The 141196-nt window shown below is 33.8% G+C and overlaps 17 protein-coding genes, 2 long non-coding RNA genes, 1 other non-coding gene and 1 pseudogene across 29 annotated transcripts; 7 read left to right on the top strand and 14 right to left on the bottom strand.

The window, feature by feature from the left end:
- Positions 1 to 28: 28 nt before the first annotated feature.
- Positions 29 to 681, bottom strand: LOC110630369 (putative lipid-transfer protein DIR1). The gene has a single exon (XM_021777828.2). The coding sequence runs from the start codon at positions 442 to 444 to the stop codon at positions 130 to 132; it is 315 nt and encodes a 104-aa protein (XP_021633520.1). The 5' UTR covers positions 445 to 681; the 3' UTR covers positions 29 to 129.
- A 4529-nt stretch (positions 682 to 5210) lies between these two features.
- Positions 5211 to 7038, top strand: LOC110630405. 2 transcript variants are annotated; one of them, XM_021777890.2, is made up of 4 exons: positions 5211 to 5462; positions 5538 to 5747; positions 6248 to 6497; positions 6804 to 7038. In XM_021777890.2, exons 1-4 carry the CDS (start codon positions 5457 to 5459, stop codon positions 6902 to 6904), a joined length of 567 nt encoding a protein of 188 aa, XP_021633582.1. In that variant the 5' UTR covers positions 5211 to 5456; the 3' UTR covers positions 6905 to 7038. The 2 variants fall into 2 exon arrangements, with proteins under 2 accessions (XP_021633582.1, XP_021633584.1); XM_021777892.2 differs by having other exon boundaries at positions 5233 to 5462; positions 6248 to 6445.
- A 1510-nt stretch (positions 7039 to 8548) lies between these two features.
- On the bottom strand, positions 8549 to 26522 carry LOC110630182 (AUGMIN subunit 3). Of its 2 annotated transcripts, XM_021777539.2 has the most exons (18): positions 26143 to 26521; positions 25932 to 25968; positions 25532 to 25635; positions 24496 to 24691; positions 24260 to 24326; positions 23513 to 23616; positions 22545 to 22629; positions 21002 to 21056; positions 20249 to 20380; positions 19004 to 19073; positions 17732 to 17789; positions 17556 to 17611; positions 17034 to 17186; positions 16069 to 16180; positions 15826 to 15967; positions 10774 to 10849; positions 9531 to 9626; positions 8549 to 8922 (listed from the first exon to the last, which is right to left on the bottom strand). In XM_021777539.2, the coding sequence occupies exons 1-18, from the start codon at positions 26316 to 26318 to the stop codon at positions 8791 to 8793; spliced, it is 1851 nt and encodes a 616-aa protein (XP_021633231.1). In that variant the 5' UTR covers positions 26319 to 26521; the 3' UTR covers positions 8549 to 8790. The 2 variants fall into 2 exon arrangements, with proteins under 2 accessions (XP_021633231.1, XP_043805513.1); XM_043949578.1 differs by lacking the exon at positions 17034 to 17186 and having other exon boundaries at positions 26143 to 26522.
- A 1533-nt stretch (positions 26523 to 28055) lies between these two features.
- Positions 28056 to 32094, bottom strand: LOC110628992. Of its 2 annotated transcripts, none has more exons than XM_021775818.2 (5): positions 31652 to 32094; positions 31022 to 31182; positions 30267 to 30291; positions 29475 to 29577; positions 28056 to 28454 (listed from the first exon to the last, which is right to left on the bottom strand). In XM_021775818.2, exons 1-5 carry the CDS (start codon positions 31955 to 31957, stop codon positions 28351 to 28353), a joined length of 699 nt encoding a protein of 232 aa, XP_021631510.1. In that variant the 5' UTR covers positions 31958 to 32094; the 3' UTR covers positions 28056 to 28350. The 2 variants fall into 2 exon arrangements, with proteins under 2 accessions (XP_021631510.1, XP_021631511.1); XM_021775819.2 differs by lacking the exon at positions 28056 to 28454 and adding an exon at positions 28462 to 28807.
- Positions 32095 to 38861: 6767 nt separating this feature from the next.
- LOC110630547 lies at positions 38862 to 39588 on the top strand. Its single transcript, XR_002490399.2, has 2 exons — positions 38862 to 39024; positions 39149 to 39588. It is a non-coding gene; the product is annotated as an uncharacterized LOC110630547 (long non-coding RNA).
- A 2938-nt stretch (positions 39589 to 42526) lies between these two features.
- On the bottom strand, positions 42527 to 43530 carry LOC110628964 (ylmG homolog protein 1-2, chloroplastic). Its single transcript, XM_021775782.2, has one exon. It carries the CDS (start codon positions 43494 to 43496, stop codon positions 42729 to 42731), a length of 768 nt encoding a protein of 255 aa, XP_021631474.1. The 5' UTR covers positions 43497 to 43530; the 3' UTR covers positions 42527 to 42728.
- A 4278-nt stretch (positions 43531 to 47808) lies between these two features.
- On the bottom strand, positions 47809 to 49333 carry LOC110629698 (dCTP pyrophosphatase 1). Its single transcript, XM_021776788.2, has 2 exons — positions 48980 to 49333; positions 47809 to 48439 (listed from the first exon to the last, which is right to left on the bottom strand). The coding sequence occupies exons 1-2, from the start codon at positions 49100 to 49102 to the stop codon at positions 48167 to 48169; spliced, it is 396 nt and encodes a 131-aa protein (XP_021632480.1). The 5' UTR covers positions 49103 to 49333; the 3' UTR covers positions 47809 to 48166.
- Positions 49334 to 83486: 34153 nt separating this feature from the next.
- On the bottom strand, positions 83487 to 84596 carry LOC110629679 (EPIDERMAL PATTERNING FACTOR-like protein 9). The gene is made up of 3 exons (XM_021776765.2): positions 84300 to 84596; positions 84061 to 84134; positions 83487 to 83918 (listed from the first exon to the last, which is right to left on the bottom strand). Exons 1-3 carry the CDS (start codon positions 84370 to 84372, stop codon positions 83745 to 83747), a joined length of 321 nt encoding a protein of 106 aa, XP_021632457.1. The 5' UTR covers positions 84373 to 84596; the 3' UTR covers positions 83487 to 83744.
- A 461-nt stretch (positions 84597 to 85057) lies between these two features.
- LOC110629154 (asparagine--tRNA ligase, cytoplasmic 2) lies at positions 85058 to 89059 on the top strand. The gene is made up of 8 exons (XM_021776068.2): positions 85058 to 86056; positions 86158 to 86394; positions 86729 to 87316; positions 87716 to 87901; positions 87988 to 88052; positions 88159 to 88288; positions 88385 to 88443; positions 88652 to 89059. Exons 1-8 carry the CDS (start codon positions 85565 to 85567, stop codon positions 88833 to 88835), a joined length of 1941 nt encoding a protein of 646 aa, XP_021631760.1. The 5' UTR covers positions 85058 to 85564; the 3' UTR covers positions 88836 to 89059.
- Positions 88429 to 89554, bottom strand: LOC122721608. The gene is made up of 2 exons (XR_006348292.1): positions 89415 to 89554; positions 88429 to 88840 (listed from the first exon to the last, which is right to left on the bottom strand). It is a non-coding gene; the product is annotated as an uncharacterized LOC122721608 (long non-coding RNA).
- LOC110629155 (ras-related protein RABA5e) lies at positions 89180 to 90517 on the top strand. The gene is made up of 2 exons (XM_021776069.2): positions 89180 to 89875; positions 90067 to 90517. Exons 1-2 carry the CDS (start codon positions 89536 to 89538, stop codon positions 90381 to 90383), a joined length of 657 nt encoding a protein of 218 aa, XP_021631761.1. The 5' UTR covers positions 89180 to 89535; the 3' UTR covers positions 90384 to 90517.
- Positions 90518 to 92274: 1757 nt separating this feature from the next.
- Positions 92275 to 94577, bottom strand: LOC110628972 (cytochrome b561 and DOMON domain-containing protein At3g25290). The gene is made up of 3 exons (XM_021775791.2): positions 93827 to 94577; positions 93323 to 93577; positions 92275 to 92829 (listed from the first exon to the last, which is right to left on the bottom strand). The coding sequence occupies exons 1-3, from the start codon at positions 94460 to 94462 to the stop codon at positions 92521 to 92523; spliced, it is 1200 nt and encodes a 399-aa protein (XP_021631483.1). The 5' UTR covers positions 94463 to 94577; the 3' UTR covers positions 92275 to 92520.
- Positions 94578 to 96520: 1943 nt separating this feature from the next.
- LOC110629160 (auxin-induced in root cultures protein 12) lies at positions 96521 to 97273 on the bottom strand. Its single transcript, XM_021776074.1, has one exon. It carries the CDS (start codon positions 97271 to 97273, stop codon positions 96521 to 96523), a length of 753 nt encoding a protein of 250 aa, XP_021631766.1.
- Positions 97274 to 97791: 518 nt separating this feature from the next.
- Positions 97792 to 98652, bottom strand: LOC110629144 (auxin-induced in root cultures protein 12). The gene has a single exon (XM_021776059.2). It carries the CDS (start codon positions 98521 to 98523, stop codon positions 97813 to 97815), a length of 711 nt encoding a protein of 236 aa, XP_021631751.1. The 5' UTR covers positions 98524 to 98652; the 3' UTR covers positions 97792 to 97812.
- A 5249-nt stretch (positions 98653 to 103901) lies between these two features.
- LOC110630463 (auxin-induced in root cultures protein 12) lies at positions 103902 to 104804 on the bottom strand. Its single transcript, XM_021777974.2, has one exon. The coding sequence runs from the start codon at positions 104690 to 104692 to the stop codon at positions 103973 to 103975; it is 720 nt and encodes a 239-aa protein (XP_021633666.1). The 5' UTR covers positions 104693 to 104804; the 3' UTR covers positions 103902 to 103972.
- A 681-nt stretch (positions 104805 to 105485) lies between these two features.
- On the bottom strand, positions 105486 to 108129 carry LOC110629159 (annotated as a pseudogene).
- A 2482-nt stretch (positions 108130 to 110611) lies between these two features.
- On the bottom strand, positions 110612 to 111616 carry LOC110630305 (auxin-induced in root cultures protein 12). Its single transcript, XM_021777734.2, has one exon. It carries the CDS (start codon positions 111576 to 111578, stop codon positions 110850 to 110852), a length of 729 nt encoding a protein of 242 aa, XP_021633426.1. The 5' UTR covers positions 111579 to 111616; the 3' UTR covers positions 110612 to 110849.
- A 4295-nt stretch (positions 111617 to 115911) lies between these two features.
- LOC110629431 (60S ribosomal protein L32-1) lies at positions 115912 to 118255 on the top strand. Its single transcript, XM_021776398.2, has 4 exons — positions 115912 to 116059; positions 116890 to 116984; positions 117738 to 117919; positions 118006 to 118255. Exons 2-4 carry the CDS (start codon positions 116895 to 116897, stop codon positions 118133 to 118135), a joined length of 402 nt encoding a protein of 133 aa, XP_021632090.1. The 5' UTR covers positions 115912 to 116059; positions 116890 to 116894; the 3' UTR covers positions 118136 to 118255.
- LOC122721650 lies at positions 117458 to 117574 on the top strand. Its single transcript, XR_006348354.1, has one exon. It is a non-coding gene; the product is annotated as a small nucleolar RNA snoR100 (small nucleolar RNA).
- Positions 118256 to 118983: 728 nt separating the features above from the next.
- On the top strand, positions 118984 to 125474 carry LOC110630232 (E3 ubiquitin-protein ligase CHIP). 6 transcript variants are annotated; one of them, XR_006348270.1, is made up of 10 exons: positions 118985 to 119327; positions 119549 to 119616; positions 119732 to 119795; positions 120763 to 120834; positions 121535 to 121668; positions 121801 to 121954; positions 122025 to 122135; positions 122222 to 122405; positions 125131 to 125219; positions 125337 to 125474. XR_006348270.1 is itself a non-coding variant. In XM_021777622.2 (8 exons), the coding sequence occupies exons 1-8, from the start codon at positions 119269 to 119271 to the stop codon at positions 122345 to 122347; spliced, it is 792 nt and encodes a 263-aa protein (XP_021633314.1). In that variant the 5' UTR covers positions 118984 to 119268; the 3' UTR covers positions 122348 to 122532. The 6 variants fall into 6 exon arrangements, 3 of the variants coding, with proteins under 3 accessions (XP_021633314.1, XP_021633313.1, XP_021633315.1); XR_006348269.1 differs by lacking the exon at positions 125337 to 125474 and having other exon boundaries at positions 125131 to 125266; XR_006348271.1 differs by lacking the exons at positions 125131 to 125219; positions 125337 to 125474 and adding an exon at positions 123222 to 123522.
- LOC110630231 (U-box domain-containing protein 9) lies at positions 125182 to 127500 on the bottom strand. 2 transcript variants are annotated; one of them, XM_021777620.2, is made up of 3 exons: positions 127031 to 127170; positions 126826 to 126873; positions 125182 to 126512 (listed from the first exon to the last, which is right to left on the bottom strand). In XM_021777620.2, the coding sequence occupies exon 3, from the start codon at positions 126396 to 126398 to the stop codon at positions 125427 to 125429; it is 972 nt and encodes a 323-aa protein (XP_021633312.1). In that variant the 5' UTR covers positions 126399 to 126512; positions 126826 to 126873; positions 127031 to 127170; the 3' UTR covers positions 125182 to 125426. The 2 variants fall into 2 exon arrangements, with proteins under 2 accessions (XP_021633312.1, XP_021633311.1); XM_021777619.2 differs by lacking the exon at positions 126826 to 126873 and having other exon boundaries at positions 127031 to 127500.
- Positions 127501 to 141196: the final 13696 nt, after the last annotated feature.

Genomic DNA, 141196 nt, shown 5'->3' with positions numbered 1-141196 from the left:
ACAAAACAAACAAATGACGGAAAATAAAAAAATCACTTTTTTTTATTTTTCCTCATTTTCCTTTTTTTTTTCTCTAAGAATTTTTCTCAAAATAGAGTGTGAATACGAACAAAAAGAACATAGACTTAATTAGCAATCGGCAGGAGCGGTGAGGTTGCACTTGGCAGGCAAAGCCAAAGCAAGATCTGGATCAATCCCAAGAGAAGGCAACAACAGTGAATTCCTATAAGAACACAGGCACGTCAAGTTAGCAAATTTAAGGGCCTTGCAACATTCTTTTGATGGTGGATCCACTGGATTTGTCTTGCTCACTGATGGCTTGCATGCTAATAAACCATCCTCATTCATGTCACACAAGCTCAACGACCTTGTCCCTTCAAATATGGCCGCCATGACCACCACCATGACCACCACCCACCTCCCTGCTGACGCTCTCTCCATCATCTAATACGTCGCCGTAGCACTTGTTTCTTGTGTTTAATGTTGTCCTGCTGCGGTGGTGATCATGGAGATGGATCTCTTGTTATTTATAGAGACAGAGGGCGATGAAGATATTGGGGACCCGTGAAGGAGAATTGGCAGGATGAGGTTCACGGTTCAGAATTTGGCTTTGTTCTCCAGTGGGAGTAGGCCACCGCTGACGTAGATTGTCGAGATCGGATCGGAGGGAATATTGCCTTGTCTTTAGCTTGGTGGAAAGTTCTTTTCTTCCCCTTTATATTTACAAACAATTATCACCAACTTTTTTTACACTAGCATTTCATATGGGAAGTGTTATTAATTAATGCTAGGATTTGAAAATTTTATTATTTGCAAGAAAAAGAAACATTAAACAATTTCTTATATATAATTTCTATTGTTTAGGAAAATTTGTGTATATCCTTAATTTCAATTTTTGATGATTTTTATAATAAACTTTAATTAAACCTACATCCGTATATAATAATTTAATATTATAATAAAAAAATTAAATTTAATTGGCTACAATATATTTTAATAATAGAAAGTATATATAATAAATAAATAATAAAATTAAGTATATTTTTTCTCCAAACATAAAAATATGAGAATTGCGATGTTATACTTAAGAATTTCCTAAAGTTTAATTAAATATATTTATTATTATATTAAAAAAACTAATTATATTAAAAAGTTTTAATTTTTAATTTTAATTTTTTTTAAGCAGTCATTTTATTTAATTCGTATATTTTTTCATAAGTGAATGATAAAAAGACAAAAATGCCCTCAGATAACATATCATCATAATTCACGAGCTTCATCTCCCTCTCCCAAACACCCAAGTTGTATTAATAACGGCCTATCAATATTCCAAAGTGGTTAAGACATTTATTTCATATATATAGTTAAAAAGAATGTAAGAAACGACAACGTATCTACATTTTTTCCAATCTCATCTCCTCTGCCACTGCTATTCAAAATGAGATCATCCAAGTTGATGCATGATCATGTTGATGGCAACTATACAACCAAATAAAAATACTTATTTAAATCAGGTCCATATAATTTAACTTTAAATTAAATAAATATATAAATATTGTATTAGAAATTAATAAATAATTTTTAAATTCATTAAATTTAATGCAAATTATTTAGTTAAATTAATAAATAAAAGCAACTCTTTAATAATATCTTAAAAATAGATAAGAATAATATCATAAAATACTAGTCAAATTAATTTATACATATGGAAATAAAAACTATTCTTCCTCTGCCTTTTTTTAACTATTTTTATCTTATAAACTTTAATATTTTCAAATAAATAAATTAAATTATAGTTATAATTTATAGGTTGATTTAATCAATTTATAAATTAGAATTGAAATAATTATTTTGCAAGTTTCTTTACAAGTAGGCCTAAAAGCTGGAATTCTGGCTGGGTAATGTTCATGGGCCTAAATGATGGCCCATGGCAAGAATGTAATTGGGCACATCCATCGATGAAAATTAAAGCGAACGTCTATGTTGCGAAAAAAAAAAATGTCTCCGTCTTAATTTTCATCCATTTTATTTGTTCATATACAGTAAAAAAAGATAAATTTTTTAATTATATTTATTTTGAAAATATTAATTTTTATTAAATATTAAAAAATATTTTAAGAGATTTATTTAAAATAAAATAAAATTAAATAGAGTTGTAATAATTCATTTATACGTTATTATAATATAAAAAATAAAAGTAAATAATAATTTTAAAATAATAAAAAAATAAATAAAAATTACAGAAGAGATAGTAAAAGAGAGAGAAAGAGAGAAATTCAAAGATCATTCGGTGAGGATTTCTTTGATCGGTGAAAATGAGTCTTTGACTTTCTTGCCTTCTCTCTGTCCCGCCATGTATAGTTTTGGTTTGTTTTAAATTTATTCCGTCTATTGCTCTTATTTTAAATTCTGATAAAATTTGAATCTATTTATTTTTTTAGGGTGTTTTATTTTTTACTCTAAGGAGGGTTCATCGACTTTGACATCAACATTTCGGGATTGCATCGATGCGTCTGATGATCAATGCTCCCATTAGCTCCAATTAGACTGAGCTCTATCACATTCTTTACCTCGTGTTATGGTGTTCTGATGATCAATGCTCCCACTAGCTCCAATTAGACTGAGCTCTATCACATTCTTTACCTCGTGTGATGGTGTTAATTCGGTAAATCAAGTTCTCTTTAGTAATTTTGATTATTAGTTAGTGTGGGAGTATCTGTTTAGTTTATTTTGCTTCGTTGTGGTTGGGTTGAACTTCCACTTCTTTCTACTTTTGTGCCATTTCAATTTGTATGTCTTTATTATGGGTATGTTTTCACTAAATGTGACTAAGGGATAGACGTTGGTGGTGGTAGATTAATGGTAAAATTGTTTCTGTTGGTGGTGGTAGATTGATGGTAAAATTGTTTCTGGTGGTATCAGTCGTTTCTGTTCTTTCTTCTGTTTTGCTTTGTGCTATTTGCATTTAATATTTTATATGATTTTCATTTTACATTTGAATGTGCAATTGATTTCTAAATGAGTTTTAACCGATTATAACAAAAGGAACGATAATTTAAAATGTTATTTTCTAATTGTATCATTTTTTTCTTCTGCTTTACTTTGTGTCATTTGTATTTGATTTTTTACATATTTTTATACTTGAATGTGAATCGATTTATGAACAAATTTTTATCGATTATAACAAAGAGCGACGATAATTTAAAATATTATTTTTTAATAGTACCATTTTTTAAAATTAGGCCATATTTTATATTTATATTTTTGGATTTGGCATTTTATAGAGTGAGTTTGTGCTTTGATGGGTTTGATATTAAATTTGTTCCTATGCATTTTTGGCACTATAAGCCTTTTTAATGTATTTATTTTGTATGGTAAAAGATAATTAGAAAAACTTATGGTGTTGGGAGATGATGATTTAAAATTTAGTATTAAAGATTAAACCACTGCTATAAAAATAAATTTAAGGTAAAAATAATAAATTATTATTTTATATACTTTACCGTAATTATCAGTAAATAGCAATAATTTAAAATTTATTACATTTAATTTCACTATTGAATATAAAGATAATTTATTTATTTTTAGTAGTGAATAAAAAATATAATTAAAATTATAATTTTATTAAATATAAAATAATTTTTTTATTAAAATATATTATTGTATAGAATAAAAAAGTAAATTTTTTTATACAACTGTTTTCAAATTATTGATTCAGAAATATTAAAGCAATAATTTTACAATCACTATTATTTAATATGCATACGCCGTATTATATCAATAAAATAAAATATAAATTATCGAAGATTCTTGATTGGTCCTGCAAAATAAGAGATTTTATATATAATGCGATTTTAAATTGGTAAATTAATTATGATTTCTTAATTTGCTAGTAATTATGTTATTAATTAATTAATGAATGCCTCAAATCTGCACTAATGCCCACTATAAACAGCCAATGACAAATTTTTACGTACGTTGTTTTTACTAATGGATTTTACAATTTTGTAAATAATCTCAATGCATTATAGAATTTATCAATAATCTTTAAATCCCTAAAACATATAGTTCTTCTATTTTCCTCCTATTTGCTGTGCTACCCCCTTACAATTTCTCCTTCCCTCTCTATATTATCACAACATTTAACTTAATCCCTTGAAGCTATCTCTATTGTTATTCAATTAGGTATTGTTATTGCTAATGGTTCATATATATATGTTTATAAATTATTTTTAATTAAATACATCAATTTGTATTAAATATGTAATAATTTAAAATTTAAAAATGCTTATAAATTTAAATTAATTTATATGCAGATAATACTTATAATTAAGCTAAAATCAAATAAAATATTTTACATTGAAACCAACAAATCACATGAATTCAACTTTTCATAAACAATCATTTTTTTTTTCTAAGAAAAAAAATTGACCTGAGCCATTTTAATCTTATTGATGATGTGAGATGTGGGATTTTATGATGAGATTTAAAAACTTATTGATGATGTGAGATGTGGGATTTTACGGAAATTTAATTTGAATGGTTCAAATATCTCTCTTTTATTCCTTTTTTTTTATTTTTTAATATTATATAACGGTTATTTTATTACAGTACTATCTATTGCTGTTATATAGAACCACACGTACACCATCGTTACAAAGACTATTTAATTTTTTTTCTAATATTTGTACTGGTAGAGTCGTGACATAGCTGAATTTATTCTCCTACTTTTCATCTCGTTAGATAAACTGAATTTTTTCTCTGATGAGTCTAGATTCCACTTAACCTAACCGGTTCGATTGTGAGCTAGATTCCATATTAATGGATCAGTTTGCATAATAAATTTTGATAAATTTTGTACTCAACTCTCCCGTGAGAGTTCGACTGCAGACTCGGTGTCAGTAGCTCAACTGTTTATTAAAGGTGGATACAATTTTAATTTATTCCTTATAAATCCTGAGCAGGTCTCTGGTACGCGTGGGGGGGTTTAAAAGGAAAAGCAAAAGCTGCAAACTCAAATTTTCCTGATGGGGTTTTTAATTTATTTCTTGCTGGAGAATGGAGAACTCCAAGAAAGTAGAAAACACAACTACCCTTTGATGTTAATCATGCATTGGGATATTCATCTGATCAGCGACAAACCGTGTAAAGCAAAACTCTGATGCTACTTAAAGATTAAAATTACAGAATATCGAAAGAAACCCAAGAGAAAAAAAAGTAACATTTCTTACTCTTTTTCTATTCCTTAATACGTTCCTTACTTCTTTGTCTCTCTGTCTGTTACTGTGAAGCTTCTTTATCTGAGTAGTTTTCTTTTTTACTCTTCCTCCATGACCATCACCAACTTTTCTATATATATGGTGTTTGTGTGTCCACGCTCAGCAGCTTCAAAAGATATTAAATTTTGAAAAAAAAAAAAAAAACTTTCATATTGACTCATCTGCTGCTTCAACCTCATGGAAGTGAGCTCTCTTGATCTTTTTTTCTTTGTTTTCTTTCTTATAGATTGTTAATATTCTGGGTTTTGCGTTGTGCAGGAGTATAATTATTATTCGAGGAACAATATACCTGCATTTGGGAGCTGGGACTGGAAGGATGATCTTCCTTTCACTCAGTGTTTTGAATCTGCTAGAGAAGGTGGGTTGATTCGTTACAGTTACTCAGAGGATCGGGATTTATATGTTGCTGGTGATTTGTATGAGAATGATGTGGTAACGCCGGCCATGATTGTTGTTCCTCGCCGGAGGGTAATTATACTTACTAGATTCTTTTCTTCTTTTTCTCAAATGCTCTTCTTGTTCTTGAAATTTTTGAATAATTCATGAAAGTTAGCAGCAAGCAGCGTAAAACACAAAACAAAAAAGAAGACGAGAAAGAAAAGGAAAAAGGAAAAAGAAAAAGACAAGAAAAGATTCATTAAAAGAAGCTAACAAGCAAAGGAAATGCTTTCGATAGCTTGTATATGGGGAATTGAAAAACAAACAAGAAAAGGGTGTTTTAGGAATGCTTTCCCAATGGTCGCATATTGTTAGATATGGTAGTAGTATAGCTCATAGCCCGGCTTGATCACCGGAATCGATTTTACGTGATCGATTGAATGATAAATTACAAATATAATTTCAAAAGAAAATCCAAAGTGAAGTGAAGTGATTGTTGGTATTGTTGGAAGAATATGTTAAATGTTAATACGTAATTATAGATTTGAAAATGGGATGATGATTAAGCTTGGAAATTCTTGGTATTGCAGGCAAAAGTACGTCAATCCCGTGTCAAAGAAGAGAGAAAAAAGCAGCAGAAAAGTTGGGTGGTTAATGACATGAAAGAACCACCGAGCCCCACCGCTCCTCCTCAACCAAATCCTGCGAAGGCCAGGCCAACACCTAAGCCTGTTGACGAAGACTTGTACACACTGTCACCACAGCTTCTCTACGCAAAGCCCAACAAGGCATGCATGCATGCCCTAAGCTTCTTTTGGAGAAATACTTATTTAAAATTCGGTCTATGTGAGCTTAAAACACGTAAATGTGAAATTTTTTATAAAAACAATTACATATAATACACATTCATATCTCTTAAATTCATAATGGATCACTTTTTTTATCTAAAAAAATTTATCTAAATCGGTAAATATATGAAATTTGACGAATTTATATCAATCCGGACAAGAATTTTCGCAATTTTACATAGCTGATTTTCTCATTCTTTGATTTCTTTATAATGCTCATAGCATAGTCTTGTAGGCTGATATCTTTTTGACTTTGTACTAAAGTTTGCTTTTTTTTTTTTTTTTGTTTATTGTGCAGAAGAGAGGGTTGTGCTTCTTTTCAAGCTGCTTGCTGCCAAATTGCGTATTGTGAAGCTTGTAGGAGAAGTACATAGCCGGGAGTGCGAAGAATATACTTAAAAAAGAAAAAGCACTAAATTGATATTTTTAATTTTATGCACTTGTTGGGTTTCCACTATAATATCTAAGTGAAGGATTTTATTGTAATTTTTCTCTTTTGGGCCATTATTCTCCTGGCACTGGCAAATGACAAAGAGATTATAAATCAGGGTTTGCAAAAAAGAGAGTAATTAATGTATAATATTTTCTAAAACAAACCTTTTGAAAAATCAAATTAAGACCACACACATAAAATATTTGGAAAAAATTATAAAATATAAAAAGTAATTTTAAACCAATAAAGATTATACGGTACACTATAATCTGAAGTTCATAAAATAATGAGTTTAATAATTATTAAATTAAAAATTTTTATTGATATTTATGCATAATTAATTTAAATATTGGTACATAAATTTTAATAATTGACTCACTGAGATCGGACCACATTGACTTTGGAATGTAAGATATATTTTTTGTATGCTCTGATTCCATGCTTCCGATTTTGGAAAAGTTCCAAAGGGAGAAGCTATAAAAGCTAACTTCTTTCCCCTTGTTTCTGAAGAGAATATTTTCTTAATTTTTGGATTCTCATAAAAATTTAACATTTATGGAAATAAATATATTTTTTTAAAAATTATCTTCTCAAACCCATAAAAGAATTGTGTAAATATGTGCTCATTACACAACTAAAATTTATAATAGAAAATTTAAAAATATTTACAATTCAAAACAAATGAATTTATGGAAGAATAAAATTAATATTTTTTAATATTTTCCAACATTAATTAATTTTCCATTTATTGTCACATTGCAGCAATATATTTTTTTTCACAGAATGTATAATATAATTTCTTAATAAAATCATGTAACTTGATTTTCCTCCCAAAACAAAAGGAGACCAAAGCTTAAATTGGCTTTAGTGGTATTTTGGGAATTGCACAACCACTTATAATCCTTCACGAGCATGTTGCGACTCTGACACCTTTCCCTTTTCAAAATTAGGTCTCTAGAGGTTACTTTCCCTATTAAAATTATGAACAAAAATTTTAAAATTAATATAAAATAATTTTTTATTTATAAAAATTAATAATATTTATTTATTTTTATTGAAATAATTTTTATTTTTTATAAAAATTAAGAAATGATAATTATTTTAATTAAAATTGAGCTAAACATACTTTATGGGTTTAAGACATAAGCATAAATCCCATTAGATATATCGTCCACAATGACTAAATATTAGGTAAAAATTTCGCTTGCATTGAAATGGTGGAATTGTGCGTACATATATACAGTTATATTTGTGCCTAAGATATTATATCTCTTGCTAGCAAATGGAAGAATCTAGCATTCGAAGAAAGAGTATCAACAGATCACTATGCATCACAGTTTCTCAGAGAGCTGAACTCACTTGTCTAGGTTCGGTAGAGCTCTGTTTGCTGAATGATAGCCAATGGATTTCGCAAATAACATGTCTATTTTTTTCCTCCAAAAATTTACGTTTTCCCTTCATATTTTTGTGGGCTACTGAAAGGACGAGCCGATGGGCGCATGGCAGCCAAGAAGGAGATTTCCTCTACTGGGGAATTGTGGGCAGCATAGATATCTGCATGCATATTTTATAATGCAGAGATGCTTTGGAGTTTGCAGCCAGCTTAACAGTGGTTTAAATAGAAGGTTAATATTAGTACGTCAAGTTTATATTTGGCATTTGTAAACAACACAAGCTGGGAACAGCAGTTACAATACCCTTTACAATGGCCACATTGACAACTCTACATGCAGTGATTCAGTAGTCTCTTTGTGCATTGGTTGGTCGGGGAGAAAAGAACCCCCCCCCCCCCCCCCCACAAAAAAAAAAAAAAAAAAAAAAAGAATTTAACTACATAAATGAAGTGAATGGGTTATGAAACTTGCAAAGCTCTAACTCGTGCAGTCAATTCTCTAACTTGGCTTCTCAAACGATCAGGGTTGCAGAAGAAGTCAACAAAAACACGCCTTTGAAGCCCAACCTCCTGCGAATGATGTTTCACAATCTACATGGCATAAAGAATGTTTATGAGGATTTCAGTTTGCATTTCAGCAACTAGTACACAGAAAAGAATAACAGCATTATTGAAGAATTGTGCTTCATATCTTCACACAGCTTAATTAGCTATACATGGAGAGAATAGAGCAATTTCACTGCACAGGCTGCCTTTTAAAGCAATCACAGGCGCATTGATTGTGTATATGCACACAGCCATGCTACCATGTTGGCCTAAGAACTGACATCGTGATCTCTTCTGTTTCTTTGAAATTTCTTTCAGCTTTTATAAACAAGATGATAGACATATCCAGCCGTTATTATCTTCAAATTCCTTACATCCAAGCGTGCAATTTAGTAATCATGGACACTGCTAGAGAACACCACCCAAACTTGGAGTTCGGCAATTTAATTTAATTTAGACTAGCCTGGTAAGGAGATGCATCTCAGTTCCAAAATTTTGAGGCGGATGATAAGAAGAGCCTGTGAGTTGCTCTCATTACCAATATAACATTCAAATAAGCACACAAGCAGATCATGGCAGGAGTCCACCAGTGCATAGTTTCAATCATTGGAAGAAACTAACCAATTAAAACATGGTAGTCAGTTTAACGTTACCTCATTCTTTTTACAGTGTTCAAGAGTGACCTCTTCCACTGCAGCAGAGAGCTTTGCATTTATCTTTTCCATTTCATCAAGCTCCTTCATCAATGGCTAAAAGAGTAGCAGCATACATCATGGAGTAAATATACCAAGTTAGAGTACAGAAGAATCACACACAGGAGGATAAAATGAGCATGACAGGTGAATATACAACAGAATAAAAAAAAGATCAGATGTGATAATCTAGTGGGAAATTTCTAAACCCATAACTTGCTGAAAAAATGTTACCAACTATTCCAATCATTTCAAGTAAATCCATGTATCATCCACAAATCCCTTTCTAGAACCAAACACATGAAGGCAATCTCTCCTCAAAGGCAACAGTTCTAAAACCACTGTAGAATCATAACAAGAACTGTTAGGAGTCTTGCAAGGGTAGAAACCAAATTTCCAAACAAAGCCAGGTAGTTATGTTTCTCCAAGCCTCCAAGTCCAAGGTGAAATTTTAAAGTAGACCCCACACATGAATCCTATGAGATAAACATGTCGGCATTCAAGATTTATGTTAGACATCATTATTTTCAATGCAGGTAAATTCCCTAGCTCAAAATCAATTTGGTTCTAAAAGCCTCAAGCATTAGATCAAAGTTTTCAGATATCATGAGCAAATTCATTAAACAAACTGGAAGATATTACTTCATCACAGCTCAAAATTATTATTTAATTTGGAATCCCAATAAAGAATTTAAATTAAGTATAACTGAACCAATTATATGCACATCACTTTCAGCCAATGGAAAGAGTATAAGCAAAGTGGGGTTAGCATTGTTGCAAAAATGTTCCACAAAAGTACATATTTTAAATACCCATGCCCATCATAACAGATGGTAAAAATGAGGCAGATATCAACCAGAGAATTAAAGCAGGATGATGATGCGAAGAAATGTGACAAGTCCAATGTCATTACAAACTACCAGCTAAGTTGAAGGGGAAGTTTATAAGCCCACAGTTAGACTAGCTGTATGCATGACGTGGTAGAAAGTGAAGAAACATGTCACAAATTAGCATATCAGAAATAAGAATGACAAAATGGACAATTACTGATCTTCTAAATTCATTATTGAATCATGAAAACTTCTGATATAAGAGTAATAAAAGCCTAAACAACCAAAAACATGCAGAAACAAAAACCAATGAATAAAAACAAGTGCAAGTAACAGAGACTGCAGGCAGTAATAAAGTGATGATGTAGTCATACACGTGGTGTCAATATTGGCTGCGCGGTTGTTGAAGATGCAAATAGTAATTGCTGTAAACTCTGAATAAGTATGCACCTAAAACAGACAAGCAGATAAAAAAGAAAACGAGAATCTGTTAAATTTGTGTTTAACATCACTATTAATAGTCATGATTTAAAAATACCAACAATTGTAATTGTTTCTCAGCTGATATGCCAAACGTTTTGTAATGTCAAGTCCAAAAAATATCAAATGATTTATATACTGAAACATCTTAATATTCACCTGTCTTCCAATCGCGTACACTGTAAACCATAACAATCACTATCCTCTAGCTCTAAAACACAATAGTAAAGAACAAATGCCACACTCAGCATACAAGCGTCCAACTAACTCATGGCATAATCAGAAGCATAGTCTCTTTCTGCCACGTATTCCCCCCCCCCCCCCCACACCATGCATCAATTAACCTTCATTTATAAATACATGCATGCATATACTATTGAGCTTGAATAATAACCTTGTTAGGGTTAAAAGAAATAAAACATAAGGTCTGTAACATGAGACTTAGATGCAGATAAAAATCACATTACACTTGAATGTGTTTAGGCGCACATCCACAAGTAAAAACTCAAACTCCATCATTTTTCCCCTTCAGTTCATTGTCAATTAAAATTACTTTATTAAACAAACAGTAGATCTCTCTGTTATAGGTTATAGTAAGTAAATATGATAATATAAGAAGTAAATATTGATAGATGAGTTAGTTACTTAATCTTAGGAATTGCATAATCATAGGCTTGATTTTCCTTCCTGTTTAGATACTGTCTCTCATGTATAAATAGGTTGTAATCTCTATTGTGATATACAACAAATATTATCTTTCTACATGGTATCAGAGTCTTTTTCGTAGAGATTTTTTTTCTCTTTTCTCTCTCGTAAAGTTTTAAAATTTTTTTGGAGATTTAGGGCTCCATTCATTTGGATTATCCATAAAGGGTAACATTTGGATCTCACTATCGCTGGAGTCGCCACACCGACCCCTTGTCAGATCTGAGGTTTGTTTGCCGCTCGGGTGTTGGGTGGAGGTGTTTTATTTGGTACTGTTCATCGGCACTGTTCACGGGTACTGTTCATCGACACTGTTCACGGTACTGTTTGTCGGTACTGTTCACGGGTACTGTTCTTCTGATCCTTTGCTATTTTGATTGTTTTGGGTTGGTTGTTCTGATGACTGAAGTTAAAACCACCGTAACTTATGTGATTCCTGTGATGACTAAAATCACGGAACACAAATTAAATGGATCTAATTTTTTAGACTGGAGCAAGACTATCTGTATTTATTTACGAAGTATTGCAATGGATGATCATCTTACCAAGGATCCTCCAACTGATGAAACTCGTAGAGATTGGATGAGGGATGATGCCCGTTTGTTTCTGCAGATTCGAAATTCTATTCATAGTGAGGTGATTAGTCTTATTAATCACTGTGAATTTGTTAAAGAATTAATGGAGTATTTGGAATTTTTGTATTTTGGCAAAAGGAATATTTTCCGTATTTATGATGTGTGTAAGGCGTTTTATCGAGCCCAGAAAAATGATAACTTTGACATCCTATTTTACGGATTTTAAAAGAGTTTATGAAGAACTTAATGTATTGATGCCCTTTAGTACAGATGTGAAAACTCAACAAGCTCAACGAGAGCAAATGGCAGTTATGAGCTTTCTTGCAGGTCTCCCTCCAGAGTTTGAGACAGCTAAATCTCAAATTTTTTCTGACTCTGAAATATCATCGTTACATGATGTGTTCACTAGGTTATTGCGTATAGAATCTCCAATTCTTTCACACCCCACTAGTGCCCTTGTTAGCCGCAATGACAGTAGCAGACAGAATAATAGAGGTGGTCAAAGGGGAGGTTTTAATGCTGGTAAAAGATCTCAGAATTCTGGGGAAACAGGTTCTACTTCTGACTCAGGAGGAATCATTTGTTATTACTGCCGCGAACCAGGACATACTAAGAAGACATGTCAAAAACTACAGAATAAGAATCAGCGCACACAAATGGCGCATATGGCAGTTGAGGCCCCTTCAGATCAGGGGATTTTGATATCTGAAGATGAGTGCACAATTCACCCAATACCAGGCATCTCTGAAATCCTCTAATTCCTCCTCTATCACTGCAATTGCCGAGTCAAGTAACTCTACTGCATGTCTTGTGTCTTCATCCTCCAAATGGGTTATTGATTCTGGGGCTACCGATCATATGTCAGGTAATTCTACCGATCATATGGATTTGCCGAAAGAAAAAATCGACATATTCTTGAAGTAGCCAGAGCCCTCTTATTCCAAATGAAAGTACCTAAATGTTTTTGGGCTGATGCTGTATCCACTGCTTGTTTTTTGATTAATCGCATGCCTTCCTCCATCCTTCATGATGATATCCCTTATAATATTTTGTTTCCCACTAAATCTTTGTTTCCTATTGAGCCACATATCTTTGGGTGTACTTGTTTTGTTCGTGATGTTCGTCCACAGGTTACTAAATTGGATCCCAAATCACTCAAATGTGTCTTCCTTGGCTACTCTCGACGTCAAAAAGGGTATCGTTGTTTTTCTCCTGATCTGAATCGGTATCTTGTGTCTACAGATGTAACATTCTTTGAGTCCACTCCGTTTTTTCCACCATCCTCTGTTTATAACGCCCAAGGTGAGGAAGATGACCTTTTGTTATACACTGTTCGCTCTCTGTCTCCTCAGACTACTCCTATGCCTTTCGCTCATGTGCCTGGTCGCCCTCCCATCTTTCTTGTGTATTCCAGACACTTAGAGGACTCTGACTCCGCTCCGCTACCTACTTCTTCGTCGACAGATCCTGTTCCCACTGATCCTTCACTGTCTGATTTGGATTTGCCCATTGCTCTTCGCAAAGGTAAACGTACTTGCACTTATCCTATTTCAGCTTGTGTCTCTTATGATCAATTATCCTCTTCTTCTCGTTGTTTTGCCACTGCTTTAGATTCTATTTCAGTTCCCAAAACTGTTATTGAGGCTTTGTCCCATCCTGGTTGGTGTACTGCAATGGAAGAGGAAATGATGGCCCTTGACACTAATGGTACTTGGGAGTTGATGTCCTTACCCCCAGGAAAGCGGGCTATTGGGTGCAAATGGGTGTTTGCAGTAAAAGTAAATCCTGATGGATCTGTTGCTCGCCTCAAGGCCCGTTTAGTGGCCAAAGGTTATGCACAAACTTATGGAGTTGACTATTCTGATACATTTTCCCCAGTTGCCAAGCTCGCATCTGTTCGATTGTTTATTTCCTTGGCAGCTACACATGATTGGCCTTTGCATCAACTGGATATTAAAAATGCTTTTCTTCATGGTGATCTTCAGGAGGAGGTTTATATTGAGCAACCACCTGGTTTTGTTGCTCAGGGGGAGTCAGGCAAGGTTTGTAGACTTCGAAAATCCCTTTATGGCTTGAAACAGAGTCCTCGGGCATGGTTTGGCAGGTTTAGTGAGGTGGTCCAACAGTTTGGAATGAAAATGAGTAAGTGTGATCACTCGGTGTTTTATAGAAATTCTGATAGTGGAGTAATTCTGCTTGTAGTATATGTGGATGATATCGTTATCACATGAAGTGATATTGCTGGCATCACATCCCTAAAAGAATTTCTTAAAACACAATTTCATACAAAAGATTTGGGTTCATTGAAATATTTCTTCGGAATCGAAGTTATGCGGGGTAAGAAAGGCATCTTCTTATCTCAAAGAAAATATGTTCTTGATTTGTTAGCAGAAACAGGAAAATTGGGTGCTAAGCCTTGTAGTGCCTCAATGACCCCTAACCTTCAACTTACCACAGAAGACAGTGAGCCATTTGCAGATCTTGAAAGATATAGAAGATTAGTTGGCAAGTTGAATTATTTGACGGTGACTCGTCCTGATATTGCATATTCAGTGAGTGTGGTAAGTCAGTTTATGTCATCTCCTACTATTGCCCAGTGGGATGCTTTGGGACAGATTCTTTGTTATCTTAAAGGGGCCCCAGGGCGAGGGCTATTCTATGGCAACCATGGGCACTCAAATATTGAATGCTTTTCTGATGCTGATTGGGCAGGCTCGAAGGTTGATAGGAGGTCAACTACTGGGTATTGTGTTTTTGTGGGAGGTAACTTGGTCTCATGGAAAAGTAAGAAGCAAAATGTGGTCTCCCGTTCTAGTGCTGAATCTGAATATCGAGCCATGGCACAAGCCGTTTGTGAAGTCTTGTGGGTACGTCAACTATTAGAAGAAGTTGGGTTCACAAATTCGGTGCCTGCTAAGTTGTGGTGTGATAATCAAGCAGCTATCCACATTGCCTCCAATCCAGTATTTCACGAGAGGACTAAACACATCGAGATTGATTGTCATTTTGTTCGTGAAAAGGTCCAACAAAAGATAACATCAACAGGACATATCCGAACTGGAGAACAATTAGGAGATATCTTTACTAAAGCTCTAAATGGAACTCGAGTTGATTATATATGTAACAAGTTGGGCATGATTAACATCTATACTCCAACTTGAGGGGGAGTGTTATAGGTTATAGTAAGTAAATATATTAATATAAGAAGTAAATATTGATAGATGAGTTAGTTACTTAATCTTAGGGATTGCATAATCATAGGCTTGATTTTCCTTCCTGTTTAGATACCGTCTCTCATGTATAAATAGGTTGTAATCTCTATTGTGATATACAACAAATATTATCTTTCTACACTCTCAAAAGTAAAAGTGATCTAACAAGAAGCTGTGGTGGTATTTGTAGAACATGTAAGCTCCTCATGTAACTTCTTGAGGATAGGTATATTTATCCTCGTGACAGGCACAAGAAATTTTTGCGTGACTTTTATATTTAATAAAAATTCATAATTGCTAACATTGCAACACCAAAAGAGCAAGCACTTGTTAAGGAAGTAATTTTGGGGTTAAATTCCAACAAAAAAACGTAACAAATAAGGAAAGAATGAAAGAAGAAATTTTCACATTTAGAAGACTATTTGGATACTTTAGTAAAAATATGGTTACTCACAATTCATTGATGCATCTATTTCTGTCTTCTGGAAGAGCGTTTTCAAGATCAGACTGCAGTGTCATCAAGTCAGAATGAAGAGCAGAAATCTGCTGTACAATGCCTGGGGCTGATACATATGTTGATAATCCAGCTTGAGCATCTAAGAATTTTTTTTTTCAGGAAAAGAAGTGCTGAATCTCATCGCCATTCAAAATCTAACTGACAAAGTAATTCACGAATCAAAAAGTATATGGTGTTTACTTGAATGAATGCTTAGAAGGTCTCTGACACCATGCATAAGAGTATCCTGATCATCCACTGCTCCTTGTTCTTGTATATCAGATGCAGCTTGAGTCAGCGCCAAGCAACGACCCTATAATGATTATATAATATTAATAAAGAAAAAAGTATAGTCCATTAACAGGGATCTCCATGATCAACCAACAAAAGGAAAAATTCAACTAAAAAGCATGCATGCACATGCTCATTTACCATAATGTCTTATCCCTAATCATGCCTACAGACCTGCAGCAGCCATGCACAGGAAAAATTTAATCTAATCTAATCCTGGCTATAGGCCAGTGCTGATCAGTTTCAAGCAGGAACACCAGTTCAGTAGACTCCAAGGTTCCCAGTGGTTTTAGTTCAAAAAAGGTCACGGTTCAAAAGTGGTTTCAATTCATTTCCAGTTGGATACTAGTTCGGAACTTTTTAAACTACAACAACATGAATATTCTATAGTACATAAATTTATAAGATATAGGTTAATGTTTAATAATACATCATTTCTTTCTCCATATCAACAAAATTAAAGGGAACCAATATGATTTTTTAAAAGAAAAAAAATAATGATTTTTAATCGGACCACTTTCAGTTTGAAACCAGTAGTTCATATTAAGCGATTTTGGTCTTGGTTCAAGCTTCAAGTAGAGGAGGCCCATAACCAACCCCCTAATAAACAATCCTAGCCTGGTTCATGAACTGGAACCATTTGACCAGTTCTAGTGCAGTTCACAGTTTGAACTAGACCATGGCCAGGAGTAATCCAATCCCTGATTTGCTAACAAGTGACTCATTAACTTTCCAAAATGAGCTCAATGTTGACTACCAATACGCATCGTTACAAGTAAATGTCCAGACAATGGCCATCTAGAAAATGATAGATGTAGTAATCTTCTCATAAAACTTTAAAATAAAAATATAATAAATTATTAAGGTTATAATACCACTCTGCCTTTAGTTGCTGACAGGTACCCTTGAAGCTCTGACTCAATAACTTTAAGTAATGAATATGCCCCAAGCATGTCCTTTTTTTCCAACTGACAAGCTATTTTTAAGAACTGGTGCCTTGCTAACTGATTGATGAGATGATTTATATACTGCAGCAAGAAATTAAGATTGTGAACTTGGTGGAATATATCCACATACATTCAAACTACACATTTTTCCAGCATCATTGTAATATTAGAGCATAAGTTGGTAGTCTTGCGTGATAAACTAATATTAACAAACTGCACCATTCCATGAATGTCAACTCTAAGTTAACATAACATAATGGAAGTATATTTTCAAAAATAATACATTAATTTAACGTAAGAATTACTTCTGAATTGGAACACAGGCACTGCAGGAAAAGGGAGGTTAAGGCATACTTGTAGTACGGGTCCTTATACATCATAGTCTAGCAAGCTATTATTTGCAGAAGAAAAGAATTAAAAGATATTAACACATAAAGTTCACAACAATACCACTTTCTGTCGACTAATATAATATTCTTGTCGCATGACCTTCAGATCATAATCACCTACAAGAGTATAAATTTACACCATAAAGCTTCGTAGAAATACAACAGAAAAATAAAAATAAAATAAAGAATAATTACTGTCAGCAACAGTTGTAAAACAGGAAAGTTGTCACCCAATACCTTGCAAAATGTATGTGTCTTGTAGTTGAGCAAGCTCCCAACAAAGATCCGGAATGGTCTGAAAGTTTGAGATTGAATCATTAGAATAAATGCAAATAAGGAGCTGATAATAACCCAGGAAAGATAATGAAATATAATTCATTGTCAGCGTCCCCAAACGAGTGATTGAGCAAAGGAATAGACACATGTAACCATTGGACTGGCTCCTGTTGTCGTGACCAACTTTTCTCTCTTTCTTTCCTCTTCATGCAGCTGCTGCCTCTCTATCTCCCCCCTCCCCCCCACTTTCCATTGACCATCACTTGGTCCATATGTTTCCAGCCATTAACAACTTCTTATTTCTCACAAGTTGAGCCATCTCAAATCATAGCCTAGTACGCAACCATCAAACACATCATTTTTTGATTGACCACTAATCTCCACAACAGACTCATTACTGCCATCTAAACATGGCCAATCCAGCTGCAACCAATTAACCTTAAGGTTATCCACCCCACTACAAGTTTCCACCTTTATGATTGCAAATTTACAATGTCCCTAATCTTCAGAACCATCAACCTAAAGCCATCCTTCTTTTTCTTGTGTATTGTTTCCAATCCTCACAACCACGAGCTAGACGTGCCATTTGGCCAACTTGTTTGCATGGACATTTGTAATAACTCTTCAATCTGCCACCAAAGAACTATATTCAACTTCAGCCACTCACACCTGGGGCTGGGCTCTTTGTGGCATTGGCCATGTTGTATTTGGGATATCCTATTGTTCACAGCTTATCAAATAGGTACTGGTAGTTATTTATAGGCGGATAACAATGAAAAGTTTCAACTCCATTTATATTTTTAAAGGGAACTACATCTAACTGCAAGCATCTAAGTAAATAATTTGTGTTGATTGACCAAGCATTCAAATTAATCATCTATCAGTAGGGAACTATGGTTTACTTTGCTCCACAACAATTGAAACATGCATTTGTCTAGTTAATCACAAAGATAACCAAGTATGCCTTTGTCTAATTAATCGCAAAGATAACCAATGTTGAGTACGTAAGAGTTTAGCAAAGCTCTAGGTTAATGCAACTATATCAGGCAACAAAAGATAGCCAACCTTACTATTTGGACCATTATAGAATAAATAATCAAGATTGTGAAAGACCTTTGGGGGCAAAAAAGCTTCGTTTTGGTCAGATTCCTAACTGCTTCAGAGATAATTTAGGTAATAATTGTGAAACAACTGGAAAGAGGAATCGAATAGGAAATTCACACATGTACATACCTCGGATAATAACTTCTCTTCTTTGTGATGAAGATTTGAAAGCTCCCCCACCAGTTCAGAATGCTTTCTTCTGCTCATTTTATATTAAATAAAAATGTATAATATTTAGCAACCAAAATGAATATTTTTCTAAAATACTTTCTGAAAACAGGAAAATCTGCAACCAAAATTGGAAATATTGAAGTTCATAAGGTTTAATCAGCAAGCATGAGGTTGCAGGTTTGTGCATGTGAGCCAAGGAACTAGAATATCCAGCCTCACAAAAACATGTCAAAATCAAGCCAAATTTTTCAAGAGGATTAAGGATATAAGTATTATCCTTGTGGGACAAAAAAGCTACCATCATTCAAAATAGAACTGGGGAATGTCCGAATGGAAGCTATTATGTCACTCTTATTCACTTTCAATTAAATGGTTATTGTATTAAATGGGGGGGGGGATTCTTTTAGAACTTTCAATTAAATGGTTATTTTATTAGATGGGGGGAATTCTTTTAGAAGTACAACAGAGAACCCATAGAAGTTTAGAGATAGCTGGGAACATGTTAATGAATGGTTAGATCTTCCTTACTAGTTTAAATTCGAATAAAATGGACGTAAAATTGAATGCCAAGATTTTTGTAACTATTAAGCTGAAATATTAACAAGAAACCATGAATGGTTTGATGACTAAAAGCACTTACATGACCTGAATTCACTATGGTGTCAGTATACAGCGAAATTTCACATGAACTCATTTCTTAATTATGAGAACTCCAAATAATAAGCAAAATTTCATTTTCAGCATACAGCGATTAAACTAGTAGTAACCATTTGTCTTTCAGTATCATGGAAGGATTTGAGCCATTGACAAGACAAAAGTAGCAAGATTCTAAATGACATTTACAAAAGCAGTAGATATCACTTTATCATATGCAGGATAACCTGTTTTGACCTATTATTTAAGAAACATTTAAGTAGATATAAGAGAAAGATTCAGATTTAATAATTTCACTTGGCAATAGAATAAATTTAAAATGTCATTAAGTACTTCAAAAAGACATGTTTGTTATAGCAGCACATTCCACTTTGTTTCCCATGTCACTAGAACTATATAAAAGAAGGTTGTGTTTCAAAATTTACATGCAATTCATAAAAACTCAAAATAATATTTCCTAATGACTTTTGAAGTATGAACAAAGCTGTAAAAAACTAGAAGTTTCAGCTAAAGAAAAAATGAGACAGTTTGAAAGATGAAAACTTTTACCTGAGAGTGTGAAGATCAAGATGAATATGAGCTTCATCTGAAGTTATTTGAGATTTAAGTGCCATGAGAATGGCTTGCTGCTTAGCATTCTCAACCTGAGCTTCAACCCATTGTCTTTCACTTGTTCCAAATCTGTCAATTTAGTTAACAGCTTATTTCCACAATTGACTTGAACAAAGTAGCAACCCAGAGAAAGGCCTCCAACAATTAGCCTCAAACTTTTTTTCCACTGACCCAACATAGACAGCATGATCATATAATCAAAAACGAAAATCATGCCCAGCACTCCATGCACGTGCATTTGTGTGTGTGTGTGTGTGTGAGAGAGAGAGAGAGAGAGGGAGAAGCTGAATAAATTGGCAAACACTTGGAATAGCATCATGATATGCTACTTAACTACTAATTCCAGATATAAGTACTTATAAACCGATGTCCAACCTATACACTTCCTGTAAAATAAACTTTTTAAGGGAAGTCAAGTTACACTGAGCATTAAAGATGAAAACTTCCAATCTTTAGTTTCTTTGACAAGAATGATTTGCAACGCCTAAAATTTGTATCACCTTGGATGGAACTGAAAAACTATCCTACACTAATTTAAAACCTCCACAATCATAACCTGTTAATTGGTAGTGCAGATCCCATTATCAAGAAAATGAATATATTTTCAGAGATTATATGAACCAAAAAAAAAATATAAAGGAAGTTTTGGAGGAATATTAATTTTGAAAAGATTATGGAAAAAATACATACATGGATCGAAGCCGTTGCAACTCAGATACACGTTGGTGATGAGATTGTTCTAAGTCTGACACATTAAAAACCAAATAATTTGGTCAGTGTCATAATAAATAATCTGATGCTCATGCATGTTCACATCAAGGATATCAAATTGCAATTATCAACATAATTGCATCAGTCTAATACCACAAGGACAGCAGGATCATCTCATGTTGTAACTATGCCAGCTAGCTGTAGCAAGGAAGATGGCAGTAGCTGTCAAATCTAAGTTGAGCTAAGAGGTGAAGATTGATTAGTTAGTTGAGCTGGATTGTTAATAAGCTGTGAGTTGTCAATTAACCATTGGTTCATTAGCTAGTAAAGTCAACAGTCAGTTGTAATTGAAAATAGTAGTTATATTACTGGAAGAATTATCACATCTAAGTTGAGCTCATTCTTTTCTCAATTTCCAATTCTGCCAAAATAATTGAGAGTGACTCTAAGGTCTAGGGTCTTGTTATGTTAACGAAATATATAAAGAAAAGGAACAAATAGAAGGTGGTTATGATTCTCAGTCAATGGATAAAGGGTGCCTTCAAGATATTTGTAGAAATGTCAGTTTCAATATACAAAGCTTGAAGCAAGAATTTTCTTATAGGTGAGGATAATTTTGAGGAAGAAAAAGAAAATTTTGTTAGTAGTTAGCAGTGGTTTTGTATTGAAATGGCATTCAACAAATGCATTATTCTCAAAGAATAGGAATTTGAGATTTGGAGAAAGCAGAGGAAAAGAAGGCAGCATTTACTTATTGGCACCTGCACATTCCTAAATATATTAAGTGAAAAAAAGAGGCCAAAAAATCACTGTTTTAACAACAGAGTCCAATTGACGTATGAAGTTCAACTGTTGATTCTTGAGTTTGGACATTGCAAGCCATTGATTGTGCTTGAAATCAGAATTCTTGTAATGAATGGCAGCGACTTCCATTTTCATTCTAGAGGAAAGAACGAGCTTGCAGGGGAGGGTAATGTCTTGTAACTAAGCCAGCTAGCTGTGGCAAGGAAGATGGCAGTAGCTATCAAAGTAAAGTTGAGCTAAGACATGAAGATTGATTAGTTAGTTGAGATGGGTTGTTAATAAGTTGGAGTTGCCAATTTGTCATAGGTTAAATAGTAAAGTCACAGTTAGTTGTAATTGAAAATAGAGGTAGTTTTATTACTGGAAGAATAAATTGGGTATTATTTTGATCCTGATCTAATGTCTGATTGCGAACCACAATGTAAAGATACGAGTCATTGATTGATAATATCAGAATATCTTTCTTCTTCCTATTTCTGTTCTTCTTCTTCTTCACTTTCCCTGTTTTCATGTTTGGTTGTGGCTCTGCCATAACATCTCACTACATTAGCTGTATTGCATGTGTTTCTATTAATACCTAGAACATCTGTTTTCATGTTTCAACACTCATGTACTCAAATTTTAATATATTCATGCTGGGGGTAAAATATACACCAAAATTGCAAGAAAGGGAAGAAACAACTTAAGCTAAAGGTACAAAAGCAAAAGGGAAGAGTACCTCTTACTAAAATATTTGAGATGTCATCAAGGCTCACCCATGAACATTTTGATTTTCCCTCTTCAGCAACAAGCCGAAAAGGACCCTGATTATAGCAATATATTAACACTACCATTGCAATAATATCCAAGATACACTATGATTGCAATAATATTTTTATAATCTCAGTCAGAATTATCAGGGTATGGAACATGTTGCTTAATGTTGGAGATAGTAGAAAAGGTTGTATAGAATATATTGAGCTGAGTACACTACAGAATAATAACACTAATGAAAGTTTTAACCCCAGCTAAATCAAGCATAGCTAGTTCCAAGCCGAAATAAAGCGCAGCATAAAAAGGTGACAACCACCATAATATCATCACATCCTTGTAATTTATCATCTGCACCAATTAATGGTGTTTGAGATAGTATGGTTATGTCCAAGTGAAGAACGATGCAATGTGGCAATTTAGAAGAATGAGCACATCTAAAACTTTCAATTATTAACAAAGAAGATGAGAGATAAATAAGAATGATATTCATTGATAAACAATTATCTATAGACTATGCATATGGCCCTAAACATAGAACTGAAAAAAGGAGCGATGCAGCTGCACCTGCACAATTGAGATTATAGCCAAGTAATAGATATTGCAAGCATACAACATTATTTGTATTAATACTGTAGGGAACAACACCAAAGCAGAAAAGAAGAAATGCAAAAATACTCAATTTTCTTCTTATTTTCTAAAAATATGATATTTGCATTCAAAGAGATTACAGATATAACATTAGCATAACTAAGACTATGCTTCCATTTGAAATCATTTAGAAATGAGAAACACTCAATGGAAACTTTATCTACACCACCCCTCTGGTTCAGATAAATTTCTTATCCAAATTTAGCCAACTTCAGTTTCTACCAGAACCAATATGGAGAACAAAATGGCTTCAAATATCCTAGATAATGAAAGTTTTCTGCATACCGTGTCCAACTGCTTAGAAAACCACTGATTTAGTTCCTTTATACAGGATGAATCTCCAAGCAAGTATGGATGAAAATCAGAGTAAGCTAAGTAAATGCCATCCTCTGCAGAAACAAAATGCTAGTGTCACCAAAAGGAAAAATCAAAAGATATTTTTCTTCATGCATGTGTTTGCATGTGAGTGAATCCCACTTTTTAGGAACAGTGGAGTTGGATTTGATGAATTTTGCATGCTTGACATCATAAGTCATAACTAATTGCAAAACTCTGCCTAAGAATAGTGCTTTGACCGTTGTCTTGGATCTTAAGTTTTATTTGCCGTTCTTTTTGATATTTCCAACCATGCACATCTTATACACAGTGTTTACACCCCAGTTTTTATTTTAACACTTTGCTATTGCTGATAGAGAGAGGAGATAATAATGGCAATGTGGACCACATGTCACCATAATAAGAGTCGCAACAAGTCCCATGTCTACCAGGTAAAATTATACAGAAGAAACTAAATTATACACCAATAATCATATCTGACCAAAAAGACTCTAACTTTAAGTTGCCCGTGTTTATCCTATTTACTAATTGGACCAAACTAAACCTATTGTGTTTCCAAATAAAAAAACTGGGTTGTAAAGTTCACATTTCTCACACAATATAATATGCTTTAAACTAAAGGAAAAAACAGCAACACCAGTGGTAAATGTCAAATGGTGAATGTGAGAAGTGTAAGCATGAAAAGGAAAATAATACCATCCCCAGAGTGATAATGAGCCAACTCTTGTGCTGTAGATGCAATCCTTCCAAGAACTTCATTCATCTACACGAGAATTTTAAAAAAAGGAAATAAATGAGAAGCAACTTGCTACTAGCAGTCTCATCTGATGAAAAGTTTGGGCATAGAAGCAATAAATAAGGAAACACCCAACTCAGAAAGAGAGTATTTTAACTACACAGCTATAGATTTTGCATTTCTTTTATTTCCATACCCGTAAATTTCGTGCAGAAAGACTATCATCTATTGATGTAAGGTGTCCATTGACAGTAGATGTTGCAGCAACTCGAGCCCGTCTCCCTTGAATCAAAGCCGATGCCTGGCCAGTGAGCATGTCAAATTGAGACTGTAGATACCTGAGCTGTCTCTGCAACTCTAAAGCTTCACTTTTATATGCCAGAGTTGCATCCCTAAAAGTGAATAGAGATCCATAAGTACTGGAAGAAAATGCTAAAATATAAGATCAAGCTTGAATGTTAAAACTATTTATTGATAGCGGTTTGAGTCCTTGAGAACCTTAATCATGACACAAAATGGTATAATCCACAACTACAAAATGCTTCAATTCTCTTACTTCAAAATTCTGACTTCACCTTAAGCAAAAAAAAAGTGCACAACACTGGAAGTAAAAACTTTATCATGCTTAACACCATTATATTGTATCCAAAAACCAGATTTTCTTTCCATAGAAACAAAAACTGATCGAATTGAGAGTCCAAAACACAGATAACATGCGTCAAAGCTACAAACCAGCATCCACAAAATCTCAGAATCAGTATCTTAACCTCATTCTAAAATTTCCTTACGCCAAAATGAGAGCAGCATGTTGACTAAACAAATTTCTTCCTCAGCTGAATATGAAAAGAAAAATGAAGAAGTGCATCTAATTGCAAAGAATTCCAATGAAAGCCAAATCCGGAAGATAATATTGCAGATTTCACTCTATTGACATTCATTCTAGTTTAATAATTCATCAATAATGTGTTTTGCAAGCAGTGAAATATGACATGAAACATGAACCAAAACTCAAACATCATGCACACTAGCTACCACTCTCTCTCAGGCCCCTTCCTCAACTGCTACGCAACTTACATGAAGATTATAGAAGGAAGACCAAAAATTAAAAGACAAAATCACTAACGGATTACTATGTCAAAACAATTTCCAATATCATCAAACTGAGAATAGCATAATACAATTTAATTGCAATAAGCTCTAAGAGAAACATGAGGGACTGAAATGAAAATTACCGTATATCTTTTAAACTTTCTTCAGATCCAAAAACTGCTTCCTGATTGTCTCTACCAGAAGAAAAGGCTGAAATGCTATCATAAGCAAAGTCTAAATCTTCCCCCTGTCCAGTCATATGATATATTCACTTTATTTCTTAAAAAACAAAAGGTACTTGCTTTAGAGCATCCATCAAACTTAGATCAAAGATAGGAAAGAGTGCATAACACCATAAAAATAGCCCACTTGGTGAGTGATACAGTAAATGAAGAAGAGTCAATTGTGTCATGGGATTTGGTCTTTGAGCATACTTGTAATGACCTACCCTCACTGCGCTCTATGCCATTACAAATATGAAGGGAATTTATATAAAAGACATTCTAATATTAAAATTTTAAGTAAGAAGCATGAGAATTTTACCTCCAGTAGCCTCCCTTCCTGCAGAAACTGCTCATACCTGGAACATAATTCACAAGGCAAGAATTAATCGACAACATAAATATCATTTGATACAGTTACCGAATTGAAGGCAATTACAGAGATAATTGTTCCTCTGGGCAGATCTTCTAGAGCATACGAACGAATTCTGAAAAAAATAATAAATAAATGAGAGAGGGAGTAGGTTAATAACTGGGAGAGTTCGGAGAGAGAAAGGACGTTGGAGGGGCGGAGGCTGGAGCAGATCCAGTCGAGGATGGGGCGAGCATCGTCGTATTGAAAGGGCCATTCGAAGCTGTCAGGGTCCAATGTATCAGCACCTTCATATCCCAATTCAACGAGCAAAGAGCACAATCGAGCTCCGCTCATTTCGATTGTTTATCGGCGATCAATTAGTTGAGCGTTGGTAGAGTTAAAGAGTAATGAGAGAGAGGGTTTTTGGCGCCGGCCTGATTGAAATCAGGCTGGTTTTTGAAGGTGGTGCTATCCGTAATACTCAGTGTTCCTTTCTTTTTACAGCTTTACTGTGCTTACATTTGTTAACTCCAAGCATTTTGAATTTTGAGTATTTCTACTCTCCCTTTTAAAAATATATATATTGGATTTTGAGTATTTTAAATTGGAGGTTTGTCTTTTCCTTTCCCTCTTGCTTCAAAAAAAAGAAGGCTTTTTTTCTTAGAAAGGACTAGGAGGAGCCACGCCCAACAAACGAGAATAATAAAATTAACATTTTATTTGAAAGGAGATAAAATGAAGTGAAGTTTTGTAAGATATAGTTTTTATATGGTAAAATTTCTCATGATTTTTTAATCTTAATAATTTTTTAATGTTTGAAAAGAAATAAGATTTAAAATCTTTTCCATCCACGGTTGAAATTAAAGATTTTTAAAAGCTTTTAAGAATTTTAATTTAAAAACTCACACTCCCTCTCAATTTTAAACATTGAACAATCTTTTATTACCTGAAAAAACCATCTGCGAAACAGAGGGTCATGGGAGAACTCAAACGATTTGAACCTCTTTTTTTCAGTCTGAAAAAATTGTAGAGAAAGGTTGACAGCGAAATTAGTTAATAAATCTGCACGGACATCCTTAGCTGTCCACTTCCTTTATGAAACAGGGGAAATTATACTTCTAACATGCTGATTTCTATGTGAATTTATTTATATAGGATGGTAAAATCATAATAAACATGTTCATGTTTTCAAAATAATTATTTTTTCTTTTAGATTATAGTTACCCTTAGTTGTCTCATTTCTTTGACATATCATGCAATTGTGTCGCAGGAAATAACCTTTCACTATAAAACTACTCGTGAAATTGACCATATAAAACTAGCAAAAACTCTTGATCCGCTAGAAGGAACATAATCCCATTAATCAGTTGCAGCACACTGCTATCACACTGAACTCAGCCTTCATGAAATCCTTTACGAAAATCCAGGTCAAGACCACGTTACGTTGCCCATGAGTCCACAATAGCTTTGAACACCTCTCGGTATTCATACTAAAACCTTCTAGCCAATAACCCAAGCCATCCCTCAACAACCCACCACCAAGATCAAGAGCGACAACAGAGTGCGACTTAACCGCACTATCTGCGTTCAAAAACGCCCATGACAGTAAAGGAGGAACCCATGACACTTGAACAGCTAGAATGCTGTAGGTTCTATCGCAATCATAATACAGCAAATTCCACAGCCTGGTTAACACAAGAAGCAATAATACCATGGACAGATTGGCAAGAACTTTCGAATACTTCCTCATTTCGTCTCTGCTAATATGACCAGCAAAGTACCCTGAAAAATAAACTCCATGAAACCCTACTATTCATCTTAAACTTGCACCCAGGTTCTCCAGCAACAATGCAAGGACTGAAGATGAGATAAATTAAATGGTATGCAACTCATCAGGTAATACAAGACAATAAAGGTACATGATAGATTTAAGTTCTACATCGAAGTAACTATATTTTCTATTAAGAGAATCATTTCTCTTGATGAATAAAATGGGAGTAATTTGAAGATCCCGCAGGTCAATTGTCAAATGAAATGTCGAGGTTAGACATTTCCTGTATTAGTATCTTCCAACTTAAGGAGAGATCAAGCTGTGCACGGTATAAATCATGCTTTAAATTGATTACAAGTAATATCTTCAAGAAATTTTATTTGACATGGAGATTATCAGCCAACCTACTGACTAAACTACAACTAGGTTAAAAATGTTACATCATCCTAGCATTATCAGATATGCTTTTGCACTGGCTTCACTGAAACAACCATCAATCAGAGGGTAGCCACAATTTTCAAGAGCCAAAAGACAAAAGCTCTTCCAGCGTATCTCCATTATGGTACTCCCTGAGCTCTTAGGGACTTCACAATTAAATTTCAAGGACAATATCATTCAGTCCCTCTCATCAGCAAAATATCTCTGGGTGTCAAATGGCTGGTTCCGGAAATTTGGACCAGGTAACTCTGAAGGTATTCCTCTGTTCATTGGAGCAAATGCTGCATTGAAAACACAAGTATATGGGAGCTGCAGTCATGAGATTTGAATAAAATAAAAATCAAGCAGAATCAGCTATGCCTAGTTGTTCAATGAATGGACAACAATGAATACAAATAGAAGTTTGAGAAAACTATACAACCAAATGCAGAAGAAAAAAGAAACAGTCCTTCACACGGTCAAATGGAAATTGTTCTCACTCAACCCAGCCCTACAGGACACCACTCCTTTGTACTTGACACAGTATTGCCATGTTTTTGTAAATCAGGTAGTATTAGTTTTCTCAATAAAAGAATTCAGTCCTTAAAGGTAGTATCAAGGATCTTCTTTCTTTCAACCTGTGGTTTTGTTTCCCCTGAATAAATAAACTATTTATCAACTCAGGATTACCATAGCTTTTATAAGAATCTATTAATAAAATCTTGAAATCTATGCAAAGAAAACAAATCATTCAGCACATTAATCAATGCCAAAAAACTCTTAATCCGCACTTCCAAAAGTTATTGTACCAGTGGTACCATAAGTCAGTGATGTACCAAAAAATTAACATATAATGGAGTGCAAAAGTGAATAATTGTACTTCACACTGAAAATTCCCCTTCGCTCAAAATGCAGCAACTGCTAAGTCTTAAACCTAAACTGGTTAGGATTGGCTATTCATTTCTGTGTAGACATCACTTCGCTCAAAATACATAGTGAATTAAAAGCACAAGCTGTCTCCTTCCACACACTCCACAAAAAACAAAAAGGTTTAAGGTGAATTGATACAGGTGATCTTCAAGTAGACATTACACATGCACACGTAAACCTGGCTGTTGTGTACTAAAGCTATCATACTAAGCTCATTAGAGGCAGTCTTGGACTGACTAACTGACCAGCAAAAGATATCAATTTCAAACTGTCATTAAGTATTTCAGTTATTTAGACAGATATAAGTGTGACTCTGTCATCAATTTTGCCAAAGAATCTACATTAAAAATTAAGAAACCATAACATAAAAAAGCTATGCCCATTGAACTTACCTTTCTCTTCCATTCTTTTCTTTCTATCATATTCAAATTTGTCCCGAATTTGATTAACCTTATCCCATGTATCATCTTGCCTATTTCTCCCAAAACCTTCATCCTGCATCCAAACTCCAATCAGCAACAAAAACAAACATTCCAAAGGTAAAAGTATCAATTACTTTCAAATATCTTGTACTGTCCATTTGGAATCAAGAATTTTGTAAGAATTTAATTCAATTGAATTCTTTTCTTGCAAAATTCTTATTTGGAATAAAAGAATTCAAAATTTTTTAACTTGAAAATTTTTCATCATATATAGAGATGAAATCATGAATGATTTTGCAAGAATTCATTTGAATTCTTTGCTTATAAAATCATTCATTCCAAACGAGGGGGTAAAGTATAAGATCATACATGTAAATAACATAACAAATGTATGATCTCCAACATTACTCAATTTTCAATATTTACAAGCATACAAATCCATTCATAAGTATGCTTCCTAATATAGCAATATTCCTGGCAAACTTGTAGAAGTTCACTGTTTGCAAAATACGACATTGAATTAATTTAATACAAATAGGGAACAACTGAACTAAATTGTTATACAATTATAAATACCTCACAACCAATCCTTTTTTTATTCCAAAGTCCATCAGCTAAAACAAAAACTTAATTCAACCTCAATCCCAATATAGTTAGAGTCAGCTATATCTGCTAGAACAAATTAATATCATATAAATGTATTTACTTCATCCTAACCAAGTATAGCTCAAATAAAAAAAATAATATCGTCTGAGTTCATACCTTCATTTGCTCAAGTCTCTTGCTCCTGCAATAAAAACAAAAAATTATTAGGCAACTCTAGTCAAAACATGTGACTTTGTTATAAACAGCTAAAGTTTTAATTATTCATAACTTTTCAAGCACATGGCCCAACTCAACCCACCACCCTTTTCCCAAAAACATAATAATAATAATAATAATAATAACATTTAATATAAAATATAAGATATTACTATGAAATTTTTAACAGGCTTCTATTGGATCCCCCAACCCCTCCCCACCCCGATGCAAGAGAGAGAGAGAGAGAGAGAGAGAACAAGCTCTTGTTTTCATTGTGGCAATTTAACTTCCATGCTTCCATATATATGATTTTCACTTGGCTTCCACTTGTAAATTGTCAGGAACATGTTATGAATTTCTAACTATTTAAAAGCCAAATCCACAATTTTCGTGGCAGCAAGTAGGTTTTAGCTTTTTGTGTATATAAGGAGGTATCTTTTTATTCATTTACTTGTTTTAAGAACTGACAATAAGATCTAGCTTATCCTGCACACATAACCTTCTAGTTTACTCCACCATAAAAAAAAGTGTATTTATTAAGTCCAACATCTGCAAACAAAGCTAAGCATTTCCTTTGGCATTCCCTTTTCCAATATATATGATCATTACATATTACATGTATAATCATGTACTAGAGCATGAAAAATGAAATGCAGTAACAAAATATCTAGAGAGGGATTGGAATAGCAAGAGGGTAGAAACTTCCTTCAACAAACCTATATGGATTAAAATCTTGATCATCATCCTCAGCAGAATCGTAGTTGGCATGGTCTTGGGCAATTTTTTTAGAGTAGCCCTCATCCCAGTACAGCCTTTCCCAATTTTCTCGAAGTTCCTGATACAATTCCAAATATCTTTTGCACCAAGGCTCATGCTCCTTCAAGCACAATAAATATACAAGGATACAAAACCAGTTAATCCTCCATTAAAAACTTATACTCAACCAGCAGACATGAAATTCTTCCTCCTAGAATACCTATCCTAGTTCCAATTTATAAGAAATGAACTGGAAGAGAGTAAATGATCAATAGTTCTTCAACAAATTCTAGGCAATGACGGAGATTGGCCCCTTAGTGAAGACGCTTCAATCTCCTTTTACATATCTTAAAAATGAGTCAATGGGTGCCACCACAATTCCTAGCGCTAGTGCTAGAGAGACTTCCATTACAGTTCTGTGTGCAAAATCGTTCTTAATACACCTCTTTCATTCATTCAACAACGTCTATTAGCAAAAGCAAGCTCACTTTACTATGAATAACAAAATTGCTAATCTAATAAACCAAAAGGAAAACAACGCCACATCCTACAAAATGAGATAGAGAAAGAGATGAAAATTGAAAACTCACGGATTCCTTGAGAACAAGGCGTGTACGGCGCATGAACTGCTCTCTGAGCTGCTTACGGCGCCGGTTGGGGACGTTATCTCTTGGAATAACAAAGCGCTCGCGTGGAGGCACGTGATCGCCAATCTCGTGCATCTCGCCGTCGACTATCCACCACTGAGATTTCTGGTCGGTCTTTTTCGCTGAAAAGGCTGGGGACTTGGAGCGGCGCCTGTTTTGACCGGCTTCGTTTCTGGCATATCGAAGCTGGTAGGCTGCGAGCCGCAGGCCAGGGTTTAAGATCTTTAATTGTTTTACACAGGAGAACATGGGAACTGGAGGAATGAAGTTGCAGCGAGCAGTGGCCGCTTGCTATAGACCCGCCTCCGATGGGTTTTTGGGGGTACGGTTCAATTCACCAATTCGAATCCGATGAACCCAAGGTTTATGTGATTCAATTAAATTGCACATCTTTGGGAAAAAAAAATTGTATATAAATTTATTTAATTAAATTAAAACATATTATTTGAACTCAAATTTTATGTAATTCCATTAAATTGATGTCTTTGGAAAAAAAATAAACTGACAATATATATATCATGTGCACTCCCGTTTAGGAAAATTTAAAAATACAAAATTTCCTATACATTACAAGCTAAATTTCCTATATTATACAAATTAAATCGTTTATATTACTTATCGGAGAAAAAAAAAAAAGCCTTAAACCACGACAAATCGGCAGGTCGTCAAGACGTCAAATAGATCGGTACAGATTGGCAGGTCGTCAAGACGTTAGACAGGACGGTACAGCTCGGTAGGTCGTTCAGATGTCAGATAGGTCGGAAGGTTATTAAAAGGTCAAATCCTCGGAACGTTTGATCAACACTGGTCGACAGGTCGGACCATCAGGACGTCTAATCGACAGATTACTTCTGATACCCTCTCAAGATGGAGCATGAAAGTTTTGAATGCTCAACTTGTAAAGGAGAAAATGAAATTGATTTTTGCCCAAGGCCTTGGTGAAGATATCAGCCGGCAGCACGTAACTGCGAACGTAGGCTGTGCGAATGTTGTCACAGAGAATTTTTTATTACGAATAAAGTGGCAGTATACTTAGATATGTTTGGTGCGTTCGTGATAAACAGGATTGACCGCAATATACAGAGCAGCTTGACTATCACATACAATTGCATAGACATAGAATGAGACACACCAAGAGAAATTAGGAGGCCTTTCAACCATTTAAGTTCACAGGCGGCAGTGGTCATGGACCTGTATCAGCTTTAGCGGAAGAATGAGACACTGTCAGTTGCTTCTTAGTTTTCCAAGAATTGGGAGAGTCATCTAAAAGAACAGAATAGCATGTGAGATACCTGTGGGTCAAAAGGCAACTAGCCTAGTCAGAATCACAGTAAGCGGTCAAGGTAAAATTACAATTGGCACCCATCAAGATACCCTAGTCAGGTTGGCCTTTGAGATAATGGACTACTCAGAGAGCTGCCTCCCAATGAACCTGCAGTGATCGTTGCATGAATTGTGCAAGGATATGCACACAGTAGGAAAATTTGGGCCGAGTAATGATGAGATAAATAAGGCGACCACCAAGCACCTATAGGAAGTAGGAGCATTGAATTTAGCACCCGCAAGAGCCACCTTATGATTTTGTTCAAGAGGAGTGGCAGCCGGTTTGGAACCCAGTAATCCGACGTCAGAAATCACATCTAAGGCATATTTACACTGACATAGGAAAAGACCTTCTACGATGCGGGCTACCTCGAGATCCAAGAAGAAGTTCAGTTTTCCCAAGTTTTTCATGTGGAAACAGCGGCTCAAGTACTCCTTGATTTTTCGGACAGTGGAAAGATCATTTCCTGCGATAACTAGATCATCAACATAAACAAGGACAATCAAATGAATCGATCCAACGTGAAGAATGAATAAGGAGTAATCTGAATATGATTGCTGAAATTCATAGGCTCGTAAAGAAGTAGCCAGCTTCGCAGACCAACATCGAGGCGCTTGGAGCAAAAAGTAGAGACTTGTTGAAGCGACCGACTTCGCCAAAAGAGGAAGAGCCAAAGCCGGATGGCATCTCATATAGTGTAACAGTCCGGTCCAAACTGACCCAAATAACTTTTGGACCTACTTTCTACTTAATCCAAAATAGTTAATCCAAGTATTTGGTAGTTTCGTGCTAGCTATTATATATAATTTCGATTTTCATATTTTAACAATGTGGGATGTTTCATTCTTTCTCACTCAATTTTTCGACGTCTTCGTCACAATCCTCATGCTGAATTGGGTAGAATTGCTAAACCAGGACCAGACCCTCAAGTATTGTAGTTCCCCAGTGCCTCGGACGGCTCTACCTCATTCTGCACAAATAGCCCTTTCCTCGCAAGCCTACTAACTCCGTACAATTTTTTTAATCCAGGGTAGCTCTGATATCAATTATAATAGTCCGATTCAAACTGACCCAAATAAATTTTGGACCTACTTTCCACTTGACCCAAAATAATTAATTCAAGTTATTTAGTAGTTCCGTGCTAGCTATTATATACAATTCTGATTTCCGTATTTTAACGATGTGGGATGTTTCATGTAGACTTTTTCTTATAAATCACCGTGAAAGAATGCATTATGAACATCTATTTGATGTAATTCCCACTTCTTGGCAGCTATGACTGCAAGAAGGATACACATAGTACCCATTTTTGCTCTCGGTACAAAGGTATCCTGATAATCGAGCCCTCCAACTTGTATATTGCCAAAGATAACCAGTCGTGCCTTGTATCGTTCAATACTCCCATCAAAATTATACTTGATTTTGTACACCCACTTGCTGCCAATTGCTCGCTTCCCAGAAGGAAAAGCTTCGACTATCCATGTACCATTTTCCTCCAAAGCCCGAATTTTCATGCGCATGGTCTCTCTTCACCAGGCATCTTGAAAAGCTTTAGTATAAGAGGTGGGTTCATGTCCTACAGTAATCACTCCCAAGAAATACCTATGTTGTGCAGAGAATTTATCATAACTCACATAATACGTTATAGGATAAGGAGTACCTAAAGAAGAATCTGATTGAGAGGATGAGCATGTCAAAGGGCTTACACTAATCGCATGAGTAACATAGTCTTTTAAACTAGCTAAAACTTGCTTGGTTCGTTTCCCCGTCCTAACTGCTAGGGAGCTATATCATTCCTCTCGACCTCTTCATTGCATCCCCTTCCTAACTACTGGCGATCTCTTTATTGCATCCTCTTCCTAACTATTCGGGAGCTACATCACTCCTTCCAACCTCTTTATTGCATATGAGAAAGTCAGCTTCCTCATGATGGTCAGCATATGAACTACCCAAGTTGCCGGGCGATTCCTCTCCCACGTCACTGTGTGAGTCATCAACTACATGCCCTAAGTCCACACCATTTGCATCAATGGCCACATTATCAATGGTCTTGGAAAATGAAAATTATATTTCAATAAACACAATATCTCTTGATACAAAGTACTCTTGAGTGTCCAAATCATACAATTTTCAACCTTTTCATTCAAAAGTATACCCAACAAAGATACACAGATGACTTCTACTGGCAAATTTATATTTATCCCTTTGCAAGTTATGGGTATAACACAGACAACTGAAAACTTGAAGGTAATTGTAAGGAGGAGCTTGCCTGAAGAGAATCTCATATGGAGTTTTGCCATGCAACAACTCAGATGGAGTTCTATTAATTAAATATACGACTGTTAGTCCATATTTACCCTAAGATTTTGTAGGCAAGTTTGCTTGGAAATGCAAGGCCCTTGCCACATTTAGAATATATCGATGCTTTCTCTCCACTTGGCCATTTTGTTGGGGCGTTCCTATACAAGAGATCTAATGCAATATTTCGAGGTCTTCAAAATATTGCTTTAAACATACAAATTCACTTTCATTATCACTCCTAACAACTTTACATGTTTCTTAAATTGACACTTGATCATGGTTAGGGGTGAGCAATCAGTCGATTCGGTTTAAAATCGAACCGAACCGAATAAACTGAAAATCAAAATTTTGGTATTTATAAAAATCAAACCGAATCGATTTTGATCAGAAATCAAATTGAATCAAACCGGTTTGATTCAGTTTGGTTTGAATTTTTAATATTTTTTTTAATTTTTACACTTAAATTTTAGTATTATTTTAACCTTAATATAATATAATCTCTCTATATTATTGAAAATAATATACTATTATCACTAATCGGTTCGGTTTGGTTCAGTTTTTTTTGTTTTTTTCTTATCAAAATCGAACCGAACTGAAATAACTGAAAATTTTAAAATTAAAAATCGAACCGAATCAAAATGAATAAAAAACCCAACCGAATTTTTAAATTAATTCGATTCGATTTTTTCAGTTTGAATCGAATACTGCTCACCCTTAATCATGGCTACAAATTTCTTAAAAATACATGTCATGTCACTTTTGCGATTGAGCAAATAAATCCATACAGCAAGCGAACAATCATCAACTATAGTCAAGAAATAAAGAGCTCCACAAGAGGCGGGAGTTGTATAAGGTTTCCACAAGTCACAATGTATCAAATCAAAACAGTATGTTGCTTTATTATTACTAGAAAATAAAACCTCTCTCATTTGTTTTGCTCTAAAGCAAACTTCACAAGTTTTATTAGTTTATCTATCCAATCTATCAATTCTTGGAATCAAGTCTATCACCTTAAATGATGGATGACCCATTCTTTTATTCCAAAGCTCAAAGATTCCTTCACTACTCAGTTTGCAAGTATGAATTGAAGTGACTCGTTTGAGAAACTAAAACTCCTCTCGTTGCTCACCCATTCTAATAAGAATCATCGAATTTAGATCCTGTATAGCACATATTTTGTTAGTAAGTTTAATAACCAAATTTGAATGATTAAGAAGCTGAGAGACAGAAATCAAATTGCATTTTAGATTTGAAACAAAAAGAACTCATCGTAATTTTAAATTCTCGCCAAGCAAACATGGTTCTTTCTTTGATTGCCATGGTTTTCTCCCCATTAGACAATCCGATAGAGCATGGTGCAATGTCATGTAAGTCACTTAAAAAACCCTTAGTTCTTGTCATATAATGGGAAGCTCCTGTGTCAATAATCCAAGAAAAATTTCTTTGGTTATCTGTTAACCTCTCAATAGTATTATGGTGAGAGTTTAACATGCATAGCAAAGCAGCACATTGCTCATCATTGAGTCTGTTCAGCCCCTTTCGATCTGCATCCATCATTGCTTCTCATCCAGTATGAATTGCAACTGCTTGCGTTGCGTAAACACGGACAACACCTCCTTTGTTATGTCCTTCTCCAGTCCCACGCTTTTGAGTACTACCACGCACACCTAAGTTGCCACAAGGCCGAGTACTCCACTATTTTATGTAGCCTATTAATTGAAAACAACTTTCAGTGTCATGACCCTTTTGATTGCAATGAGAACAAATAGAAGTTTTATCTTTATCCCCCTGAATTCCGACTACTGGCTAGAATTGCTAAGCTCATGGGGTTGCCCTGTTCATCTTTGCTTATCGTCATAGTTCTCACTTGCTCCTGTTGAACCACCATAGCATAAGCACGATTCAAATTAGACAATACTCTGATACCATGTAAAGAAAGAGAATCACACAATTTGAGAATGAAAATCCTTGCCCTTTTATTAACAGGAATGTGACAATATATACACTAGGTTCACCTCTGTTTAGGAAAGCCTAAGAATGCAAAACTTTCTATACAGTACAAGTCAAATTTCTTATGTTGTACAAATTAAACTTTCTATACTGCACAAGACAAAAAAAAGAAAAAAATATTTATATATAAATCAAGTCTTAAACCACAATAGGTCGGCAGATCGTCAAAATGTCAGATAGGATGGTACAAATCGGTAAGTCGTTGAAACATCAGACAGATCGGTAAGTCATTAAGAGATCGGATTTTCAAGACGTCTAGTCGATACTGATCGACATGTCGGATCATCAGGAGGTTTGGTCAGCAAGTCGCTTCCAATATTAGCAAAAACAAGAAACGATATCATGCCTCACCCAAACTATAAACCGTACACTAGTCCACCTATCACAAAACTAAACAAACGTAGAGATGCTGCGGGCCGAGGAAATAAAATGAAAAATGCTTTCGCTTTCTCTCCTCTTTCTCGTTACTTTTTTTAATTTTCTCTTTTGCTATTTGGTAAGTTATTTCATCTACATAAATATAAGAAATATATTCTTAAAAAAAAGAAAATATATAATTGAGCTTTTTTTTGTTTAAATGTATTTTAGTAAAAAAAAATATTGTTATAAAAGATTTATATACTTCACTTCAAATTTTATCAAATTTATAACAATAGATTTTAATTAATTTCACATCATATATCCTAAACTGTCATTTAATTTGTAATAGAAATACTCATTTGATGTCATGCAAGCTATCAAAGTGATGGTTTTTTTTTTCTTTAGCTCTTTTATAAATGTTGACGTGATATTTTAAATTTTAATTAGAAATAATTTTTAATAAAATAAATTATACTTTAATTTTTTAATGTTTAAAATTTTATAAAATATAATTTTAATTATAAAATTTAATTTTATTTCTAAAATAATTCCTTCGATCATAATTCATTTTATATGTTTCAAAATTAATCTCTAAATGTTATAATTACCGGAAAAAAATACATACATTTTTTCTCACAAAGTAATCTTCCATTTTTTTTAAAAAAATTTAATTTTTTTATTTGATAAAAAAATAATTAAATAAAAATTAAACAAAAATGTCAACACAATGTGCATCCAAATTTAAAACCTTTTATCCAACTTTTCCACTCTCTATGACTTTTTAATTAATTATAAAAAAAATGATAGATTTTTTATTTAATTTTTATTTTATTATTCTTCACATATAACATATTAAAATCTAAACAACAGTGAGATTAATTTCTAAATATAAGAACTCATTTGTAGTGATAATATATTTAAGAATCAATTTATAAAAATATAAATATTCATTTTAATTAAAGATATAAAGTTTAAAAAAGCTATTATTTTGTTAATTAAATAAAATTTGAATAACTAAATTTAAAAATATAAAGACTAATTTGTAGATGTCAATAAATGTTAAGAATTAAATTACAATTTATCAATAATCTAACGGTATTAGATAAAAAGCATTGAATTTTTTTGTTATTGCAAGTTAAATCACATTATTCTTCTTTAAAAGGTGTTAAATTCCATGACAGTTAAAAAAAATATTGTGCTATTTACTTGTCATTTTTTCTTTCTCTCTTTCCTTCTTTCCTTCTTTGTTGAAATAGTCTATTTTCTCTGATGGAGTCTCGGCTTTCGTTAGCCCAGAGGGTGAGTCTCTCTTTACCTCCAGGTGGGTTGTACCTGCATAAGTTTTCTTTATAGTTAGTTGCATTTTTTAAGTTTAAGGTGAGGGATTCCTTTATCTGCAACCTTGTTAGTGTTTTACTGGATGTATTTTTATTGTTTGCCTGCAGGTTTGTTTCTTGATGACTCCTTGCATAGATCGACAAGCGGTTTTCTGTATGCGTGCCAACATGGCTTGTTTGTTCTCTAAGCCTTTTCAATTATGAATTGCTCTACTTTGATTTTTCTGATACCATTTGTTACTCCTCTTGAATTGGTTCTTTTATTTGGGTTTCATATCCATGATCAACACCTCCTCACCTGCCTTTTTTATTGTTTAGTGCTTGTTTTAAAAATCTTCTAAGTTACTCTTGACAATCTCTTTATCGTTGATTGGTTTTTCGCGAGTTTTCTGAGATGGTCGACGGTGACGTGTTGGAAGGCGTCAAAAGTTTCTTCAGTTGACTAGCATCTTTAGGGTTATATTAGTTTTTGGGCCTTTTTAGATCTCTTAAGTGTTTTTTTTGGCTTGTTGTGATGTAATACATCTCTATTAATAGAGATCTTTAACTTTGAAAAAAAAATGATAATTTTTTTATGGAAGAATTTTTACTTTACATTGTTTGGAAAAAGAGAGGAAAAGGAAAAATAACTTTTATTTTCTCCTCCTTATTTACTCTCCAAATTGGAAAATAGGAGTTTTTAATTTAAAAAATGTAAAATTATTTTCTTTACAAAAAAATAAAATTTATTTTCCCATCCATTCATTACTTTTCTAAACCATCCCGTAAAGTCATCCAAAAAAGCATCAGAGAAACGATGTAAATTTATATGTATACTGTAAAGTTTTTATCATGCCGAAAGTGTGATCGTCACATGAGATTTTGTGAAGGGATTCATTGAACTTTATTGCCTATCACCTGGCTCAATCAACAACGGTGTGTGTGTGATACCTAACTGTCATCATACTTCTCCCAGTGGTAATGTACTCCTTTATAATATTTTGCAAGATGCAATTTAATCCTCATTATGAATTGACGAAAATGCTTCTACTCTACTCTGCCAGAAATTTCTAATCGGATTCAAACACATACAAAAATTGAAAATCTCTCCTGCAAGGAAGTAATGACAACCCTAAGATTTTGTTCAGCAACACTATTTAGGTTAAATCAAAATATTAATTTTAGTGTTTATTGTTTGGTAACGGCTTCTTTTATCTATTCTCCCTAAAGTTTAATATTTGATAACAACTAGTTATACTTTTTTGAAACTTATGTCCACACCCTCCTTATTATCACAATATACTCTGCCATCGCTATGTTTTATCACTTTGATTTATATTTTCTATTCATTGATTTATTAGATATTTTCTAATTTATTAGAAAGATATTAATTTATATTAGTTTGTGATTTATATTAATACTTGTAATATTCATTCATGTCCTTTATTGACATTATATATTTAACTAATCCAACATTTATTTTGTATCAAAAATTTTATTTTAAATCACTATATATACAATTAACCACTGACGATTAATATCTAACAGCTATTCAAACAACTAACCATTAACAGTTAATATCTAATCACTATTCAAATGGTTAATATCTAATCACTATTCAAACAACCGCTATTCAAACAACTAATATGTCGAATACAGCCTAAGAGGTAAGTCTTGTGGCAAGTATTTTGGGCAGTTCTATGTGCCAGTGTAATATCTCCTATGTGCACGTAAGGAATCACTAGGAACTGTAATTTACAAGACTTGCAAACGTATCACTTACGTAAATGACAACACAATACTTACTAACGCTTTCGATTTTATCCACTGCTGGTCTCATCCTGCAAATGTTCTTTCATAAATCTTTTGAAATATGTACTTGTTGCCTTTGACAAAATCATGTTTCAGTTGCAATGATTAGCAATTAAGAGTTGCAATCCATCTACGGGTTTGTTGAAAAAGTGCACAATATTAGGTACACATATACACTCAAAAATCACAATGTATGAGAGAAAGAGAATAGATATAGAGATTTAACATGGTTTGATAAAGTCTACGTTAAAGGCAAAAATAAAGTTATACTATAATGAAAGCATATAATACAATCTCTCAAAACTTTCAAACTTTAACCGCGGTGTATTTCCCAAAAATTCCCAAAAATCTCACATACTATCGCTGTATAATGAAAAAGAGCGTGATACAAATTTCAATTGAGGGATGACACTGAAATAACTGTGTTAAGAGACAATGCGTGAAATTAGGTAGTATAAATCATTTATCCTATAAGTTGAGATGAATACCTTAGAAATGGTGCAAACCCAGGCATGCATTGAACTATCTTAAGATCTTTGTCCTATTAATGAATTGTGATTGTGATTGTGATATCAAGTTAAAGTTTGAGTAGTCAATTCAGTAACTGGAATGCAAATCCAGGGCAAGTAGAAACAACTATTTCCTAGGACAATCCTCCTATTCACTTGCTAATCTAGATAGTGCGATATCATATCTCATCATCTATATTAGAGTTAGACTTTGCTCTTCTGAAGGTCTGCCTCATGGTCAAGTCAGGTAAAACTCTTTATGGGAAAATCACTTCCACTTGGCTTAAACTATTCTAAGTTCGACCCACATTAAATCTACAGTCAACCCAATAAAGGCTGATACAATTCAAGTCATGCAAACAATATAATTTTCTCCCACCATCAAAATACAACTCAACCAAGCAGAATGTTGAGTTCAAACCCATCACATGATCATATCTTGTCTCCCTTTCACCCCACGGTTATACTTATATGACTTCTTACAAGGAACCCCACGGTTATACTTATATGACTTCTTACAAGGACAGGTGAGAATTTTCATTTGGTTAACTACAATTGGCAATATGATAACATGTTATCATACTTGAAAACAATAACCAAGCAGAAAGTTGAATGCAAAACCTTCACATGACCATATCCAGTCTCCATTTCACCACAATGGATATGTGACTTCTTACAAAGGCAGATGAATATATTCATTTAGTTAATGCAATCTGCAATATGATAACATATAATCACACTTAAAAAATATCTTCAGTTTATAAAACACACAATTTCTCAATGCACCCATAGTATATTAGAAGTTGTGCACTTTACAAGAAAACGCACAGAAAATTTCACTTAGATTGCATTTTTGGACAGATTGGAATTTGAAATGAATATTCTTGGACTTCATACGTTCTATTCTAGGGAGGATTCAAGAATGAGCGCAAGTGATGATATGAAACAGGGCACTCACAGTCTAATGAAATTCAGCTCACTTTTCAAAATAAAATCAGAAATTACACTAGTAATATGGAAAGATATCTATAAAGAAATGGATTCTACTTGGTCATTCACAAAATCCAAATATGAACTTAGATAGCAACACATCAAGGAGACAAGCAAAGAAGACATTTTAATCCAAATTTCTTTCAATAATATCCATCCATCAAACTAGGGAGAGGAACAGATAAGATATGAAAAATGCAGCAAACAACTTATAAAATTGTCATAGAGCAATAACAAAAGTAGTGTTTCCAAAATTTATATATCTTAACCAAATTGATCTATTACAGTATTACAATCGCTAAAACCACTAAGCCAAAAAGACCAGAAAACATTTGACACAAACTTTAAAATTATTTCTTACTGAATAAAAAGGCCTCCTAGTCACTCATCGTTCCCCTTCAAACCGCTGCACGGGTGCTATGGAGAATGGATCCGAGAAAACCCAGTACTGCAAATGCCAGAAGTGGGCTCACATCAAGTGTGTCGAAAACGGGAGGAATTATATTCCTAAACAAGTTCAAATACGGATCACAAAGGTCCCTTATAGCCGATAAGGGTTGGCGATCCCAGGGAATGTTAGGGAACCAACTGAGCAAAACCCTAACCATCAAAACTCCACTGTATATATCCAGCCATTTGCCCAAACCGGCCGCCACCACCGTCAAAGGAGTGTTCAAGAATCCTTTTGGACGGTTCCTGACGGCGGCGAAGAATAACGGGCCCACCGAGTGAATCAGGTTGCCTTGTAAAGCTCGAATTGCTGCCAACTCATTGAGATTAGGTAAAATCGAAATTCCTCCGACTGATAGAGCCAATTTCTGAATTGAATTTATAAATATCCGTGACAGAGAGAACGCAAGGGTCACGATGGTTGTCAGAGTCCGTGTTGACCCGGTGAGTAGGTCTTGTGACTCGGTAGGACGAGAAAGAGTGGGGGATTGTGAGTGCTGCGAGGTTCCCGACGCCAAAACCCTAACTCTTGGCTGTTTGGCGATGAAAATTGACGCTAGAGGTGCTTTGTTGGCGTTAATGGAAATAGAGAAGGGCTTTAGAGGTCCTTGAATCGGAGAGGAGATAGAGGCAGCGGGTTTGACAGGAGGACGGCCGGAGAGTTTAGTGTTGGAGAGGAAAAGAGCTCCGGTCTGGCAGGAGAGCATCAGTGCCATTTTTGCGGCGATAAGGTTTAGAGAAAGGTTTCTTTTGCTTATGGGTTTTAACATTTCGTTTTGGTTTTTCTCCTAGCGAACGGTGTCGTATTTTGCCACCCGAACACCCGATTAACGTGGGCACGTGCTATTCTTATGGGCTTGGACTATGAGAGCATTATTGACAAGGCAGACGCAGTTTAGATATTTTAGGATTTTATGGTTGATAAAATATGTTCGTATTAAATTTTAATTAATAATATCTATTTTATAAAATTTTAATTAAAAACTTTTATTACTTCGTTTAGAAAATTAAAAATAGCCAATTTAATTAAAAAAATAACTTTATTGGATAATTTAACTTTATTAGAAAAAAAAAATTTGAGACCTCATGAGCATGGAGACTCTAATTTTAGGCCCATAGTTCAATTAAGATGGGCTTCGACTGGTTTGCAAATTTTAAAAGGGGCCTTCATGGATCAATTTTCACAGATATTCAATCTAATTAAATATTTTTTGTACGGATTAGCGTTGTTTGTAATGGAATTAAATTAAAAAAAAAATATCCATAATAAATTTTAATTGAATTCAAATTTTGTATTTTAGGTATTTTTTACTCCAATTTATTTATATAAATAAATAATTAAATATTATCTTTTATCTTATGTAATTACATCAATTTTAATAATTCTCTTCCCCTTTATCTATCACTCAGAGATAATAAAAAAGAGAGAAAAATTTTAAAAATAAATCTCTTTAATTGTTTTAAAGTAATAAATATTTTTAGAAAAAAACTTTTAAAAAGTAATATAAAAGTAAATAAATAAATACTTATAAAACCAAAAAGGAGTTTAATTCTTGAATTAACTTTATATATTGCTTTAGATGTATGGAATGGACTTAGCTTGACCCTAAGGCTACACCAAATTTTCCTCTGGAAGTAATAGTTTAATAAAATTTAAATTAATTGATTTATTTTTTATATTCGTTTAAATATAAAAATTTTCATGTTTACAATATGACACAATATTTACCTAAAATATATTTTGTGTTGTCACTATAAAATAGAATCGCGTGACACGGTACTAATAATCTATAATCCTCAATCACTTAAGTCTCATCCATACAAAATAAAAAAAACATTGTCATAACGACAATCAATATTCAGAATGATAGAAGACTCGACGACGATCAATATTCAAAATGATAGGAGACTCAATCAAGTGTCTGGTCGAACTTTTCATGACATTTAGTAGCAGATTTCTATTATATTTATAATTATCAAATCTTTTATTCACTAGTAGAATTTTTAAAAAAGTCACCAACCTTACAGTATAAAAGCAAAGTACTATGTAGTATAAAAATAAAGTATAGGTAGAATTTAAAATATGTATTCACACTTTCCTTAAACTCATATAATTTATTTATATTCGCCTTATTTAATAAATTTATTAACTATCCATAAGTGTTAACTAATTCATATTCTTTTCTTTTTACACATTAAGAAATTATATTCGGTTCATTTTTAATCACATCTAATTTTTATAAAAATTTATTTAAATTTTTTTATATAAAATCATTCGATACAAAACAAAGTACAAGACAAGCAAAGGCTAAAACTTTGGTAATGTGACAAAAACTCTTTAAAAGGGTAAAGGAATCATGAGATTTTGCGAACGTTAATGTTGTTGTCTTCTCTCCTAGTACTTCTACTCAAATTCTTACTTTAATTATTACCATCTCTTTCTTTTTTTCACCCCATTGGCTTCTTAGTCATGTGGAGACCAAATGATTATGATTCTTCTCTTAATGCCTTCCATCCATATCATTGCTTTTGATAAAATAATTATACCAAGTTTTCATTATTTTCTTCTCTTTTGAATAACCATTTTCTCATATTATAAAGGCTAAATAATAATTTTTTCTTTTTATTTTTTTTAATTTAATTTCATACATCATAAATTTTTTTATGATTTTTTTAAGAAAAATATACTTTTTATTTCCATAAATTCAGAATGAATAAAAAATTAAATTTACCTCCAAATTATATTATGCAGTATTGTTATAAATATCAAATTTGATTTTTGATTTAATTTTATCATTTACGGTTAAATAGATTAACTGAAATTTTGATAAATGATGTTTTAATTTAATTTTTAAATAATAATTTAAAATAAATTTAAATAAAAAATAAAATTTAATATTTTTAATATCGTTATATCAATTAATAACCAACTTTCGGGTTAGAAGTATTTTTCTTAAACAAAACTTTTCGTAAAACAAACGCAATTTAAAGTTAAAATTTAAATGTGAATTAGGAGTAATTATTTAAAAAATGCATAAAAATCAATTATAAATTATAAAATTTAGTAGTTCATTCATAAGCAAGAGAAATAAGTACAACTATTATTTTTTAATACAAGAATAATTCAAATAAAAAAAAAGCTTCTGTTCAAATTGGATTTATGTAAAGAATAAAAAATTTTGAATAATAATTTGTTGATTTTTATTTTGAATGATTAAATAAATTTTCTTTCAATTTTATAAATTGACTATAAATTTTTGTACATAATCATAATAATAATAAATTCCTACCATAAATACAATTATTGTTGGCAAACAGATAATGTCCACATTTTAAATTTGAAATGACTAATCAGACACATCTTTTCCCATTATGAAGCCATAAATTTTGATTTTAAAATTTTTTTATCTAAAAAAAATTTTAAATATAAATTATTTTTTTTAAATTTATAAATTTCATGTGATGATAAATATATCAAAATAATAAATTATAAAAATTAATATAAATTTTTTAATTGATATAATAATGAATTATTTAATATAATAAATATTAAAAAATAAAAAACTATAAAAAAAATTCATACTGATGAATTTTCAATCAATCATAATTCAGCGCTTAAAAGTCTTATCAATAATTTAAATTAGTTTAAACTCAACTTAAACACCAAGTTAATGCTCCCTACGGCTCACTCCATTCGGTCGGTTCGGTTTAAAATCGAATCGAATTGAATAAATTAAAAATTAAAATTTTAGTATTTATAAAAACTGAATTGAATTAATTTTTATCAGAAATTAAATCGAATTAAACCGGTCTGATTCAATTCGATTTGATCGATTTCAATTTTTAATAATTTTTTTATTTTTTACACTTTATTTTTAATATTTTAAAATTTAATTAAAATATTTTCATAATTTAATTTTTCTATATTATTGAAAATAATATATTATTATCACTAATCGGTTAGGTTTGATTTTTTTGATTTTTTTCAAATCAAAATCGAACCGAATCAAAATAACCAAAATTTTTGAAATTAAAAACCGAACCAAACCGAATTAAATAAAAAACTGAATCAAATTTTGAAATTAATTTAATTCGATCGGTTTTTTCGGTTTGAACCGTATACTGCTCACCTAATACTACCCCACATAGTTTAAATGATTTATTTTTTTATAAATTCATTTTTCAGATAATTTAATTAATTAAACAAATAGATTTATAACACTTTTTAAGCAATTAAAATCAAATAAGATTTAAAATAAAATTACTTTTTCATATAAGAAAAATAGAATATTATATTTATCATAAAATTTTTAATAATTCAAATCAAATAAGAGAGTTTGCTATTTTTTTTGATAAAATTTTATTTTTTTAATATCTATTAAATAATATTAGCTATTTTAGAAGCGAATAGTTCCTTTCTTTTTTTTCCTTTATATAATGGAATGAAAAGATAAAATTAATTGATAAAATTGTAAATAATTATAATATCTATGAATTAAATAGTGCATTTATCTTAAAATATCAACAAGAAAATTGAAGTAAAGACTTAATATAAAATTAAATTGTTATTATTAGTGATGGATTTAAATAAAATTTTCTAATAATCAATACATTCAAAAAAGAGTTCCACTAGTTGAATTTAAATCAAAATTTCTACTAACCAACATATAATCTTTGTCACTTTGCTATTTCACATATACTAAGAAAATATTTTTTTAATAATATCCATATTAAAATATTAAATATTAATAAATATTTTGAATAATTATTTTCAAAAATAACAATTAATAAAAAAATATTTTAGATATAAAATAAAATTATAATAGATAATATAATGTCATTATAATATAAAAAAATACTGTTAAAGGTATGATTAAATAATAAATTATGAAATGAATTGTCATTCCTTTAATTAATTTTTCGTTAAAATGACTCATATTACCAAAGAGCCTAAATTGTTAATATATATTTTTCAAAATGTAGCTAATTTATTAAAATAAATGTAATATTTGCTTTTAGATTTTGATTAATACCAAGACACAAAGTTTGTTCATTTTGGTCTATCTTCTTCATAATTCTTACAAAAAGATCACATCATATGTCAAAAGGGTTTTGAAAAAAACCAAGAATAAAAGCAAAAACAAAGCCACCCATACTAATTTCCATGCAGTCTGCTTACTCCTACACTTGCCTGCTACCTCTGCCACATGGAAAAGGAAAAAAAAAAAAAACTCTACTAAATACCTAAAACACTTGTCTATCTCCCAGACAAAGGCACAAACTGGACAAAAAGGCCCAAAAAGTCTTGAAGCCAAGGATGTGTTTCAGGGCAGCAGGCAAAAATAAAAAGGTTTCTCAGTCAACTGGTCTGATTCAGATCATCAGTTCAGAGTGTGTCATTGTCATTATTGCTGTTGTATTTCTTTGAAGAGCCTTTGCACATGCCTACTGGGTACTTGATTGCATTCAGTTCTACTTTTCTTAGAGCAGCTTTGCCCAAATCAATTCCACATATATCAGATAGCCTCACAAGATACAGCAGAACATCAGAGAGCTCTTCACCAAGATGAATTTTCTCTTCTTCTTTCCAGTCAGGGAGTCCCTTTGGCACCTCTCCTTTCCATTGAAATATCTCTGATAGTTCTCCAACTTCACCCACCTGTGAATCAAAATCAAAATCAAATAATCCAATCTGCTAAAAAAGAAAAAGACAAATCAAGAATCAACCCCCTTTTTGATTTGTGGGGCGTTTCACAATGACCAGAGAAAAAGCAAGAAAGTGTAAAAACTAAAAAAGTCGGTTTTCTTTTGATTGCTGTTGCAGAAAAAACAAAAATGATGATATATTAGCAAAGATGGTCTGGTTTTGACTAGAGATAAATAAAGGGGTGGTCGAAGACTTGGATAAATAGGAATTAAAAACCCTAACTTGAGATTGAAGAAACAAAAAGGCCCACTCGAAGTTTGGTACCAGAAGAATTAATTGAAAACAAAGAAATGATCAGTTGTATTCGTTTGGTCAAATAATGAAAATCGAATAGATAATGAAAGAAAAGCACAGCAATAATGGAGTAAATTCTATTATATGATCTTTTTCCTTCTTTTTCTGGGTGAGATAGAGAAAAGTTTTCATCAGAAATCAACCAAACAGTAACCCATAAGAGAATAAAGCAAAAATTTATTAGAAATATAAACGTACCAGAGCCAAAAGCAGGTTTCTGGGGCTGTGAAATCGATCCCAGTCCCTTTCCTGAGCAAACTCCGCCATTTTCTTCTTGAGAAGATCGAGAGAAACACTTTCTCCATCTGATACACCAGTCATCCTTATGTTTTGGAGAAAAGATTTGAGGAACAAAAGAATATTCTAAAGAAAACACTAAACAAAAGGGAAGAAAAAGAGACTGAGGCTGGCTATGGAGAGCAAACTGAGCACACACACATATATATATATGTGTGTATGTATAATAAAAGAGCAGATTGAGGGGGAGAGAGAGAAGAGGCCAAAAGACAAGAGATTGCTTTGGAAGAGAATTGAAATGTTTCTAATATGGAAAGGAGTGAATTCTCTCGTTGCTTTTCAAGGCATGCCAGAAAGGAAGCTACTGGCTATCGCCAGTCGGTCCGGGTCATAATGCACTGGACAAATGGACCTTCCCTGGACCTTTAACGGACACGTGTCAGTTATGCTTCGGTTCATGCCTCGATCCTTGGTAGCCTCGTGTCCTCCTGTGGACCACACTCCCCCCTCTTCTTCTCCGTTATTGGTTCATCTTATTATAAAAAATTCTACTTCTTTTTTCAGAGAAACGGAAAAAAAAAAATGGTCGTTTTTTTATCGCGAAAGCTGGGGCAGTGGCACAGTCCCAATCCGCCAGTGTCAGAGTGTCGCTCGGCACTGTGTCCGCCGCTCCTCCGTCCATGCCGTTCCAACACGCGCCTCTGCGCTCTCACAAACTTCCATACCTCCGAGTAGACGTGGCTATGTGCCAGTTTCGAGCCGGCTCCAGTTTAGAGTAAGCATTTGATTTATTTTTCGAATTAAATCGAAAACTGTTGAATTTAAGAGATTCAAAATTATTTTAATTTTTTAATAGTTTCAGTTTAATTTTAAAGCAGCTATAATTCACTTTTTATGATTTTTAATTAAATTTAAATTATAAATAAATAATTCAATTTTAATTTGAAAAAGATTTAAAAGTGAAAATTTTAAATAAAATAAATAGAAATAAATATAAAAAATTTAAAAGTAAAAAATTCAAATAAAATATAAAAAAATAAATATAAATCTTAAATATTATTAAATAAAATATTTAAAATATATTCATTTATATGATAAAAAATAAAATAATTTTACATATAATATAAAAAATAAAATAATATTACATTTAAATATAGAAAAATATTTTTACAAGTTAAAAATAAATTTTAACTTAATTATTTAATAATATATAAGTATAATTTTAAGTGATATAATTTTATAAAATCATTTATTTTTAAAAAAAATCGAATCGAAATCAAATAAAACTATAAATTTAAATCGATCGATTTTGATTCAATAAATCGATTCAGTTTCAACTAAGTTCACAAAAGAAAATACCATTTTTAAAATTAATTAATTAATTTAATTTCAAATTTAATCGATCTGGTTTATAATTTAAATTGGACTGTTGTTATGTTTAGGCTGAACCATAAAATTATATTCAAATAAAAAACGAAGTGAAGAATTTAAAAAAAAAGAATAAAATAAAATTCACAAAGATACAACAACTATTAAATTTAAGTTAAATTTATAATACCTTTTATTAGACTATTAATAATATATGAATTCATTAATTTCAAAAAAAAAAAGAATTCATTTACATAAATTATAAGATACTTCATGAATGCTATAATTATTTTAAATATGTAATATATTTTAAATTTGATTAAATATTATTTTAAATTATTTAAAATTAATTACTAATAAAATTTAATAGTATATCATTCTGTAAATAGCACATTTCATTAGAGAATAAATAACTCTCGAACATGTTTAATTTTACATTTTATAATTAATAGTTTATATATGAAATTTATTTTTATTTTAAAAATTTTAAACTTGACGTTCTAGTTGGATTTATTATTATGAATTAAATAGATTTGATTAATTTTTTATTTAAATTAAATAGTGATGACTCCAAAAGACAGAGAAAGTGAAAGAGATACTTAAATGGAAAACAGATGTAGCGTAAGCATGATAAATAAAAAACTGAGGTGGACAAGTGAAGTGAGTACACATGCACAACATCACTTTCTGTTTGAAAAATTTAGTTAGAAACAAGTCCTTATCTTGCATCCCATCTATACCAAAATTTATATCCATCTGCTTTCTTTATCCTCTCCTAAATAAAACCAATTTTTTTATATTCTTCTATGAATTTTCTTTCCGTCCCTCCCCATACAAAATTTCACTCTCTCTTTTGTTTGAAATAAAAATTTCACAAAAATTTAATTTTATTGATTTTTTTCTTTATTTGAACTGAAAAATTTTATTTTTTAACTTAAAAAAAATTATTTTAAAAAAATTTTCTGTTAATTTTCATTTTAAAATTTTTTTTATCAAAATTCTCTGTCTTTTATATTTTTAAATATTTATTAATTTATCATTTCGTTAATTTTAACCGTTAAGTAATGCAAAAAAATGTAAAATACTTTTCATACGAATAGATTAATTAATAGATTTTTTATGAAATAAAGAGACTAATTAATGATTTTTTTTAAATCATAAAAAATAAATAATAAAATATTTAACAGTTAAAATTAATAGAATAATTAATTAATAAATTTTCTAACATTTTAAAAATGCACTGTATTTTTCAAATTTGAAAGATTAACAGATAAATTAAATGTAATAATATTTATCACATTTATAAAATGTGGTAAGTGGTTATTTATTTTGATGTGAAATTATTTTTTTCAAAATCCCAATATGAGAATATATATATATATATATATAGTTTGCATCAACTAGGCAAAAAGCTACCATGTTTTGCATTTCTTAGAGAAATAATTTCAAACATATACTATTATAAGAAAAATTAATATTAATAATCTTATGTGATGACAGACATCAACAAACTTTAAACATTTTACGTAAAATGAAATTAAATAATTTAAGTGCCATATATTTTATGAAATAATATTATGCCAATAAAATAAAGAAATTAATTATAAAATTTAGTTTAATTATAAGGATCTGAAAATCAAATCACTATCGGCGTTAGAATTTAGGTCGACTTAAGGTCTCTGGAATTCGTAGTAAGTTAACTATATATCTATTTCGCTTAATATAATCTCAAACATTATAATAAAATTATATAAAAAACATTTCTATCTCATGAACCAAAACTCGACGTGTGCATGTAGCATAACTGAAAATATAAACTCATATTAGAACCCTTATCAAAAGTTCTAGTATAGTCATCATTACATATCTCCACTTGGTTCAAATATAATTTAAACGTTAAAACTTTTACATAATAAGATTATTAATAAAAATATTATAAAAGAAAATTCGGGCAAAACACAATTCTAATCCGCAATATATAGTATATGTCTACAGTTATACTATTATATCAAAACTATACTATACAATACTGCTAACCTCTTGAATTAATTCTGGTCCTCCAAACCTGAGGTTATGAGAAAGAGATAAGTTACAAGAATTTAGTGAGTAGAAAAATAATTATAAAATAGTTTAATAAAATATATGATCGTATGAATGTATTATAATACAAACAATTCACATCAAGATGCACTTATTACCAGTAACCCTCCATAATTTTAATAGTGCCCGGCATACAACGGGTGCTCAAAAATTTTTCTTAAACATAACATATACATAGTACTAGGGGCGTAGAATGGACAATTTTGATCTTTCTCTTACATAATGTCAGGGGCATAGAATAGACAACCATGATCTTTCTGTAACATAATGCTAGGGGCGTAAAATGTGCAACCCTAATCTTTTCATATCCATCCTAACATATCGTAGCATGATCGAGGGCTAGTGAGCCATTCAACATTCATCCACAACAATAATTAATTGTACAATACATCATATTCGTGAATTCTAATACAATATAACCTAATCATATACACATGACATTTATAATATATGAGCATACTTAAAATGTTTGATTTCTTTAAAATAATAGTTTAATTTAGTCCTACTCACCTCTGGCTAACTAAAGTCCAGCTCTGAAACAATTGTCTTACTACTAGCCTCTATGGTCTCCCAAGTTCGATCCTATGCAGATTGACATAAATGAGAGACCAAATATAACTTTTATAGCTCTTAGAACTACACCAAGAAACCCCTATAAATATATAAAAAAAAATATACGGGAAACGGCTGGACAGGGAAATTTTGGCAATAGACTAAACGGCCTAAAGTCCCCTTATAGATTCGAAAGTCAAGCTTTCAGAGGCATTTTTGGAGGCCAAAGATGGCTGCTTTTAGATGCATGTTCGACGGCCGAACTTGAATTTTGGCTTCATGTCGAACCTGATTCTGCTTCTTAAATCCAGCCCCCAAACGCAAATAAACCAATACATAGACTTATAAAACTACTCAAAAACATAACTAGGGTCACAAAACAACATAAAAATAAGGAAAGAATCCACATGCATTCATTAAACATGGATTAAAGCACAATATTCAAATTTTAAATCCAAAACATTTAAAAGATCTTGCATGTAAAGCCAAACTTTTGAAACAACTTATGCTTCCTTTAAAAACTCAAGTAACAGAAGAGAGGTAAGGATTTGCTTACCTCCTTAAGATGAATCTATAACTGCAACAAGGATTTTGAGAGAGAAGAAAGATGTTTGAACACTTTTGACTTTAAACTCTTAACCCAAAACATTGATCTTCAAAATCGAGAAGAAAAATTGTGAATTTTTTGAAGAGAAAATGAAGGAACAACTCGAAAACATCAAAGAGAATGCTTGGACTTATCTCTGCCTGAAAATGGAGAAAGAGTTTTTTTCTTTTCGGGCTGAAACCCTTTTATAAATGACTGGAGAAACCATTTTCAACAGACGAATCTTAAAATTTTTCAAAATTAAAAAAAAAAACATTATAAATTGTGTAAAATTTATTTTATAAAAACTCATTTTACCCTTATAAAATTTTGGATTTCGATATTCCAAATTCTAATTGAGATTTCATTAAAAAGTTGAAATTTTAATATTAGAATTTAGTCGAGTATAATGTAATACTAAATTTTTTAAAAGATGATAAATTCTCAAATTTAAATCTAACTAAAATGTATTGCGCTGAGAAACTAAGCTCCATTTGTTTATGAAAAATATTTTAAAAAAATGCTTTTTATATTTTTTAACATTTAAAATATTAAAAAATAATAAATAAAAAATATATTTTTCAGTTAAAAAAATTAAGTCATTTTAAAGAAAATATTTTTTTCAAAATAAAAAATTATTTTCTACATTTAAAAATCTTACTAATACACTATATGTAAATTAATATTTTTTATTTTTAAATTAAAATTACAAAATAGAAAATTTTAAGAAAAAATAATTTTCACAAAAAAATATTTTCATAAAAAGTATTTTTAAAGTATAAATTATTTTCGGTAAATAAATAGAGATTAAATTACTTGATCTAATAGATGAGATAGCAACACCTTAATAATTTAGTATATTACCACTTGGTAAATCAATTTTACTAGCATAGAAAAATCCCAACTAAAAAATGCAAATCTATTTTCCAATTTTGGAAAAGTGAATCAACCTTTTTTGAAAAAAAAAATCAAATTTATAATATTGAAAGTTAAAAATTTTAAATCAATCAGTTTTAATTCACTAGTATTAAAGGTGTCTAAAACTGGAAGTTTCCAAATTTAAACTCCAATTGGAGCCAATTATATTAAAAAAATTAATATTTTAAAAAATATAAAATCAAATTTATCTTTTAATTATATGACGAAATTAAAAATATTAAATTTTACCTTTACATCAAAATTTACCATTAAATTATTATTAAAATGCTAAATAAAGTTATCACTTAATCGGATTTGTGAGTGTAAATTATGTTTTACGCAATTTATTTAGTGTTCTATTAATTAATTTAGTACTGTAATAATGGTTTATTTGCATCGGAAGATGAAATTTGATTTTTTTTTAAAAAAATTGACTTTTTTTATCAAAATTTAAATAGTAACGATTTATGACTATTATATAATAATATGATAATCTAATTTGGCTGAGTTTTATTCTCGACTATGCAAAATTTTGAGAAGGAAAGCAAGTTTCTTTCTTGGAAAGGAAAGAATCATTTCGTTCTTTTGGCAAATATTATTGATAATGTTGATCTATGTTCCTACTACTAGATAAGGGTCCTAATTTTAGGGTTTTGTTCCCTAGTAAATTGAGACTTAATTATACCTCCCTTACATTATTTCATGCCAATAATTGAGCATTTTAAATTCTATTCATCTTGCTTTTCACGAAAAAATACGAATTAAAATGTACTAACACCTGGATTATGTGGATTGGTATATATCGGCCTTATAATTTGACATAAAATGCCTTAGTTAGCGGGACTAACATCCGTGACATGAAATGCCTTTAACGGGACTAATATTCAGACTATGGACTTGACGGATATCTGCCTTGTGAGCGTGGCATGAAATGCCTTTAGCGGGACTAACACCCGGGTTGTGGGCTTGGCGGATACCGCCTTGTGGCAATGGCATGAAATGCCTTTAGCGGGACTAACACTCAAATTAGAGGACTGGCGGATACCCGCCTTGTGGTCGTGGCATAAAATGCCTTTAGCGGGATTAACACTCGATTATAAGTTTGACGGATACCCACCTTGTGGCCATGGCATGAAATATCTTTAGTAGGATTAATACTCAAATTAGAGGCCTGGCAAGTATCCATAGGGGTGAGCAGAATCCGGTTCAAACTGAAAAAACCGACCAAACCGAACCGATTTAAAAATTGGGTTCGGTTTTTTATATATTTCGGTTCGGTTCAGTTTTAAATTTCAGAAATTTCGGTTATTTCGGTTCGGTTCGGTTTTGATCAGAAAAAAACCGAAAAAACCGAACCGAACCGATTAGAGATAATAATATGTTTTTTCAATAATATAGAGAAATTAAATTATATTAAAATTAAAATATTTTAATTAAATTTTAAAATACTAAAAATAAAGTGTAAAAAATTAAAAAAATATTAAAAAGCGAAACCGATCAAACCAAACCGAATCGAACCGAATCAGACCGGTTCGGTTCGATTCGGTTTTTGACCAAAATCGATTCGGTTCGATTTTCATAAAAACTAAAATTTCAGTTTTCAGTTTATTCGGTTCGGTTCAATTTTGAACCGAACCGACCGAATGCTCACCCCTAAGTATCCACCTTGTAGCCGTAGCATGAAATGCCTTTAGTGGGACTAACGCCCAGATTATGGGTCTGGTGGATACTTGCTTTGTGACTGTGGCATGAAATACCTTTAGCGGGACTAACACCCAGATTAAGGGCCTAGCGGATACCCGCCTTGTGGCTTTATCCTTGTCTCTATGCTTTAATCCATCCAACTTTTCTCTGGTTTTTGGTTTGCTTTTTACTCGTCTTTTTGTCCTCTCTCAACGCTTAGACTTCATCATCTAGCCTGATATCTTCTAGGTTTTATCTATTAGCTGTTAGTACGTATCGGCTGGGTTATTGATTAGGAATCTATGAACTTGATATTGCATGTTTCTTTTTTCAACACTTCACATACTATCTGATGATTTAATTCTTATATTATTTCTGTATTAAATTGTGATATAAAGCTCCTTAAAAACTCGCACCCTCTAAGTCAGAGGAGAAATTTTTAGACGGTATATAAATAATAAACTTGGATTTAAATAACATAACAAATTGTGTAAATGGTACAAACTGCTTTTTACTTTTGGAACCTATACTGATAATGAAGAAAAGATTAAAAGAAGAAAAGGTTTAATTGAGGAAACCAGGCCTCTACGTCCAAGTAACTATTGATAATTGTTTTTTTTCTTCCCCCGGTATGTTTATTTCATTCACTTTAAATAGCCAACAAGCTAACAACTTCAAGCTAAATACAAGGAAGCAAACTACTATTCTGCAGCAACTAACAAATAAAATACAAATAAAATCAAGACTTATTCAAAGCAAGAATTATTCAAAAGCTAAATTAAAGACACGTGACATTCCTTCCCTTTTAAACAATTTGCTTGTCCTCAAGCAGGACATCTGGAAAGCTGGATTTAATTCTAGCTAACTCTTCCCACGTGGCCTCAGAGGGGGGCAACCCTTGCCAGTGAATCAACACCTCCAACTTCTTGCATCAAACTCTGCTGTCCAGAATTGCTACAGGATGTGGAATTAATTCCCCAAGCTCATGAAAAAAAGGTAACTGTGGAAGCACAACGCTTTTGGTCCCAATCTGTTTCTTAAGAAGAGATACATGGAATACATGATGTATCTTAGCATTTTGCGGCAAATCCAATTTATAAGCTACCTTTCATATTTTCTACAGCACCCTAAAAGGGCCAAAAAACCTTGCTGCTAATTTAAAATTATTCCGCAAAGCCAGAGATTGCTGTCTATAGGGATGCAACTTAAGAAAAACCATATCACCAACTTCAAATTCACGCTCCTGATGTTTCGAATCATACACCCGCTTCATGCGATTCTGAGCCAATTGAATTTTTTCCTTAAGCTCCTTAATCATGATGTCACGATCAACCAATTCCCGCTCAATTGCCTGGACTTTGGTTGTACCAGAAACATAAGTAAGAAGTGCAGGAGGTGATCTCCCATAAACTACCTCAAAAGGAGACTTCCCTGTTGCAGAATGAACACTTGTATTGTAACAATATTCAGCCCATGACAACCACTTTGTCCATAACTTCGGTTGGGAACTTGTGAAACATCTGAGATACATCTCTAAAGTACGGTTTACCACCTCTGTCTGCCCGTCAGTTTGGGGGTGATAAGCTGAACTAAAATTGAACCGGGTGCCATTCAAGTCAAACAATTCTCTCCAAAATAAACTTGTAAAAGCAGGGTCCCGGTCACAAACTATGGTCAGTGGCATTCCATGTAACTTGAAAATATTATCAAAAAATTTTCTAGCAACCGTTACAACAGTATAAGGATGGGAAATAGGAATGAAGTAAGCATACTTTGAGAGCCTATCCATCACCACAAATATCACAGACTTACCCTGGGAGTTTGGGAGTCCATCAATAAAGTCCATGGAAATGTCTTCCCAAATTTTGTTGGGAATGGGAAGAGGTTGAAGAAGTCCAGCCGGAGAATTGTGCTCCATCTTATGCCTCTGACAAACATCACATTCCCTAATAAAGTCCCTCACTCTTTTCTTGAGATTAGGATAGTAAAAGGTTGATCGTATCCGATGAAGAGTTTTAAAAAATCCCTCATGAGTGCTGTTATGAAACTGCTCTATTATATCTTTCAACAGAGCTGAATTCCTGGATAAAAATATTCTACCTTTGAAAAATAGAATTCCATCTCTATACTCCCATGGACCAAGCGCTTCCCCATCATGTATCTGCTGAATTTTTTTCTGCAAATCAGGATCAGCCATGATCTCTTCTTTGATCGGATCAATCCAATTCGGGATTGGACAAGAGATTGCCAACACGTGTCCCCCCACCTGTTCGTCATCTTCACGTCTGGATAAAGCATCAGCCACAATGTTTTCTTTGCCACCCTTGTACTCAATGGTAAAACTGTAGCCCATTAATTTAAATAGACATTTCTGCTGGGCTGATGTTGTAATTCGTTGACTCCATAGATGCTTTAAGCTCTGGTGGTCTGTCCGCACAATGAAAGTCTGACCAAGAAGATAGGGCCTCCATTTTTGAACAGCAAGTACCAATGCTAGCATCTCCTTCTCATAAGTGGATAAGAGAAGATGGTTGCCCTGTAGAGCATGACTGAAAAAGGCAATTGGCCGCTCCTGTAGTAGCACAGCTCCTACCCCTGTCCCCGAGGCATCACACTCCACAATAAATTTTTTAGAGAAATTCGGCAAAGCTAACACTGGGGCACAAGTCATAGCTTTTTTCAATTTGACAAATGCTTCTTCTGCCATTGGGGTCCATTCGAAACCATCTTTCTTTAACATCCTGGTTAGAGGGCTGGCTATCTTCCCGAAATGTTGTATAAATTTCCTATAATAATCACAAAGGCCCAAAAATCCCCGCAAGGCTTTTGGAGAAGTGGGTTTCGGCCAACCTTGAATGGATTCAATCTTCTCTGGATCTACAGTAACTCCACCATTAGAAATCACATGACCAAGGTACTTAACTTCCCTTTGGCCGAATTGACACTTTTCAATTCTTACAAACAATTGATGAATTTGCAAGATTGAAAATACAACCTCCAAATGTTTAATATGATCATCCCAAGTTTTACTGTAGACAAGTATCCGGTAGGCTGAGATAAGCTGATTATCTGGAACTATTGATCCTTGCAAAATCACTTGCTTCCCATCCAAATTAAACGTCATGAGAAGATCTGAAAAATCCCAAATTATTGGCCCCAATGTTCGCAGCCACTGTATTCCAAGAACCACATCATAGCCTTCCAAAGGTAAAATGTATAAATCTACAATAATTGAAACTCCCTGAACCAGAATTTCAGTTTGTGCACATTTACCTGAACTCATTAGTTCCTCCCCAGAAGCAACAAGCACTTTAATTTTTTTGCTTGTAGTTGGTTCTATGCCCGCTTTCCGTGCAAATCTCTCACTCACAAAGTTGTGGGTGCTGCCAGAATCCACTAGAATAGTGCCAAACTGATTTGCCAATTTCCCTCTAAGCCTCATCGTGTCTGGTCCTTCAAATCCCGAGATTGCATGTAAGGAAATTGCAGGTACCTCTGTTTGATCTTGCTCTTCTATCTCCATCTCCATATCATCATCACTCTCTTCTAAAACTGCTTGAATTGAAAAGAGTTTTTTACATCGGTGGCCAGGTCCAAATTTCTCATTGCACTTGAAGCATAAACCCAATTTCTTTCTTTCATTGAGTTCATCCCAAGTCAGACGTTTTACAGGATTTGCTGCTGGTTGACTGATTACAGGTGAGGGACGTGATGTTTGAAATGCTGGACAGGACGTTGTGGAGGTCCCCTTCACTTGGACTGAATTTCTGGCTTCATACAACCTTGCTAGTGCGATCGCTTCAGATAAGGATTTCGGCCGATTGGCCTGCACATCTGTTCTAATGGATGAGATCAACCCGCTGACAAAGCAACCAACTTGTCGTGCTTGTGATAATGGCCCCACCTTCGCCAATAATTTTTTCAAACTGAGTTTAGTACATTTGAACGGTACCACACTGTTGAAGTTTCGACAATTCCCCAATGTAATCGATAAGTTGGTTAGGACCATACCGTGCATAAAATCCTTCTTTAAAATCTGCCCATGTAATTACAGGATTCCCTTGTTTAAGTAACTGGTACCATAATTGTGCATCACCCACCAAATGGAATGAGGCAATCTTAACTCGTTCGTCATCCGGCGTGTGGTGGAATTGAAAGAATTGCTCTGCCCTGCAAACCCAGCTTGTAGGGTCTTCCTTCTCATCAAAACGTGAAAAGTCCAGTTTTACCAGTTTAGGAGTGTAAGAAGTACTCCCAGAACGAGTAAGGTTGGTTTTAGACTCAGGGGTGTGTGCCTCAGATTCGACTCCCTTTCCAGGAGAGGACTGAATGGACAATCGGTCCATCCGTGAATTGAGCTGAGAGAAAAGCTCTTCAAGGCGCTTAGCGATGCCTTCCTGACCACCTGAAAGAGACTGAACTGATTGTTCGAGCAGCTCGACTCTTTGATCCATTCCAGAGCTCTGATACAACTTTGGTACAAACTGCTTTTTACTTTTGGAACCTATATTGATAATGAAGAAAATATTAAAAGAAGAAAAGGTTTAATTGAGGAAACCAGGCCTCTACGTCCAAGTAACGTATTGATAATTGTTTTTTTTCTTCCCCCGGTATGTTTATTTCATTCACTTTAAATAGCCAACAAGCTAACAACTTCAAGCTAAATACAAGGAAGCAAACTACTATTCTGCAGCAACTAACAAATAAAATACAAATAAAATCAAGACTTATTCAAAGCAAGAATTATTCAAAAGCTAAATTAAAGACATGTGACAGTAAAGTTCTGAATTAAACCTAGGCTTAAATGTTGGTACTATTTCTGAGCCAAACCTATAAGTGTTGACGGAAACACTCTAAACAACACAAAATCGTTAACATCTTGGAGCTGCATTATTATTCTAAAGATCGTCAGGTGGCTCCTAAGATCTGTTGTTCCATCGTATTTGTCCAAACTTGAGAGTTTGAACTTGAAAGAAAAAGTTTCTGCTAAGATCTCTTCTGACAGGGGTGAAGTATCATCCAGCCTATAGTCTTTCTCCAGCTCCTTCTAGTACCTTTACACGGCCCGTATCAGTTTTCAGTCGACGTCATTCGGAGTCTCGTCCGATGATTCCTCTTCCTCCAGCTTGGCTTTCCCCTTGGACTATGTTTGGATTACCTCTGTCTAGGTCCTTGAAGGTATCGATGGAAGCCTCCTCCCTTATCTTGGGAGCCATGAAAGAGGCCTCCTCCCGAGTTTTATACTGCTCGAGAGTGGCCTATAGTTTTTTATGTATAAAAGCATCTTCTTATTATTTAGATTGCTCAAATCAACTTCATTGGCTATTGATGGGATGTTTTGTCCACTACCAGGAGTAGAGGAAATAATTACGCTCTTATTAACAACAGCCTTAGTAGCAGCTCGTGAATTGTCAGCCATCTTAGAGTATAAAAGAGAGAAAAAAACTTTTTAAGATAAAAAAAAAAGATTGATTTCTACTCTAGTTGAATAGAGAAAATCCAATGAAATTTTCTAGCAACGGAACCAAATGATGTGGCCAAAATGGAGATGTGCTGCGATTGGTCAATCTGCAAGAAAAAAAATATGAAGTGGTTGACGCCTACGACAGTCACACTCTGATATTCAAGTCAGTAAATTAAAGAGAAAAGCGTGTGTAATGTAATACTTTTAACTTAACAATAATTATGTAAGAATTGCATACCTTGATCCTTATGATTATTAGCTTTTATACTGTAAAAAGATGGAGTTAGTTTCTACCGGTACAGACTAGTAGATAGAAAATTCCGCGATTATTAAAATTTAAATAGTGACAATTTAAGACTATTATATAACAATATGACAATATGATGATCTCACTTGTCTAAGTTTTATTCTTGACTATGCAAAATTTTGAGAAGGAAAGCAAGTTTCTTTGTTGGAAAGGAAAGAATCATGTGCTCCTTTTGACAAATATTATTGATAATGTTGATCTATGATCCTACTACTAGATAAGGGTTGCTAATTTTAGGGTTTTGTTCCCTAGTAAATTACCTCCCTTACATTATTTCATGCCAATAATTCTAAATTCTATTCCTCTTGCTTTTCATGAAAAAAATCAATTAAAATAGAGTTTTTTTTTTTTTAATTTACAGGAACCTCACTCAGATTTAATAAAATCCATAAAATAATATTTCAATAAATTTTGAATAATAAATTAGTTTCTAAATTTAATTTTTGTTTAATAAAATAATCATTCCGTTAATAAAAAAAATAAATTTCTGTTAGTTGATTATTGACTCCTAGAGACTTTATATTTCTTAATGATCAAAATATCATTCTAGGTGGTAAATTCTTTTAATTTAAAGTTATTTTTATTTATTATTTTAAAAAAAATTGAAAAAATTATTTTAATTTTTAAAAATTGGTAAATTTGTGAGTTTTATTCATTAATTTTTACTTGTTATTATAGTGAATAATTTTAATTTTTAAAGTATAAAATTAATATTTTGTATAAGAATTAATAATGAATAATTTTAATTTTTCTTAAAAATTAAATTTTATATTATGTAAGTATAAAAATGATAAATTTAAAAATTAAATTTTAATTTTATACTTAATCAAAATTAAATTTTATATTATGTAAGTATAAAAATGATAAAATTAAAAATTAATTTTTACACTTAAAACCTGCATAAATTGATTCTTATAAGTATAAAAATTTTTACACTTATAAAATATCAATTTATAAAAACTATAAATTCACCAATTTTTAAAAATTAAAATAGTAATCTCTCAAAATTTTATTATTAAAATAATAAATAAAAATAACTTCTATTATAAAAATATTAACCACTTAAAAGAGTATTTTGATCATTAAAAAAAAACCTTTAATTAATGTGATTAATAATAATTTGTACTTTTTATGAATGAAAAACTATTTTATTAGATAAAAATTAAATTTAAAAACTAATTTATTATTGAAAATAATGAAAAATTACTGTTTTAATACAAAAGACATTATGAGTTATATAATAGAAAATAATAATTTATTTTAGTAGATTCTCTCTATAAAAATGATAAATTTCATAATAAATAGATAATTTCAAAATACATAAATAAACGTATTTCAAATTCAAAATATTTACACTTTTAATATACAGAGGCTCTCTTTACTTTATGAAAAATATTTTACAGAAAAATATTTTTTTATTTCTTTTAATGTTAGAATATTAAAAAAAATTTACTTAAGAAAAGTATTTTTCTAATTAAAGAAAAAATCAAATTATTTAAAAAAAATAATTTTTTTTTTAAAGAGAAAGTCATGTTATCCACTTTAAAAATCTTATTAATGCATTTGTATATAAATTTATTGATATATTTTATTTTTTAAATTAAAATTAAAAAATAAAAAATAATAATATGGAAAAATAAATAAGATCTTTAGTAAATTTAATTATAAATTTTAAACCTTATGAAATTAATGCACTTTATTGTGTAAATTATCCACAAATGAAGCTCACAGTTAGGGTTGTGCAATCGGTGAGTTCGGTTCCAAACCGAACCGAATCGAAAAAATTAAAAATTGAATTATAAAAATATTAAAAATAAAAAAAATCGATTATAAAAATATAATCAAACCGAATCGAATTGATAAAAATCAGTTCGGTTTGATTCAAATCGAAATCTGTAATTTTTTTTTAATTTTCTGCTTTTAATTTCAGTAGAATAATTTAATAAATATTTCACATAAATTTATCAATAAATATTATTTGAATACATAATAATAATATTAAAAAAATCCATAAAAATCCATATAAAATTTAAAAATATATATAAAATCAGTATTTTTATGTATAAAATCGGTTTTTCGATTTTTCAGTTATTTAACAAGTTTAAATCAAACCAAATTGAAAACTGAATAAATTGAAAAATATTAACTAAACCGAACCGAACCTTTCGATTAACCGAATTATTAAACCGAAATTGATCGGTTCGATTCGATTTTTCGGTTCAGACCGATTTATACTCTCCCTTGCTCACAGTTGAGAGATAGAGAGACACAGTGCATGATAAGGATTGACTTGTTACCGAGAAGTTTGCGATATTTCTCTTTTTTTTTTTTGAATCAAACGATATTTCTCTTAGAGTTTATTTCTTTATTATTATTATTTTTAACTACAACAGTTCATAGTTTTTTTTGTAAATAAAATAAAAATATCATTAAAAACAATTAGGGAAAATATTGTAGCTTTTATTTTTCTTTCTTTCTTTTTCTGTACGGAGGGAAAATATTGTAAAAAAATTATCATTTCGGTGGAGGGAAGCAAATCTATGAAGAGTAAGATAACAAATTTTATTATAAGTTAATATTTAATTAGCAAACCATAAATAATAATAATAATAATAATAATAATAAAAAAAGAAGAACACTTGGAATGTGCGTCAGCTCTCCACTTACAAGTAACTGTTAACAATAATAATCTACCAAGACCAATCTATATATCCAAGATTTTATTGAAATTTTTAATTAGATGGCTATAAATCTATGGAAGAAAATCTCAAGTTAATGAGGAGATGATCATTTTTAAAATCAATTAAAATCTTAAATATCAATATCAATAGGCTACAAGAATCACCAAATTAAGCTCACCCAATACATATCCCTTTTTTTATAATTGTTTATTCCCCTTCTTTCACGGGCATTATAGAAAAAAAAATATTAATTTGTTGACTATAACTATTTGATTAATCTTTCTTTAATGTATAAAAATATATTAAATTTAATTAATACTTCTATTTATATAGTATGAGAGATTTTATTATTTATATGTTATAATTTTATTATTAAAAATATAAAATGCTAATTATATATATTTTATAATAAAATTATGATTGCTATTAAAATATAATTATTAGTGACAATACGTATTGCAGTTAATTTTTTTTTACTAATATCTATAATTTTCGTTAAATCACTAGTCACAATTAAATATATTATTGTATCTGTTAATTTTTATAGCAGAAAAAATTATATCGCTATATAATATTTGTTATTGATTTTAATATTTATTGTAATAAATATACAAACAAATAATCTATAATTATTATTTCAATTCATTTTATTTGAAAAAAGGCATAATCTAGTGCAAGAGTGGAAGACCAGTTAATAGAAGTCAATAGGATAAGGATTCACATGGAGGGTAATACATATTTTAAAAGATACATATGGGATGTGACTTAAATGAAATTATGTCGTGATATATTAAGGAGAATATGAGCTAATTGGCGTTTACGACGGTCACTTCAATACTCAAATTAATAAACTGAAAATAAGAGTGAATGTAAGAAATTATTTAGAATTTAAGAGTATTTGTGTAAGAATATATATTTTGGTATCTGCGATCATTAAGTTTTATATTATAAAAAGATATAGTTAATTATCGTATTTTCTAAAAATTCGGTTAATATTGATTAATTGATAGAAAATTTTGTGATTATAGGTATAATAAATATTTATTGGTATAATAAATATTTATTGGATTGTATTTGTTAAAGATAATTTTATGTGAAAACTTGACCTATTCAAGAGAGAATAAATTTTGATGAAGAACCGAGTGTTACGGTGTTCGGATCTTTCGTTTTTACGGAACCACGTATTGATTTGCTAAATTCTTATTATACGACTATCTTATGATGACATTTTATGATTTATTTTGAACGATTGTTGTGTTTACATAATTGTGTCTACGAGAAAAAAAATAAAATATATTATTAGACAAATACCAATTTTTCAGAAATTAATTAGGTATATATATATATATATTTAATATATTTATTTATATATATAATTAATAACTTGAAAAACTAATATTTATATAGACATGTATTTTCCTCAAACTCACAAAAAAAAAGAAGCAATTAACTAAAATTATTGATAGGGTTTGAAGTGTAGGGTTTTTGAGGAGGAAATAATAATGTGTGATTATGGGTGTAATTAAGAAAAAGATAAAATCATGGACCGAAAGTGAAGATAGAGATGTGATCGCATCATCAGAAAATCCAAAGGTCCTCTAATAAATTTTTGGGCAGGAGAAATTTATCCCTAAATTTAAGTCTTTAATTATTGTTATTATTAGTTTTGATAAACAAAATTAGGGCATTTGACGATATGAGTCTTGGTCAGTGTCGGCAAATGTACATGGTCCTTCAGACACCTTAATCATTTCTTAAAGTTTATGTCTATTTGCTTCCTGTGATGTTCATATCAATTTTGTATTTTATTCATTTGTTTCCTCATTCATAAAATAATTGCCCATTAACCTTTGTTTTTATACCCACAAAAAAAAAAAAACTGTTAAAAAAAAAAATTCTCAGCTACTTTTAATTTTTACAATTTTACCTTAAATATAAAAAAATGTCTTCCTATAAATAGAAATATCACGTTGTATTAAGTGGATTTTAATAAATACAAATGACTAATTAATTAAAGTTATAGAATATTAATATGGTACATGATAATTTGAGATCCTGAAAAAAAAAGTTTATAATAGTTGGATAAATTTGGTCTGAGAACAGGGTGCTTCTCTCCCATTATTCTTTTTTTTTTGTCTGCTAGTGACGCATAATGGTCTTGTTATTATTGAATCACCTATCTCTATCATACGGATTCGTACGTGCGGGAATAACAGTCGCCTGCTCCATGCTAATCGGCCATTTAATTCCCTCCCTAGCACACATGTAAGCAATTCTGCTGGGTGTACGGGCCGGTTATCTCTCATCACACTGGACTTCAAAACTGAGATGGGTGGGAGAAGACTGAAGCCCACGGGAGGCCTGACTTCGAGGCAGGGTGATCCAGGCCGGCTTGTTGAAAACGCATTTCCACCCTTGGATTAGATTTATGATCATGGGTTGAGCTTGTATCGAGATAGTGAAATCCAACGATCAAGAATAAAAATATTTATGTAAAAGTAGTAAAAAAATTAATTAATTAATATTTTTTTAGTATATATTTATTTAACCTTTCCATTTAAAAAAAAAAATATTTATTTAACCTTTTTAAATTTATTATAACACGTAGAATTGAGTACATCGTACAACTTGTATTATATAATTTCTCAGATCTTGTCCCTTCGGGGACATCCGATAATTTCTCAGATCTTTCTCCGCTTTCACTCCCACATTTCACGCTGCTCTTGGGCCAAATGAGAAAGTACTCGCAGGAACTATCCCATCTACCTTTGGCAACCAAAAGAACAAAGACAAAACCATGGGTGTGGAAGGAAAGCAAATGTATGGAGAGATGATGAAATCTGGAGCAACCACTAGGGCCACAAGTCTTCTACTTTCAACCACAGACTTTAACACTTTATAGTTTCTATCTTAGCATCTCCAGGGAGATCACTCATGTCAGCCAGGAGAAATGTGAAGATTATTGTAATTAGAAAAATAAAATAAAATAATAAAATCTGAATAGTATTGTATACTGTTATTAATAATTTATTTTATAATTATTTAAAATTAAATAGATTTATTTGAAATTTAATTTTTAAGATTAAAATAATAAAAATTTATCTGTAATTTATAGCAAAAAAATGATCGTTGTAAGCGGTTATAAAAATTTTAAAATAATATAATAAAATCATAATTATCAAATTTAATATTATATTTAAATATTAAATCTGTAATAATAAAAAAATCTCATAAATAAAATTTTTAATAACTATTGATAATCTGAGATCCAATGGAATAGGGTTTTACAAGAGTTCTTGTATTACAAAAATAAGGCTTAAGCTTTCTGAGGAGGGGACTCCTCTTTTATACATTATCTTGCTTGCTGGTGACGTGTAAAGGTCTCTCCAGGATTGGGCCACGCGTCTCTGCCATCCGGATTCGGAGGTACTAGGGTATCAGCCGCCTGCTCCATGCGTAACGGCCTCTGATTCTCCTCGTGCGTACGTTCGAGCGGATCTGTCAGGCTGTCTGGTGAATATTATTTTGGATCCTGGACTGGGCTGAGAGTTGGGCCGGATGCTAAGCCTGAGTGGAGAGGGCCTGCTTCGTGCGGGCCGGACCGGCTTGAGTGAGGAAGATGGGTCGAGCCCGGCCTTGAAGGTTGGATGAGCCATGATTGTTATATGTATCAGGTGTGTGGGCCTCTACGTCATGGGCCTTGGGCTGTGGTCAAGCCCCTGGTCCGGGGTGAAGGAATTCAGCGGTCATCAATTGCCCCTTCACCTTCTCGGCAGTTATTGCTCCAACTGCCGAGGGGGTGAATACCAAGAACTATTATGATCACGTCTGTTCGGGTTCAGGTGCCTTAATAACATCCTTTCATCTTTCAGTCGTTGCGCAGTTTCTGAATTCTATCTACTCTTTCCTCTTTCTGTCTTTTCTCTATTCTTCTTGTCCTCTGCCGCCTTTACTTTCTTGTCATCATTATCTGGACATCTCCTTTCTTTCCTTTTCCGTGAATATCTTTTAAGAATCTGACATCGCTGGCTTAGAGTCTAGTGTAGCTCTGCCCCGTACTAAGTCCACAGGCTCCAAGTATATATCAGCGCCAGCTTTTCTTCATTCTTGAGCCTTCTGTTGAAATGAGAAATTCTTGTTTTATCTGTGGCAGGTCTATTCGACGCCTTCTTCAAACAGATTGCCTTGTGCCTCAGAGGTTTGTTTTGATTTTGCTCTTATCATCTTAAGGGAGAACTATTTCTGACTTCTCTGTTTTGAAACTTTTTGCAGTTCCTGAAATAAAAATGGGTCAGCTCAAAATTCTAGAAAATTTGATGTTACCTCTAAGGCGTCTAGATGGTGCTTTGAAGATCCTTCTGGTATGGCAGCCGAAGGGTGGGACCATTCGGGAAGCTGCTGAAACTGCTTTACCCAGGTCGTCTGGCCGGCCTCCTCCTCTGCTTGTTGTCCGGGCTCCAGAGAAGGTCTGGGCTGTTGAGGGGTTCGCTCTAACTTCGCCTTTTTCCGCAGAGAAAAAGGGAATTTCCTCGATGCCCCTGTTGTCCTCTTTTGATATAAATGGGAGTGGCGCCGGCGCTCAGCTCGTTGTTCCTTTTGATGTGAAGTACCAGTATTATTATTCCCTTTGGTGTGAAGTACCAGTATTACGTGAGACTGGGATCTGCTGCACTCAGTCAGGTCTCCAGCGATTTTTTCGAATGTGTACTTCACGATCTCTTCGGGGCCATAGCCTCGAAGACTTATGTTTTTCATGTGTGGTGCACGGTCGGCATACCATATCTGAGCTTGTTCGAATGTACCGTGCATCACATTTGGGTAACCGGACGTTCGCCCAGGGGAACAGTGAGAAATGCTTATGGGAATCAACTTGTTCAGTTCCCCTGTAATAGCGAGACAGATCTTGGCCTTTTCTGAGAAACTCTCATTCCGAGCTACGAGAAGTCCTCCGAGCTGGAGACTAGAATAGTAGGGTAGGTGATAGTCGTAGATGAGGAAGTATCTGGATATGTAAATTCTTTAAGGATAGTCTTTCATCCCGTAGTGTAGGCCTTTGTAACGTGCTGTAATGTGCTTTTCTTTTAATGAAGTTCTTGTTTTGCTCTCATGCTTAAGCTGTTCTCTTTTTATCATGTGTGAAATACTTCAGATTGCTCGCCTTATAATTTTAACCAACTGAGCTCTGTCCTGCTTTTTCCCGAGCTAATCTAACCTATCTGCGAGCTCTGATGAGTTGAACTCCGGATCCACTTAGTCAACTGGGCTTTCAAGTTTTCGAACTGGACTGTCTGACCGACCTGTGAGCTCGGTCTTTATTTCGATGAATTGAGCTTTGAGTCTCCTTCATCCGTCCGGGCTCTCAGGTCATGTTGTCCGAGCTGAACTGACCGACCTGAAAGTTCTGTCTTTGCTTAGTGAAATAAGCTCTGAGTTTCCTTTAGTTGGCCGAGCTCTCAAGTCATGCTGCCTGAGCTGGACTAATCCGACCTCTGAGCTCGGCTTCTGATGAGTTGGACTCTAAGCTCTCAGCTTTGTATGACTCCGAGGTGCTTTTGGCGCTTCTTTCCGATCTCCCACCCTTTGTTTAGTAGCGGTAAATCAAATCTTATAACTTTTTAAGTGATGCGCAAGTCTGACCTTTATCATGCTTCCCATTTGCTTGTACTTTTGAGTCTTTTCATGATTTGCCCCTCTGTTTCCTCGGCATTTAGCATAGGGATGGTAAAGTAGTAGGCTAAGTTGCTCTGACTGATGAGTTGGGCCTGTATTATGTGGGTGGCGAATGGGCTTTTAAATGATGGACTGTCATCGTATACTTGGCCCTTGATAGATGTAGAGAAGCCCAACGATCATCCTTTTGCCCCTTTACCGTCTCGCCGGTTATTTCCTAACCGTCGAGAGGGTAAATTTCGAGAACAATTAATGATCGCACCGCTCCAAGACAAAACTGTTCAGTATCAACGCTTTGCCTCATAATAGCCTTTCTTTCTTTCTTTTCGAATTCCTTCTATCCTTTGAAGAACTAGCTCTTGGTTGCTCTCTGTCTTCCTGCAATTCCTTCTACGTCTCTTTTTTCATCCCATCGCGTTCTCAGGTACGCTTCCTTGTTCTTCTATGGCAAGTTTAAAGCTTCCTGATGTTTTTGACCTTGAGTCGCATATTACCCCTTCCAACATAACTAATCACATTTCCCGGAGGCTTTTAGATACTCCGTTGTATCTTATTCGAGCACCTCTTCCAAATGAGAGGATAGTTCTTCCTTACCCTCGCCCTCCTGGTTTAGTGGATCCCCAAGAGGTTCGTAGCATAGTGTTTTTCCTGAAGCAGAGAGAATTTGGTCTGCCGCTTCCTTTTACCCCTTTCTTTGTTGAGGTTTTTGAATATTTTGGGGTAACTCCTCGAATGTTATCCCCAAATTCCATTTTATTCATGTTCTGTTTCGAGTCTATCTGTCTGGGTTGGGGTTTCGCCCCTACGGCCTGTCTGTTTATCACTTTTTTCCGCCTGGTTAGGGCGAAGCAAAACTTCTATTACCTTTCCCCCCGTAATGGGCTGTCTATTCTTACGGGCTACAAGGATTCTATAAAGGGATGGGTAGAGAATTTCCTTGTGGCGGAGTTGAAATTAGGGTCCTGCCGATCATGGGATGTGGACCTGAGGTGGGGGGAGATCTTTCCGGGCTGCAACGATCTGCCCGAATTGAGTCTTATCGAGCAGGTCGGGCTGCTTCGACTGACTTCCGTTGAGAGGAAGTATGATGTCGAGAAGTGTATGTTTGCGTCAAACCTTAGGGATATCCAGGACACGGGTATAGTGCTTTGTTCGGTTATTCTATTTTTTCTTTGCTCATGATATCAGGAAGTATGCTGACTCTTTATAACTTCTTGTTTCTCGCAGCTTCCGAGGTTAGAATGGATAGCATCAAATTCCCCAAGAATTTTGACCTGTCTCGGGAGAACATGCATGCAATTTTTGACGCCTTTGGGGATGGGCGCTCTGTAACTGAGATTGCTGCAGAGCTGGCTCAGGCCGCTTCTTCCAAGAAGATCAGCCGACCTCTTGTCAAAGCCTCTTCGCGGACTTCCAAGCCGAGCTCTCGCAGCATTAAATCAGCTCGGACATTTGGCCATGGTGGGTCGAGCTCAACCTCAGAGGTCGTGAGGGAAACTTCCCTAGCTGTTGTGGAGCAGACCCAAGCTACTGAACAAGTGGGGCAGGGTGCCGTCCATTCTACTGAGGAGGTGTTAGGGGGGAAACTTAAGTCCCCTGTTGAAGGTAAGGAGGCCTCTGGGACAGGGATGGAGATCATCCTCCTAGAGGATCAAAGCCCGGAGGTTTCTGGTGAAGGTGCCCCTGCCCCTGTGAGGACTGAGCCTGAGGGATCTGAGGGTGTCCCCTCAAAGACCGGGGGCAAGCGTCCGACCCCTTCTGGAACGCCTGTCCCATCTCCTGCTCGGAAGAAATCCAAGACTGCTGCGGGTCCTTCTCCACCTCTTTCTACCATTGGGAAGGGGAAGGGTGTTTCTTCTGTTCCTTCGTCGTCCCCTACTGACAGCATTCTGGACCTGTCAAGCATTTCCTCTGAGTCTCCGGCCTCTGCTGTTGCCGCACTTCTCCGGGAGCGGATGTTCGGCGGGATAACAGAGGCTTCGGATCCTCGTCTTCTGGCCCTGACTGGTCACTTGGCCAGTTCTACCAAGGAGCAGGTGTCCTTCCAATCTCGCTCTCGTGAGGAGCTCGGATCTACGATTGGAGAAATGCTTCTGATGGTAAGTTATTTTTTCTTTTCACTTCTCTTTGAGTTTGCTTTGTTTCTTTTCTTGACAATTGTTCTTCCGTACTAGATGTTAGGCCTGGTTATGGAGGTGGATGCCCGTGACCTCTCTCTCCGGGAGTCCGTGGACCGCCGGATCGAAGAAGCTCGTCGCGATGAAAACCTGACTGCCACCAGCGACGCGAGGGGCCACCTGGCAGCCGCCCGGGAGCAGATCCAGTCTCTCCAGGTGGAGTTACATTCTGCACTGGAAACCTCTAAAAGAGCTGAGGACAGAGCGGTTGAGGCGGCAGAGCATAGCAAATCCCTGGAATCAGAGCTGTCTCGTACTCGCAGGGTTCTCCAGGAGTCTGATGAGAGGGCAGTTGAAGTGGAAGCTCGTTGTGTAGAGGTTGTAAAACAGCTGTCCTCTATGACAACGGCCCTTCAGGAGAGGGATGAGGCTGTTGGCCAAAAAGCCGAGGTCCAGCGCCAACATGAGGCCTTAAAGGCTGATTTTGAGGGGCTTCAAGCTCACCTGAGTGAGGTGAAGGCTCAGAAGGAAAGTGCCCTAGCCCGGGTGGAGGTCCTTGAGCAGGAATTGGGCACAAGTTCTGAACGTATCAAAGATCTGTCTTCATCGGCTGAAGAGTTTAACCTTCGCCAACAACAGCTGAAAAATGAAGTCAGGGTTTTGGAACGTAAATGTTTAGCCCTGCTTGAGGTGGTAAAGTATGTCGAAGGGAAGGTTCAGCTGGAGCGTGAACAGTATATAGCGGAGTATCAGGAGTCTGATGAGCTGAAGGTTAAAATTGATCAGGCCTGTGAAGCTCATCTTCAGGACTACAAAGACTCTTCTGAGTTTAAGGAATTTGTGGCTGAGGCTTGTGAAGAACATCTTGATGAGTATAAAGCTTCTGGTGAGATGAAAAAGGCTATCCTTGATAAGGCCTACCGCATGTATGTAACTGGCTACAATCGCGGTTTAAGAGAAGCTAGACAGGCTCCTGATATACCTTTGGCCGAGCTTCGTAGGCGCGAAGTGGACTCAGATGGCGAGTCAGTGCTATACGGGGAGGATGATTGCCCTTTGCCCCGAGGAGACTCTCGGAGGAACATAGACCGTCCAGCTGAGTCTTCGCCAGAGGAATCCGAGGTAGGGTCGGAGGAAGATGATCTTGATTCTGAGAAAGACGGCCTTCACCCTAGGTCAGAAGTTGCCCCTACTATTAATGTTGAGAGCTCAGGCCCCAGGGACACCGAGCTTCCTTCGGGGGTGGCAGTAAATAAAGATAATGCAGGCGAGGGTGTACTTACTGATATAAGTCCTTTAAGGACTATTTATCCTCCTTCCTCACCAGAGAAATAAAGTGTAATAGTCATTAATGCAATATTAGTTTCTTTCTTGTTTTTCATATTTCTTGACATTTTACCTCTATGCTTCGTAGTTGTGATGTAAACTATATATTTTCATTCAGAAGCTCTGAATTAAGCTCAAGCAGCGAGCTCAGCTCTTAGCTGATAATTTGTGATGTAAACTACATATTTTTAATGACAACTATCGTGTCAGTGCTTTGGCTTTTAGTCCTGCTTGCTTCGCTGTGACTTCGTATAACTGTTTCAAATAAACTGATATAGGCTTTGATTATAGCCTTTTTATCCTCTTAGGGATATCGTCATTTATGAGTCCGGCTATGGAGGGAACTCGGCCTTTCTCCTTGGCCTTTGTATCTGGATCCTTTAAGGATATGAGTCTACCCGAGCTGAGAGCTCGGTCCTGGGCCTTTGCGAACATCGGTCTGAGCTGGGAGCTCGACCTTGAGTGTTGTAAGGCCCCCCTCCCTTTTTTTTTTTTTTTTTTTTTTTTTTTTTTTTTTTCCGGAGGCTCTTAAGTCCTTCACCGACCTATTTTTGATTCCAGGAGATCTTTCGGGATCCTGTTTTTTCTTTGAGTTTCCGGGACGACCTTGGGACTTCGCCGGTTATTTTTGATTCCAGGAAACCTTACGGGATCCTGTTTTTCTTTGAATTTTCGGGACGACCTCGGGGCCTCGCCGGTAGTTTTTTGTCTCCAAGAGATCTTACGGGATCCTGTTTTGAATTTCCGGGACGACCTCGGGGCCTCGCCGGTAGTTTTTTATCTCCAGGAGATCTTACGGGATCCTGTTTTGAATTTCCGGGACGACCTCGGGGCCTCGCCGGTAGTTTTTTATCTCCAGGAGATCTTACGGGATCCTGTTTTGAATTTCCGGGACGACCTCGGGGCCTCGCCGGTAGTTTTTTTTGTCTCCAGGAGATCTTACGGGATCCTGTTTTGAATTTCCGGGACGACCTCGGGGCCTCGCCGGTAGTTTTTTGTCTCCAAGAGATCTTACGGGATCCTGTTTTGAATTTCCGGGACGACCTTGGGGCCTCGCCGGTAGTTTTTTGTCTCCAGGAGATCTTACGGGATCCTGTTTTTCTTTGAATTTCCGGGACGACCTCGGGGCCTCGCCGGTAGTTTTTTGTCTCCAGGAGATCTTACGGGATCCTGTTTTGAATTTTCGGGATGACCTCGGGGCCTCGCCGGTAGTTTTTTATCTCCAGGAGATCTTACGGGATCCTGTTTTGAATTTCCGGGACGACCTCGGGGCCTCGCCGGTAGTTTTTTTGTCTCCAGGAGATCTTACGGGATCCTGTTTTGAATTTCCGAGACGACCTCGGGGTCTCGCCGGTAGTTTGTACAAAATTCAGGCTCATTGGCCTTACTGTCGCTTCGTCATCTCAGCTGGTTTTTGTGCCTAACTGAGGTCTTGTTTGCGAGGGATCTTTCTGAGCCCTGTTCTTTTCTTTATCATGAAAAATGTTTTTTTTTTTCACAAAGATAATTACATTGTATAAACAATTTTCATTTATTCATATTTGTCAAAATACGGTGTTTTTTCTTTACAAATATTTCAAGGAAAATACCTTTTTAAGTGCTGGATGTTCCAAGCATGGGGCTCGGGGTTTCCTTGCATATCTTCAATTCGGTATACCCCGGGCTTAACCACTTTTGTCACCTTGAATGGACCTTCCCAGGTCGGTGCTAGTTTGCCTGCAGCTGCTCTTTTTCCAGTAGCTTCCAGGTTTCTTAAAGTCAGGTCTCCCACCTTCAAGCTTCTTTCTCTGACCTTTTGATTGTAATATCTTGCTGCTCGTTGTTGGTAAGCAGCAGTTCGGACTTGGGTTTCTTCCCTAACTTCTTCAAGAGCATCTAGGTTGCTCCTTAATTTGTCCCCATTAGCGTTCTCACTAACGAATTGAACTCGATGAGTGGGGATCTGCAATTCAACTGGGACTACAGCCTCTGTGCCATAAGCAAGTGCAAACGGGGTTTCTTGAGTGGGCGCTCTGGGAGTGGTTCGGAGTGCCCATAGAGTGCTATTGAGCTCTTCTGCCCAATTCTGCTTTGCGCCATTCAGCCGTTTCTTTAATCCTTGAAGGATAGCTCTATTAGTGACTTCCGTTTGGCCATTAGTCTGAGGATGAGCCACGGAGGAGAACTTATGTCATATGCCCATGTTCGTCGTGAAGGCTCTGAAAGTGCTGCAGTCAAATTGTCTGCCGTTGTCTGAGATAAGTACTCTTGGTATGCCAAATCTGCAGATGATATGCCCCCATACGAAATCTATCATTTTGCGAGCTGTGATTGTGGCTATTGCTTCTGCCTCTGGCCATTTCGAAAAATATTCCACAGCCACCACTACGAATTTCCTTTGCCCCGTAGTCTTGGGGAAAGGTCCCAGGATGTCAATTCCCCATTGTGAGAAAGGCCATGGACTGGATATGCTTGCTTGAGGAGTGGCAGGGGTCCTGATGGCATTAGCAAATCTCTGACATACGTCACACCTCCGGACAAACTCTTCTGCTTCTTTTTTAACAGTGGGCCAGTAGTATCCTTGCCTGAATATTTTGTTAGCTAATGTCCCTGCTCCCTCGTGAGCCCCACATAGGCCTCTATGTATTTCCTCCATTACCTTTGCAGCTTCTTCCGGACTCACACACCGGAGCCATGGGCTGGATTTCCCTTTTCTGTATAAAGTTCCCCTTATTACTTGGTAATTGGCAGCTCAAGCTGCTATCCTTTTGGCTTCAACTTTATCTTCGGGGAGTTCGCCCTTTTCCAAGTATCTCAAGTATGGAGTCATCCAAGTTGGGCTCTGCTCCACCTGTAGTACTGTGTTTATCTTCTTGAAAGCAGGTGTGCTGACATGCTGTATGTAGACTTCATCAGGGAGCTGCTCTAACTCTTCTTTGGTCAGCCGACTAAGCAGGTCTGCCTCCTCATTTTCATCTCGAGGTATCCTCTGAAATCTCGTAAATACTCCTCGGCTCGTGAGGTCGACTTCCATAGCTTTTACTTTATCAAGATAACTTTGCATGATGGGATCTCTGGCCTGATATATTCCTGTCACCTGGTTGATCACCAGCTGAGAGTCACTATTTACTTCGAGGTTGGTTACCCCTATTTCCAAAGCTACCAACATTCCGTTCACCAAGGCTTCATATTCGGCCACATTATTAGAAGCTTTGAATTCTAGCCGTAAGGCATAACATATTTTGAAGCCCTCCGGCCCCTTAAGTATTATTCCAGCGCCACTACCCTCAGAGCCTGATGCTCCGTCTACATATAGCTTCCAGCTGGACTCTTGGGAAAGCTCTCCCTCTCCTTCTTTGCTTGGTATCTCCGAGGATGATCCTTCCTTCTCCTTGTTGAATGAGCATTCTGCTATGAAGTCAGCCAGCGCTTGAGATTTTATAGCTGTCCGAGGTCGGTACTCCAGACAGTAAGGGCTGATTTCCACGGACCATGCTAACATCCGTCCTGAAGTTTCCGGCCTACGTAGGATCTTCTTTAACGGTTGGTCCGTCATCACAACTCCTTGGTGGCCTTCCAGATAAACTTTGAATTTCCGGACCGCTAACAACAAGGCATACGCCAATTTTTCAATGTTCGAGTATCTGACCTCAGTATCTCTGAGTACCTTGCTGACGTAGAAAATAGGTTTCTGCTCCCCGTCTTCCACTCTTACTAGTACTGCGCTGACTGCTTGCTCTGAGGCTGCCAAGTATATCAAGAGTTCTTCCCCTTTTACAGGGCTGCTGAGCACGTGAGGTGAGCTGAGGTATTCCTTAAGCTCTGTGAAGGCTTTTTGGCAGTCTTCTGTCCATTCAAAATTCGGGACCTTCCTCAATTTTTTGAAGAATGGCAAACACTTTTCTGCCGACCTTGACATAAATCGATGAAGCGCCACTACTCTCCCGGTTAATCTCTGGACGTCCCTTACACAGGTCGGCTCTGGCATATTCAATATGGCTTCCACTTTCTCCGGATTGGGCTCAATGCCTTTTCCACTCACCATGTACCCCAAGAATTTTCCTCCCCTGATGAAGAAAGCGCACTTTGCTGGATTCAGCTTCATCCTGTATTGATCTAACACCCCAAATATCTCCCTTAAATCCGTTATATGTTGTTGAAAGGTTGAACTTTTAACCACCATGTCATCCACATACACTTCTACATTCCTGCCGATCTGGTTTTTAAAGATTTTATTCATTAATCGTTGGTAAGTTGCCCCGGCGTTTCTTAATCCGAAGGGCATAGCTCTGTAGCAGTAAGTTCCGTCTTCAGTTATAAATGAGGTCTTCTCCTCATCCGTTTTTTCCATTGGGATTTGGTGGTAACCAGACATAGCATCCAAAGAAGACATATAATCAAAACCAGCCGTTGAGTCGACCATCTTATTAATATCGGGAAGGGGGTAACAATCTTTAGGGCAGGCCTTATTCAGGTCGGTAAAATCTATACACATCCTGTATTTGCCATTGGCTTTTTTGACTAACACAGGATTTGCCAACCACTGTGGGTACATAACCTCCCTAATAAAGCCTGCCTCTTCTAGCTTCTGAACCTCTTCCTGGGTAGCCTGCTGCTTCTCTCTTCCCACTACTCTCTTCTTTTGCTTTACTGGTCTGGCCTCGGGGAGGACATTCAATTGGTGTGTCATCACTTTGGGGTCAATTCCCGGCATGTCTGAGGGCTTCCATGCGAAGGTCGGCGAGTGACTTCGGATCAGGGCCATGGCTTCACCTTTTTGTTCTTTGGTGAGGCCGGCATTGAGACTGAAGACCTTACTCGTTTCTTCTTCTGATAGGGAGAAAGTCTCCAGCTCTCCAACGGGCTCTGTCCGGGCTTCCTTTGTCTCATCCCTGACCTCCAAAACTTCCGAATCAAGCGCTTCTCCTGTTGAGTTTGGTTCCATCACTGTGGCCAAGTATACTGCCCTTGCTTCCTCCTGGCTTCCCCGGACCATTCCCACTCCTCCTTCCGTTGGGAACTTGAGTGCCAGATACCTGATGCTAGTGACAGCTTCGAAACTGAACAACGCCGGCCTCCCCAAAATCGCATTGTAGCTCAGTGGGAGTTTGACCACCAAGAACACCTCATAATGGGTGCGAGCTTTGGGTGCTTCTCCCAAGGTAAGGGCCAGCTTCACCTTCCCTTCTACAAGTATCGGTGCTCCTCCGATCCCTTTGATGGGTGACTGGTCCCGAACCAGCTGTTCCTCTGGGATTCCCATCTGCTGGAAAACCCGATATGGCAATAAGTTAACCTTACTCCCATCATCCACCAGAACCTTCTTCACCCGAAAATTATGAATGACTGCTTCAATGACAAGTGCGTCATCATGGGGCATCTGAATGCCCTGTGCATCCTCCGAAGAGAAAGCGATGGTCATGGGAGAGTGTTCAACGATCTGCATAACCTCGCCATTGCTGGTCTCCCCTTCCCGGTTTCTCTTCTTTCCTCGACGGTTCATCCGTCCTCCAGTTCCTCCAACGATCATATTAATAGTCCCACTGGACCCATCGTTCACTGGTCCCGCTCCAGTTCTTCTGGGCGTCTGGGCTGCCGGACCGGGTTGAGGCCTCTGCCCCTCCGGTTTCTTCACAAAATTTTTGAGATGCCCCCTTTTTATCAATCTTTCAATCTCTGCGATTAACTGAAAACAGTTATTTGTGTCGTGGCCATGCGTTCGGTGATACTGACAATACTTATCAGGATTCCTCTGATCTGCTTCCGATTTCAAAGGTTGGGGCCACTGGAGAAACTCTTTATTTTGGACAGCCATGAGCACCTCGGCTCTAGACGCATTTAATGGAGTCGATTTCTCCGGAACCCAAGGAGGGAGCGTTCTTGGTTCGAGAATCCGAGGAGGAGGAGGCCTGTGATCCCTTCTTTCCCAGGCCTGCTTGTACGGTTCGGGCCTCTTTCCATGCTTCTTCTCGTGCTTCTCCGACCTCCCCTCCTCCGGGGCTTTTTCTTTTCCTTCCGCCCTTTTGGCAAATCTACTCGTTACTAAGGCGTCATCCTGCCTTATATACTTTTCCGCCCTCTTCATCAACTCGGCCAGTGAGGTCGGAGGTTTCCTGCTTAGTGAACCGAAGAACTCGGCAGAGGTTGTTCCCTTCTGCATGGCCTCTACCGCCCTTCCTTCGTCAAGCTCGGGGATCTGCAGGGCCTCCGTATTGAAACGGGCGACATACTCTCTGAGGGATTCACCAGCTTTTTGTCTCACTGTTTCCAGATAACTCGTCTTCCTATCTGCAGGCACCCCAGCTACGAACCGGCTAATGAAGCGAGTGGCCAGATCTCCGAAACTTTGAATGCTTCCGGCCTCCAGGCTGTTGAACTATGCCCTCGCTGGTCCCGAGAGCATTGTTGGGAACACCTTGCACATCAGAGCATCTGACAGGGTTTGTAACTCCATGAAGGTCTTATAGTTCATGACGTGCTCTCTCGGGTTACCAGCTCCATTATAGGCCGCCATCGGCGGCATCATAAACTTTTTGGGAACGGTCTCCTGCTGCATTAACTTTGAGAAGGGAGAAGAAGTAGGCAAGGAGGTTTGACTCTGATCTTTCTTACCTAGCTCGGCTAGGAGCTGCTCCTTCAACCTTTTCAGCTTTTGGTTCATTTTCTCGTCTTCTGGGTTGGATCTTTTGCCCAAACTGCATTCTTCCTCCTCTGTTTCAGTTCCCGTTTCAACCTTTGAAATCGGAAGCAGATCAGATGAATCCTGATAAGTATTGTCAGTATCACCGAACGCATGGCCACGACACAAATAACTATTTTCAGTTAATCGCAGAGATTGAAAGATTGATAAAAAGGGGGCATCTCAAAAATTTTGTGAAGAAACCGGAGGGGCAGAGGCCTCAACCCGGTCCGGCAGCCCAGACGCCCAGAAGAACTGGAGCGGGACCAGTGAACGATGGGTCCAGTGGGACTATTAATATGATCGTTGGAGGAACTGGAGGACGGATGAACCGTCGAGGAAAGAAGAGAAATCGGGAAGGGGAGACCAGCAATGGCGAGGTTATGCAGATCGTTGAACACTCTCCCATGACCATCGCTTTCTCTTCGGAGGATGCACAGGGCATTCAGATGCCCCATGATGACGCGCTTGTCATTGAAGCAGTCATTCATAATTTTCGGGTGAAGAAGGTTCTGGGTTCCTCCACTACTGGGAGTGCGTTTACTGGGGTGCTAAGTCCCCTTTGTTGCATTATCTGGCCCAACCAGTGAGCAGTGGTTTGTAGCTGGAGAGCCATGGTTTGAATGTCTTGGTTAGACAGGGTCATGGTGGGAGTATTCCCTGCCAGGCTTGGCGAGGGATTAAGAGAAATAGGTGTTTGGTTATTCAACGTTGTAGGGCTAGAAAAGGAGAACTGCTGCCCATCTTGGGCAGAGCTCAGGTCATTTGGAATATTAAGGTTACTGTCTTGGTGGTTTGCCATCGTGGATCTCAGTGGGTTTTGAAAGTGAAAACTCCGGTGATGAAAAGATCTCCTTCGTTTCCCACAGACGGCGCCAATTGATGATCTGAGATCCAATGGAATAGGGTTTTACAAGAGTTCTTGTATTACAAAAATAAGGCTTAAGCTTTCTGAGGAGGGGACTCCTCTTTTATACATTATCTTGCTTGCTGGTGACGTGTAAAGGTCTCTCCAGGATTGGGCCACGCGTCTCTGCCATCCGGATTCGGAGGTACTAGGGTATCAGCCGCCTGCTCCATGCGTAACGGCCTCTGATTCTCCTAGTGCGTACGTTCGAGCGGATCTGCCAGGCTGTCTGGTGAATATTATTCTGGATCCTGGACTGGGCTGAGAGTTGGGCCGGATGCTAAGCCTGAGTGGAGAGGGCCTGCTTCGTGCGGGCCGGGCCGGCTTGAGTGAGGAAGATGGGTCGAGCCCGGCCTTGAAAGTTGGATGAGCCATGATTGTTATATGTATCAGGTGTGTGGACCTCTACGTCATGGGCCTTGGGCTGTGGTCAAGCCCCTGGTCCGAAGTGAAGGAATTCAGCGGTCATCAACTATAAAATCTTTTAAAATTTAAATTAATTTTATAATAATGGTAATTCTTAATCTTTAGTTATTAAAGGTAGATTAGTCTTTTTTCTATTTTATTAATGTAGTCTTATTATAAAATAAATGGAAGAATCGCTGATATTCAATTTAACATTGATTTAGAATAAAAGGAATATATCCTTATAATTATAGATATTTCTCATTTTAAACTAATTTTTAAAATAAATTAGATTTATTCTAAATTTAATATGATGGTATCAAAATTTCTCACTGATATTAAATATTATATAAATATTTAATTATACAAAGCATATTAAATTTCACTTTAATTTAAAATGAAATAATATGCCTTTTAAAAACCGCGCTTCTTACACTAAATTTTGAATAATAAAATATTTAACTGAATTAAATAAATCAATCAAATAATTACATGAAGCTATTTAGTTTAGTTGAGTTGTGGCAACCAAACAAAATGTTTGATGAAGCCCAAGAATCTTTGATGAAGCCCAAGAATCTTATGTAAAGTAGAATGATAAGGGTGGGGGGGAACCAATCCCATATGGATTGAGAAGGACATTACAGATGGGAAATTGAAAAATAAACAAGATGAGCAACTAGAATGTAGTAAAAACAGGGAATCCAACCAAGCAATGAAAATGATTCTCTACCTACTAAACAACACCATATAAAACAGGTGGCCACAATTGTTTTCTCTACAAAATGATAACTGCTATCATAGCCCCTAATGCATTCAAGTTCCTAATTTTGGCTGCATCTCCTTGTTTTCTACACTCTTTTTCCTTTCAACTTCACAATAAATTTATTATTTTATAATAATTTATTTTATATTATAGTAACATATAAATTAATTATTATAATCTTATTTTATTTTTAAAATAATCTCTTAAAATGGGTATAATCAAAAAATTTATAAAAAAATTATATAAATAAAAATTATGAAATGAAAGGAGTGTAATTTAATTTTAATTTTTATATAAATTATAAATTATTTGGTAATTTTGAGATTTGTTACCACTTGGTGGAAATTAATAATGAGTTAGTTCAAAGTTCAAACAAGTTGCCCATGTGATCTTCTTGATAGGCTTATATCTCAATTTTGGGACCATCTCTTTTATATGTACCCACCTCTTGCAGAATCTCTGTCTCTCTCTGGGCTTCATAAGGTTGTCATTAGTACTTGTGTTCTCCACCTAGTCATTCTCTTCTTGCTTCATATTTTATTGCTATTCAAGTTCTGTCATGGAGTTCTTATCCTTCAGTAACTATGGTCCTAATATAAGGGAATATGTGCATAACTATCCGATTTCAGAACTGTTCTTGACGTGAGAAAATACCCGATTTAAGATCGTCGGAATCAGTAACAAATCTAAAATTATAAGTTTTTTATCTTTTAAGAGTTCATAATATGAAAGTTTGATGCAAAGTTTTTGAAATTTTTCAAATAAAATTTTTTACTTATTATATTTTATACTATACTTTTTTTATTCATATTAATCGTATAAAGTCGACTATATAAACTCGTTATCGGGAAGAATTTTTACCTTTAAATTAACTTATTCTTTACTTATTTTTAAAAAAATTTAAAATAAATTTTTACAAAATCATACAACTTAGTTTAATAACTTTCACACATGAACTTCAGCTTTTATATGGAATGGTAATTTCATTCAAAAAATAGGCAACTCATCAATATATCAGCAAGAACAGAAGAATGAGAAGTACATGGGAAATTATTTTATGCAAAAATTCAAGCATCCATTCCAATGAATGCTACACTCTCATATATATTTCCCTCAGATGCTCAAGACAAAGAGAACAAATTTTTCTAGACTCCAAAACCACAATAATTATAATAAATATTTTTATATATAAATAAATATATATATATATCCATCAATCCATCACCTATGACAAACACATTTGTAGTGGTATGGACTATTGATTGGGTCATTTCCTTCAACAGGAACTTGCTCAGCCCTACACTTGTATTTGCAGCCTCTGCATTCATTGTAAGTGCAAGTAGGAGCTGTGGATCCTATCATCAATCTCCTTGAATTCCTGGAATTCTGCCCAACCTGAAGATTTCAAACCCAAAAGATTTCATTATGAACATGTCTTAAAGAAAGAAAACTGAGTACCCTTCTTCATTTTCTTGTGTTTTTTTTTTCCTTCGAGATTGGTGAATAAATCAGTGGAAAATGCTTGTTAGTCTCATACCTGCGTATGTGATTCTTGAGAGAGAGAGGTTCTTGGATTATTGGGAAGTAGTAGTACTTCATGAGTTCTGGATCCTGCAATTGAAGAATGGTGATTAAACATGAGATGTATATATCTAATTCTAGCAATCCTTTTGGTGGAAAAGGATAAAAGAAAGAAAGAAGATGACTACGATATATTCTTGGCAACCAAACACAAGAAAGAAAGTAGATCTATGGTACTAAGGGAAAGATTATAACCTTGAGAAACATATGCAGCAAGGATGAAGAAGAAGAGAAGCAAAAGCAAGTTGCAAAGTCTAATGTTTGCCATGCTTTGGTTTCCCTTTGTATTGGAGTAAACACTGAAGATGATATATGAATTGGTGGTCAATATAGAAATGAGAGAGCGAGAGAGAGAGAGGAGAGATTAGAGAGTTATGGTCAATTAATGACAATAAAAGATAGACCTGGCAAAACTCAGAGGGTCCCCAGAAACTTTTAAAATGGACAGATTGCCTACTGGGAGCTAAAACCATGGAATCAATGGACAGTAGAAGGGGATTACCAAAATACCCACCAAACATATTTCTTATTTTCATGGATAATATAGATATTTAGAAGGGCTAAAATGGGATTTTAGTGGGTAGAGGTTCATTTTGATCTCGGTTTCAAAGTTGAGAATGTGTTTTTGTGTAAAGGTCTAGAAATTTCACCCGCTGCATGAAGCTTCCAGGGTTTCCAGGCTGAGGAAACAGCACCTCCACTCCATGCCCAATCAAATATGCCTGACATCAATGTATCTGGAGGCATCTTTAAAATCTCTTCAACGCTATTCTGGTCAAAAGGCAAACAAGCCTTTATAATAACTACTGCTTTTATATATATATATAGCTAGATACCAACTCTCTGTGAAAATGTAATTTATGCTTTGTTTACAGGCATTGGGAATGCTACTGTCTCATCTTTCGTTTTACATCTACATATGATATCAAACAAAAATGAGTCTGTGTGAACTGATTCCAAGGCATTCATCACAAGTTTACAGCAGCTTGGCAAATTCTCTTAATATTCCAAGGCATTCCTAATTTGCCAAGTTTGCAGCAGCTTGGCAAATTAGGCAATTATGGGCCTGGACTTTGAAAAATTACAAATTCGATCCTTTTCTATAATTTCTTTTCCGCTTTTGAGCCCATGAAGACAAGCCCAGTTATGTTGCCCTCTCTTCTGGGTTTCCAATGATTTCAATTCTTAGTACTGCATTGAACTCCCGCGAATACCCAGTCTTCAAGAATACCAAACCTTGCCTCTTACATCTTTCTTCCTCTGAATTTCTCATTCCTGTTGTCAATTCTATGAAACAATCCCTTTCCTTCAATCCGATCTTCAATAATGGCTTCCAAAGCAAAGCATCCTTCTTCTTCTATATTATCACCTCTATCTCCCTTCTTCATCATTCATTTGTTTCCTAATTCAACATACTGCAACTTTTCTCCTCATCTTCTTCTTCTGTTTAATCTGCAAAAATGGCATCCCAAGAACCTGCTTTGACATCTCAAAAATCCAAAAAATCCTCTGAAGAACCAGAGACAACCCCTCAAGAACCAGTACCCACAACTCCTTTGATTCCATCGGCTAAGTACTCGAACCGGGTGGTGCTGAAAACCATTTTAGAACGAAGCGATGGAGGTGTTGGATTGGCGGGTGCGAGACTGGTGATTGGTGGGTGGGTGAAGTCTTCTAACGAATTGAGGAATGATCCTCCTTCAATGCAGCCAGAGGATAATGATGGAGTTGCTGAATCTCCGGGCCATAAAGAATTCAGCTGCATGGAGATTCTTCAAACTCGAGTACCCTTATTCAGGTCAATAGCGAAGATTTTCGGTGCTAGTGGCAATTTCCCAGTTCGTGCAAGATTGCAGCAAGCGTCCTCTAAACCGCCTGCAGCCTCTACACCATCACCTCCTCCGATTGTTAAGTTGCTTGTTAACGATGGTTCTTGTGTTGCAAGTCTCCACGTATGCAAAATTTTACACTTGAAGATCTATGTTTTCCTTGGGAATTCTGTGCTGTTGCTGTATGAAGGTTAAGTGTTTGATCTATGTTCAATCTTTTACAGGTTACGATAGAGTTCTCGGATGATTTCCCCATCCGACCGCTGCCTATTGGAACTTGTGTATTAGCTGAGGGGGTCCTGAATCAGTTACCAGCGCAGGCAAAACATAGTATTGAGTTCAAAGTAGAAAAATTCCTTCATATAGGTACAGTGGAAGATGATAAATATCTATTATCAAAGAAACGATTGCCGTTAGAGTCCTTGAGAGATTACTCTCATTTTCGGCCTCGGACAACTACCGTAAGTTGCACATTTGTTGTTATTTTTTGGTCTGCAAGCACAGCAGGCAAATTTTGGGGGAAATTTTGATAATTTCTTGCTGTTATGCATTGCCATTTGGAGAAAGAAATTTCTGGAAATGATTAAGAGATGAGCATTGCAATATTTTCCACTGCTTGTGGGAATCTAAGTTTGGTGGAAATGAAATGAAAGAGCAACTCTTTCAAATTGATTAGACATTTATAATTCAGGATCACATATATGCAATTTTAACGCCCTGGATTTCCTAGATATAGCCTGAAGTTGATCATCCTATTAGACTTTTTTATTGGCATTTTTTTTTACATTGGTGTAGATGGCATCTGTTATGCGAATTCGCAGCGCCTTGGCCTTTGCAACTCACTCATTCTTCCAAGATAATGGTTTTCTTAGTATGGAAGTACCCATTATGACAACCACAGATGGTGAAGGATGTAGTGCAAAGTTCAGGGTTACTACTCTTTCTGGCAAAGAGGTTGAAAAGGGGAAGCCAAAAATTACTGATGATACTGAAGGTGTTAGGCTTGAAGTTGTTAAGGGTGCCATAAAAGAGAAGAATAATCTAATTCAACAACTCCAGAGAAGTGACAGCAACAAGGAAGCATTATTCATAGCTGAGCAGGATTTGCTTAAAACAAATCAATTGCTAGCACAGTTAGAGGAAAAGGAGAAACTTAGATTGGAAACTTTAAAGAAGGCCAGCAAGGCTAATGTTCCTGAAGATTTCTTCTCTCAGCATACTTACCTAACAGTTTCTGGTGTTCTTCATCTGGAGAGCTATGCATGTAGTCTTGGAAACGTCTACTCCTTCGGACCCAGGTTCCGAGCAGACAGAAAGGGAACTGCAAAACAGGTGGCAGAGATGTGGGCGGTCGAAGCTGAAATGGCTTTTTCAGAGCTTGAGGTATGACAAACACTGGTTGGTTCCTTCTGTTATTATGATCTGAAAGTCATTAGTGCTGGTTCAGCGAGTTTGGTTGGGCAAAAGCAAGATTTGCATAAGAGTTTATTTATACAAATATTTGTCTATCACTAGGAATACTATAGGAATTAGCTTTTGTATAATCCTTCACTCTTTTTCTAAATTCTGATATCGACATATACAGAATGATGTCTAGCTGATCCATAACTTTTCTCAACTTCTATTAACTAGATAGCGTCCTTTGTTCATTGGGAACCACTGTAATTTTTCATTTGATCTTATAGCACTTTTGAGAGATTTATGAACAGGAATATCTGAAATAGAGATGAAGGTTTTTTTTTTAAAAAAAATAAAAATTTCTGTATGTTGTGGGTTTCCTAGGATGCCATGAACTGTGCAGAAGACTATTTCAAATTCCTCTGCAAATGGGTTTTGGAGAATTGTTCAGCAGACATGAAATTTGTTTCAAAACGAATTGACAAAACCAGAATCAATCTTCTTGAAGCAATGAAATCATCGTCATATGAAAGAATCACTTATGGGGAAGCAGTGAATATCTTGAAAAAGGTAAATTACAATTCTTTTACATTACTAACATGCATATTAACCCCTAGCAAGTTTTCTAAATAAAGGTCTTCTGTTCTGACAACTAGGTTGCTGATAGAAAATTTGAAACTCAACCTGAATGGGACAATGGATTAACATCTCAACATCTAAGGTATTTATCCTATGTTGTTATTTTATATGTATGCAGATTTCTTAAAACATGGGAACTGCAGCTTTTCTTTTTTGTAGTTACTTACAATACGTTCATGCATTGACAGTTATTTGGTTGATGAAATCTATAAGAAGCCTGTAATTATATACAACTTCCCAAAAGAATTTAAACCATTTTACGTGCGACTGAATGAGGATGGAAAAACAGTTGCAGCATTTGATATGATTATACCCAGGGTAAGATCATAGTTTCTTTGAAGATGTGCAGATTTTTCCACTCCTTCCAAATCCTAATATAAAAGAACTTCATAATACTGGATGGCATTTTTTCAGGGTGGAACATTAATCACAGGTAGCCAAAAGGAGGAACGCTTCAATTTGCTAAATGAAAGGTAAAAACTACATAGTTCTGCTGATTTCTACATAGCGCTTGTCTTTTGTTTACAATGATTTTCAATTCTTAACAGTGACTTATCTCATCTAAACTTCATTTACTGCTCAGAGTAATGGCAATTCAACATTAAGTTCATAATCATCTTCATGATTTCTTAGCAAAATAAGAACTGATTCCTGAATTTTGTTAACCGAACTTGTTTGAAGGATAAATGGACTAGGGTTGGCCAGAGATCAATATGAATGGTACTTAGATCTTCGCCGGCACGGCACAGTCAAGCACTCTGGTTTTACTCTTGGATTTGATCTTATGGTTCTGTTTGCTACTGGAATCCCTGATGTTAGAGAAGCAATTCCTTTCCCCAGAAGCAGTGGCAAGGTTAACAATTAAACAGGCTTCCAGAAAGAAATCATTCCCCCAGCAATGAAATAACCATGCAGATAAGGCAAGAAAATTAGAAAAATTTTATACATGCAAATATGTAATTGTAAATGCTGAAGCATAAAATACAAGAGATGTGTATGCTAGATCAAGATCATTATTTTACATTCTGGTTGACCTAATGTACAAAAGGAAAATTATTGGTGGAAATAAAATTATTTCAATTTTATGCATTTAGTTTTTCATTTATAAAGTTATTAAATTTTTTAGTGGTTAAATATATTTTAATTCCTCATCTGCTAGAACTCACTCCACCAGACAAGATTAGCAGAAACTTGCGGAAAAAAAAAGAAAAAAGAAAGAGTCCCATTAATTCAGTAGGTCTACTTCATCAATAAGAAATGATGAATCCAGTTGGAAAATTTCAGCATATTCATTATGAAATCAGAATCTCAAATAAATTCAAGAAAAATCATAAATTTCTTTTCTTTCCTTGAATATAAAAATCATGAAAATGATAATAAAAAGCTTCACGTTCAAGAGTCAAAGGCCACCGCCCAATTTCCCTTGCAATAAACCCAAACTCACCGCCAATCACGCAGCCTGTCCGTGCCACCTCCCCAAAGCAAAACCCTACTGCACAATCAGACGCATTAAAAAACCCATTACCAATCTGTAATTTAAGCCTCGCAAGTATCAAAGTTGAATAATGGGTCAAGAACATGAAGGAGAAGGAGGTGAAGAGTATTTATTCAAGATTGTTCTAATCGGTGATTCTGCTGTGGGGAAATCTAATTTACTATCCAGATTTGCGAGAAATGAGTTTGATAGCAATTCTAAGGCTACGATTGGGGTAGAGTTTCAGACCCAGGTGGTGGATATTGATGGCAAAGAAATCAAAGCACAGATCTGGGACACTGCCGGCCAAGAGAGATTTAGAGCTGTTACCTCTGCTTATTATAGAGGTGCTGTTGGTGTACTGATTGTTTATGATATCACTAGGAGGACAAGTTTTGATAGTGTCAAAAGGTGGCTGGATGAACTCACCAGTAAGTTTCTTTCTATTCTTTTATCTTGCAGCTTTTTTTCCTGTTTGGTTGCCCAGAAAAAAGAAAAAGGGAAATATTGGATATGGCTTTGCTTGGGTGGGTAATTAGCTGTTTGGTCTCCTGGGAAAAGTCACTAGTTAATCTTTCCATTGAAACGTAAATAAGTCTCTCATGTTTAAATGATGTGGCAGCTCACTGTGATACTACAGTGGCAAGAATGCTTGTAGGGAACAAGTATGATCTGGAGAACATTAGAGAAGTGAGTGCAGAGGAAGGCAAAAGTCTTGCAGAAGAAGAAGGTTTATTCTTCATGGAGACATCAGCCCTTGATTGTACTAATGTTCAGACAGCTTTCGAGGTTGTTATACGTGAGATTTACAACAACCTTAGCAAGAAAATTCTGAATTCTGATTCATACAAGGCTGAGTTGACTGCAAACCGAGTCAGTCTGGTTAAGAATGGAGAAACTTCATCAAAGCAAAATATTTTTTCTTGCTGCTCCACATGATTACAGTTCTTGCAGTTTCATGTATACCTTTCTGGGCATAATGTTTCTTCCCAATTTTCTTTTACAGTTATTATTTATAGTTGGTGTTGAGCACTTGAGAATTTTCCATTTTAGTCAAATATTTGCCATTCTCAAACTCTTATTCTCTTACTTTTCTTAATAATGGACTTAGCATTTGTAAATATTCTTGCTGTTTAAATAATAAGGATGATATTAGTATATCTTTAATTAAATTGTATTACAAAATAAATTCATTCATTTTATTCTTTTTCTATTATTCAAATAAAATGAGTATATTATTTAAAGGTTATTTTAAATATATTAATTTTTTAAGAAAATCATTTAAATTAAATTTAATGTAAGAAACACTTCCAAACTGAAAATGGGTGTTTAAGACTTATGATTCATACTCAAATTATTTTGGAAATTTTTTTAATGGAAATTATTTTTTACTTTTATTTAGAAAACTCTAATTTTTAAATGCATACACTTGTTAATGATATAAAAATATATGTTTTAATTTAAAAAACTAATTATCCATATCTTTTATAAATAAAAAATAAATTATTAGAGAATAGACACTTAAATTTGTTTTATTTTTAAAAATAATTTAATATGAATTATTTATTTATGTTATATATAATTATTTTAACCTTATAATTCAATTAAAAAGCTAAATAATTTTTGTATAATTAATAGAAAATTAAAAAGAGATTTTAAATTTTAAAAATCAAGAAACGTGTTTGGGTGGTCAGTGGTTGAACCAAACTTTCAGACTCATATGACTCAGGATACCTAATTCTGTAACGGTACTTTCAGGGTTGACTCGAAGAGACTAATGACGCACTTATGACGTCATATCGATTTCTTTTTTTAATTAAAAGAAAGCATTTTTATTAATTATTGCAAATTTATTTAGTCAGCTTAACATCATTGGTGACGTGGCCATCTTCTCATTATTAGGCTTGAAAATTGGTCGTCATCAGCTACTAGAGCGCATTTTAATTAGTGTCTTTGTATTTCATGAAAACGAAGTTGCTGCGACACCGTTTCAATTTTCCATCGGTACTTTCTATATTTATTAGGGAATCAACATCCAGGACTTTTTAACTTTTAATCTACTGTTTTATTTTAATTGCAAGATGAATTTGACTTTATTCCTCTTAGCTATTTATGATGGTAAATGAATTTTAATGAGAAGACAACGCAACCAATGCCTTAGAAAAGGGGTTAAGGAATTGGAATCTAACAAAAAAAAAAAAAAAAAAGAAAAATCAAACTATGCACCATAAGAAAAGGAAACATAATTGAGCTATAGAATTATCAAATGATGAAATCATGAAGAAAGGGAAAGCAGTGGGGGACTAGAATCATGTGCATGCCTACTTATTGTAAAGATATTTAGTCAAAAGTCAAAATTAACTCTCAATTAAAAAGAAGATGATCAGATTTGGTGAATTGTAGTTGATCAAAGTGTCTTGAGTTGACAGATTTGCATCACATGCAAAGCTTTTTTCCTTTTAAGAAAATATTAAAATCAAATATAAGATAACCCCACCAGCCCACAAAAGTAGGATTGGTTATTATTGATATCAACAACAACCATGGACTGTCTCCATGATGGAAGTCTCTGTCATGGCATGGGAATATATTTAGCTTCAAATTGTGAAATTACCTTCAAATATATTAATTAAGTCAATCACAATGGATTGCTTGGACTCCAAATTTTGCCCACATGAACATTAGTTTTCCAATTTTGAAAAAATTTTATGAGGAAGTTTCAGATTTCAATCAGTTTTTCATTTCAAAAGAGTTTAAAGGAGCAAGCAAATCTTTCAAGTACCCAGGTGTATACAGTCGAAGAACAGCAAGCAATCTTGACAAAACCAAAAAAGAAAAATCATGAATAATTTCACTTCAGAAATGTGTTCAAGACCCTAACTATAAGCGTATTAAAAAGATATCAGGTGAAGACAAACCATTTTACAAGATATTAAGTAAAAAGAGAAGAAGAAGAAGGAGAAGAAGAAAGCATTCTAACAGAAGATAAGCCTAGTAGAATCTCAAGTTGTGAAAAGGGTATTTCAAAATCATATTCATATCTACTAGGAAGAGCAATATCAAATTGGAGAATCATTCATGCATTGAATGGTTGTTGCCTGCCTTGTCCGTTATATCCATCACAAGGCTTGTTGGATTTGTTAGACTTTCTCCTCAAGACTGCAATCCAAGTAATTACTTCCAGCAACAAAGCAATCCCACCCAAGACTGCTATCACAGTTATGTAAGTGGACTTCCATTTTTGTTCAGGGTGCAAGATGTTAAGACCTTTGAACACATTCAGAATGCCAAGAACAAGTATGGCATATCCAACACCATGATGGTAGATATTCCAGTAGAATCTGTATTTGTGGTCCTTCTTCGGTCTCAAAAACAATGCAAAAATCTGAAAGAACCAACCAATTAGTATCCATCGGAATTCAAATCAGCTGAAAATCAAGTGCCATACTCCACAACAACAAACAAATTGCAAGATCTCACTCATTGGTACCACAGCCAGCCAAGAAGAGGGACAAATACAGAAAAAAGACAGAATTATCAAGCTCCCTATTAAAGAAGGAAAGCAAGGGAAAAACAGGTTATTATCCCAAGAATTTATGTGGCTCTAGATACAAGACTACAAAGGGCCAAACTTTTCTTCATTCAGTGAGATTACCATATCTTCAATGTTTTCTAGGATCAAATTCATTACACTACAGGAAAAACTTTCACCATGACTTAACAAAAGAGTGGGGGACAAAATTTATGAAAATCTGGCAACATACAAAATCATGAAGTTCAATATAAGGCTAAATTCTGATCCACTTCCGGGAAACTACCTCTTTTTCCCTTTCCCTTTGTCACATTGATCAGATAAGTATGATGGAAAAAGAATTTACCTGTAGCGTTGCCAAAGAGAAAAGTGTGATCCCAATATTACGATGAGCAGTCCACTGAATGCCCTTTGATTCACTTCCAAGCTTAATACCAGTAGCCCACCCGGCAACTCCAATAGCGTAGGCAGAGACCTGGCAAGCAACATGGAGATAAAACCACGCTGGATCTGCAGATTGGAATGGTCTCAGGTAACGTGCCATTATAACTCCAATTGGAAACAGAACTCCCCAGCTCACAGCATTCAGCACCCCATGAATCTGGCAGGGAAATAAGAAAATTTATCATAATTTGGTAAAATCCTGCAACAAATACCTCCATATCTGGGTTCTTAATTTCTATTTCTCGACCAAGCAAATATCAACAACTGTGAAATTTGAGGGAGAAACAAGAGTGAACAAAAACGGAGGAGAAAATAAAAAAGAGAAAAAAAAAATGTTCCAAATCATCCACTTCATTCTCACAGAGAGAGAGAGAGAGAGAAAGAGAGATTCCTCAAGCAAACTCACGTTTCTCTTTTTAGTCTTGGAGTCCACTCCACCGGTGGCCACACTCTGTCCTCCTTTCAAATCCAATGTTCCCTTGGCGTTCAAATTCGGAGAACTCATGGCATGTGGAGTCAGTACCCCTTTGGAGTCGACGCTGGAACCCACCTGCCACACCTGATTCACCGACCCCGTCGCCGCTAAGTCTGCCGGAACCTTCATTTTGGCAAAGATTCTGAAGACGCCGTTATCCTCCTCTGCCCGTTGGTCCCATACTTCAAAAGCCAATGTGGACTGCACCACGGAAGCCAGCGTGTAAGAACTGATGTTGTATGTTTTAACAGTCATGGAACCTTTGGAATCCTTGTAGCCAACGAGCGCCTGAGCCCCAGCCATTCCGGTGCCAGTGGGGTTTATAGCCCACGACACCCAACCATCCGACGCCGGAGGGGAAGCGAGGAAGGCAATAGAAAGAGTAGAATTAGAGGAATCATAAGAGAAGTGGAGGTAGGAGGTGAGCGTAGGGAGGTCTACACAGTGAGCATACAAATTGTTGCCGGTGAATTTCTGGGTGGAGCAGGTCTGAGAGAAAGCAGATGAGATTAGAGAAACCCAGAAACAAAGAAGAAAAATGAAAGGAGAGGAGCGAAGGGAAGCCATTATTGAGAGCTGAAGAAGTCGGATGCTAAATCTTTGGAAGAATTTATAGAAAGGAACTTTAAGGACACAAGGCCTGAAAATGAGAAGAACAAGCAGACATGGGTAGCTCAAAAAGCTAGTTGGAGAACTTTATTGCAGAAAATTAATTTCTTAAAATGACCAATTCGGTAATGACACGTTTAGATGTTGCAACGTGGCATATCCTCGTTTACTCTGTTAGAATCGTGAAGGACACGCACAAGCCGTGAAAGGTGAATATATAATTACTAATTTAGTAACGGGATGTTCGGGATGAAAGAGCAATGGACGGAAGGTGATCAGAGATGCATGTGGAACTTGTGAGCCCCACAATACCACGTGGATAAACAAGCAACTAACCAAGTGGATGAGCTGGAGTTTACAAGTTGGCATCACGGCAAGTTGTTGTTAGCAGCATTTTTTTTTTTTTGAATCAAGAAAGATTTATTTATCTTGTAGAAAATAATCCAAGAGACAATCAGGAATGTCAATCCAAATCTTGAATCTACCATGATGAATAGACTCTCTAGCTAATAAATGGGCGGCCCTATTTTCTGAACGCCGTACCCAACAAACATGAATGTTACCCTGAGACCGCATAACATCTTTGCAATCAGAAACAACTAATCCAAACTCTGAAAAGTCATCCAGAGGAGAGCGAATAGCCAAGGCTAAGGATTGGTTATCCGTAAAAATACAACCCGCCTGAAGAAAACAATCTCTAGCATAAGATAAACATTGACGCAAGGCCAAAACTTCAGCAATAACAGGTTGCCCACCCCCCTCATAGAAACCCGAAATTGCAATGGAAAAGAAGCTTTCCAAGTCCTCAAATACTGCTGCAAAACTGAACAAATCAGCACTAGCAAAGACTGCACAATCAATGAATGCAATCCAATCAACTTCAAGAGTGGTAGCCTCAACCAATGGGAGCACACGAGGAACAGATGGATGGGATAACGTCCTTGGTCGAAACACAAGTGAAGCCACATAATCATTAAAATAGGAACTAGCAGTATGATGAACCTCACTGGGTGACAAAACTTTATTGACCCACAACCTTTCATTCCTGGCATGACATAACTTCCATGCATGTATAGCCATACGTGCAGTGTTAGCAGCATTTTTTATTTATTTTTTTTTTTTTAATGCCCATCGACGTTGATACTTAATGCCATGAAGTTTTTAAATACTTACAAATTTTTAAGGTTTCACTTCTAAATTTTATAATTAAATACACTTATTATTACATATAAATTATGATTGTCTATCTCTTCGGTCTTCATCTTTATACTTCTGTTAAAAAGTAAAATTAATTGATAAAATTATAAATAATTGTAAAATTATGTGATCATAAGTGTAAATTATTATGATTTAAGAACTCAATAGTAATAAATAGTAAACTAAGAAATAAAAAAATAAAAACTATTTATTTTATTCCTTCTCAAATGTTAAAGATATATATTCATTTTTCACATGGAAAAATATTGTTTTGAATCTGATTCATCATAAATTAAAATACTTCTAAAATATAAATGAAAATGTCTTTTCATGAAAAAATCATAGAACTGATGTCTATATCTTTTGAATTTATTTACCTCTAAAAATCTCCCTTGATTGCTAACTCTTTGAAAAAGACAATTTAATTTCCTTTGAAGTCTTAAAGTATGGACCAAAGGTCATCTAAGCCCGCTTTTATAAATTCTTAATACAATATAGATTTGGAAGTTACTTTTGAAGCCTCTCATCTGATTGGGATTGCATTGAGTTCCTTTTCATGATTGGTATATTGATTTGTTTTTTAAAAAAACAAGATGGTAGATATAATTTAATAGTTTTATTTTATTAATTTAGTAAATATGGGTAAGAAACTGTTCTTTTGAATATTTAGTCTTCATTCTTCTGCTGAATAGAAGAAAACAGGAGAAGCAGAAAAGAAAAAGGAATAATAAAAAAAAATGGAGTTAATAAATCTTATATTATAAGAATTTTATTATTATATAGATAGAAGTGAAATCATGAATGAACATCCCATATAAATTACGATTTTAATCCAATGAAACAGCCAAGCATAACAATTATTAATCCGCTCAACTTCTCAATCGCCGAACCTTCAGACTTCTCAGGCGAAGGAGGAAGAGTTGATGCATCAGTAGTTGATGAAGCAGTTGTTGAGGGTGGGGAATCAGGAGTTGATTCAGCAGGTGTTGATGAGGGTGTGGAAGCCGGACCTCCAGCACCAACCAATGTTAAAACTCCAGTGGCCTTCGTATTAGCTTCATCCATGTCATGTGAGAGAGGAACGCCGCCGGCAACACCAGGGCCAACTTGCCAAACTTGGTTCACTTTATTTACCTTGTCATCCAACTTCATCGAAGCAAATAACGCTATCTTATTATCCACAGACTCAGCACTCAAATCCCACACATCAAACGAGAGCTTGCCTTCCCTGATGGGTCCATATGCAGAAATGGGGTAGGTCTTAACCGCTGGTGCACCATTGGATTTGAATGCTAGCAACGCCTGTGCACCCACCATGCCTGTGGAAGTTGGGTTGATGGCCCATGCGACCCAGCCGTCTGGCTTGGCAGGAGCTGCCACGTAGGCGATTGAGAGGGAGGAATTAGAAGAATTGTATGAATAATGCAGGGAGGCGTCCAGTTGTGGGAGATCCATGCAGTCTGGGAAAGTTTTCTCGTTTGTAAATTTCTGTGAGGTGCAGGTGAGGGATAATGAAGGTGAGATTAACAGAGCTGCACATATTGATAGTGTTATGATTACTAAAGGTGGCATTGTTAATTAAAAATCAAAGAAAATTATAACCCAGATCACCTTTTACCCAGATATTTGGGAACGACAAAACTGTCTGATTAAGACAGAGGCTGCAAGCCTGTCTGCTTGATCAGTTACAGGAATGTGTCAGCATTTATATACAGGGAAGAGATTCATGGAGTGTGGCAGCGGAGTGATCTGAAATGCATAATTTGTGGGATTAATTAGTGGTGATTGGAGTTTTAATTCGTTAAGCATATTATTTTAGCTATTTTTATTGATTAAATGACTGGTTCAAGCCCATTTTTGAAGCGAGTTTTAAATTTATTGAGAGATGGGAGATGTCCAAAAATAGCTTCAGCCTGTGTAAATCATGGGCTTTCTAAATTTTTAAATGTTGGATAGTAACTGTTTGTAATAAAATATATGCAATGGATAAGTAAAATAGACAATTTTTTTTTTTAAAGAAAAAAAAATTCATATGTATATATGGTCAATAATAAAAATTTCTGCCCGACCACCATGTTCTGCATACTGTGGTCAATTACTTAACCAACACTCTAAATTCCAAGCAAAACAAATAATCCAACAAATAAAATCATATCCAACTTCCCAATTCCAGAAAAGCTCCCAGAATTCTCAGCAGACGGTGTCGGAGCAGAAGCGGAACCAGGAGCACCGCTAGGAGCAGGAGAACTAGTTGCCACAAGCTCCAACAACCCTGTAGATTTCTTGTTGGCGTCCGCCGTATGATGCTTTCTTGGTACACCATCACGTACATGTGTCCCAACCTGCCAAACTTGGTTCAGACTTTGTGCATTCTCCGGCAACTTCACCGATGCAAATATCACGATATTTTTTCCGTCGGACTCTGCACCCAGATCCCACACATCAAACGATAGCTTGGATACCTTCGGCCGCCTTTTGTAGCTGCTAATGTTGTAAGTGTTAACAACTAGTGAGCCGTCGGATGTGAATGCTATAAAAGCTTGTGAGCCTATCATGCCAGTGGCCGTGGGGTTAATCGCCCATGAAATCCAGCCCTCTGGTTTTTCAGGAGCAGCAATGAAGGCTATGGAGAGAGAGGAATTGGAGGAATTGTAGGTGAAATGCAGGTAGGAATCCAAGACAGGAAGATCAGTGCAATTTGCAAAGATTTTGTCGGTTTTGAACTTTTGAGAGATGCATTTCTGGGAACTTGAAGGAGATAATAGCAGAGAAGCAGAGAACAAGAAAATCAAGAACAGAGTTGGGAAGCTAACAGCAGCCATTTGTGTCAGAGAGAGCTTACTTTTTTTCTTTCTGGGGTTGAAAATGGGGGAAATTGTGAGGAAATATAAAGGAGAAAAGGGGTATGAGATCTTGTGATAATCATATGGGGATTTTGTAGTAGGGGAATTGAGTGAAAATTGCAGAAATGGGTTATAAATTTCCAATTGAATCAAACGAAATGAAATCTAAATTGTACAAATTTCCAAACCGCACATGATTCTGATTTTATTGAATTTGGTCTGGTAAAGATTGTGGCCTGATTTTGGGAAATTTAACACAACCAAAGACTTCCAATCTTTGACTAGACCAGACAAATATAGCATCCTGCATCAGATTTGGAAGTGTATTCTTTTCATAATAATTTGGGAAAATTATTATATTCCCCCGTTATTAATATTCTGTTTTATATTTAAATTCTAAATAATATTTACCTTATATATTTAATTTTAATTATTCTATTATTAAGTATATATATTAATTTAATATATATACTTAATTTAATAATATATTAAGTTTCTATATGAATTTTATAATATATATATTATCCTATTAAAATTTTAAAAGAATTTTTTGCCTATTCACATATGTGTATAAAAATAATTAAATAAAATTTCTATTAACTAGGACATAAATTAGTTAAGCAATTTTTTATTATTACGAATGAAAATAAATTCTTTAATTAAGGAAATGAAATCACTAATTTTTTGTTGAGGAATTTTCTATTACATAGGGTGAAAATTAATTTACTAATTAAAAAAGAAAACCCATGAGAAAATAATTAAGTAATTTTCTATTAATGTGGGTGGAGATTTTTCATTAATTGTTATATAAGAATAACAACTATAAAATATTTTGATTCGCATGACAACACTGAAAAAAGAAAAATATCTCAACAAAATATCATATTAAAAAAATTATGTATATAGATGGAAATATAATAATTACTCAAAATAAATTATGAGTTTTTATTATAAGACAGGATTATATGGCATGAATTTAATAAGTTGACACACAGTCGTAGATATCTCACTAATAGAAAGAAAAATTAGGACATCATAACACTCAGTGTTCCACCAAAACTCGCTCTCTACTGGGTAGGTCACATATTCGTAAAAAGTTACTATTAGTGAATGTAATCTAATATATCCCCACTACACCTATAAACATGGATCCACTAATCAGTACCAGTCGAATTTCTAAGAGATTCGATAATTAATTCTATTTTCTTAAAGTATAAAAGCAAATGTTCACTGAGATCGAGGTACACATTCTTATACACTCATTCTAAAATAAAACAATCTGTTACATTCACCTATTCTATCAGCTTACTGACTTAAGAGTCGGAATGGCTACCAGTAGGTGCCAACTACCTCACATCTTCTCTTTTGTAGATTGACTAATCACAACTCGGCTCTATTTTCAGCCACATCATTTGGTTCCATTGTCGGAATATCCATTAAATTATTCTTGTTCATTTGGATTCAATTTGGTCTTCTCAATCACTTTCTCCTAAAAAAACACTTTCTTTTTTCCTCTACTCTACAAATGGCTGACAACTTGTGAGGTACTAAGTCCACTTTCAATAAGGGGGCCATCATTTCTACCACTCCTGGCAATGGATAGAATACTCCATCCATGGTAAATGAGGCAAAGGTTAACAACTTGAATAATGAACAGATGCTCCAGCTGTATATTAAAAAGTTGTAAGAAACTCTCAAGTATTATAAGACTCAGGAGGAGGCCTCATTTATGGCTCCCAGAATAAGGGAGGAGGCTTCCATTGAGACCCCAAAATCTCAGACGGAAGCGATTTAAACATAATCCAAAGGGAAGGCTAAGCTGGAGGATGAGGAGTCATCGGACGAGGATTCAAAAGACGTTAACTAGAAGTTGGTTCATGCTGTGCAAAGATACCAGAAGGAACAAGAGGAGAACTATGGTCTAGACGATGCCTTACCCCTGTCGGAGGAAATCCTTGCAGAAACCTTTCCTATCAAATTTAAGCTGCCGAATTTGGATAAATATGATGAAACAGCAAACTCTAGGACTTACCTGGCAATCTTCAAAACAACGATGCAGTTTCAAGACATCAATGATTCCGTGCTATGCCGAGTATTTTCGTCCATGCTCACAAGTTTGGCTAAAAAATGGTATCAATACCTAAGCTCAGGCAGAAGAGCTAAATCATGAAATAGCATGTGAGCCGCTAAAAAAAGAAAACTCACGACATCAAATTCATGAATTCTTTGATTAAGAATCCAGCTGCCACCTATCAACAGCTGATGGATAAGGCTCAGAAGTACATAAGGTTGGATGATGAAGTCCATGTGCTGAGAGAAGATAAGTGGATGAGTCAAAATAAGACTGAGAAGTCAGATAAGCAAAGCTATTAAAGTGAAAGGAGTTATCTAGTTCACACAGTAGTTATAACCGAGGTAAGTTTAGAAACTATACACCACTAAATGACTTGCGAACACTTATACTTATGTGGAGTAGGACAAATAACAAAGAGATCAAATAGTCTACCGAGCTTGCATCGGACAAATCAGACATGCAAGATAGAATAAAGTATTGCCGATTTTATGAGAATTATGGGCACATTACAGAAGAATACAGGCAACTAAAAGACAGTACTAAAAGACTCATTAGAGATAAAACCTGAGGAGGTTTTTTATAAAAGATAGAGAAGAAAAAAGCTTAGAACCCGAGGTAAGAGTACTAGTCAATCCTAATGAAAATGAACCTGTATGGATAATTCACGTTATTGCAGGAGGATCAAGGGGCAACAGATATAACGCCATAGATATTTAAATCATGAATAAGACCTTAAGGCTTTGTAGGAGAATATTCAGTCCTTAAATGACCTGAGATAACCAGAAGGGAGACTGGGTCTGGTAAGTTGAGCGAGAACTGAAAAAGGTCATGAAATGTCTCCATAGTTATATCGTCTCGACGCTTATAAATTTGTCAAATTAGATAACTGAGTCTTTTAATTATTCTTGAAAGAATATTCGTAATTTATGGAAATGTTATCAATAAAACTATAATGTATTCTTCAATTTTTTTTGGCATTTAAATAAAAAATGATGGATGGATGAAAGCGTGGAGAAAAGAAAAACGCCACAAGACAGATAACCACCAGACTGATTACCGGGTATTAGTCCCATTAACTAAGGTATTTTAAGCTAAGGTCATGAGGCGGGTATCCGCCAGACCGATTACCGGGTGTTACTCTGGTTAATTGAGGCATTTTATACTAAGGCCATGATGCGGGTATCCGCCGGTCGGGTATTAGTCCTACTAACAAAATTATTCAAGGTATGCCGACAAGACAGGTAACTGCCAAGCGAGTTATCGGGTGTTAGTCCCAAAAGATAATAATTAAAAGGTAATTTTTACCAGAAAGAGTCACAAGGCGAGTCATTGCCAGGCGAGCGATAAGGCGGGTTACCGTCAAGCGAGTCCTTAGGTATTAATCCCTAAAGATAATAATTAAAAGATATTTTTTATCAAAAAGCGTCACAAGGTGGATCACTGCCAAGTGAGCTATAAGGTGAGTTATCTCTAGGGGAGTTTTCGGGTGTTAGTCCCAAAAGGCAATAATTAAAAGGCAAATTTTGCCAAAATCACCACAAAACGAGTAACTGCGAGGTGAGTTTTCAGGTGTTGATCTGAAAAAACTAATTAAAAGGCAATTTTTATCAAAAAGCACCATAAAGCGAGTAACCGCTAGGTGAGTTTTCAGGTGTTAGTCCCAAAATACAATAATTAAAAGATAATTTTTTTTATCAAAAAGTGCCACAAGGAGGGTCATCACCAAGCGTGTTTTCGGTTGTTAGTCCTAAAAGACAATAATTAAAAGGTAACTTTTGCTAAAAAGCGCTACGAGACGAGTAACCGCCAGATAAAAAGTCTGAGTGTTAGTCCTGTTAATAAAAATTTTTAAGAGCATTTATGCCTAAATTGCAAGGCGGATAATCGCCAGACAAATGTCTAGGTGTTAGTCCCATTAATAAAATTTTTAAAGGCATTTAACTAGCTGAAAAAGGTTCAAGTGTTAAAACTATTAAGCCATAAGGCATTTTATCTCTAGCTCGAGAAGTAAAGCAACACTATTTATCCCCACAATAGTCAAAGCAACATGAACATGAAGACTCAATTAGGACATGCCACATATTCAAGGTTATGAAGGCAATTGTAACTTTTGAATCTGAATAGTTGAACACTAGTGAGGGGACCCTTGATGCGAACATAATGATCGACTAAAGTAAGTCATGGGTTGTCACCATAAGACAGGAGCAGATATGGATCTAATAAGTTGACATGCGGTCACAAAGGTCTCACTCATAGGAAGGAAGATCAGGACACTATGGCACTCAATGTTTCACCAAGACTCGCCTTCTCCTGAACAGGTCGAGTGTTCATAGAAAGTTATTGTTAGTAGATGTAATCTAATAGATCTCCACTACACCTGTAAATATGGAATCTTCTATCCACTAATCAGTACTAATTGGATTTCTTAAGAGATTTGATAACCAACTATGTCTTGTTAAAATTTAAAAGTAAATGTACACAAAGATTAAGATATGCATTCTTATACGCCAATTTTAAACTCAAAGCAATTCATTACATTTATATATAGTAAATTGTTGCAGGTCATTGCTGATCCAATGTTTTATTTAATTAATAAAATAAACAAATAAATTTATTTGTTTCAACCATTTGATTTGTTATTATTAAATTTAGACTTTTTATTTATTTTATTATTTCTTTACTTTTATCACTTTTATACATATTATAAATTAATTAAAGAAATTTACAAATTAATTTAAAATTAAAGTTAACATATTTTACTTTAATTAAAAAAATTAAGTTTGGATGAAATTTAGAAAGATGTTTTAACTCTTGAAATTCAAGGGTTTCCAAGCCTCTTTTGGCAGAGTTATTATTCTTGCTGCTGAGATTTGGGCTATCCATAAAGAAATTCTGCTGGCAGAAGACATGAATTTAGGTAGCTTGATTATTGAGTCTGATTGTCTTGAGGTCATTGTGATCATCCTTAATAGGAGACCTGATTACCTTAAAGCCATTGAGATCATCCTTAATAGGAGACCATCACTGCCAGAATTGTATTAATTCATTGAAAGCTTTTGATGAATATAGGATTTGAGATTAGACATATCTTCAGAAAGATTAATAAGTTTTATGTTATTTTTTGAGAGATAAAATTTATGTAAATTTGAAAAAAAAAGTTAAAAGCTAAAAAAAATTGATTATATTTTTTGAAAAAGGGGAGAAACTAATATTTTTGATATCCAAATTGTTTCTAGATTTTTCATTTGTTAAAAAAAATAACATGTTTCTAATATTACTCCACTCAAATTAAAAACTATTTGAAAAATAAAAAATATTAAAATTAAATAATTGATAATACATAATTAAAATTTATCAAAATGCAACAAAACTACCAAGCAGAACAAATAATCCAACAAGTGGAGTGACATCCAGCTTTCGAATTCCAGCAGAGCTTCTAGGCTTCACCGGAGATGGCCTAGGGGCAGAACCAGAACCAGGAGCAGGAGCTGGAGCTGGAGCACCGCCACCCACAAGCTCCAACAACCCTTTAGAATGTAAATTCACTTCCGCCATATCATGCTTATTCGGCCGGCCCCCACTTACAGATGCGCCCACCTGCCAAACTTGGTTCAGACTCTGTGCCTTCTCCGGCAACTTCACCGTCGCAAATATCACTATATTTTTTCCGTCGGACTCCGCACTCAGATCCCACACATTAAACGATAACTCCGATAACTGAAGCGCACTGTAGCTGCTAATGTTGTAAGTGTTAACGACCACTGAGCCGTTGGATATGAATGCTATAAAAGCCTGAGAGCCGATCATGCCAGTGGCCGTGGGGTTGATTGCCCACGAAACCCAGCCCTCAGGTTGGGCAGGAGGAGCAATGAAGGCTATGGAGAGAGAGGAATTGGAAGAATTGTAAGTGAAATGCAGGTGAGAATCCAAGACAGGAAGATCAGTGCAATTTGCAAAGAGCTTGTTGTTTCTGAATTTTTGCGAGGTGCATTTCTGGGAACTTGAAGGAGAGAATAGCAAAGCTGAAGAGAACAAAAGAATCAAGAACAGAGTTGGGAAGCTAACAGAAGCCATTTCTGTTAAAGAGAGAGCTTTCCTTCTTCCTGAAAATGGAGGAAACTGATAGGAAATATAAAGGAGAAAAGTTTGAAAAAAACGTGTGGAGAAAATTCGTGGGCATTACGTAGAGGAAACGGATGAAAGAAAATGGGAAGATGGGATGGAAATTTCCAATTGAATCAAAGCAATTAAAGCATTTCCAAACTTGAGAGAATTGTGATTGGAATGTATTTGGACTGAAGAAAGCAGAAGTAGCAACGTGCATCAGATTTGGAAGTGAATCCTTTTAGATTGATTTTTCCGAGCTTACCATGATAGGAATTAATTATACATTAAACAGAGTTGGTGGTGTTAAGGAAAATTGAAGTTTAAGTTAATATTTAAATTGTTAATTAACATCTTGGTATTATTAGTCTCATTTTGCTTTTAAAAAATATTTCTGAATAATTTTTTTTTTTCATTTTCTAAGGACATTTGAAGAAGTAAGTCAATAAAAAAAATATTTTATTGATTAATGAGAAAATTAAGTTATTTTAGTTTACTAATCACCCTTATTTTCAACTATTACTATGCATAGCAGAGACAATGGTGGAGAATAAAATTCGCCATTTTTATTCACTTATCGCCGGATATTATTAATAAAATAATAAAAAATACAATTTTTATAATTTTATAAAATAAATTTTTCATTATATTCTATATTATATAAAATAATTTCTCTTTATTTTTCAATAATCTAAGTAAATAATAATTTTAAGAACATTATTTTTTAAAATATATATATATATATATAAATGAGCTTCTAAAATCTGTAATGTGTTATAATTAAAACTGATGATTGCTGGCTCTAGGGTCAGGATTGAGATTGAGACTTGAAAAGCAGACTCAAAACTCATTAGAACCCATAAAGGCCGTCCGCATGTCTGCTGGCTCTAGGGTCAGGATTGAGATTGAGACTTGAAAAGCAGACTCAAAACTCATTAGAACCCATAAAGGCCGTCCGCATGTCATCCAATAATTGATCAAAGCAAACTAGATTGATTCCAGACTTGGATCCATCGGAGAAGAGCTTAGTTCGTGTGTTGTGATGGGAGATAGGACAACAGGTCCGGCTACTCAAGATTCTATCAGCATGCGCGCCGAAAGAGAATTAAAGGGCCGCCTGATAAAAATGAATAAGAAGTACGTTCGTATATGCGAATCTGCGTGACAAACACAAGTGTTACTTATAATAGAATGACAGTCATATATCATTAAAAAATAAATAAAAAAAAAGAATAAAAGGGGAAATACGTGACTATTCATATTAAGATTACACACTTGAAAACTCTATTTTCTTTATTTTTTCTGAATCTCATAATACTAAAAATTAACATATAAAATAAATAAAAACAATGCCTAATTATAAAGTAAAGAAACGATTAAAATAATGTAATAAATGATAGTAAAAGGAAAGAGGACATAAATATAAAAAAAAAATAGCATTTAAATAATTTTAATAATAAAAATTATTAAGTTTAATATTCTTGAAGAATTGAGACTAAATAGTTGTAAATTTTAGATTTAAAATTAAAAGTATAAAAACTAAGTCTATTTTCATTTTTTTTTATAATAATACCACATGTCACGTTAAGTTAAACTATGCGAAGCCAGAGGAGTAAAATAGATGGTTACATGCAAATTAAAATAAAAAAACTCTACTTTAAGAATGGCTACGGAGAGGGTGCAGGGCAGAACTTCTGTTCAATTAGCTAGAGCCTTGAGCAAGGAGGAGAGCCTTCCTGCCCAAAGATCTCCAAAAATAAGAGAATTAGCCAAGGTAAAGAAAAAAAAAAAAAACTTCCACTTGAGAGAATTTTCTCTCTCTAAACAAAAGAGAAAAAAAAAACTTAAAATTATTTTACATAAACTATAATATGCAATTCTAACTATTTTAATAATGGTTAATTATTTTAGCAACTATTAATTGTTTTAATATTGATTAATTAAAACTTAAAAGATAAATTAACTTTTCATAATCTATTTTTTTAATCTTTAAATACTAATATTTTTATTAAATCAAAATACTAAAATCCAACACACTATAATTTAATAATATTATTAAAGGTTAAAAATTTTGTAATACTCTCCACTTCTAAAACATTTCGGTACATATTTATATTTTTAAGAAGATGAAATTAATTAATTCTCAACTCAACATATTAAAAAATAATAATTTATTACATAAGTACACACATCATAACAGATTAAAAAATAATTATGTGGATATTTGATCCATTTATTTGTTAATAAAATAAAAATAAATAAATAAAATAAAAATAAATAAATAAAATAAATTACTCTAAATCCCTAAATTACCAAATTAGAAAACAAATTCCTAATTATAAAATATTAAAAAAAAAAAGAAAAAGAAAAAGAACCTCTCGATAGAATTTAATTGAGAGAAAAATACCTTTCGCTGATATCATAATTGGTCGCCTGAGAGCTTCCATCTTTGTCAGCACTAGACCTCCGGTGCCTTGGTTTAAACAAGAACACCCATGACCTGCTCCAGGGCTATTAAACAACCAACCATGAACATCCCACAAAACTTGAAGCTGTTGTTTATTCACCATCACAGTTTGATTCCCTCTGAATTTCCATTGCAATTTCTTAACATGAATCACCAAAATCCCATCTATGCTAATCCACATCTCAGGATCTTTAGGTCCTGTGGTTGAACTCTCTACAACAACGTCATGTTCTTGTTTCTTTTCGTTGAATTTAGCTCTCATCGTGAAAGCTTTCTTCGCAAATACATTCTCTTTCTTGTAAAATAATGTAGGATCCACAAAAGCAGGCCTTGCTTTTGTTCTTTTCATAAGCTTTCTTGCTGTAATCTCCTAACAATAACACCACCTCTCCATCTGAAACTAAAGCAACATAATAATCACTGCACAGCTTCGGGCTACCGAAAAATCTGGTAGAACGGAGATCCCAATGGATATCAATATGACAACCTTCAAGATCAAACGATTTGCTTCCTTTTTTGCTCCAGAAAAACCAAGGTTTAAGGTCAATCTTGCAACTGTAATAAACTTCACCACCTTCAGGATTATTGAAGATGAGATTGAGAGAATGATTCATAAGATTCTTACATCATAAACTGTAACATTCCAACAACATGTCGACATCTGTGTCTGGTATAAACAGGTTACCGTGCTCTGAGATGCTTAATTCGTCGGATGATCATCTGCTATTTCTTCTGCTAAATGTGTGGATGATTGAGCTCCCACTAAATGTGTGGATGATTGAGCTCCCACTGAGAGAAAACAAATAATATGCTAAAAATTAAAATCTCACTCCATATTTATTACATCCAAAGAACCTCCTTCCAGGATTTTGTCCAAGAGTGCTTCAGCACACTCCTTTCTCCACAATGTTATGAATTGTGAAATCCTCGCGAGTACCATCCATTTACAGCAAGTCAAATTGCTTCGGGTAATAACAGATGAAAATCGATAAGTTTTTGAAGAGAATTCTGAAATTCTGAAATTCTGAAGAGAAATGAGATGCAAATGGTTAAGAAATTCTAAAGAGAAACGAGAAGCAAATCACACTTCCTTAAATCCTTAATCCTAATTGACAGTCTAGCATATTCAATGGGGAGGGAGGGAGCTTATATTGTTTTTTTTTTTCCTTTTCCATATCAACATTAACTAAAATCTCTTACTTTCTGCTTAATGCGTCCATTCACTCTTGATGCTAACTTTGTAGCTAAGGGTTAATTAATTTCATTTTTTAAGAGCATAACTGCATACTGGAATATTTTAGAAATTAATGGTGCCATGAGATTTTTCCTATAAAGTTCAGGTGTCCACATATGTATTTGGCCATTATTAAATCTTCAGGTTTTAATCACTAATGGGATGTGAACCTCATTTAATTAAAGCCTTATTTTAAGGGTTTAAATTTTGTCCAAAGAGCCTGGAATTTTTTATGTACTTCTTGAGTTTGGAATCTTATATTACCACTTATTAATGAGAATGAAAAATACAGTCTTTTTTTAGCAAAAAATTCTTGAGTGCTTCTAAAGTAAGAGAGAAGAATAAAAGCGATCGAGTGTAAACAGAAAAGGGAACGAAGTTGTAATTTGTCTAAAGTTTCTAGTTGGTGATTTACTTCCGTTACCAATTTAGTGTTGCCGTTTCTCTTCCCGCCAGGGGAATGTTTGTGTTTGTATTCATTTTATTATTTGGCTTCTTTTAGGATCTTCTCCTTGTAGTGGATGGAGATTTGGGTGTATGTTTCTTATTTATTTTGTTTCTTTTAAGTTCGGTGATGATCCAGAAAGCGTGGATTTATGAACCTAACTCAAGGATGCTTTGCTCTAGCTTTCAAAGAAATTATCTAGAGTTTAATGTAGACAGCGTGAAATCATACCAATATGTTCAATAGTAACATTTCCGTTAATTATTTTCTTCTGCTATGCTTTGGTGTGTGTCTCTTTATTTATTTAGATTGAAATTTCAGTGTATTTTACTGACTTTTTACGTTTAAGTATTGTTTTTTTTTAATTTCTTTTATGTTGGGGTTTGCTTTTGCGTTGATATCATTGTTGGCTTCTTGTATTTTTATTTTTTTTCCATTCAGTGATGGAAAGTACTATAAGATATGCTGACAAACGGTGGTTGACAATGTGTTTGGTGATGTGTCAATTTGTGTTCTTTTAGATTTAATGGATGTGTCAATTCGTATTCTTTTAGATTTGAGCGAGTTGAGTTGATTTGTTGTGTTTTTCGGGTTGAGTTGTTCTACTTTATTTTAATTTGATTTCAACTTATTTATATAATTTGATTTGATTTAATAGTTTGTGTAATCTTTTATTTATAGTCCAATGGGTTTTGTGACATGCACATGCATTAGTAAAAAAATATTTATTTTCCTTATTTAATAAATAAATAAAAATATAAATGTAATACATAACAATTTCATTATTGGACAAGTGTGTGATAATTTGATAATAAAAATTAAGAATGTGAAAAAAAAATGAAAAGTAAAAAAATAAATATAAAAAAAGATTTTTAAAAAATAAAGTTAAAATTGAAAATTTTAAAATAATTATAAAAAATTATAAAAAATTTATTATTTAATCTTTATAAAAAAACTAAATAATTAACCTCTTAATTTCAAAAAAATATATTAAATATCTCTAAATTTTAAAAAATTTATTAATTATTTTTATGTTAATTTTTAACTGTTAAATTTATTATTATTTATTCTTACAATATACTCAATTTTATAAAAATATTTAATACTTAATAATTAAAATTAATAAAAATAAACTTTTTAAAATTTCAAACATATTTTAATATTTTTTTTTAAATTAATGAGTAGCTAATGAATTTTGATACACCGTATAATTTTTCCATAAAACTATAAGAGGAACGTCAAATAAGTCCCAGAATTAAAGAATGGATGTTATAATTTACTATTAAAATAATATATAATCTCCTCATGCCTTAACTATGATGGAATTATCGGATTTTCATGGTAGACAGATTGGTCCCACAGGAATTATTACATTCATTCTCAATTTCATAATCCATAATTTTCTTCTTTAATCAATCGCTGCCCATCACACTGTCCCAACGATAACAGCTTTAATGATTTCTTCAATTATTATGTAAGAAAAACTAAAAATGACTTCCATCACATAATTTTTATTTATTTTATTTTTTATTTATAAAAATATTATTTTAAATATATTAATTTTATTAAATATTTTAAGATATTTATTAAAAATAATATAAAATTATAATAAAAAATAATTTTAGAATAATTAAAAAATTAACAAAAAATTATAAAATGAGAAAAAGTAATTTGAATAATTACTATTCTATCAATAATTAATTAATATTAAAAAATTCGTAATTTACCAATCTTTAAATACTATTTTAAAAAATTTGAAACTTTTGATTAATTGAGGGAAAAGACTAGAAGAAAAAGGAAAATATATAGATAGAGACATTAATAGTTCACTATTACTTTTGTAATCATGCTTACTATCATGCTGTTTGTAAAATCATATGAATCGACAAAAAGAAACAATGAAATTTCGCTTGGATTCATTCTCTAAACACTACTGTATTTCTGAAATCACTGCCAAACACAAAAAATTTCAAAATCGAATTCAGAAAACCATAAGAATTCCTAGAAGAGCAAGAACTCCAAATTGAAAACCTACATTCAACTCCTTAATCTTGTAGCCACTAGAAGAACCCTCACTACTAGAGCTAGTAGAATTCGTACCAGTTCCGCCTGTAGTCTTTCCTCCACTGCTCTTTGAAGCCACCAACTCCAGCTTTCCCATGGCCTGAAGATTTGCCGAAGCGAAACCGTGCTTCTCCGGAAACCCATCCTTCACCGAAGGACCCACCTGCCAAATCTGGTTCACCGACGGACCCGCCGGGACCTTCACAGAAGCAAAGATCACGAAGTTTCCAGTGGAGTCAGATTCCGCGCTCAAGTCCCAGACATCCACCGTTAGCTTCGATGTCTCCTCGATATCAGTATATGAGGCGAGGTTATATTTCTTCACCACGACTACGGTGCCATTTTTCAGTGCCACCAGAGCCTGAGCACCTGCCATTCCAGTTCCATTGAGATTGACGCCCCACCCGACCCAGCCGTCAGTCTCGGCCGGAGGCGCCTTGAAGGCGATTGACAGGGAGGAGTTGGAGGAGTTGTAGGTGTAGTGCAGGTAGGCATCGAGTGTGGGGAGGTCTGTACAGTTATCAAAGACCTTGTTGTTGGTGAACTTCTGCGATGTGCAGTTAAGTGAATGTGCAGGTGAGATTAGCAAAACCACAGAGAGGAAAAGAAACAAGAAAGGAGAAGAAACGAAGGAAAGAGAAGCCATTGTTAAAGCCAAACAGAAGCTCTACTGATCAAATTGGCAACTGTGGGGCTTTCCATAAATTTGGAAGTGAATATATAGAAAAACCGAAGCCTAGAGGGGCAAATGTGTAAAAGCACTCAGAAAAGTGCGTACTATACTTAAGGATATTCATTATGAGTGCACTCTAATGAGCGACACGTGGCTGGTTGTTTTAGATATGACGTGGCTTTATGCAATTGGTGAAGTAAATTTTGGTTGGTGGAAATTTAGGTTAACAACTAATGTGGGTGTGTGACTGTGAAATCCAACACCCCAGTAGTTAATTTTAGTTTCGGGTTGTTGACTAAGACCTTGCAAATCCGTAGCAACTTCGTTTATACGAAAAATTATTATTTTAGCGTATTATGAATAAATTTATTAATTTTAAAAAATATATTAAAAATTTATTAATTTTAAAAAAATTTATTAATTATTCATTTTATTAATTTTAATTATTAAATATTATAAAAATATAAAATACCTTCAAGAAATTAATTAATAAATTTTTTTATAAATTTAAAATACTAATTATAACTAATAATTTTTTAAAATTATAATTATTAAATAATAAAATAATCAACAGCTATAATTATTAATAAAAATTAATTAATAAAACTTTAAAATTTTAATAAGTATTTTTAAATCAATTACTTAATTTTGTATTGCATACAAATTAAATAATAACTTTTTTAAAGCTTATTAGCATTCAAATTTTTATTACTTTTGATGATTTATTTCAAAATAAAAAATTTTAATATGATAGTGAAATTTTCAAAATGAATAGTATATCACTCAATTTTAAAACTTTATTTGGGAGAAAGTATATATAAGCTTACATATTAATACAATTATTTGTGTTTTTACACGAATTTCATGTAAAACATAAATTATTTTTAAATAATAAATTAATAATAAAATTATAATTTCAATCTAATATTCTTGATATCGAATTAAGTCTGTGAGTCCATTAATATAAGTCTATTATTCACTCAAAAAAAAATTACAATCATTAGTTTTTTTTCTCTCAAAAATTACTCATACCATTCAACCACTTATAATTTTATTTTACTATAAATTATCATCATTCAAAATACTTTTCTCTTTTATATAATTTAACTATGGAAGATTTATAATTTAGTTTCTGGGTATTACGATTATTAATAAATCAGTTTCTATATTTTTAGAAACCTATTAAAACGTCCTTGTGTTTTCTTTCCGTCAACGAAATAGTCATTCCGTCTTCTTTTCCGTTAAAATTAAATAAAGAAAGAGAGAGAAAATTTTTATAATCCAATTTTACTCTCAAATAAAATCTTTTATTTAGTTATTGAATATTATTATTATTAACAAGTTAGTCCTTACATTTTCAAAAATTTATTAAAATATTTTTTTATCTTTTTTCATATCTATTAAAACGTTATTATCGTTTCTTTTCATCAATAAAATAGTTCTTATCTTTTTTCATATCTATTAAAATGTGCTTATCGTTTCTTTCCATCAACGAAATAGTTTCTTTCCATCAACGAAATAGTTTCTTTCCATCAACGAAATAGTCCCTCCTCATCATTTCTTTCCGTCAACGAAATCGTCCCTCCCTATATTTTTAGAAATCTATTAAAACATCCTTATCATTTATTTTTGTCAACGAAATAGTCCCTATATTTTCTCACATCTATTAAAACGTCCTTTTTTTTTGTTAACGAAATAGTCCCTATCTTTTCTTTCCTCCTCCTCCTCCTCCAACGAAGAAGAAGAAGAAGAAGAAGAAGAAGAAGAAGAAGAAGAAGAAGAAAAAGAAGAAAAAGAAGAAAAAGAAGCAAAAGAAGAAGAAGAAGAAGAAGGAGAAGAAGGAGAAGGATAAGAAGAAGAAGGAGAAGGATAAGAAGAAGAAGAAGCAGAAGAAGAAGCAGAAGAAGGAGGAAGAATTGATGAAGAATAAAAGGAAGGAGGAGGAGGAAAATAATGGGGGTAATTTAGTCTTTTACTATATTTTTAACGGTAAAAATAGACAGAAAGACTATTTCGTTGACGGAAAAAAAACATAAGAACGCTTTAATAGATTTCTAAAAATACAGGGACTGATTTGTTAATAATGACAATATTCAGGAACTAAATTATAAATCTCCCTTTAACTATTAGTTAAATGAAAATTTAAATTCAACTTTTTAATCTTAATTTCTTTCAGATAATAAATCTACTTAATTATACTTTATAACCAAATTTTTAATTATAATAGTTTTTCAATTTATTTTGAATTACTAATTTTATTTGTTATTATTGGATTTGGAAAAGAATGGTATTTCAATTCTTGATGGTACGTAGCTTCAAAACAGACATTGAAAGAAAAAAGTTGGCTTCAATTCGATCACATACACCTAGATAATGTGCAGATATGCTAATTAAGATTATTTTATTTAGATGCTAATTATGAATAAAATGTCTCTTTTCCTTTTTAAAATAATTTTTAAAATATTTATTAGAAGTGAGGATTCAGTTGGGTAACTAAACTGAAATTAATTTTGATAAAAATCAAATTAAATCAAATTGAATTAATTAGATTCGGTTTAATTGAATTATTTTTCAAAAATCAATAATAAAGTATAAAAAAATTGTGTTTTTCTCCTCAATTTCTAATCTCAAATTAAAACTTCAGTCCTCAAACTCAAAGTTTTAGATATTAACATCATGCAAATCTCATTGATAAACATGTAAATTTTGATAATTAATAGATCTCATTATAAATTATATTAATCTATAAAATTTTAAAAAAAAACACTCACATACAAATTCATCTTACAATCATTACAAAACCCAAAGTATACAAAATATTGTAATAAAATTCTAATAATATAAACGCTTAGCTTTTTATAAGACTCTAATATAGATTCATCATCTTCTCGACCACTGATAGAGAGTTGCATTATTTTTGAGTTCACTACCACCCTACCATGACACTGGAGCCACTTACCACTTTTAGAAAGGTAGAAGGGCAAAATCAAAGAAAGCAAAAATTGATCAACAATACGCATCCGTAGTGCAAGCAACTCAAAATGCCAAACTATGATTTGAACCTAGCATCATACAAGAGAAATTAAGTCTCAACGCTAATCTAAATAGACCACTACTATAGGATAGACACATAAACGAATATATCTCAGTTTGGTTTAATCTAATTAAAATTTTATTACTTAAAATCAAATCGAATTAAATTGGTTAAATTGATTTAAAAAAAAATAAAAATTAAATCGAATTGATTTTTTAAATAAATTTAATCAAATTATTTATTTAATTCCGTTAGATAAGTTATTTCGATTTAAATTAACTACTGAGCTTATATGTATATTATTTATATTTGTTATTATAATTATAATTATTTTTTATATATAATATGATATTATAATTACGTATTGATTTTTAACAATTAATTAAATTTAATTATTTATTATTATAATTATATTTTACTTAGCTTATTAATTTAAAAAATAGAATATTATTATCTTTTAAACTATTTCTTTTAATTTAATGGCATTTTAAACTTAAAATTTCATTATCATAATAGTAAACTGCTATATATTTTTTTTATTAATTAATTATTTCCCTTATATATATATATATATTAAAAATCATCTAAAACTTTAATAGTTTTATCCTAAAATTTTAATCTTGTGTATATATAAATTTTAAGTTTCTAAGTAATACAGTAAGTGAAATAAAAAAAAAATCATATTCACTTTAAGATTCAAATATAATTATTAACAATTAGAATAATAATTTAATAATGATATTTTATAAGTACGTTTTTGAATTTATATTTTTAAAAATTGTAAAAGTGAGTTAAATTTAATAAGAGTGAATATTCGGTCAATTTAATTTAATAAATTGAAATTAAAATTTTAGTATTCGTAAAAATTGAACTGAATTAATTTTAAATAAAAATTAATTAGAATTTAACTAATTTAATTCGATTCGCTTAATTGATTGAAATTTTAATGGATTATTTTATTTTTAATATTTTATTTTTAATATTTTAAAATTTAATTAAAATATTTTAATTTTATTTATAATATAATTTTTATATATTATTAAAAATAATATGTTATTGCTGCGGTTGAGTTTAATTTTATAGATATTTAATAATTAAAATTTAATTGAATTGAAATTTTTAAAAATAAATTAAATAAATTTTAAAAAAAATAGCAGTCCGTTTTTTCCGTTTGAACGTAATACTCCCACCCAGAACCCAAGATATAATCGAACATGATTAAGTTGAGGGCTGAAGTTGATTTGTGGCCTTTTTCCATTATTAGGCCCGTCGTATCGGTGACGCTAGGTGCTAGCAGAATTGTATTGGGCCATTCAAATTCCTTTACGAAACTCCAGCAGCCACACCTATATAGGTCTCTTTGAAGTTAAAAACCCTAGCCTTCTTCACTTTTGCGATCACTGGCAAGCGGCTGAAGCAGGTCAGTAACCCGAAGCTCTCTTTTATCTTTGCCTATGTGTCTCTGTATCTTCGTTCTAGTATTTGTATGATTCTTTTTACTTTAATAGAGTCTGCTAATTGAAAATGCTAAGCTTAGAAAATCTGTTCATTTATAGTTCACCGTTGTTTGATTTATTTTGAATTTCTATTTAAAGTATATGGTTAGGGTTAGCTTGTAATGAACGTCTACTCATGTAGTTCTAGCTTGGAATCTAAGAAGAACACCTTAATGTGTACACAGAAAGCATAATTCGTAGACCATCAGTAGAATACTAGTGGAATTGTCTTTTTCTTTCTTTTTATTTTTTAAAGAGAAAACTTTGCAATTAAGTTTAAATCGCATGCAGAATAAAACTAGTTCCCCAGATTTCCAATATTTAACTAAGATTTGAATTTTTTTTCCACTATGTTTTCAATGCTTATGTAACAAAAATTAAACATTTGTTCTAAATACTGTGAAATAAAAGAATAATACATTTGAAAAAAATTTAGAAAGTAAAATAATTAATTTTTTGAATTTCTGTGTTAATTTGTTATTGTAATTATAAAATTTACATATATTTTTTAAAATTATTTTCAATTAGAAATTTGGTTTTTTTTTTTTATTATTATCAGTGGGTGCCCTTGTTTTTTGATAGAAAGAAAAAATGATAGTTTTCTCAGAAAATGAAAAATAGAAAATGTTCTCAATAAGTAAACACACCTTGAGTCTCTGATATTTTTATCCTTTCCAGATATATGTTAGTATACAAAAGCTATTTGCATATGACAACTGCTCATGTTCCTTTCCCCTTTCCTTTGGTGTTATAGAAACAATGGCTGTTCCTTTGCTCTCCAAGAAGATTGTAAAGAAGCGAGTAAAGAAGTTCAAGAGGCCCCAGAGTGATCGAAAGATTTCTGTGAAGGTTTGCATGCCTTAATTCCCTTCCATTAAGTACTCTATTAAATTGACAGTTTTTTTTTTTTTAAATTGTTTTAGATGTTTGTTGCTTCTTTATGCCATCATTTTTTTGTAGTGCCTAAAATTCTTGGCTCTAGATATTTTTTTAGCTTTGATTAGTGAAGCAATTTTTGCTAAAGTTAATAAGATAATGTGATCACTTTTAGAAACTGGTCAATTATCATTTGTGGTTAAGGTGTGCTCATGGATGCTTCTTTCCTTGTCTTGAGATGTACATCTGCTTTGAGTCTCTTTATTTGTGATTTTTTGGATCTATTAAGTGCTTGCCCTCTGCCGAGTAAACCTGTGGTATGTGCTAGGTTAATCCATTATGAATTATTAAGGGTTTTTGTTTCATTTATCTTTCAATTTTGTTAGCTAATTCTGTTTAAATTTAGTTATCTGTGTACAATAAGCCGATGCTCTGGATTAAATACACTATGAAGGTAGCATGGTAAGGTGCACAGAAATTGAACTTTATGGGTCTACATGTCTGCTCCCTCTGAGGCCTCTGTTGGAGCCTTTGATTTGGGGGCCTGGTTCTGATCTACATTCTTTATTTCCCCCCTCCCCCTGATTCTGCTGGTTCAGTGTCTTCCTGAATGCTTGAATGCACAATGCATGTTGAAGTTCTTCTATGATGATCAACGGTTATTGTACTCTTGTTTGTTGGAGTTCTTTGAATTTATCTTTGAATGCATCTTTTTGTTGGTGACAGACAAACTGGCGAAGGCCTAAGGGTATTGATTCAAGGGTCAGGAGGAAGTTCAAAGGATGCACTCTGATGCCCAACATCGGTTATGGATCAGACAGGAAAACTCGCCATTATCTTCCCAATGGATTTAAGAAGTTTGTCGTACACAATGTCAAGGAGCTTGAACTTTTGATGATGCACAATAGGTATATTTCTTTCTTTAAAATGTTTTCTGAGGACTTGTGCAAATTCCATGTGCACTCTTGCTTACCACCGGCCTACAAAATTGTAGGACTTACTGTGCTGAGATTGCGCATGATGTATCGACCCGAAAGAGAAAGGAGATTGTTGAGAGAGCAGCTCAGTTGGATGTTGTTGTTACCAACAAACTGGCTAGGTTGAGGAGCCAGGAGGACGAGTAAACAATTTTGCTATATTATCATGTTGATCGGAACAAGACATTATGCAGTTGGATCATTGCAGAATTAATTTGTTTGGATTGAAATTTGAAGGTTATTTTTTAATCTAAATCTGTTTACTTATCCCCATTCTTAATAGTTGTCTTGCCGTCTATCCTTTAAATTCTCCGAAACGATGCTGTTTCTTTTACGAGGCGATGTTGATCCAGTGAGTTGTCGCCAAAACAAATTGTTATTACTAGCAGACATTATTTTAGAAAAGCTGAAGTTTAATGGGCGTTGTATAATTGATCACGTGATTGTATGTGTATGTATAGGTAAGAATCAATATATATCAATGAGTAGAACCTGTAACGTCACCATTGTTAGAAAAATCCATTCTGAAATAAATTAGATCTTGTTAATTATTCCAATTTTTCTATTTTTTTAAATTTATATTATACATTTAATTATGTTAATTTTATTTGAAAATAACTATAAAATTTATCTAGAGAGTATTTATAATAAATAATATATTTAGAATTTTTTAATTTAATTATATTAATTATATATTTTTAAAATTTATCTAGATTGTATTTAGATATAAAAAAATTAATTTTTAAAATAAGAATCGATTTTTAGGGTTTTAGGAGGAAGAAAGATCTCACCATCCTCGCTAGATAACACAGAATAAAGTCCCGCCATCCGTGGGTTGTGATTTTGAAAACCATTTGATAGGGAGAAAAAAAAAAGGAAGAGTGACGTGAGACAAAAAAACAAAAAATCATTCGCCAACTCCAACGACCAATTAAAATTAAATTCCGCTTGCAGAATCGTCCTATAAAACTTTTCTGTGACCTAACTAGGTGCTCGACTTGTAACTCAATCACTTCTCCACCTTCGCCTGCAATCCAAAGGCTTCGTTTCTTCATCACAGTCGACTCATCTTCCCATCAATTTAACAGTTATCTCTACGCGTATACCCTCTTGACATGAATATATAAATTGCGATTGTCAGGAACTTCTGGAGAGAGAGAAGCTTGACGCAGTCGCTGGAGAAATTGGAGGGCGTGCGGTCGGGGAAACCATAGACAGAATGGGTCCTGGAGCTGCATTCACTGCGGCGGCCGCTAGACAAGCTGAAGTATTGAGGACTGATGGCAACACCTTTTTCGGAAAGCACAGATATGGAGCCGCCATTGATGCTTATACTGAGGTACTAATTCTAACCCATCAAGGGAATATTCAAAAGTAAAAAAAAAAAAAAAAAAAAAAAAAAAAAACGACGAAAGAAAGAATCAATCTTTGGTGCTATTGTGTCATTTCTTACAAATTTGTAAAAGAGGGTTTTGTTGGGTGAGGTCTTTTGTTAATTCTGTTTTCTTTCCCTTCTTCATGGCATTAATTCATCTAATTTTTCTGTTGTTTAAACACCAGGCAATTGCTTTGTGCCCTAATGTTCCGGTATATTGGACGAATCGCGCTCTCTGTCATCGGAGACGGAAGTATGTACGAGCACTACCTCATTTCCTTTGTCTTTAACCATATCTCGATTATATTTCTTCTGGGTATTTTTTTTCTGGCTCTCGTTTTTTTACGGTTTACGCTATTGGAATTCAGTGATTGGACTAAAGTTGAAGAGGATTCTCGTAAAGCGATTGAACTTGACTACAATTCCGTCAAGGTTTGTATTTTTGGATTCTTTTTGTTGATTTTAATCTTGCATAGTTGCATACTTGTGTTTGAACTTGATCACAGTTGAAAAACCACTGGTTATTACAGTGTCATTAGAAGGTTCAATTCCAGCATGCTTGGAAATTATAAGTTTGCAAGACTTCAATTCAATTGATTATTGTACGATTTTAATTATCTCAATAGGAGTGAGCTCCATACCGCCCGGGCAACAATTGCTTTTCATAAATCCATCCACCCATTCAATATCCTATTCTTTCTCTGTCATTCCTTCCGATGATTAATTATTATCCTTTACTTTCCTATCTAATAAGAACTCCCAAACATAGTGTAAACAGCATTATAGACTAAACATAAGTTGTTTATCCCTTAAAGATTTAATTACGTTTATCCGTGCTCTCTTCTTCCTTATGCCAAGTAACTATCAACAGAAAGAAAAACATCATCTTTTGTGTGAAAACATGAATCAATTCTAGAATATAATGTTGCTCTGAATGAAATAAAAATAAGGGTGAGGAAGAGAGGAGCATCATCCCAAAAATATGAACAAGAAGAAGAGGGGTAGGACTTAGGAGGTAACTATCGCACCAGATTGCCCATTCTGGAAGTTGCTTATGATTAAAAGAAGCAGACTTCTTATTTTTGTCTTTTCTTGTTTTTGGTCAAATTCATTATGCTTTGAGCATAAAGGTTAATCCTTTCATGTACATGGGAAAATGTCAACATGTTGCAGCTAGTTACAAGGCACTTATTATTTTGCTACTTACATTTATTGGCGTGGCGCTCTTTTTTGGTGCTCAGCTTATTGTCAGCAGAAACAGTAGGCTTCAATTTAATACCTAACCTCATGTAGATGCTTCCCAACTTATACACATGCATACTTGTGTTGTTGTATGTAAATGTGCAGATATATTTTATTGCGGTCTTGTGAAGTTCACCCTTGTTCTTCCATATGACAGGCACACTATATGTTAGGACTTGCCTTACTACAGAAGAATGAGTTAGCTGGAGGAGTAAAGGAATTACAAAGGGTAAGGAGTTATTATCTTGAGATCTAAAATTTAAAGAACAGTTGCAATTAAAGGTTCTTCAATTAGTTGAAATAAAAATCCTTCCGTCTAAGCAATTAAAGGCTCTTCAATTATTTGAAATAAATATCCTTATGTCTAATCCACTGGAGAGTAATGAATTATAGACATTAAGTAATAGAAAGAAAATTGTTCGTTACTTTATTATTAAAATCCTTGAAAAATAAATCTTAAAATTCAAACTACTGATTCTTCGAAGAAACAAAAGCTGGCAATTTGTGCATTTGCATCATGAAGGCTAGATAGACAAATTAGTCATTAGTATCTTGTTATGTTGTTATCACTTCTTTACATTTTACGTATTACTAATTTTTTTTCTCTCTTTTGGCATTAACCTATTGATTTCACTTAGTTCCCCCCCCCCCTCCCTCCGCGGGGTGGATAGTAAAAGTGGTTAACATTTAATAATATAAAAGCAACACACAGTCCACTGCAGGCTTAAGCTGACTGCTGACCTTTGAAGAGAATAAGAAAGCAGGGTGTTGCATGAGCTACTTTTATCATGCACTCATATTGCTGCAGTCGCATATTCAATTGCTTAACCTGTACAGTTGTTTGATTTCAGTATGTACTTCAGGTACACTAGAGCAAATAAAAGAGACTGATTGGTACCAATAATTTTTATTCTTTGTCAACTTTACAGGCTCTTGATCTTGGTAGGGGTGCCAACCCAGTGGGTTATATGGTAGAAGAGATCTGGCAAGAGCTTGCAAAAGCAAAATATATGCAATGGGAGCAATCATCCACTAAGCGATCATGGGAACTGCAAAGCTTGAAGTATGTAACTTCATTGAGTTTAGTCTCTGTTGTTGGAAAGGATCTCTGCTTTTTCAAATGCTTAGGAACCAATTATCTGCATGCCTCGTTTTCCTACTTACCACTCGCATGAATTACCTTTGTTTCTCACAGAGAAGCCTGTGAGAATGCACTGGAGGAAAAACATTTCCTTGATAGTTGTCAAACAGAAGGATTCTTGGATGAGATGAATGTTCCCCATTTGAAACAATTTGAGGATTTAGGACAAGTTTTTAAAAGAGCCGCAGAAGATGATACGCCAACCGAGGTAGTATCTTTGTCTGTCTGATTTATATAACTTTGTTATCCTCATTATTATTAAGATATGCAAATTCCAGGTGCCGGATTACCTGTGTTGTAGAATTACACTTGATATATTCCGAGATCCTGTCATTACACCCAGTGGGGTTTCGTATGAAAGAGCAGTGATCCTTAACCATCTTCAGAAGGTCTTCAAATTGCATCTCTTGATTGAGTTTCAGTTCTTACATTTGAATTATTATTTGTTGCTCATTCAATGTATAGTTAAATTTAGGTGGGAAAGTTTGATCCAGTGACTCGAGAACCACTTGATCCGTCACAGCTCATTCCGAACTTTGCAATAAAGGAAGCAGTCCAAGCATATCTTAACAAACATGGTTGGGCTTACAAGATAGAATGAATATGATTGTTGATCAGGAGAGCAATAGTAGTATGAGAGCATCGTCAAATCATAATTGGTATGTATTTTTTCGATTGTGCTTCAAAGTATGATCTGTGTATGAGAGCTGTGTCATCTTTTGAATTGTACATAAACGAAGTTCTTCCTCTTCCTATTGTCATAACTCTCTTGTGTTTCCTCCTCCACTTCTATCTCAACACCTGAAAGTAAATGTAATATTTCAACAAACTAAGACAAGTTAATACAAGGAAAATAAAAACCTAGTATTTCAAAAGCAAACTGACAAGGAGAAAATTAAAATTATTTTATTATTTGATACTTATATGATTAAAGTTCAATTTAATATTAATAATTAATATATTTAATTTTTATTTTTTGCTCTGATAATTGTAACAATGCTCAACATACCTAAATATATATATATACATATGAGAAATACTAGTATTTTTAATTTATTATAATAATGTTTATTGATACTTAGTAAGTTAAATATCTTTTTATTAGCCATGTAGTATTCCTACTTATATATACAAATGAAATTAATATATATTTGGATTGAGAGTGATGTTGTTCAATTGACTATTTATTATTATTATTATTATTATTATTATTTCTCTTTTATTATCCTATTTAATTTCTTGAATATAATAAATTGTCTAAAATTTTTATTTCTTAATCTGTCATAATTAATCGATTTTCTTTTTCTTTTTTACAAAATATAGTAATTCATGTATATCTTATAAAACAATTAATGTGGTTAATTATTTGGTATGAATATATAATTAATTTTACAATGTTATTTTAAAAAGTAAATATTAATTTAGCATCCTCCAGAGAATAGCGGTTTAAATATAATCATGCTTTTCCTCTTCAGAAACAACTTTCTTCGATGTCGTCTCTTCTCTCCCTTATCAGTCTCATCCGCGGTGCTGCTGCTTGTTGGGATTTTCTTTCTTATTTTTGTTAGATTATTGTTGGGATATTGAGACTAGGATTTCTTCACTTGATCGGCTTGAAGTTTTGTTTTTCTCTTAAGGCTCTAGGCTCAGTCTCCTTTGGACTTGAATTTATTATGAAAAAAAGGCCTAGTTAGAAGAAAAAACTCGATATTTACATTTTAATTTAAATGTTAAACGCTGAAATTTTGAATAATTGACTTAATATTAGGGTTCTAATATAAATTTAGCTAATTTTTAAAAATTAAAATGTGAGAATACAAGTGGATATTTTATTATTATTTTTTAAATATAAATTAATTTTATATGTAATATTAGCTCTCATTAACCACAATTAAGTAATGCATTTAATTTCGAAGAAAAAAAATCCAATTGTTTAAATATGTAGTATGGTGGTAGATGAATTTTGTTTTGCTGTAAAAATTATGAAAATCTCATATCATACATGTTGCTTTTGGTTATTTTATATATATTACTATTTAGATGTATTTTTGTTGTAAACCAAATTCACAACGATTGGATTATTTGTTGTTGATTAAAATATATTAGTTAATTAAAATTTAGCAAGAATTAATAATATTTTTATACCTGGCATTAATTTATATTTAAAAAATAATAAAATATTACATAGCAAATGCGGATTAATTTATTTCAAATTTAAATATTTAAATTAAAATAATATAAAGATGAAGAGTTTTTGGCCGATTGGCTTAATTTCTTTTTTTTTTAAAAAAAAAAAAAAACAAATATTGTTATATTGGGTATTCCAAACGTACAAGAAATATTATATGATATTTCCAATTGTTTTCCTTCAAAATGAAGTATGGATCCGACACTGATTCTCTGGATGGCTGTGGTCTTAGTCTCAATACCACATGCTACACTCATTTCTGTTATTCAATTTTGTTTTATCTTCAAAATTACATCTAAGAGAAATGAGCAATCATTGCTTCTCACTTCACTTATTCTCTTTTTCTTTTTCTTTTTCATTTTCTAGGGAAAATTACATGTTGAGAATATTCCAAAAATTTAAATTTCTTTCCATTATTCCCAAAGAATACCCAACCTGAAATTGAAACCTAAAACTTTTAACATATAGAGTTGAGTATCATTGAATTGGAGCTTTCTATGTCAGGAAATGGGTTTCATGTGAAATTTTCATTTCCATGTCAAAGTCATAAATGTTTCCCTTTTCACATATCTAATTTGTAATTACTGTGCTCTTAATGATTTCTATGGAGAAATTATTACTTCATTTATTGGATTACAATCAAAGTATGTGATAACAGTTTGTTTGTGTAAAAATCATATTTTGGTAAATAATAATAATTTTCGACGTAATAAATAAATAATAAAATATTATTTTAACATAAATTAAATTAGATCTAAATAAAAAATTGTAAAACTTTAAAAACTATTTATAATATTTATATTTTGCTTGGAATCTTAACTAACGAGATATTTTAATATAACTTTTCTTAATGAAATGATATCCTCATAGTTTTCGAGATGATATTTTAATATAACTTTTTTTAACGAGATGATATCTTAATAGTTTTAGAAAATTACCATTGCAACGTTTCCTAACGAGATGATATCTTAATAGTTTTAAAGAATTATCGCTGCAATAGTTTTAGAAAATTACCGTTGCAACGTTTCCTAACTGATGATATTTTAATTGTTTTAAAAAATTATCGCTACATATTAACAATGTAATAGTCTATATATTTTTTTATATTTTTTTTTAAATATTAATTAACAATTATATTTTACCTGTCAACCTTTTCTCTATTTTTATTGTAATCAAATGTGAACCTACAATTTCAGGCTAGTCTGTGATTCATGCTTTTATCAATGGAGGGTCCAAAGGCAATGGCATGGAAGAGCAAATTCTGCTACCAATTGAACATACTCTTGTGAGTTGTTACTACACAACAACCACATCTCATGTGGAATCCTTTAGAAAATCCTCAACAACTTAGGCTATATTATTCACAATGGCTAAATTCATTAACCTGAAATAAAAATTTTAGGCGAAGAGAATGAGAATTTACAGAAAGGCAACGGAGAATGGCAAAGACGCTTGAAAATGCTCGAAACCGATGGAGAATTTACATTTCCCTTCATGCTGTATGCGTAAGATTAACACCTCTATTCAGTCTTTCAAGAATTCCATTAGCCTTCCTTTTGGCCCTCGAAGTGCCATCTCGAGCTAGTTTAGAGATTGTTCCATAGGAATTCTCTTCTTCCCTCATCGCCTTCCACTTGGTTCGATCGTAGAAACAGATTACGTGGAGAATGGCAATGCAATTTTCCTTGTTTCGTTCACAGATACTCTCCCTCATAATGCGAAGCAAGCAAGGAACTGTTCCGAGCTCTCCCATTTCTTCGACGGCCCTCTGGTGAGTAGACACAATTGCAAGGATAGCTAATAATTCATCAACAAGCACATTATTTGCAATCTTTTTCATGATTACCTTCACCACGCCATCCCTCACAGCTCTTCCCCTGTTTTCATGCAGGAAACATAGAGTAAAAATTGCAGATGCAACATCTTTCATGGCTAAAGGATTTCCCTCTTCTAGAAGGTCTATGAGTGGTTTTATGGCACCCGATTTCCCAATAAGTGCCTTGTTGGAATCAAGAGCGGACAATGTGAAAAGGGCCGCAGCTGCATTGGTCCTTATTTCAATGGTTCCCGACCTTAACGCTTCCATAAGAAGAGGAATTACCATAGGGGTTTCAGCAACAAGCTTCTTATTGTTGTCGTGGATCGAAAGATTTAAGAGGGTTGTGATTACATCTTCTTGAAGATCAGGGTGGATGCCGCTTCCAGACTTGCTTGCTGAAAGTGGATTGAGCAATTGAGGAATGGCATCAATAGACTCGCCAAATAATGCCCTGAAGGATGGCATCCTCTTCGTCAACAACCGAAGCTCCCTTGCGGCATGTTTTTGTTCAGGAAGTGCCAATGACATCTTTTCAAGCAAAGACAGAAAATGGTCGCGATCAGCTTCCGTTATCCCTTCCTCATTAACATAGTGAACAGGGTCCGGTGACTCAAATCCTCGACTCTTGCACCATTGTGATATCATTTCCCTAACCAAGAGATTAGGAGTAAGGATTGTGTGTGATAGGACTTGCTGAGTGAGAGGGCATGTTCGGTTCCCCGCTTTCAGCCATTTCTGGATGAAGAGTCTATCATAAGTCTACACATCAAAAAAAGAACATAAAATAAATCAATAACCAGGAAGAAACAAAATAAGAACAAGTGGAATGAACCAAAACTAAAATCAAAATAACAAAAAGATTCACTGCCATTTAATTCCATTTCAGTAATAAGATAATCAGCCAAATAACACAGTAAAGTATAGAAATTGTTATCATCATGCCACTTTAACCCAAATTCAAAGATGAGAAATTTTTTTCCAAAAAAAAAAATCTGAAAACAACATTGTGAGAAAGAATGAGAGACTAAAGCAAAAGTGAATGAAGAATGTAAAGGATTACTCATCAATTTACCTGAATCTTTAACAAGATTAAATACCCACCTCCAATAAGCTAAAATTACTGCGAAATAAGTGAATAGCTCAGTTGGCTAAGCCCAAAGTGAAAATTTTGAAACGCAAAACAGCAATTACACATCCTCGAGCCATAACGGGCAATTTGTCAGGTAGCAAACAGAACAAAAACGAAATCATTTAGCAGAAAAATACAGAAAACAAACCTGGCCAGTGGCCAATATGACAGGATCTCTCATCAATTCCTTAGACAATGGACACTTAAATTCATCAGGACATGAGGACAGCGTTTGGCGCAACTTGAAAGACAAGGATCTCTTGTTCATCTTCAATCCTTTCAAGGCAGAGAGAGTATGTATAGTTTGATCGAGAGTGTGAATAGGGTAATCATCGTCGTCGACAATGATGGTGAAGAGCTTTTGCAGTTCTTTCTTGAATTCGGTGACCTTGGCTATGACCATCGGATCGGAATCAAAGACACCGGTCTTGGCCATGGAAGGAGAAAGTATCAGAGGAAGTGATGAAAAGGATTAACCTTTTGCCGAAAGGTGTCGTGGCCGAGAAGGTGCGAGGTGGATAGTGCTCTGTTTCATTCTCACTCTGTTGTCTGATTTTTATTTTCTTTTTTTAAAAACAAGATTATCTCTCTACTGGATCTTGCATGCTTCTTCTCTCTCTTCAATAAAACAAAAGATTATGCTTCTAGTGTCAGTAATTTTATGAAATTATTTGATTTTTTTATAAAAATTATTCTATCCATTTTATAATTTTTATATATTTTATTAATATTTTAAAATTAAAATTAAAAATAATTTTATAAAAATTCATTAAAATAATTTGATGAAACAAAAAGAAATGTGGGAAAAAAAAGTGAAATGGAGTGCTACATGCTTAATTTGATTTTGAAAATTATGGTTATAAATAAAAGGTAGAAAAGGCAAAATGAAATAAATAAATAAAAACAAGAGGAGGGAAGAGCAGGGGGACCCACGAGGTCCAGCATGTAGCAAATCACGGAATCCAGGGCCTTAACAGCTGGCGCCTTGCATGACGACTAGTTTTTAGAAATTAAATTCAATAATATGTATTTTTTAATTATATTATTCTCCATTTTCAATAATTAAAGAATTTTAGAAATTACATCTGACTTAAATTAATTTAACATATATTATTTTTCTATTAACTCATATTATAATAATAAAATAATATTGTTAAATATGAGTTAATAGAAAAATAATATATGTTAAATTAATTTTAACAAGATATGAAATTTCTTTTAACTTTTATCTTTTTAAATTAAAAATTTAAGAATTCAACGAATAAAATTAAAATCTCTCAGATTTATATACTTATTTAAAATTAATTCTATGAGCGTAATTTTTAAAATTTTTATAAAAATATTTAATATTTATTGTGTACGGAATACTGAATATAAATATTTAATGAGACTTTTAATTGATTATTTTAGTAATAATAATTTTTGAAATTATGCACTCCAAGGTTTAGCCTGGTGGAAAGTGCATTCTGTAACCTTGAAAGGTGTAAGGTTGGACTCTCCCAACCTCTATTTAAAAAAAAAAAATAATTTTTAAAATTATATATATAAATTTTAAGAGTGATAAAAAGTTGTAAATAATGTTAAAATTAAATTAAAAATATTATTTTATTATTTTAGCATCAGTGAATAAAATTTTAAAATGTGTGAGTTTAATTTAAAAATTAATTTTCATAATTTTTAAATTATTGAAGCTAGATAATATAATTGAATTTAATTATAATAATAATAATAATAATAATAAAATTATAAGATGAAAAAATAATGTTTTAATTAAATATTACTTTTTAAAATAATTGGGGAATTGAGCTTAGGATTGAAAAGGCTAAAATACAGATTAAGGAGCAGTAGCAATCGAAACGAAGGGAAGCGGGTTAGGTAAGATTGGGGGGAAAAGGTGGAGAGTGATGGAGAAGTCTCTAAATTGTCAACACTAACAATGAATCTAATGATGGCGGCTTTCAACACTTTCCTTAATTTCTCCACGTGTTTTCCGTTTTATTTATTTATTTAAAGACCATTACACCTTTGGCTTCTCTCGGAAGAGAAGTGCGATGATCCTGCAGCAGGTATTAATATATATAAACAGACAATTTTATAATTTTTATTGCCAAGTATTTCTAGATTCTTATACTACTCTGCTAGCTTTGAACAGTGAATATTCCCTTGACATAGACATTGTTTAGGTGGTGGTTCTCTGCTTTGGCTATTAGATTTTTGTTTGAGCTGAGGATCTTCTTTCTATATTTATGGTTATTTTGTATTTCATGAGTTTATTTTCAATTTATTAGTGGCAATCTTACGAGCCACCCTTTCTGGCATCGTTACAAGAAGCAGCGGGTTAGAAGCTTCTCAAACTTAGCATTAGGGTTTTAAAGTTGTGAGTTTGAACTTTCAAGCCTGGTCCTTTGTTTTTTTTTTTGGAGCGGTTAATAGCCTTATTATAATAATAGTCTTGTATTTTTCTAGGCCTTTTAAGCTCTTTGGTTCGGTCGGTTCGATTCAAAATCGAATCGAACCTAATAAACCGAAAACCAAAATTTTAGTGTTTATAAAAACCAAACCGAACCGATTTTGGTCAGAAACCGAATCGAACCGAACCGGTCTGATTCGGTTCGATTCGGTTCGGTTTGACCGGTTTCGATTTTTAATAATTTTTTATTTTTCACACTTTATTTTTAATATTTTAAAATTTAATTAAAATATTTTAATTTTAATATGATTTAATTTCTCTATATTATTGAAAAAATATATTATTATCACTAATCGGTTCGGTTTTTTTTGCTTTTTTTGATCAAAACCGAACCAAATCGAAATAATCAAAAATTTTAAAATTAAAAATTGAACCGAATCGAAATATATAAAAAACCAAACCAAAATTTTAAATCAATTTGATTCGATCGATTTTTTCGATTTGAACCGAATACTGCTCGCCCTAAAATTATTTGCCTTCAAGACAAAAATAGCAATATGATCAGGTTATTAACGGGTCTAAATTGTGAATATATGTAATCATTTTGATGTCTTCCATACATCTTTGTCTTTGTTTCAAAATTTTCACTAGGAAAATATAAATTTTAATAATAAATATATATATTATGATTAATAATGTAATTAATTATTATTATATTAAATTTTAACAATAGATTATAATATTATCTAATTAGTATTAACGATTCCAGTACAACATTTTCATTCAATACTTTTAATGAAATAATTTATAATAACAGTTTAACAACCAAATAAAGTACTTGTTAATAATTTTTAACGATTAATTTTTAATATTTAATAATAAAATTTTTCTCGTTAATAAATATTTTTTATATACTGTTCCAAGTTTATTTTTTAAAAAGCTTCTATGAGGACTAATATGAATGCAACATTAATATTTAGGTTAAAATATATATTTAAAAAGTAAAATAAAATTTTTAAATGTTTATAAAAAAATTAATTCAATTTTAATAAATATTAAAATTTCAATTTTTGATTCGATTTTAAATTATAAAATTAACACTTTACATATTAATTATAAAAAAATTTTCTTTAATTTTAAATAATTTATTTATTTATTCTTCCTCACTATTTTTATTTTTGCCAATGCTACAACAAGAGCAATCATTAATACCTTTGTAATCTTAATAAATTAAAATAAATATTATGGCACACTAATATTTATTTGATTAGGCAATTAGTGACCTTTTCTCAAGTTTAGGTTTCAAAGCTACATATTGTAAAAGACAGAGTTGATAATTTCTACAATAATAGCATCATAGTTTGCAAAAATACTTATATTATTCTATCCTTATGAAATAGTATTATTTTAATTTTTAAATAAATTAAAGATATAATTATACAATTAAAAAATAAATTTTATTAAAATTTCAATATATTCTACAGTGTACGTTAAAAACTTAAAAAGAACAATTGAATGGTGGCCAAAACATGTCAAAATATGCTTTTGGCGGAAGACATGGAGAACCCAAAACGCCATTCCCATTTATGTTCTTTCTTTATGTAATACATGACATGATATGTCGGCGCTCTATGATAATTAATGCGGATCATCCATCCACTCTCTCCTTTGCCGCTCACCTCTTCTATTTGATAAATTATGATAAAAATAATTATTTTCAATTAATCTCATCAACATTAATAAAAAATTTAAATAAATTCAATTTAATATTTTTATCAAATAAATTCTATAATTTACATTTAATTTTAAATAAATTTTGATTTAAAAATATTTCTTTAATAATAAAAATATTATTGTTGGTAATTTTAAATATTAAGTTATTTTCATTTTTAAAAAAAGTTATTTAGTAATTTATTCTTATAGTTTTTCATTGTTGGGATCCTTGAAGTTCCACGTGTCCTCCGTTTCCTTTCTCATAACAGTTACATATATCCTCCTCTTATTTCATATTGTGAATGATTAAAAAATTAAATTATTTTTTAATTACAGTAAAAGATCAAAATATTAAATATATTTTTTATTTAAATTTATTTTTAAATTATTATTTTAAAAAATATATTAAAACATTTTAATAATTTAAAAAATTTATTAATTACTCGCTTTATTAATTTTAATTATTAAATATTATAAAAAATTTAAAATACTACTGAGATATTAGTAAATTTTTTTAAAAATTTAAGAAATTAATAATAAATTTTTTAAATTATAAAAATTAAATAATAAAATATTTAAAAATTAAAATTAATAGAAATATTAATTAATAGATTTTTTTAAATTAAAAAATTAATTAATAAAATTTTTTATATTATAAAAATTAAATAATAATTTTTTTCTTAAAAGAAAATACTATGTAATTAATTTTGGTTGGAAAGCCTTTCCTCTTCAAGCAGGATAAAGTATTGTTGGTGGAAGTATATTTTTTAAAATTAAAAAAAAAAAAGCTATTTTATATAAATTGTTTGAAATAAGTGATGCATCTGCAGATATTTAGAACATGCTTTTGAGTTTGTCTTTACTCCAATGAGCTCATGCTCCAGAGAGGTCCTAGCTGGGAAAGTGGGTCCATTTCTTTATCAACCGCCATCGAAAAACCCTAAATCAAAAATCAATTTAAGAAGTATGGGTGTGTAAAATTTTTATAAAAATATATTATTTTTATTTTAAATCAATATAAAATTGAATGCATTCCTACACGTTTAAAAAATATTTATGAAATTTTTTTTAAAATCATGTTAAATTTAAATCACATTTAATTTTTTTAAAAAATTAAATTAAAAAAAATCTAATATTATAAGCGCGTATATATATATAAATCAAATAACTTACAAAATAAATTAAAACGTTGAATACATGAGAAAGTGTAGTTTTGAAAATAATATTTTTGGATTTTTAACAACCGTAAAAAACTTGGATTTTCCAATTCAGTAAACTGACGGGCCACAAGATTCTCTAAATAGTATACACAATTAAAAAAAATTAAAAAACTATAAACAAATTATATTTTAAACACTATACTTAAAAAAAAAAAAATTATTCTCTTCCCTGCCAAACAAAATATTAGAGAATTAAGCTGAAGGGTGAGAACTGAGAGTTCAGAAACTTGGGCTGCGCAAGTTGGCGTCTCCTTTACTTTCGGCCTTTTCTGCTATGCTGATTGGGCCACAAAGTCTAATGCCCGTCTTTCATTTTAACCACATAAGTTGCGTCTTAATATGGATGGTACGAGATATTTTCTCTCTTAAATTGTTATTTCAAATTTAATTAAATAAAAATTGCATATTAAGAAAAAAAATTAAAAATTATATCTCAAAAATTTGTGTGAAGTTAAGATTAAATGGTTAGAAAGCATTTTTACCTGTATAAATTTTAATACCATGTTAAATTTAAATCAGATTTAATTCACTTTAAAAATTAACTTGAAAGAAAAGAATGTCTAAAATTCTTAATAGAAATACGTTACTTTGTTCCATATTGATATTAGATTGAATAAGAATTTTAAAATTGCTTAGTACCAAACACTTAAAAGATGCACCCTCCTCACGATGAGATAGATATCTATCCAAATGAAGCATTACCTGACAGACTTTACAATAACCATCAGAGAGAAAAATTGCCACACAAAGGCAACATTCTTTTTCTAAAAAAAATCATGAAAAGTCAAGAGCCTCAAAAAGACCAGAGAAGTCTCTAGTTTCTACATGCACAAACAACACAAAACACAAAATTAAGAAAAAAACAATCAAAAGCTTGTAGATAAATAAAAGCCCTCCTTTTCTCCATTTGATCTGCAACTAAAACAAAGAGACCATATAGAGCCCATTCGAAGGTGGAGTGGGTAACTTTCAGGTAGGCAAAGGAGAAGATTTACCCCTGCCTTGTAGACAACCAATTTATAGTAATGAAAAGGGAGAAGTACTCCTATAACCCAAAACGACAAGTAAACAAGATCCTAAATTGGGAATGAAAAGGAGGAGTTGAGACTTGAGAGTTTGACAAATGAGATTTGACCAATTGATTTGTAAGCACACAGACAGTTGATTAAGCTGTGAGCTATGCAATCTCTTCCCTACCACAAATCTTAATAAAACAAATTTAGAAGTATATAATTAATTAATATGCTAAAATTTAAAATTAAATTAAATTTAAATAAAATATTATGTATGGAGTGTGAGAGAATTTTGTTTTTTCCTTTTTTTTTGTTTTCATCCAGCGGTTTCGCCGCTAGTTTTAATTTTATAAAATTTCTGGTTTTCAACTCACCGACCGTTACATTTAAATAATAATCCTTCCTTTTTCTCTAATTTAATCTAACAAATTATAATACTTTTTAAGCGATCCCCATTTTTCTATAGCATGAGCATGTTAAATATTTTAAATTAATAATTTCCCCTTTCATCTTGAGTCTTGAGTTAGATTAATTATTTAATAAAAAGTAATTAATAATGATTTTGTTAATCTTTTGGGTTGGAATTTCAATATTTTAGAGTGGAGAGCTAAGTACAAGACACGGGAACCGATGAAACCTAATAAAGAGAGAAAGAGGAACAACACGTAAACAAATTTTGCATATACAAACAAGAATAGTGCAAAGAACAAAAGTAATCACGATCTAACATTACATGTTATCAAATAAAAAAAAATTATATGTTAATTACTTTAATTAATTAAAAAATTTTAAAAAAAATAAAGAAAAATGGATTATCACTTGACAAGCTGGCCTGCATTGCCTGACGTGTTGGAGCTTTGTCCTAAATTGGCTTTGCATCAAACTTAATTAGCCGTCATTCAACTTTAGATCTTGTATTTGCCTTTTTTACTGTAAAACTATATCGTTTTATTCTCGTTTATTTATAACTTTGTATTTAAACCGTTTTGTTTTATTGTGTGCCATCTTCTGCTTGTATATAGCTGAATTATAACTTTGTGATTAGTTTATTTATGGCACATGCTGTATACATGTTGTCTAGTATATAAGAGAAGCAGGATGCTTCCAAAAAAACTATAAAATTATTTTTCTTGTTTAAAATAAAATCACTCGATCTTTTCTCTCTCATCTTATATTTGAGCATGGTATCAGAGTCTGGTCTTATTCAGGAACTGAGTTGTAATTTTGTAATTGATTTGTTTATGGCACATGTTATTCAATAGTTGAGCCAATTTATGAGCATGCCCCGAAAGCTCCATTGGGATGTTGCTTTATATGTACTTCGTTATTTTAAAAGGTCCTTGCATCAGGAACTCTATTTACCTGTCACTAAATACCTATTGCGACTCTGATTGGATTGCTTGCACTTATTTTAGAAAGTCATTCTCTGAATATTGTATATACTTGAAACCCGGCTTTATCTCTTGGAAAACTAAGAAACAACCTATTATTTCTAAATTCTCGGTCGAGACTAAGTATCGTGCAATGGCTAACACTGTATGTGAACTCTTATGGATTAGCTATATTTTATAGGACTTGCAAATTACCACTCAACTGTCCATCCCACTACACCGTGACAGCAAGACCACCATGTACATTACTGCCAACCCGGTGTTTCATGAGTATACAAAGCACATCGAGATAGACTGCTACCTAATTTGAAATCAGCCCCAACAAGGATTCATACTACATAATCATCTCCCTACTAAAGAACAATTGGCAGACGTATTCACTAAAGACTTACCAGCCTGTTGCCATGGTAGCCTAACTCGCAAGTTGAATCTTTCGCATTTACCTGCTTCAACTTAAGGAGGAAGTATTAAAATTATGTCGTTTTATTTTTGTTTGTTTATAACCTTGTATAAAAATTGTGTCGTTTCATTGTGTACTATGTCCCGCTTGTATAGAGTTAGGTTGTAACCTTGTGATTGGTTCGTTTATGGCACATGTTGTGCACGTGTTGTTATCTAATATATAAGAGAAGCAAGATGCTTCCAGAAATACTATAACGTCATGTTTTTTTGTTTGAAATAAAATCACTCGAACTTTTCTCTCTCATCTTATCTTTAAACACTTACAAAATAATTAAAATTAAAATATATTAATATGGTAAAATTTTAGATAATTATTCATATATTTTTTACGCCATATCTACTCATTGGTTTTGGTTATCTCAAATTTTTTATTAATTTTTTTAAAAAAATTATAAATATTAATTTTAACCCTTATAATAGTTAAATAATGACTATATTTTGGGGAAGTAAAATATTTAATTTTTTTGCTTATTGATATTTAATGAGAGATTTGATTTTTGCTTATTAATATTTAACATTAATTTTACTCGATATTTATTCATGATGCTAGGAGTGTCATTTAATTCAACCACCGTGAAAATTATTTATTTAGTTTGGCAAAACAAATCATTTCCTTTTGGTATGTACTGCTGCTTGTTCTTTTAAGTACCTATTATGAGAGCTAAATAAGAACGAACAAAGGAAGAAAAGAATCTGGTTTAATGGAGGAAACCAAGACCTCAAACGTTTTCACGTTTCTGAGTTGTTTTTAGTCCCCCTTGATCTGTTTTATTCATTCACTTAAATAGCAAAATAGCTAACCGATTAACTGCTTATAAGGAAATAAATCTGCTAACAATAAGTAGTTACACTAAACAGGGATTATAACTTGACTTTTTCAACATATTTATTAAATTAAAAAGTCACGTGACATTCTTCCCCCCTTAAACAATCCGCTTGTCCTCAAGTGGAGTTTCTAGAAACTGAATTTCAATCTTGGCCAATTCTTCCCAAGTAGCCTCAGCTGGAGACAACCCACGCCAATGAACTAAAACTTCTTTCTTCTTCCTTCTAATTCTGCTATCCAAAATAGCTTCTGGCTGAGGAATTAGCTCACCTTCCTCATCCAAGAGTGGTAATTCTAGTTGCACGTTGCATTTAGTTCCAATATGCTTTTTGAGGAGAGACACATGGAACACAGGATGGATTTTAGCATTCTGAGGTAAATCTAATTTATATGCAGCCGCTCCAATCTTCTGCAACACCTTGAAAGGCCCATAATACCTTGCTGCAAGTTTAAAGCTTTTTCTCAAAGCAAGAGACTTTTACTTGTAAGGATGTAACTTGAGGAAAACAATGTCTCCAACAACAAACTCCCTTTCTTGATGCTTTAAATCATAGACTCGCTTCATTCGATTCTGAGTCTGCTGGATTTTCTCCCGAAGGTCCCTAATCATGGCATCTCTGTCTAGCAATTCACATTCCACAGCTGCGACTTTATCAGTAACCGGTACATAAGAGAGCAAGGTGGGAGGAGGTCTGCCATATATTATCTCAAAAGGGGACTTTCCTGTCGCAGAATAAATGCTCGTGTTGTAGCAATATTCTGCCCAAGACAACCATTTGATCCACAACTTGGGATGTGAACTTGTAAAGCATCTTAGATACATCTCCAAAGTTCTGTTTACCACCTCCGTTTGGCCATCAGTTTGGGGGTGGTAAGCTGAGCTAAAGTTGAACCTGGTGCCCTGTAAATTAAATAATTCCCTCCAAAATAAGCTGGTAAAATAGGATCACGATCACACACGATGGTTTGCGGCATCCCATGTAATTTAAAAACATTATCAAAGAATATTTGAGCAACAGACATAGCAGTATAGGAATGTGAGATCGGCACAAAGTGGGCGTATTTTGAGAGCCTATCTACCACCACAAATATTGTTGTTTTGCCTCTTGAGCTTGATAAACCATCAATGAAGTCCATTGAGATGTCCTCCCATATTCTTTCGGGAATCGGCAAAGGCTGTAAAAGTCCAACCGGAGCAATGTGCTCAGATTTATGCCTCTGACATACTTCACACTCCTTGATAAAGTTCCTTACTATGCTCTTCAGGTTCGGCCAATAAAAAGTGGACCTTATTTGCTGGAGTGTCTTGAAAAACCCCTCATGAGTGCTGTTGTGAAATTGCTCAATTATGTCTTTAATGAGGACATAATTTTTTGATAAGTAAATCCTACCTTTGAAGAACAAAATCCCATCTTTATATTCCCAAGGTCCAAGTGCTTCACCATCACATACCCACTGCACTGTCTCTTTCAAATCTGGGAAAGAATTAACCTCCTCCTTGATTGAGTCGGTTCAATTTGGAATAGGACCAGAAATTGCCAAGATTCTGCCTCTCTCTTTGTCTAGCTCGTCTCTCCTAGATAACGCGTCAGCGACAACGTTTTCTTTTCCGCCTTTATACTGAATGATGAAGTCAAAGACCATCAATTTGAATAACCATTTCTGCTGAGCTGTAGTTGTAATTCTCTGACTCCACAAGTGCTTCAAACTCTGATGATTAGTTCTAACAACAAATGACCGACTCAAAAGATATGGTCTCCATTTCTATACAAAAAGAACAAGTGCCAACATTTCCTCCTCATAAGTAGATAAGAGAAGGTGTTTACCCTGAAGTGCATGACTAAAGAAAGCAATTGGATGCTCCTGCTGCAATACAACTCCTATTCCTGACCCGGAAGCGTCACATTCAATGATAAATTATTTGGAGAAATTCGGCAGAGACAGAACTTGTAATGATCCGAAAATCGGATCACTACCAGCGCTAGGATCCAGGTCGACTTAAGGTCGCCGGGACCCGTAGCAAGCCTGCTATACTGTCTGTGAAAATGTAAAATCCCATACATGATCATCTGTTTTCTGTAAAAGCATAACCCGTCTAGAGCAAGCTCTAGTAAGGGGTTCTGTAAGTACAGAGATAGTGCATGCACAGGTAGAGCCGTGGTTCAGAGCAGAGTTTTATGCTTTTACAGAAAACAGATGATCATGTATGGGATTTTACATTTTCACAGACAGTATAGCAGGCTTGCTACGGGTCCCGGCGACTTTAAGTCGACCTGGATCCTAGCGCCGGTAGCGGTCCGATTTCCGGATCGTTACAGATTGGTATCAGAGCCCTAGGTTCATATGGTCGGACCTATAGAGAGAGTGTTGGGCTCATAGAGTGTAGGTCAAGCACAATAGGAAGCATGTCCACTAGGATGATGTGTAATGCCATGATTTATGCATGTGCATTGTTGCTATGTGATGTTTATTTGCTGATATGTGCTGTTATGTGTTGTTTTCCAGTAAGCTAAGATGAGAGGAACTCGTCGATCTGTACGATTGACTGGAGTCCCACCAGAAAGTGAGGGTACAGTTGCTCATCCTCCTGTGTTGCCAAGGGCGAGATCTCAGAGATCAAGCAGGGAGGGTACGTCAAGGGACCCCAAAAGGTCTGTTGACGAAAGTAGAAGAGAAACAGATAGAGGAGGAAGGTCAGAGGAAGTGAGGGAGGCCATGGATGTGGATCAGGGCTGTAATACCCGGCTAGACTCCGGTATCAGAATTCCTACCGTCCGGTGGAATCTCGGATGTCGGAGACCTCTAGAAGGGTAAAACCATGTTTTCATAAAATGTTTTAATGTGTTTTATGTTTTAAGCATGAAAGGAAATGAGTTTTTGCATGAAAATAACCTTGGAGGAAAACCCAGGTTCGGCCGCCGAACCTCAAGTTCGGCCACCGAACATGCAGGCATTTCGGGTGTGCCTTAGGCCCTCGAAGGCATAAGTGAGGGAAGTCCAGGTTCGGCCGCCGAACCTCAAGTTCGGCCGCCGAACATGGCATGCATGCGGAGGCACGTTCGGCCCCCGAACGTGGCCTGGCCAGCCATTATAAAAGGGTCCCTTAGCCGAAAGTGGGCGAGCTTTTCTCCCTATTATCGGCCAAGGTGAGTTCTCTGCCGTCCCTCACCAATCTTGAGTCTTTTCCTTCAGATCTTTCAAGATTTTCACAAGTTTTTGCTTTCTTTTGAAGATTTTCAAGTTTTGAGCAAGTTTTGAACTTGGAGACCCAAGGAGCTAAATCTCTCCCAACTCCAAGTTAGATCGCCTCTACTCTCGATCTTCAAGAGGTAAGAGTCGATCTCTAGCTTACATTATGTTTTAAACAAGTTTTATGCAAGTTCATGGGGTAGAAAATGCATGAGTAAGCTTATGTTGAGTTTATGGGTTTTTGATGAGTTTTTGAGCAATGTGGCTTGTAAATGTATGTTTGATGTGTTGTAGTTGGGGTTTAAGGTAGTTTGAGACCCCTAGGAGCTTGTATGCATGTTTTGGTTGAGCTAAATGCATGATGACATGAGTTAAGAGGCATTTGTGCATGTTTGAACCAAGTTTCTGCCCATTGAGAGAAACAGGTTCGGCAGCCGAAAGGACTTTCGGCCGCCGAACCCTCTTGTGGAGGCAGCATTCGGCTGCCGAAGCTTGCCCCTGAAAGAGGACTTTCGCCTCTGTCTGGGATTTTCGGCCGCCGAAAGTGCCGCCGAACATGCATGAGTTTCGCCTCTGTCTGGGAGTTTCGGCCGCTGAAGGTGCCGCTGAACCTGCCTGACTTTCGGCTCTGGAGGGACTTTCAGCCGCCGAACCTGCCGCCGAAAGTGCCCTGTACAGCCCTCTTTTGCATGTTTTTCTATGGTTGTTTCATGATGTTCTAGGGGGTTTTTGGGGAATAGTTTAGAGTTATGTTCATGTATGTTTGGTCCCTCACTTGAGTCCACCTGTGTAGGTTCGGACCCGAGGAACCGAGGACCCCAGCAGTGAGTTCAGCTGCTTCTGAGTCAGTAGAGCTTCAGCCAGAGGTGAGTGGAATAACTCTTATGCTTTTAAATAAATAAACCAGTTTTAGCATGATTCACGCATCATGAATGCCATGAGATATAATAGGGTGCTTGCATTAGAAATCACGAATATGTTGCATTGCATAATATGTTGATGATGTGGATGAATGTTGAATGATCTTTTAGTCCTCATATGTTATGATATGATGATGATACGGTACGGAAGACCAGTGAGGCCCATTCTACGCCCCTGGCACCATGTAAGAGAAAGACCAGTGAGGCCCATTCTACGCCCCTGGCACAGTTGGAATGTTATGTTATGCTATGTTATGATTATGTAAGAGAAAGACCAGTGAGGCCCATTCTACGCCCCTGGCACAGTTGGACCATGTAGAGGACTATTGGTGACAAATTCATCCTTGATGTGATTAGCTGTGATGTGATGCATTTCATGTTATCATATGTTCCAAATGTTTTATTATTCTGCTCACTGGGCTCTTGTAGCTCACCCCTCTCCCTTAACCCCCAGGCTTGCAGGTACAGGGTAGACCAGGAGGTCAGCAAGAGTAATGAAGTCTTATGTATGTAATAGTTAGAATGTGGACATGACAAATTGTATAATGATGTATAGATACGTAATGTAACGATATTGAGGTTTAGAAGTGTGCTTGACCATAGTTTATTGTAATCCCTTTTTGATACATGATCTTAATGTTTATTGATGACTATGTTTAGCCAACTCAACACATGTTATGCCACCCATTGGGGGCATTAATGAGATCCCACAGAGGGGTCAAGTTTATGATTATGGCTATGTTCAGTACATGTACAGGTTGAGTTTGGTGTATGAGGAAATGAATGAAAGAAAAGTTTTAATTTTTATGTATGTTGTTGATCATGTATGGGATTAAACAGGTTCGCAGGATGCATATTAGGCTTGCTACGGGTCCCGGCAGCCTTAAGCCGACCTGGATCCTAGCGCCGGTAGCGGTCCGATTTTCGGGTCGTTACAAGGACAGAGAGGAAAGCATGGGTATGGACAGATCTGAAGAGGGTATGGGTGTAACGACCCGAAAATCGGACCGCTACCGGCGCTAGGATCCAGATCGGCTTAAGGCCGCCGGGACCCGTAGCAAGCCTGACATATAACCTGTAAACCTGTATAATCCCATACATGATCAACAATCATACATAAAAATTAAAACTTTTCTTTCCATTCATACACCAAACTCAACCTGTGCATGC

The sequence above is a fragment of the Manihot esculenta genome, chromosome 13 (genome assembly GCF_001659605.2).
Source record: "Manihot esculenta cultivar AM560-2 chromosome 13, M.esculenta_v8, whole genome shotgun sequence".
Taxonomy (NCBI): Eukaryota; Viridiplantae; Streptophyta; class Magnoliopsida; order Malpighiales; family Euphorbiaceae; genus Manihot; species Manihot esculenta.
The sequence above is the reverse complement of the archived record's forward strand: the minus strand, read 5'-3'. Positions and strand labels throughout refer to the sequence as shown.

Excerpts from the sequence above, each read along its gene's own strand:
- LOC110628964 (XM_021775782.2), bottom strand. The coding sequence starts at position 43,496 with ATGGCACTGATGCTCTCCTGCCAGACCGGAGCTCTTTTCCTCTCCAAC.
- LOC110629698 (XM_021776788.2), bottom strand. The coding sequence starts at position 49,102 with ATGACTGGTGTATCAGATGGAGAAAGTGTTTCTCTCGATCTTCTCAAG. Across the intron at positions 48,440-48,979 it reads GAAACCTGCTTTTGGCTCTG|GTGGGTGAAGTTGGAGAACT; the intron begins GTACGTTTATAT and ends TTTGATTCACAG.
- LOC110629160 (XM_021776074.1), bottom strand. The coding sequence starts at position 97,273 with ATGCCACCTTTAGTAATCATAACACTATCAATATGTGCAGCTCTGTTA.
- LOC110628972 (XM_021775791.2), bottom strand. The coding sequence starts at position 94,462 with ATGGCTTCCCTTCGCTCCTCTCCTTTCATTTTTCTTCTTTGTTTCTGG. Across the intron at positions 93,578-93,826 it reads CCAAGACTAAAAAGAGAAAC|ATTCATGGGGTGCTGAATGC; the intron begins GTGAGTTTGCTT and ends TTTCCCTGCCAG. Across the intron at positions 92,830-93,322 it reads TCTCTTTGGCAACGCTACAG|ATTTTTGCATTGTTTTTGAG; the intron begins GTAAATTCTTTT and ends TGGTTCTTTCAG.
- LOC110630305 (XM_021777734.2), bottom strand. The coding sequence starts at position 111,578 with ATGGCTTCTCTTTCCTTCGTTTCTTCTCCTTTCTTGTTTCTTTTCCTC.
- LOC110630232 (XM_021777621.2), top strand. The coding sequence starts at position 119,208 with ATGGGTCCTGGAGCTGCATTCACTGCGGCGGCCGCTAGACAAGCTGAA. Across the intron at positions 121,955-122,024 it reads AAGATGATACGCCAACCGAG|GTGCCGGATTACCTGTGTTG; the intron begins GTAGTATCTTTG and ends TGCAAATTCCAG. Across the intron at positions 122,136-122,221 it reads TCCTTAACCATCTTCAGAAG|GTGGGAAAGTTTGATCCAGT; the intron begins GTCTTCAAATTG and ends AGTTAAATTTAG.
- LOC110629144 (XM_021776059.2), bottom strand. The coding sequence starts at position 98,523 with ATGGCTGCTGTTAGCTTCCCAACTCTGTTCTTGATTTTCTTGTTCTCT.
- LOC110629154 (XM_021776068.2), top strand. The coding sequence starts at position 85,565 with ATGGCATCCCAAGAACCTGCTTTGACATCTCAAAAATCCAAAAAATCC. Across the intron at positions 86,057-86,157 it reads CTTGTGTTGCAAGTCTCCAC|GTTACGATAGAGTTCTCGGA; the intron begins GTATGCAAAATT and ends AATCTTTTACAG. Across the intron at positions 86,395-86,728 it reads TTCGGCCTCGGACAACTACC|ATGGCATCTGTTATGCGAAT; the intron begins GTAAGTTGCACA and ends ACATTGGTGTAG.
- LOC110630182 (XM_021777539.2), bottom strand. The coding sequence starts at position 26,318 with ATGAGCGGAGCTCGATTGTGCTCTTTGCTCGTTGAATTGGGATATGAA. Across the intron at positions 21,057-22,544 it reads CTCAAATATTTTAGTAAGAG|ACTTAGAACAATCTCATCAC; the intron begins GTACTCTTCCCT and ends TTAATGTGTCAG. Across the intron at positions 20,381-21,001 it reads TTGCAACGGCTTCGATCCAT|ATTTGGAACAAGTGAAAGAC; the intron begins GTATGTATTTTT and ends CTAAATTGACAG.
- LOC110628992 (XM_021775818.2), bottom strand. The coding sequence starts at position 31,957 with ATGTTCTCCTGTGTAAAACAATTAAAGATCTTAAACCCTGGCCTGCGG. Across the intron at positions 29,578-30,266 it reads AGAGACTTGAGCAAATGAAG|GATGAAGGTTTTGGGAGAAA; the intron begins GTATGAACTCAG and ends GTTTGGATGCAG. Across the intron at positions 28,455-29,474 it reads GAAAAGAATGGAAGAGAAAG|CATTTGCTCCAATGAACAGA; the intron begins GTAAGTTCAATG and ends TTTTCAATGCAG.
- LOC110630405 (XM_021777890.2), top strand. Across the intron at positions 5,748-6,247 it reads TTGTTGTTCCTCGCCGGAGG|GCAAAAGTACGTCAATCCCG; the intron begins GTAATTATACTT and ends TTGGTATTGCAG. Across the intron at positions 6,498-6,803 it reads AAATACTTATTTAAAATTCG|AAGAGAGGGTTGTGCTTCTT; the intron begins GTCTATGTGAGC and ends TTTATTGTGCAG.
- LOC110629679 (XM_021776765.2), bottom strand. The coding sequence starts at position 84,372 with ATGGCAAACATTAGACTTTGCAACTTGCTTTTGCTTCTCTTCTTCTTC. Across the intron at positions 84,135-84,299 it reads TGCTGCATATGTTTCTCAAG|GATCCAGAACTCATGAAGTA; the intron begins GTTATAATCTTT and ends CTTCAATTGCAG. Across the intron at positions 83,919-84,060 it reads CTCAAGAATCACATACGCAG|GTTGGGCAGAATTCCAGGAA; the intron begins GTATGAGACTAA and ends TGAAATCTTCAG.
- LOC110630463 (XM_021777974.2), bottom strand. The coding sequence starts at position 104,692 with ATGGCTTCTGTTAGCTTCCCAACTCTGTTCTTGATTCTTTTGTTCTCT.
- LOC110629155 (XM_021776069.2), top strand. The coding sequence starts at position 89,536 with ATGGGTCAAGAACATGAAGGAGAAGGAGGTGAAGAGTATTTATTCAAG. Across the intron at positions 89,876-90,066 it reads GTGGCTGGATGAACTCACCA|CTCACTGTGATACTACAGTG; the intron begins GTAAGTTTCTTT and ends ATGATGTGGCAG.
- LOC110630369 (XM_021777828.2), bottom strand. The coding sequence starts at position 444 with ATGATGGAGAGAGCGTCAGCAGGGAGGTGGGTGGTGGTCATGGTGGTG.
- LOC110629431 (XM_021776398.2), top strand. The coding sequence starts at position 116,895 with ATGGCTGTTCCTTTGCTCTCCAAGAAGATTGTAAAGAAGCGAGTAAAG. Across the intron at positions 116,985-117,737 it reads ATCGAAAGATTTCTGTGAAG|ACAAACTGGCGAAGGCCTAA; the intron begins GTTTGCATGCCT and ends TGTTGGTGACAG. Across the intron at positions 117,920-118,005 it reads CTTTTGATGATGCACAATAG|GACTTACTGTGCTGAGATTG; the intron begins GTATATTTCTTT and ends ACAAAATTGTAG.
- LOC110630231 (XM_021777619.2), bottom strand. The coding sequence starts at position 127,318 with ATGGCCAAGACCGGTGTCTTTGATTCCGATCCGATGGTCATAGCCAAG. Across the intron at positions 126,513-127,030 it reads TCATATTGGCCACTGGCCAG|ACTTATGATAGACTCTTCAT; the intron begins GTTTGTTTTCTG and ends TTTGATGTGTAG.